This window comes from Triturus cristatus, chromosome 2_1, assembly GCF_964204655.1.
Source record: "Triturus cristatus chromosome 2_1, aTriCri1.1, whole genome shotgun sequence".
Classification (NCBI taxonomy): Eukaryota; Metazoa; Chordata; class Amphibia; order Caudata; family Salamandridae; genus Triturus; species Triturus cristatus.
The window spans coordinates 973,570,524-973,714,702 of record NC_140581.1 but is presented as its reverse complement, the minus strand read 5'-3'; positions in this window follow the sequence as shown (position 1 = coordinate 973,714,702).

The window sequence follows — 144,179 nt, the reverse complement described above, 5'->3', positions numbered from 1 at the left end:
TTACTGCCCTGATCCTGATTTTTTGTTTCAGGCATCCACTGCTCAGGAGAACCAGGAAGTGGATCCACGTCAAGCTACACTGGTGGTAAACAGTGAAGAAGAACTTACCGAGGGAGAGAGGAGAAAAGGGGGCAGAGCCACCAGACAATGTGAAAAACCAGCAGGATTTTCGAGGGAAAGAGATGCGGTAGCCGTGAAGTTTCCAGGGGGACAAAAAACTTCCAGCGGGTGCCGAAATCTGGTGTGTCTCCTGCCGGAGAACAACCAGAAGCCAGTGCGACCTACTTAAACTCCGAAGGGTCGCCGGGTGACACATCAGGTGTGTAAGTGCTTATCGGGCCATTTTGGAAACCGGTTGACAGAGTGGGAAGAAAGGAGGCAAGGTCACACCAGTGGTGTAACCAGCCTTCAATTTACTTTCTGATTTGTTTTTAGTGACAGCACGTTCATTTCCTTTTCTTCTGAAAGCACTGAGAGATCTGAGCCAGAAACTCTAGTTTTCTTTTTCATCCTTCTGGGTCTTGGTTTACTTTTCTTCAGTTTGATGCTATCTCTCCTGGGAAGCACAGGTGGAAGGTGACCTATCTGGTGATGGACCCTAAGTACCTTTTTCTCTCACACTTCTTACAGGAAGTTCCTACCATCTCTCACAATTCTAAATCACAGTTACCTGTGGCTCTTCTTTGTGAGGAAACCGGTGACCCATATAACCAGGGAATACCTACAGGAGAGAAGAAAGAAGTAGTGGGTTAAAACTTGAGGACTTCTGAAACCTCCCCCATGACAATATTACAAACTAGATAAATAAAAGAAAGTTTTGTTCATCAACAGTTGCCCATGCTAAGTGACAGGATGTAACTGCTGGCTGCTCAGCAGAGGAGAAGAAGAAGAAGAAGACAGGAGAGAATATTGAGAGCCACACTTAAGGTTTTCCAACAGACAGTGGAGGAAGCATTTGAGAAATATAGGCTAAGTAATACAGTGATATTCGATTTAATTGAATGTTAAAACCACATCTTGAAAGCAGTACTCTGTGCATCCATCCCATCAATGATCATGTGCAGGTATTGTGCTCATTACACCTATTGGCCTCTGGCAGTTACCAGGGTGTGATTGCTGTTGCTGGTGGCATGTCCAAAAGTGCACTCCCTCATTTTTGGGGATTTTCCCAGATGCCATGCTTCAGAATATCAACAGGTATATATACCTACCCAGGAATGCTGAGGAACTCCAAAGCATAAAATTAAAATGTCATTGGGTTGCCATATTTCCCCATGTAATACGCTGCATAGATGGAACAAATGTTCCAATTTTTCCTCCATCCCATATACAATATCTGTTGAGGAATAGGAAAAATACCCATTCCCTCAATATACAAGTTGTCTGTAATGCAAACAATGTCATTACTGATGTTGTGTCACAATACCCAGGGAGCACCCATGACTTCTACATCTTCAGGCACAGTTGAATACACTGATGCCTGGAAAGAGGGGATTTTGTTGATGGCCATTTATTGGATAATATGATGCAGTACAATGACACATATGTTTGTGTTTATCAAATGCAAATTGTAAGGAAGCTCACACTTATGGTTTTGGTTTCAGGTGACAGTGCGTATGCTTTAAGCGATTGGATACTGACACCATACTTAGCCCAGCAAACCAAAATGAACAACGTTACAATGTTGCCCATTGACGCACCAGGGCTGTGATAGAATGTGCGATGTTGCATAGCACAGCTACCAGGAGAGAACTACCCATCACTATTAGTGACATTGATTCTGAAGATGAGGATCCTTTCAGCTGCCTCAAGAGAGGAGTACAGCAGTGGTGGTGGGATGCCGATGGGACCACATTGCAAAAAATTACTTTTCAAAGTAAGATATAAGACAGTACATTCAATTAAATGATGAAAGCAGCAAAGTACAGCTACCTTTATTTGTAGGCTACTATTTAAATTGCAGTAATATTTTTTAACAGTATGACATCCTATGGTACAAATGTAATGTTGGTCACATCACCAAAGTTACAATTACACAGCAATCATTAAACACACTATTCTATGTCCTTCAATGCTTCTTCCGGCTAAGTCCCATCGGGAGTACAGCTGCTGATGCGTCTCAGGACACGTGCATCAGTGGCAGAGACACTGCTCACACTTTACATGTCCTCACTATCTTGAGGGGCATCTGCAACCCCACTTGCTATTTGTACATTTTCTATCACCTCAACAACAGTGGTTATATGCCCTAAGCCCCTTGCAACTAAGCCTGGGCATAAAACTTTGCTCCACTCGTGAAGTTTGTGGAATTTGCCAACTCCGTGTTCCATGGGGAACACAGAGTTACTGTTAAACTCCACAATTCACATCGGAGCAAATTTTTTGGGGGGCTGGCACACTTGTGGGAGCGACATGCTGGGTGCTCGCTCACAAGATTTTTAGGGCCATTCGCGGGTGCTATGCGATTTGCTAGCCGGCCGCATGCTCCCTTAAGATTTTCCAGTCACCAACACGTCATTTGGGTGCGCCAGCTGTACGTGATACCTAAAGCTCAGGATCTACAGTGGCTGCAATCTGGGGAAGATTCTCTCCTCGAGAAGCATCAAAATCTTCCAGAACTGATGATTTGGAGTTAAAAACTCCTCTAATTGACATTTGTAGGTGGTTTTTTGTGGAAGAAGTCTTTTTTTGTTTTGTAAAACTTTTTTTCAACTGGAAGGACATGCCACAGAGTCTCCAGCTTCCTGTTCTTGTCCAGCAGGCTCCTCCCAGTGCTTTGACCATCTCATGGTCAGTTTTCATTTGGATTTGGATTTGGATTTGGAGTGGGAAAGGTTACTTTTTGTGTCTGCTCTGTTGCATATCCCATTGGATTTAAGGACTTTTGCATTTGACATTTCACAAGTAAGTTGAAAAACTGGTTTTCTTTGATAGATTGGGGCTATGCACCTGGATTTATTTGTACTGTTAATGGGTTTTGAACATTTATTGTGATGGGTGGGCAGTTGTTTCAGTAGGGACCTAGTGATCACTGATTTCTTTGCATTTTATTTTTCTTCTTTTGTGAAAGAAAAATGTTTCACAGTTTACTACATTTTCTCCATGTTTTTAATACATTTAAAATATTGATTGAATTCACTATGTGGCCTAGTCTGCTAATTGGCCTTCCAGCCAGCAGACCCAGTGCTAGTCACAGGTGCATGAAAAAGCAGTTTCTGTGGTGATTACAGCATTTAGGACATGGATGAATTTGGATTGAAATACAAAATTTGCTTTTTGTGGTATTTCATGTTTTTTCATGCAAACAGTTTATTGGACTGGGGTAATGTCTTTGAAGGATGTGTGTTGTTGTAAATACTTTTTTTAGCCCAATTATTTTCACTTGTGGCATGGTTGAATGAATTATGTTTTCTCTGTTTTACCATGCCTCCTTTGTCTGGCCAGTGTGTGTGTGTTTGTGTGTTTGCTATAGGCCACTGTTTGCCTTTGTTCCAGATGCCATGTGGCCACTGTCCAGGGGCCATTTTGTATGATCATTGGACCGTCCCTGGGCCTGTTGTTGTGACTTGTAACTTACCATGTGATTGGTAGCCATTTTCCATAGGTAGCCAGTTTGCTTTTGCCATAGGTCTGCTTGCGTTCTTTGTGCAAGGCCTCCAGCTTCTTGTTGTTACCATGTGGCTGGTGGTCATTTTGTGTACGCAGCCGGTGTGCTTTTTCAATTGGCCTGCAAGCGTTCTTTGTTCTAGGCCTCCTGCTTCTTGTTGTGTGACCATGTGGCTGGCAGTCATTTTGTGTATCCAGCCAGTGTGCTTTTGCCATAGGCCTGCATGTCTTCTTTGTTGTGGCCATGCCTTCTTGCTGGTTGTTGCTGTTGTGACAATGTGGCTGGCAGCCATTTTGTGTAGGCAGCCAGTGTGCCTTTGCCATAGGTCTGCATGCATTCTTTGTTCTAGGCCTCCTGCTTCTTGTTGTGACCATGTGGGTGGAGGGCATTTTGTGGACCCAACCAGTGTACTGTACATCTTCTCTTTGTTCCCAATGAATGCCTTCCTGTTCAGTGTTGTTGTTGATGACAGGGTGGCACTAGTTGGCGTCCATTTTGTGCATCCGACCAAATTGAGACCTTTGCCATAGGCTGCATGGATGGTTGAGCAATGAGATAGCAGTTTAACAATTACTTATTATATCTTTGTTGATTACTTCACTTATTTTAAATTTTAATAATTTCAATTTTTCCATTTCTTCAATTAATTGGTAAAATATATATTATATTTGTTCTTTTTTTGTATAATTAGATTTTTTTTTCCATACCATTTTCCACTACATCTTGCATCAGGTGCACATTGCAAAACAGCTATCATTGTCTGGGGACTATTCCTTCCATTGTCATTTGTCAGGTGCACCTACCTGAGCTGAGTGCCACATCACACATGTGAGTGACGTCACACATCACACATAAAGCAAACATTTTCTTCTGTATGTATACACTGTATTATTGATTAAGGGAGTAACAGCAGTGACCACACTAAATGATATTGTTTTTGTTCGTACTACTAATTGTACAGCTACAATCAAACGTTTCACCGATGTCCTTCTTTCTTCTTTTCTTTTAGTTGCACGACAAGACAACAAAACATCACCCACAGTGCTGCCAGAAAGCTGTCCTGAGCAAGGCGTGACCCACACATCAGACATCTCTTCAACTTGTGAAGCTAAGTGTGACTGCTAACTGACAGCTTCAAGATGGCCCCAAAGAAAGGTGCTAAAACTGCTACCAAGAAAGAGGCCAGGGAGAAGAAGAAGGAGCTTACAACCACTGGTATGTCACCCAGATGATTTTTGGAAAACAAAAAATGGTGCCTGCCACACTACCTTTGGGGAGCAAGCTGGGAGCAGCACCCCCAAATAAATGGACCCACCCCAATCTAGGCCCAAGCCCATGTCTGTCACAGAGGCAGCCAGTCTAATCATGGCAATGTTGACGAGCAGTGATGTTTACATTGACTTATCTCTATCGCAATGCAGTACTGAGTTGTTGACGGAAACTCAGAAAAGTAGACAACAACAAAAACAACAGCCACAGCCACCAATAGTAGTTTCTCCTGCAGTAGGAGCAGTTCAAGAGATTGAGCTTCATGCTGAGGAAGTAGAACAATCTGCTCCAGAAGATCCATTGCCTTCCAGATCTCCAGCTAGAAAAAGGAGTGTTAGAGATGAATCATCTTCTTCTTCAAGCTCCCCTTCTGATGATCTAGACACCACTTGGATCCCATCTCAGTCTGAGAGTGAGACATGCCACAAGATGACTGAGACGAGGCTAGGGAAAAGGAAGGTTCTTGAAAGCCTAAGTATTATGGATTACAAAAAACAAATGATGGACGGAATGCTGACAATGCATACATTCTCCCCCAGTCAAGAGATCTGGGTTAAATCCATCGTTCTTTTGCCCACTACACCACCCCAGTTTAGACATGGCCATATGCAAATCAGTCTTGACCCTGTGCCTCATGGGAACAGTCCAGCCCGAACTGCCAAGCCATGTCTTCCCTGGACCGGAATCAAGCATCCTAGGACCGGTTTCTGGCTATCAGCCGTCATCAGCCAGGATAGCTTGACTCCAGTGGCGTAGTGAGCACGGGTCCCACGTCTGGGAATACCCATCCCACTTAGGGCGAAAAGCATTACAAAAAACAAATGATGGACGGAATGCTGACAATGCATACATTCTCCCCCAGTCAAGAGATCTGGGTTAAATCCATCGTTCTTTTGCCCACTACACCACCCCAGTTTAGACATGGCCATATGCAAATCAGTCTTGACCCTGTGCCTCATGGGAACAGTCCAGCCCGAACTGCCAAGCCATGTCTTCCCTGGACCGGAATCAAGCATCCTAGGACCGGTTTCTGGCTATCAGCCGTCATCAGCCAGGATAGCTTGACTCCAGTGGCGTAGTGAGCACGGGTCCCACGTCTGGGAATACCCATCCCACTTAGGGCGAAAAGCATTACAAAAAACAAATGATGGACGGAATGCTGACAATGCATACATTCTCCCCCAGTCAAGAGATCTGGGTTAAATCCATCGTTCTTTTGCCCACTACACCACCCCAGTTTAGACATGGCCATATGCAAATCAGTCTTGACCCTGTGCCTCATGGGAACAGTCCAGCCCGAACTGCCAAGCCATGTCTTCCCTGGACCGGAATCAAGCATCCTAGGACCGGTTTCTGGCTATCAGCCGTCATCAGCCAGGATAGCTTGACTCCAGTGGCGTAGTGAGCACGGGTCCCACGTCTGGGAATACCCATCCCACTTAGGGCGAAAAGCATTACAAAAAACAAATGATGGACGGAATGCTGACAATGCATACATTCTCCCCCAGTCAAGAGATCTGGGTTAAATCCATCGTTCTTTTGCCCACTACACCACCCCAGTTTAGACATGGCCATATGCAAATCAGTCTTGACCCTGTGCCTCATGGGAACAGTCCAGCCCGAACTGCCAAGCCATGTCTTCCCTGGACCGGAATCAAGCATCCTAGGACCGGTTTCTGGCTATCAGCCGTCATCAGCCAGGATAGCTTGACTCCAGTGGCGTAGTGAGCACGGGTCCCACGTCTGGGAATACCCATCCCACTTAGGGCGAAAAGCATTACAAAAAACAAATGATGGACGGAATGCTGACAATGCATACATTCTCCCCCAGTCAAGAGATCTGGGTTAAATCCATCGTTCTTTTGCCCACTACACCACCCCAGTTTAGACATGGCCATATGCAAATCAGTCTTGACCCTGTGCCTCATGGGAACAGTCCAGCCCGAACTGCCAAGCCATGTCTTCCCTGGACCGGAATCAAGCATCCTAGGACCGGTTTCTGGCTATCAGCCGTCATCAGCCAGGATAGCTTGACTCCAGTGGCGTAGTGAGCACGGGTCCCACGTCTGGGAATACCCATCCCACTTAGGGCGAAAAGCATTACAAAAAACAAATGATGGACGGAATGCTGACAATGCATACATTCTCCCCCAGTCAAGAGATCTGGGTTAAATCCATCGTTCTTTTGCCCACTACACCACCCCAGTTTAGACATGGCCATATGCAAATCAGTCTTGACCCTGTGCCTCATGGGAACAGTCCAGCCCGAACTGCCAAGCCATGTCTTCCCTGGACCGGAATCAAGCATCCTAGGACCGGTTTCTGGCTATCAGCCGTCATCAGCCAGGATAGCTTGACTCCAGTGGCGTAGTGAGCACGGGTCCCACGTCTGGGAATACCCATCCCACTTAGGGCGAAAAGCATTACAAAAAACAAATGATGGACGGAATGCTGACAATGCATACATTCTCCCCCAGTCAAGAGATCTGGGTTAAATCCATCGTTCTTTTGCCCACTACACCACCCCAGTTTAGACATGGCCATATGCAAATCAGTCTTGACCCTGTGCCTCATGGGAACAGTCCAGCCCGAACTGCCAAGCCATGTCTTCCCTGGACCGGAATCAAGCATCCTAGGACCGGTTTCTGGCTATCAGCCGTCATCAGCCAGGATAGCTTGACTCCAGTGGCGTAGTGAGCACGGGTCCCACGTCTGGGAATACCCATCCCACTTAGGGCGAAAAGCATTACAAAAAACAAATGATGGACGGAATGCTGACAATGCATACATTCTCCCCCAGTCAAGAGATCTGGGTTAAATCCATCGTTCTTTTGCCCACTACACCACCCCAGTTTAGACATGGCCATATGCAAATCAGTCTTGACCCTGTGCCTCATGGGAACAGTCCAGCCCGAACTGCCAAGCCATGTCTTCCCTGGACCGGAATCAAGCATCCTAGGACCGGTTTCTGGCTATCAGCCGTCATCAGCCAGGATAGCTTGACTCCAGTGGCGTAGTGAGCACGGGTCCCACGTCTGGGAATACCCATCCCACTTAGGGCGAAAAGCATTACAAAAAACAAATGATGGACGGAATGCTGACAATGCATACATTCTCCCCCAGTCAAGAGATCTGGGTTAAATCCATCGTTCTTTTGCCCACTACACCACCCCAGTTTAGACATGGCCATATGCAAATCAGTCTTGACCCTGTGCCTCATGGGAACAGTCCAGCCCGAACTGCCAAGCCATGTCTTCCCTGGACCGGAATCAAGCATCCTAGGACCGGTTTCTGGCTATCAGCCGTCATCAGCCAGGATAGCTTGACTCCAGTGGCGTAGTGAGCACGGGTCCCACGTCTGGGAATACCCATCCCACTTAGGGCGAAAAGCATTACAAAAAACAAATGATGGACGGAATGCTGACAATGCATACATTCTCCCCCAGTCAAGAGATCTGGGTTAAATCCATCGTTCTTTTGCCCACTACACCACCCCAGTTTAGACATGGCCATATGCAAATCAGTCTTGACCCTGTGCCTCATGGGAACAGTCCAGCCCGAACTGCCAAGCCATGTCTTCCCTGGACCGGAATCAAGCATCCTAGGACCGGTTTCTGGCTATCAGCCGTCATCAGCCAGGATAGCTTGACTCCAGTGGCGTAGTGAGCACGGGTCCCACGTCTGGGAATACCCATCCCACTTAGGGCGAAAAGCATTACAAAAAACAAATGATGGACGGAATGCTGACAATGCATACATTCTCCCCCAGTCAAGAGATCTGGGTTAAATCCATCGTTCTTTTGCCCACTACACCACCCCAGTTTAGACATGGCCATATGCAAATCAGTCTTGACCCTGTGCCTCATGGGAACAGTCCAGCCCGAACTGCCAAGCCATGTCTTCCCTGGACCGGAATCAAGCATCCTAGGACCGGTTTCTGGCTATCAGCCGTCATCAGCCAGGATAGCTTGACTCCAGTGGCGTAGTGAGCACGGGTCCCACGTCTGGGAATACCCATCCCACTTAGGGCGAAAAGCATTACAAAAAACAAATGATGGACGGAATGCTGACAATGCATACATTCTCCCCCAGTCAAGAGATCTGGGTTAAATCCATCGTTCTTTTGCCCACTACACCACCCCAGTTTAGACATGGCCATATGCAAATCAGTCTTGACCCTGTGCCTCATGGGAACAGTCCAGCCCGAACTGCCAAGCCATGTCTTCCCTGGACCGGAATCAAGCATCCTAGGACCGGTTTCTGGCTATCAGCCGTCATCAGCCAGGATAGCTTGACTCCAGTGGCGTAGTGAGCACGGGTCCCACGTCTGGGAATACCCATCCCACTTAGGGCGAAAAGCATTACAAAAAACAAATGATGGACGGAATGCTGACAATGCATACATTCTCCCCCAGTCAAGAGATCTGGGTTAAATCCATCGTTCTTTTGCCCACTACACCACCCCAGTTTAGACATGGCCATATGCAAATCAGTCTTGACCCTGTGCCTCATGGGAACAGTCCAGCCCGAACTGCCAAGCCATGTCTTCCCTGGACCGGAATCAAGCATCCTAGGACCGGTTTCTGGCTATCAGCCGTCATCAGCCAGGATAGCTTGACTCCAGTGGCGTAGTGAGCACGGGTCCCACGTCTGGGAATACCCATCCCACTTAGGGCGAAAAGCATTACAAAAAACAAATGATGGACGGAATGCTGACAATGCATACATTCTCCCCCAGTCAAGAGATCTGGGTTAAATCCATCGTTCTTTTGCCCACTACACCACCCCAGTTTAGACATGGCCATATGCAAATCAGTCTTGACCCTGTGCCTCATGGGAACAGTCCAGCCCGAACTGCCAAGCCATGTCTTCCCTGGACCGGAATCAAGCATCCTAGGACCGGTTTCTGGCTATCAGCCGTCATCAGCCAGGATAGCTTGACTCCAGTGGCGTAGTGAGCACGGGTCCCACGTCTGGGAATACCCATCCCACTTAGGGCGAAAAGCATTACAAACGATGGATTTAGGCCCAGATCTCTGTACTGGGGTGAATGTATGACATTGTTCTGCATTCTGTCCATCAATTGTTGTTTTTGCATTTGTCACCCCAAGTGGGAAGGGTATGCTCAGACGTGAGTCCCTTGCTCTCCATGCCACTGGAATCAAGCTATCCTGGCTGACGAGGGCTGAAAGCCCGAAACCGGTCCTAGGATGCTTGTTTCCAGTCCAGGGAGGACCTGGCTTGGCAGTTCGGGCTGGACTGTTCCCATGGGGCACAGGGTCAAGACTGATTTGCATATGGCTGGGTCCAAACTGGAATGGCATGGTGAGCAAAAAAACGATGGATTTAGGCCCAGATCTCTGTACTGGGGTGAATGTATGACATTGTTCTGCATTCTGTCCATCAATTGTTGTTTTTGCATTTGTCACCCCAAGTGGGAAGGGTATGCTCAGACGTGAGTCCCTTGCTCTCCATGCCACTGGAATCAAGCTATCCTGGCTGACGAGGGCTGAAAGCCCGAAACCGGTCCTAGGATGCTTGTTTCCAGTCCAGGGAGGACCTGGCTTGGCAGTTCGGGCTGGACTGTTCCCATGGGGCACAGGGTCAAGACTGATTTGCATATGGCTGGGTCCAAACTGGAATGGCATGGTGAGCAAAAAAACGATGGATTTAGGCCCAGATCTCTGTACTGGGGTGAATGTATGACATTGTTCTGCATTCTGTCCATCAATTGTTGTTTTTGCATTTGTCACCCCAAGTGGGAAGGGTATGCTCAGACGTGAGTCCCTTGCTCTCCATGCCACTGGAATCAAGCTATCCTGGCTGACGAGGGCTGAAAGCCCGAAACCGGTCCTAGGATGCTTGTTTCCAGTCCAGGGAGGACCTGGCTTGGCAGTTCGGGCTGGACTGTTCCCATGGGGCACAGGGTCAAGACTGATTTGCATATGGCTGGGTCCAAACTGGAATGGCATGGTGAGCAAAAAAACGATGGATTTAGGCCCAGATCTCTGTACTGGGGTGAATGTATGACATTGTTCTGCATTCTGTCCATCAATTGTTGTTTTTGCATTTGTCACCCCAAGTGGGAAGGGTATGCTCAGACGTGAGTCCCTTGCTCTCCATGCCACTGGAATCAAGCTATCCTGGCTGACGAGGGCTGAAAGCCCGAAACCGGTCCTAGGATGCTTGTTTCCAGTCCAGGGAGGACCTGGCTTGGCAGTTCGGGCTGGACTGTTCCCATGGGGCACAGGGTCAAGACTGATTTGCATATGGCTGGGTCCAAACTGGCATGGCATGGTGAGCAAAAAAACGATGGATTTAGGCCCAGATCTCTGTACTGGGGTGAATGTATGACATTGTTCTGCATTCTGTCCATCAATTGTTGTTTTTGCATTTGTCACCCCAAGTGGGAAGGGTATGCTCAGACGTGAGTCCCTTGCTCTCCATGCCACTGGAATCAAGCTATCCTGGCTGACGAGGGCTGAAAGCCCGAAACCGGTCCTAGGATGCTTGTTTCCAGTCCAGGGAGGACCTGGCTTGGCAGTTCGGGCTGGACTGTTCCCATGGGGCACAGGGTCAAGACTGATTTGCATATGGCTGGGTCCAAACTGGAATGGCATGGTGAGCAAAAAAACGATGGATTTAGGCCCAGATCTCTGTACTGGGGTGAATGTATGACATTGTTCTGCATTCTGTCCATCAATTGTTGTTTTTGCATTTGTCACCCCAAGTGGGAAGGGTATGCTCAGACGTGAGTCCCTTGCTCTCCATGCCACTGGAATCAAGCTATCCTGGCTGACGAGGGCTGAAAGCCCGAAACCGGTCCTAGGATGCTTGTTTCCAGTCCAGGGAGGACCTGGCTTGGCAGTTCGGGCTGGACTGTTCCCATGGGGCACAGGGTCAAGACTGATTTGCATATGGCTGGGTCCAAACTGGAATGGCATGGTGAGCAAAAAAACGATGGATTTAGGCCCAGATCTCTGTACTGGGGTGAATGTATGACATTGTTCTGCATTCTGTCCATCAATTGTTGTTTTTGCATTTGTCACCCCAAGTGGGAAGGGTATGCTCAGACGTGAGTCCCTTGCTCTCCATGCCACTGGAATCAAGCTATCCTGGCTGACGAGGGCTGAAAGCCCGAAACCGGTCCTAGGATGCTTGTTTCCAGTCCAGGGAGGACCTGGCTTGGCAGTTCGGGCTGGACTGTTCCCATGGGGCACAGGGTCAAGACTGATTTGCATATGGCTGGGTCCAAACTGGAATGGCATGGTGAGCAAAAAAACGATGGATTTAGGCCCAGATCTCTGTACTGGGGTGAATGTATGACATTGTTCTGCATTCTGTCCATCAATTGTTGTTTTTGCATTTGTCACCCCAAGTGGGAAGGGTATGCTCAGACGTGAGTCCCTTGCTCTCCATGCCACTGGAATCAAGCTATCCTGGCTGACGAGGGCTGAAAGCCCGAAACCGGTCCTAGGATGCTTGTTTCCAGTCCAGGGAGGACCTGGCTTGGCAGTTCGGGCTGGACTGTTCCCATGGGGCACAGGGTCAAGACTGATTTGCATATGGCTGGGTCCAAACTGGAATGGCATGGTGAGCAAAAAAACGATGGATTTAGGCCCAGATCTCTGTACTGGGGTGAATGTATGACATTGTTCTGCATTCTGTCCATCAATTGTTGTTTTTGCATTTGTCACCCCAAGTGGGAAGGGTATGCTCAGACGTGAGTCCCTTGCTCTCCATGCCACTGGAATCAAGCTATCCTGGCTGACGAGGGCTGAAAGCCCGAAACCGGTCCTAGGATGCTTGTTTCCAGTCCAGGGAGGACCTGGCTTGGCAGTTCGGGCTGGACTGTTCCCATGGGGCACAGGGTCAAGACTGATTTGCATATGGCTGGGTCCAAACTGGAATGGCATGGTGAGCAAAAAAACGATGGATTTAGGCCCAGATCTCTGTACTGGGGTGAATGTATGACATTGTTCTGCATTCTGTCCATCAATTGTTGTTTTTGCATTTGTCACCCTAAGTATTATGGAGGCAGATGTAGAAGAGGAGAATGACGACGAACCAGTCATCATTGATGTTAGCCCAGCCCCAGTGGAGACCAATGTTACCCCTTCCCAACTCCTCGGGGGAATGTGGCAATGGCACCATAGATCCAACCACTGCCAGCTGCCAAATTTGCAAAGTCCTGGCAGTGACCTACAGCCAAAACCACCTCAGTAGAAGTACGTACGGCAGAGAGTCAAACATTATAATACCCACCTACCGTCAGTTCATCCGGCATTGGCACCAGCATTAGAAAGTTGAGCTCCCCTGTTTGGGACTTCTTTTTCGTCAGCCAGAAGGAGGCGAACATTGCCATATGCACCCTTTGCGGAGCAAGTGTTAGCCGGGGTAAGCTTGGTACAAACTACGGCATCAGGAGCCACACAACCCATTTGAGAAAGCACCATACAATGCATTAGGAGTCGCTCCTTAGTAGACATAAAACTGAAAGTGTTGTTGGTGAATGGGGTGAAAGCTGGCTGAGCAGAGAATTTGAATCCGATCCAATTCCGATCACGACGGAAGGTGCCCTTTCCCCAGCAGTGCATTAGTATCGCCCACATTAGCAACATTGTAATGGCACAAGACTCAGATTGAGACACCAAGGAAAAGACGGCAGTGATTGCCCCACTGAAAAGCTCTTTGAGCCTAACACTGCCTTTTCTCAAGAAGTCATCTGCATCAGTGGCAAAAAAATGCAGGCTGCTATTCCTGTCATCATTAGGCCAGAGGGGCAGTATGAATGCAACCACCCAATAGCACGTTTGTACAACACAAAGCTGGCTAAAATGTTAGCGCTGGACCTCCTTCCTTTTTCTTTTGTTGAAGGGGTGAGTTTTCTTAAATTTGTGCCAGCCATCTGCCTGGAAAGGAAAGTTTCCAGCTGGACCTATTTTTCTAGAGTTACTGTTCCAGCGCTACATCAAGATGTGCTTGAATTGCTTGGACAAGCTTTGCAGCAGAGTGCTGTCCACAGTATACACCTGACAACAGACATGTGGACCAGTTGGTAAGCGACTGGTTACATGTGCATCACTGCACACTAGATCTCTTTTGTGGAGGCTGGAGAAAAAATATCTGCAGGTGGTGACACTTCCGAGATTTTTAATGCTGCACGGAAGCATGCAACAGGTGTGATAATCGCAATGGAGAAATCATTTACAGCTGCAAACATTTTGGAAGACTTTCACAACAAGGACTTTGAATGGCTGCCACCAAGTGGGCTTAAGATTGGATTTGTTGCCACAGACAATGGCAGTAATATAATAAAGGCCATGGCAGATGGTGGTTATTTCAGGGTCCTGTCTTTGGAGTTCTGCATCAACATCATTTTACAGCACTTTCTCAAAAAAGACCAATTAAGCAACTAGGAGGTCCATTAGTATGGCGGGCGGGTCCCATTTCCCGGGGCTATGGCGGGCGAACTAAGTCCGCCCGCCATACTAATGGACCCCTAAATGTCCACCTGCAGAAGAATCTGCACTAATTTATTTAAAGCACGGAAACATCTGAAGGTCATTCAGCGTGATAATAGAATGCCTGTTAAAGCACTCATACAGGTGGTGCCAACATGCTGGAACTCAACTTATTACATGCCTGAACGCCTGTTTGAGCAGTACAGACCTATCAATGAATATCTCATGCCTAGAAGGGATGCAACTGTAAAAGGCATGATCATTGAGATGGACCAATGGGGCCTAGTTAAATGCCTGACAGAGATGCTGCTTCCTTTTGAGAAGTTTACATGGGAAATCAGCAAAAAGGTCAGTACCATGGACTAAGCTATCCCTTTGTTGTACATGCTACAGGAACAGCTAAAGGAGGGGTCTACAATGTGCACAGGTGTTGAGGAAAAAATGATGCGTATGATTTGGTAGAGAGCATAATCCTTCGCTTGTGTGCTAATAAAAGGGTGCAAAGAGAAATTGTGTTCTCCAAACATTACATCTGTGCCACAATTCTTGATCCACGGTACAAACCATTAAGGTACACTTTTCTTCCTTTTTCAGAGAAGGATGTCAGAAAATACAAAACATGGATAGCTGAGCAAGGCAGTGAGCTACAAAAAGAACAGCAAGGAACCACAGGACCACTGCTCCAGGGCACAAGTCCTGTGGGGCAACATTCAAGATCAGAGCCTGACGGTAGTGCTGTTGGCTCACAGCAGCCAACGCCAACAACAAGAGCACCATCAACAACAACAATACCAGAAGTATCAGCTCCCAAATCTGTAATTAAGTGGTTTCTATAGGTAGGACTTAAGTCAAGTGCAGAGGTGAAGGCAAAAGAGGTAGAACAAAGTGGAGCACTAGCAATGAACATTGAGCGAATGGTCCAGGCCTATCTGGAATGGATGACTCAACAAAGGTCTACCTTGATCAAAACTCACTGGTGTATTGGTATGGGAAGAGGCCCCAATGGCCAGTGCTCAGCAGTCTGACAATAAACTATATGACTTGCCCTGTAATCAGTGTCTCCGCTGAGCATGCTTTTAGTGCTGCTGGTGCCATTGTCACAGTGAGACAAATCAGTCTCTCGCCCCAAAATGTGAAGAGATTAACCATGCTCAAAATGAATCAACACTTTATACCACTGGAATACACCATACCTGAAGTACCACACGAGGAAGATGATGGAGACTCAGGTCATAGAAGTAGTGTGTTAGAAGACCTTCTTCTGGGTGAACCACCGGAGTTTGAGGACACGCTCTGATTCCCTGAATACTATGCTTTCATTCTTTCTTTGATGCCAAGCCCCCCCAAACATATACAGCTAGGGAACATTTCTTTATTATTTGTGTGTGTCTGGTTGACAAATTCATCCCCACCATCTTATTCTTAGACACATTTCATTGCCGATTGGAGTCCGACTTGCAACTGTGTGCAGTGAAGAAGTCCCGACTCACCCTCCAAAGCCACTTCCCGCAAGCAAGGCATTGGGCGGAGAATATGTGTGACTGCCTCTAACCCTGGTCATCAACTATCTATCCTCACCTACCCTAGATGGACTGCCCCACATGTGACATTATTATAATTAAATTTAAACTGGCAATTCTTCGTTTCGAGAACAAATGGAGGATCTGCATTCTGCAATGTATCACCAATCGATCACGATGAGCACACCGGAAAAACAGATAAATGGTGGCATGCATTGCACTCTGAGTGATTTTTGTTTGCTGTGATGTGAACTTGTAGTGATAGTATGCCATCATCATGTGTGTTGAGATTGAGAAGAGATGATTCATGTGGTGGCAGGCAGTGTGAGACTGGGTGTTTGCTATGCTTAATGTGTTAGTGATGATTGAGATTTGAGATTCACAGTGTTGGTGGCCTAAGTACCGACAGCTGATCAATAATTTGCCCCTGAAGGTTATTTTTTTTCCTTCCCCTTTAAGAAATAGGATGGCAAGATTCCTTCACTGGGTCCACTTCACACAGTCCACACTGCTTTGTTTTTTATTGTTTTATGCTTTATACTACTCAAAGACTCAGACCCGACCAGTCCTTTAGATAGTGCAATGTTTGCAAACACAAATCTAGTCTACACAAAAAGTGGCTCAATCTTTCCCTTCTTGTTGTTCCATAACAAAATTGTACTACTACAGGCCGATCTATTGCATTTTTGAGTCGCAACTCGGAGCACTGTTGGTACGGTGTTGGACACCATACTCGGAGTCAGACTCAGGAGGATCAGAGATGATAGAATGACTCAGGGCGTGGGCATGAGTGTGTTTACTTTGAGAACTGCCACCAGATGAAGATGGGAGTTTTCAAAATTACTGAAACAACCGATTAGGATGATGATGACTTTGAAGTGACCTAAAGGTAAACAACACACCAGTCTGTGTAGTGGTGGTGGTGAATAGTGTGACTGACAGTGGTGCATTGAGTTTTTACTTGATTGGTACAATGCTATGTTGCTGGGTGTGTGTGTGCTGCTCAGTGCTGTCTGGCTCAATTTGAAGCAAAGTGGTGATTGGGTGGGGACCTGTTGTGGAAGGCAACTTGAGATAGACATTTCATCATGAATGATAAATAAGGTTCCCTGTTTTTTACAGATAAATACAGACAGAAAACATTCATTTTCTTGTCTGTCTTTATTTTAAAATGTGGTTAAAAATGGAAATTGGGTTGCTTTTGAGTCATTCTAAGACTGCCTGCCATGACTGCCAGGCCAACAGATGTGTGGAGTGATAGATAAGGGGGTTAAAAAAGATAGGAATTTTAGTAAAGAGGCAGAAGATATGCACAAGGTTGATACTGAAATTTGAATATCTTCATATAAGTGCACTGATTTATCTTCTGAGGGTGTTCATAGCACTGAAACCTTGCATATATTTAAGCATGAATGCATATTTATTGGTTAAATAAATGTGGAACTATATTAAATTCAGCTTAAATTTTGCACAAAAACCAAAATAAATATGGATAAATACAGATAAAATTTGCAAAAAATAAATTTGATGAACACAGACGAAAATGGCAAAAAAAATGAATACCACAAAACTGGAAGCCCTAATGCTAAATAATCACATTCTACACATGCTGCTGTTAGGATACATATTTCATTATATATAATGTGGTGATGAAATGATGATCAAGACAGTTTGATCAGCCCTATACCGATAGTTACATTGCATGCAGCCATTTTTTTGTTGGATTTTTAGTTGTTGTAAAATTGGCCTCACCAATTTGTTAACACACCAAGCATAAAAGAAATTAATGCAAAAACGAAAGGACTATTTTTTCTCCTCTTATGCTTCCTCTGAGTCTTCACGGTGCACCCCTAGTTTAACTTCTTTCTTTCTCCTTGATTCTTCAATATCCTTTTCGTTTTTCAATTTACTGGCTCTCTTAGTCACCACCAAACTGTAGAACCAATGCTTACTGGACCGTACAAAAGGAATCAATGCAGTCGAAACTCCCAGTCCCAATTTGGCGATGCAGTGTTATTTTTTCTTTTAGTAATCATTTGAGCTGTGTGTGTTTGTGTTGTTTACTTGAATCCCAGAGACAGTTTAATTTGTAATATAGTCAATATCTTTCAAAGCTGAGTAAGACAGATTATCATAATAATGTAACTTTGTCTCTCTGGGGGCAGACAGGCAATTTGGTTTGGTTTACTTGTACTCATTTGTTCCTTCATTTCCTTTTCCTCCAATAACAGATTTATGATGGTCGGCTCCTCATTGCCAAGATGAATGTTGTCCTTGTGTAGTGTTTGTCTTTGTCTAACCTTTACCCAAATCCCTCTTCCAATTCATTCATCAAACCCCTAACCCTCTTACCCCAGGCTATCTGATTTATTGAGGTGTGACCTAACAATTTACACCATTAGTTGATCACACACTTCCTGGGGTGGATGTGGTGAAAGCAACACAAACTCAGTGCAGGGTGAGGAGGATCTTATTCTTCAGCTCGTAAAGCCCACACTGGCAATATATTATATTAGCCACCCTGCACAGTGTACAATATTATCTTTTGCAGAGGAACATCTCATTGCCACCATCATCATTCAGACACTCTATTAAGTTGTGTCCAATGTTGAGCCTGTCTACTTTGTAGCTCGATTCAACTTCATTTTGTAACCTTTACTAGCTCAACATTGTCTAATCTCTGGTGACTGTCATTTATTTCGAAGCTTGCATATAATGACAGCTTTAACCTTTTTATTTAAATTGGCTAACTTCCCTGCGATGAATAATCCCCTTATCCTACAGTTTGAGTTTGCTTAGGAGAGAGTGGGACCTCGCTTCAGTTATGATGACTTTGCCTTTAATGTTAAAACGATAGCAATGCATGCTGCTGCTACTACCACCACCATGGCAGCTTGGGAAACCCTGCTGCTCTCACTTCATCTAATCAGGTAAGAGAAGTGAACTGTGGTTGATTGATTAATTGTTGAACTGCAATCGGATCACTGATGGAATATCAACTACCAGAATATCGAGTTACACAAATATCGGGACATAAATATCGTTGCCAAAATTATCAACCTCCTATCTTCATAATGGTAAGTACAAAAATATCGGAAAAAAATAACGTTGTTAAAAATATTGTAGTACAAAATATTGTTTTTTTTATGTATAAAAATAATGTAGAATAGATTAAATAATACCTTTAACTTAAACAAAGATATTTAGATTTATTTGTAAATTTTAACAATTATAAGTTATACATTTAATATAAAAAAAATGAAACATACATATATAAAATGTAATATATACATATATATACATATATATATATATCCAAAAACAATCGTTACTCCTTCCGGGATGCTGGGAACCAAGAAGGGTGGCGTACACGCCGGAGGAGCATGCCGGTAATACTAATGTCCAAAATCCAAAAATAAGTATGCTCTAAGGAAAGCAGGCACAGAAACCACGTATATGGGTCCAAGTATTTAATTTATACAACGCGTTTCGGCAGAAAGCCTTGATCACGTGTAAGGTGAACGTTCCACAGCAAACATTAAATAAAGTTTCCACATGAATCAATTTGTCAACAAAATAAACAAAGGAAAACAGCAAATGCTACCCTTCATGGTCACCATCTTGGAATGGTCAAATATAAAGTATCTTATGACAAAGCAGTGTTGCATCTTATCACATACTGCGTAAAAGACAGTATTCTTGAATTCAAGTAAGTAAAACTTGGAATAAGTTGATGTACAACACTCAATACTGTCAATACATTTCCTAAATAGTGCAAATTAATCGTGGAATATACGTAAGCTAGAAAAGTAATTACTCGTTCTGGGTTGTGAAAATCCAAAATTGAAAATCAGACCCAAAATGATGTGCACATTGACGCTGACTAACTCAATTGCTCCAATGCATATCACAATAAATTTGATGAGTCCGAAAATACAGCGTTAGAATAAACATTCCATTAACAGCGTTACTCTATTTTGCCCCAACTTCTAAGGTGCACCAATACAGGACAGTAGAATGTAAAGAATGAGAAAGAGGAACAAGATATAAAAACACACCAAAAATATCACAAAATCATTGCCTAAATGCAAAAAACGATGACATGTGCAATCGTCTGCTTTAAGGTGCGCGCCCTCTTTAAACCATGCATATAATTATTAAAGCATGCTATCAAAGTCATTCCAGACATGGTGAAAGACTCCGCTGATAACTAAATTAAACTAATGTAACTCAAACAGGGCAAATGTCCTATTACATCCTTAAGCGAATCTTGGTATAAAATACTCATCCAATGTGCTTTCACAAATCCCATACTGAAGTGCCACACAACAGAGTTGGGGTCACACAAAAATAGTTGACATCAAAAGTCTGTTCTAGAGACTAGTGCAATCTCAAGTTGACAATTGGGGAAAAATTATATAATGTACCAATACCATGTGCAGATGTGCAGAACAGTTGCGGAGGAAAGGGTAGGATGCCCGTGCTGGTGAGTGCATGTGAAGTGGGCTCCTTCCTTCACTCCTGTTGAGAAACATGAAACATAAACAACATTCAATTAGAATCAGATATATATATACACAATCCAAAGCACATCATAGAGACCGAGGAAACAGAAACAGAAAGTCTTAGAAGAGAAAAATTATATATACACTGTAATGCAATGTAAGCAGCAAAAGCTCAAAACATTTACACTGTAATAGATGGTCAATACATGTTATGTAGGTTAGCAGTCATACTTTCAGATGAATGGACAATTCCTCTTCCATGTTCAATCCCCCCGGGCTCTTAGTTAGAAATTCAACGATATATCTGGATTCCCATTGTCTCAGAGCAAGAACCTTGTCCCCACCTCTAGGATTTCTAGGGATGTGTTCCAAAATCATATAACTTAAGTCAGAAACATTGGCAAAGTGGTGTTCATTGAAATGACGGGCAACAGGATATTTCGGGTCATTATTTGCTATGGCTCTAAGATGTTCAAGAACCCTCTTCTTGGCAGGACAGGTTGTACTCCCAATATACCACAGTTTACAAGTACATTCGATAGCATAGATGACAAAATTCGTTCTACAGGTTAGAAACTGAGTGATCTTTTTAGAAATACCATTGTATTCAAGAGTTCCCTTAAATTTGATATGTCTGCATGCTTTGCAGTGACCGCATGGAAAAAATCCCATGAGGCCATGACCTGTGTTGGTAGGATATTGAGTAATGTCATTTTTGACAACCAGATCTCGTATGTTTCTATCTCTTCTGTATGTTATGGTAGGTCGATCAGGTAAGGATGTTCCCAAAACCCCATATGATTTCAAAATCATCCAGTGTTTCGTAAATATGCGTTTGATTTTATGTGCCTCAGAGTTAAAGGTTAGAATCATCCGTGTGCCTGCCTTGTCGTCATCTCCCTCAGGAATAGGTTTATCTTTTAAGGTGTCGATTCTCTGTACCTCATCCACACGATCTCTAGCTTTCTTCAGGACCCAATTAGGGTACCCTCTGTTGCAAAATCTGTTGATGATGATATCCCTTTCCTCAGAGAAAGCTTCAATATTATTGCAATTCCTTTTAGCCCTCACCAGCTCCCCGTAGGGTATGTTCCATTTAAGGGCTTCCGGGTAGCTGCTGAGGGCGTGTAGGATACTGTTGCCAGCTGTCTCCTTTCGAAATAAAGATGTGCACAGTTTGTCTTGTTTGATTTCTAAGCAAACACCTAAGTACTCAGTTTTGCTAGCATGGATATTGCCTGAGAGTAAGATGTTATACTTGTTGTTATTCAATTTCACAATGAAATCTTCAGCCTCTTCCTTTGAGCCCCACCAGACTATAAATAAGTCATCTATGTAATGCAGCCATATGATGACTTTCTGGAGGTCCTCGTGAAAAGTGGTACTAGCGAAGATTTCTTGCTCCCATTGGCCCATGAAAAGATTAGCAAAACTGGGAGCAAAGCAAGAACCCATCGCAGTACCCTTCACCTGCCTGTAGAGGGCGCCATTAAAGGAAAAGATATTATTTTTCAGGCAGAAATCAGTCATCTAAATTATCATCTGACTGTGCTCACGATCTTTCAAAGGTCTATGTTTCAGAACATGTTCGCAGGCTTCAAGTCCCTGTTGATGGTCAATTATCATGTAGAGAGATTGTACGTCAAGGACAATAAAAAGATAATTAGAATTCCATATGAGGTTCTCTATCTTAGAAAGAAAGTCTTTGGTGTCCCTTAGATAACTTGGTAGTTGTATAACAAAGTCTCCCAAAAAATGATCTACATATTTGGAAATATGTTCGGTGACACCCAATTGACAAGACAATGGGGCATCCCGGTGGTTTGATCCTATCCTTATGGAGTTTCGGAAGGAGATAAAGTATAGGGAGTCTGGGATGATCTTTTTTCAAATAGCAAAATTCTTCCCACTCAAGGAGACCTTTCTCTCTCCATGTAGTAAGTTTCTCCCATATGTCAGTGATGCTATGATTATAAACATCCAGAGAGACGTGTACATAGAAATGAGTGTCCTCCAATTGGCGTAACGCCTCATTGATGTAGTCTTCCCTATCTAGTATAACCACGTTACACCCCTTGTCTGCTGGGCGGATCACAATGCTGTTATCTTCAGTTAGTGTTTTAAGTGACTGTCTCTGGGCAAAAGAAAGATTTTTATAAGTATCCTGGGGACGTTTAAGAATACTAAGTCTCAGATCCATCAATGATTTAATGATACACTCATGGAACGTATCAATGTTATCATGCGGGAGAAGGGGTACAAAAGTGGACTTAGCCCTAAACTGAGTGTGTGCCGCAGCCCCCTGTTCTAACTCCATGTTTTCAAGAATCTGCATTGCGTTGGATTCTACAATGTTACTCTCACTGTGTTGTGCCAATTCAGCCAAGGTGATAAGAGTGTCAATGTCACTGATCCTGAGATTATTGTCAGTCGTGCTGCTACATTTATTACTAGCTTGGTTTCGACCTAATCTTTTAAGCATATGCCACTTTTTAAGTTTAAGTTTTCTCACATATTTAAAAAGATCGATCCTAGTATCTGTATATTTGAAGGAAGAGGAGGGACTGAAGGAAAGACCCAAACAAAGAGTTCATTTTTCTACATCACTCATAGGTCTCTTGGATAGGTTCACTACCGTTTTGTTTACCGTGTCCTTATCCATTAGTAGTTCTTGTAGGAGCGTGTTCTGCGATTTCCCACTGCGCTCCTTCCTTTGCCTGTATTGCCAATGTTGTTTGAGTCTCTTCTTTCTGTTGAGACGTTTCCCCTGCCTCTTCCCCGTCCCCGTGTTGGTGGTCATTGGTTGTCTCTTGTAGATTGTCAATCCTTCTGTAGGACCCGAAACTCGTCAAAAAAATTAATTGGCCTTTGGTTACGTTCCTCACCAGATGTATTCCCTCCAGAGATGTCAGATTCTGTATCGCTTATGGTAGAATTATCGGTTGTTATAGCTTGTTATTAGCAGAAGGTGGTGTCTTTACAACATCTTGTGCTTTGTACAGATGATCATACTTTTTACTGAAAGTCAGTATTCTACCACTTTCATAATCAGCGTAGTCTCTATTCATCTTCCTTTGTTTCCTTGCCTTAATTTCCTCCTCATATTTGGTAAGCCGTTCTTTCATGGAGTACAGTATTTTTTTAAGAGCTAAGCTTTCCAATGCTTGTTGTAATTCGGTAAGAATATAATTGATCTGTTTGAGTAACTCCTCCCTATCTTGCCAAGCATATTTAATGAGTATTTCCATCATTCCTCTTGAGCTAGATGCTGAATGTTGAGACCAATCCTCAAACATTTTGGGATTGGGGGCTTCATAGGTAGGAGTAATTAATATTCTTAGTCCTCTCGGTGCCATGGCCTGATCAACATAGTTTTGTAGTGAGATGGCCTCCAACCACTTGGATATCTCAGTCCGTTTTAATTTCTCCAATTTTCTTATTTTGTCCTCTAAAGGTTGGGTGGTAGGGTGTGCTCTACTGGATATATCTTGTTTGTTCATTGCTCCCGTTTTCCTATTGAATAAGGTAAGAGCTGCTGCTCTTCTCTCTGCTTCCTCCTCCATTCTGTGCTACTACTTGGGCCAATTCTTATGGTACTTTTTACCTGTCCTCCCCTTCCCATAAAATGGAAAGTTCCCTTTGCCGTCGTGTGAATCAGTACTTACACTTGTTATGATAGTCCATGGAGTGTATGTACAGAAATAGGATAAGTGCACGTTAAGCGACGATCTCACTTGCCGCAGATGAAGTATCCGCTCTCCAACTGGAGTGCACTAGTACCGTCGTAGCGCTCTATCCTTCGTATACTTTAGACAAAGAGAAATCTGATGAATGTAACTTGTGCGGGAAATACAAACGCTCGGCAGTCCCTACTTCACTCGTCGCTGCCCCGGGAAAGCTCAGTTACCTTGCCTCCTTCGAAGCATGAAAACCGTCACCCCCACTAGGGACGAACGAGTAACAAGCAGGCTTACCTCTGCGAGTCTGAAATAACGCACAGTTATGAATCTCTTCAAACTCTGCCTTCGGTATAGAAATCTTCAAAAGTCGGCCGGTCCAAGGTGCATCCCTCAATAAAGTTCCAAAAACAATCGTTACTCCTTCCGGGATGCTGGGACCCAAGAAGGGTGGCGTACACGCCGGTGGAACATGCCGGTAATACAAATGTCCAAAATCCAACAATAAGTACATTCTCAGGAAAGCAGGCACAGAAACCACGTTTACGGGTCCAAGTATTTAATTTACACAATGCGTTTCGGCAGAAAGCCTTGATCACGTGTAAGGTGAACGTTCCACAGCAAACATTAAATAAAGTTTCCACATGAATCAATTTGTCAACAAAATAAACAAAGGACTAAACAGCAAATGCTACCCTTCTTGGTTGCCATATATATATATATGTTTACTTTAAATAATTACATAATAATTTTAATTAATACTAAAATTTTAGAGATATATTACATATTATATACACATACACCTGTACCATAAAAATGTATAAAAATACATTATATTATACAATGAAATATTAAAATATGTAATACGTTGTAAACCTACATTTTAAACTACATTGAGTGCAACAGTAGGTAAAGTGTTGAATAGCGGAGGGGAGAAAATTAGTATTCCAACTCCAATGAGTGCAACAGTAGTGAAAGTGTTGGATAGCGGTGTCAGGATTCACGGGAGGTTTCCTCCGCGTGATCCTGAAGCCACAACTGTCTGTGCTGTTTCCCCTGCTAGACTTAATGGGAGAACTCATGGAGCTCCTAGCTGGCGAATGTGTTGGCGCCGCTGGACGGCTAACATGGCCGCCGATGCGTTTGCGGGTCAGCGTTCTAGTTTTCACTGACTTCTAACGGAGAGGGTGAAGCGCGCTTGCCAACGTTCTCAAGCGCACTTCACAAGAGAATTCAACCGGATAACACCTACCTCACACCGTCATGGATGTTAGGGTAGGTTGCGTCGAAGTTTCCGTTGTGTTTACCACCGACGGTCAACAGACTCATCTGTCATCAGGTTAGTGTATAAGAGAGTAGTGTTTCTGAATAAAAACGGGCACATGTGCGCATGATTAGCATCTCTCTATTCTTGTCTCTGACAGGAAAGTAAAGAAGATCAGAGCGCTAATCTCCTCAGGCTGAGTAGCGTTCCTCAGCACTTGTGTATCTAGTGACTTAAATAGGTTCTGAAGTACATTTTGAATTCATAGGCAATTTCTTAGTTCAGTTTAGAATGAGCGCGTACTCTTCCTCGCGCTGTTCTAATTAAGCATTAGTTTTCAAGATAGTGAGGGTAGGACTAAATCAATTTAAAATTAAATAGTGCCTCACGTTACAATCATCTCAGGTGAATACAGAGAAGAGTTATACATAGAGCTCAGGCCAAAGAACTTAGTAAGTTCCTTTTTTTCTTTAAAATAAATATTTGACTAGTTAAGATAAAACACGAGCGCACCATACTTACCTTGTGATTCTATTCCAAGACGCTTGACTACCTTCAGTGGCACCTCTAAGAAGAGTGGAAGAAAGTGTTAGCGTGAGCCAGAGCAAACCAGTTGCAATACACCACACAACTAAGAGGATAGAAGAGAGGTTAGGCCCTGAACACACCTTGGTAAGAAAAGATAACTTATTTAAAAATACAGAAGGTAAAAAAGGTTAAGTAACAGAAAAGGTATTGTATGTCTATTGTTTCAGCTTGCATTCTAAGAAGAAGACGACGCAGATATCCAGGGCTGTCTCTTCTCTTCCCCAATCCCCTTTCCCCCGTTGACACTTACCTGCTGAAAGAGTCAGTAAAAGATCTCGTGGAGACGTTCTAACAGGGGCATTGGGAATTTGGCAACATTCTGCTCCCGTTTTATCTGAAGACGGATAGAGATAGTCGCCTTGACAAGCTGAGAGGAAACAATTACTATTCCCACTCAAGCAATGCAATAGTAGGGAAACTGTTGGATAGCGAAGGGAGAAAAATTACTATTCTCACTTCAACAAGTGCAACAGTAGGGAATGTGTTGGATAGCGGAGGAGTAAAAATTACTATACACACTTTAGCTGGTGCTACAGTAGGGAAAATGTAGTTTAGCAGAAGGGATACAATTACTATTCCCATTTCAGCGAGTGCAATAGTAGGGAAAGTGATGGATAGCGGATTGGAAAAAATGACTATTCCCACTCCTGCGAGAGCTACAGTGGAGAAAGTGTTGGGAAGTAGTGGGGTAAAAATGACTATTCCCACTGCAGCGAGTGCAACAGTAGGGAAAGTGTTGGATAGCGGAGGGGATACAATTATAATTCCCTCTCCAGTGAGTGTAACAGTAGGGAAAGTGTTGGATAGCAGAGGGGTAAAAATTACTATTCTCACTCCAGCGTGTGCAACAGTAGGGAAAGTGTTGGATAGCGGAGGGATACAAATTTCTATTCCCTCTCCAGTGAGTGTAACAGTAGGGAAAGTGTTAGATAGCGGAGGGGTAAAAACTTACTATTCCCACTCCAGTGGGTGCAACAGTAGGGAGAGTGTTGGATAGTGTAGGGGTATAAATTACTATTCCCACTCCTGCGAATGCAGCAGTAGGGAAAGTGTTGGATAGCCAATGGGCATAAATTACTATTCACTCTGAAGAAAATTCGAATTTAAAAACAAACAAAATATCAACTACAATACAAGGTAAGGGCTGTTCGGGCCTCGAGCTTAATGATTGACTAGTGGGGCCAAGTGACCTATCTAATTCTTTTCAGGGTAAGGCAGCTGAAAGCCAGAGCAAACAAGTGGTCCCCGATTTAGATATTACCAGCACCTTAGTAATTCCATGGTTATTGGAAGGTTTATCATTCCCTGGGCCAAAAAACTGTCCAAATGATTTTAACGAGATTGAGACACTTAAATCCCATGACATTTTAGAGAGATCAGGTTCAATTGTATCTTGGAATATTGCAGGATTGAATTCAAAAGTACTGATTCCGGAATGGACCACTTTTATTAATTTGCACAGTATTTGCATATTCCAGGAAACATGGCTTCTCGACCCACAATTTCTTGTAGGGTATTTAAATTTTAATATACCTGCAGTAAAGGGCGCAAAAGGGCGTCCCTCAGGGGGATTGACCATCTGGATAAAGATGAATCTGGAAATTAGTGCGAAGATACTTCCATCTAATCACAGGGATATCCAGATCGTCAGTCTTAATCAAGGGCAGTCTAAACCTGTGGATATTTACAACGTATACGCTAGGAGCACATGGGGCAGGAAATCTGAGACAATAGCTGCCTTAGAAGACCTTCTTGAACGATATTCTACGCAATCGTATGTAATTGTTGCTGGTGATTTTAATGTGACATTCGAGCCTTTGTCAAGTTTCGATTGGAACCTTACAATGGAAGAAGATGCACAATGGGGTTTTCCAAAATTGGAACTTGTGCCAATTAATAGATGGTCCGAGGTGGTTATTCAGATCAACTCAATTTGTTTAAATAAAGGCCTCAGGGCAGCCAATGGCAGGACTGCGCAGGACAGGTTGGGGTTAAGCACCTATAAGAGCAGTTTGGGCCAAAGTAGAATAGATTATATCCTAGTGAGTCTAGGCTTATGGGACTACCTAGTGGATATGTTGGTTATTGATCGTTTGGAGAGCGATCATAACCCCCTATGTATGTTTTTATCCTACTGGGTATTGACCGAACCTGAAAGTGTGTATATTGAATCGTCCCCCCCAAATATAGTTCCTACAAATGATATGCGCCATTTGAAGTGGGTGCAAATGGTAGATAACCAGGTGAAAGTAGACTTTATTTTTAGTAAGCTAGCACACGCAACCCATGAGATGGGGACCATCCTTAGTAGCAGCTCAGACCTTGAGTCTTTTACCAGGGTTCACGAAACGCTTTTTCAAGAACTAAAAAGCCTCTTCGTTAGACCATATAAGCCAAGTAAGGAATTGCCCAATAATTCGCCACGCTGGTACAATAAAGAATGTAGGCAAGCTTGTTTTGCTTTGGGGCAGGCTATAAGAGTAGGATCTAGTAGTGCTGTCCGCAGCGCAAGGATTGATTACAAAAATGCAATGTATAAAGCAAAACGTGCATGGGATGAACAGAGGTGGCAAGAGCTCAAAAAGGCTAGTGCCCTTAAAAACTCAAAGCGTTTTTGGGGTATAATCAAGTGGGGATGTGGTGGGAAACCAGAAAAACCCCATAACTGGGTTGCACAGGATGACTGGGTGGTTTATTTTAAGCCCCAGTATGCAAAAAGCCAGGCAGTAAGTATAAGGGATCAACCTACCTACACACCTTTTTTGGATGAGGCATTTAACATAGGGGACGTAAACCTGGCACTGGAATCTGTGGTCGCTGGTAGGGCGCCGGGCATTAACGGTGTCCCAACAGACACTTTTTTGTATGATAAAAAGTCCTGGGGAAGGTATATACTGTTATTAGCAAATGCAGTGGCAAAAGGAGCGCCCATCCCGGTCTCATGGAACGGTGCGGAAATTATACCAGTTTACAAAAAGGGGGATAAGTCACTCCCTGGTAATTACCGCCCGATTAGTTTGATAGATTCTATGCAAAAGATTTTAGGGAGAATGATTTTAAATAAAATTCAGGACTGGGAGCGAGAGCAGAATATCCTATCACACCTCCAGGCAGGATTTAGGGCTTGCACCAGCACCATTGACCAAGTATTACATTTCGCAATGTTGCACTGGAAGACAGTGCAATTGGATAAGGGTAGTTTATATGCTGCCTTTATCGACTTAAGGGCGGCTTTTGATCTTGTTCCACACTCTACATTGTGGTCGGTTTTGCATGACTTGGGCATGCCTTGTGCCCTTCTAACACTGGTCATGAGACTCCATGAGCATATTTATGCTCAGATTAGGTGGGGTTCCCCAGGAAATGTTACCAGCCAGTTTCCAGTAGAGAGAGGGGTACGTCAGGGATGTGTCCTGGCACCCACTTTGTTTTCATTGTATATTAATGGTGTAGCCAAGCTAATGATCGCAGCCAATGTAGATGCCCCAATTTTAGCGGGTGTCAAAGTACCCATCTTAATGTTTGCAGATGATACCCTAATTATTTCCAAGACCCCAAGTGGATTACAGAGAGCACTAGCTATTTTTGAAGACTTCTGTACCACTGGAGGCCTCGAGGTAAATGTGTTAAAATCTAAATTTATGTCTTTTAATCAGCACAAAACCTTTAAGGGAAAACTTTTTATGAACAACTTACCGCTTGACCAAGTGAGGGCATTTAGCTATCTGGGTGTAAATGTCCAACATGATTTGCATTGGAACCAGCAGACAGAGCTGGTAACGCTAAAACATCGCCAATTGACTGGAGCCTTATGTTCTGAGTTTGCTAAATCATTTACTAAGCCAATTGCTCCAGTCCTTCGAGTCTATTATGCGAAGGTGTTTAGTTCTGCCCTCTACGGTGCTGAGATTTGGGGTTTTGAGAATCTAACAAAAATGTCTGTATCCGAGAACAAGTTCCTACGTAATCTTATTAATTTACCCCAGAGTACTCCTATGTGTCCTCTTTTTTATGACTTAGGATTGAATCCAATTAACTACATTGCTAAATTGCGCCCGGTGTTATATTGGAGGCGCTTGTGGTTAACCCCTGAATTAAGAACATATGCCACAGGCCTTATGGATATTATTAAGTATGAAATCTTTCATAAAATCAAATGGTTAGCTGGCATCAGGGGCATTCTTGGAGAACTGGGAATGGAAACACTCTGGGAGGATCCTCTTAATGCTAGTTTTCCATCTAAGATGGCCCTCAAGGATAAATATTGGGAGATGGTAGCATTTAAGACTTTTAGGTCAAGTGCTCCGCTCTCGCTTACAAGGATTTTCTTAGATTTTAAAGATTTAATTGGCCTTGAAGCATACTGGAATGATATAACTAAGCCACTTGATAGGAAGCTCTACTTTCAGCTTAGAATTGGAAGCTTGCCAACTAGAGCATTTACATCGAGATGGTCCCAAGGTGGAATGGCCACCTGTCCTAGTTGCCTAGCACCTATGGAATCAGTTATTCACTTTTTATTTGAGTGCCCGGCATACTCTGCACCACGCAGGATATGGCTGAGACCTATGTGTAAGCTACTTGGAACTAGGAGTGGTGTGTTAGCAGCTAGAATTATCTGCACAAGTACCATTCCTTTTGTTTATATATCAGTGGCAACATTTCTAGGGTGGTCTTGGGCTCTAAGGAGGAAAACGATTAGTGGTTGATTTTTCCAAATACCCTGTTTGTATTATATTTATTATGAAAATATTGCATCTGCATTTTTAGAGTACGAAGTTTTTTATTGCGTAATGTTTAAATTTTTTAAAAGTTTTTTAAGGGTATGAATTTTTTATGCATTGTGCTTTTATGACAATTGTCGAATAAAGCTTGCTGGAATTGAATTGAATTGAATACAAAATATAATAAAAACCCAAAAACAAAACATATATCAAAATATAAATATTTACAAACATAGAAACATATTGTAATGTAGAAAAAATCTTAACATTTAAAATAACATTTACAAACAAATAATTATTTTGTAATAGAAATTAATTATAATCCAAACAATTATTTATTACATTAATGCAATATCATTTTCCTCCCCTATAACGCCACACAATTTACAACACACATCTAAATTAAAAAAGAGTATCTCCATAATTAACCTAATTATTTATCAATTAAACAAATATTAATAATTAAAAAACACATTTAAAAAGTTACAAATTAATGTACTAACCAAATGTTACAGCTCTAGAACCTGAATCCCCAAACAAATGAAAAATAAACAATTACCAAAAATATTTATCAATTAATAAATGAATATTAATGATCAAGTAATGATTAATTAATTTAAACTAAATTACTTTCCACCCTCTACCTCAATAAACACCAAAACACACACCTAAAAATATTTACACAATTTCCATAACTAATTTTGCATTAATAAATTAATATCAATTAACAACTAATCATTAATATCATTAATTCATTAAAAGAAAATACTTCCCACCATTTGCCACTATATACCCCACAACCCACACATCAAAATAATAACACAATTGTCATATTTAAACTTTAATTAATTAATTAGCATTAATTAGCAAATAATTAGTTAATTATAAATAACCTCCCACCATATTCTCCTATAAATGGCACCCCATTTCTTAAAACATGACAATTAACATAATTAATTATCAATTAGTTAATCAATAACAATTAACAAGAAAAATATACATAATTAGTACTAAATTAATTCACACTATTAACACTATAAAATAAAATTAAATAAATATTCTATTAAAAATATTAATAAATGTATTACAAGTAAATTACCCCACTCCCCCATCAACCTACAACCCACTCCTAAAAACCCCACAATTAACATAATTACCTAATAATTAATGATAATTATCAACCAATTAATAAATAATTAATAATAAATTAATTCCCACAATTAGCAACATAAAATAATAAATAAATACACATTAATTAATAAAAATATTAATGATTTAATTATAATTGAAATACTTCCCACCCTATTCCCCACTATAAACCCACAAACTGCTCCTAAAAAATGACACAATTAACATATTCACAAAATAATTAATAAATAAAAATGGACAGCCAATTATTACATAATTATTAATACATTAACTCCCACAATTAACACTATAAAATCAAAATTAAATAAATACTAATAAAGATTAATATTTAATTTATCATAATTAAATTACTTCCCACCCTATTACCCTATAAACTGCTATCGAACTAAAACACAAAATTTAATTAAAATAAAATTAATAACTTCTAAAAATGGAACACATATATTAAAAAACAATTTCAATACTTAGACACAAAATAGAGCACATACATTTAAAATACATAACACTAACTGAAAAAACAATATTATTAACAACTATATTTTTGCAAGCTCTATTAATGATTTTGATATTTTTGAAAACGATATTTCTTACCTTAAACTCAATATTCTTGACAACAATATTCTTACTGTCGTTATTTCTGTATCCCGATATTTTGCACTCGATATTAGTGCAAGTCGACATTTCCAACTCGATATTCTGAATCTTTAGCACTGCAATCATTCTATACAATGGAAATTCAGCCCACACCCCCTCCGAGTCCTTAGGGGTTAATATTATATAGTAGCAGCCTGCAGAGACTAGGAGGAGAGAGTAGTAGAAAAAGGGAGGAGACCGCATAACTATTTTGTTTTTTACACTCTCAGCAGATTTTAAAAACTGGCTGTGGAAAAGGCAGCAGGGCGAAGTAAAACAATAAACCCACAAATGCTTTTTAAACCATTCATAATGTAAAACTATGAAAAATGGATTCCCTGAACAAATCTACACTACAAAACCCGCAACTGGCACTCCCCTCTCCCTAACCCCAACCAATGTCAAAGTAGTGTCCAAGAGTCGCAAACAAAATTGTTCATAAATAAAGAAAACCCCAACAATGCCCCCAACTCCCACATTCCCACCCTCTCCCCACAACATGTCCCACCCACCCAAAAAAAAGGTTAAAAAAGGAGCTGAAGTGGGGCACTAACGGCAGGCTAGGAGCTTCTTCAGGGGCCTGTCCATCCGTTCCTGCCAGGCTTCAATATTCTTCAGCCTCAGCATGATGCAGTGCTCAAATCGGCAGTAATCAGAGGGAGCAGCAGTGATGGTGGAATGGTGGCAGGTACCTAGCATTGGACTGCGCCAATGGTGTGTTTTTGGGCCTGGCGGGAGCCCGAGGCATCTGCAGCAACTTTTGCCTCCTCATCCTCCAAGGCCACCAGCCGCCGGTACTCGGCCCTGATGGCCCCCAGTTTCCGCTGCCAGGTTCGGGCTGCAATCTCCTGCCTCTTAGGTGTTTTTTGGGGATCAGCAGGAGTAGCTATATATCAAGAAAGAAAAAACAAAAATTGTAAACAATGCTCTTAGCAAAACACATGAAAAATGAATTATGCCATGGGTAGGGAGGGAGGGTAGTGATTGTTGATGGGTGGATAGGAAGGATACATAATATGCTGCGCTTGAAAACTACTGTGATTCCAGTGAAGAGTCTTAAATACCACCTCAACCATTTAAATAAAAATACCTCAATAAAACCATTCAAAGCAAGTGAAGGTGAGAATAACCCCACTACAAAGGAGCACCCTATTCCCTTGTTTATTCTCTTTCTCAATGTTTTTCCATTCATCATTGCATTCTTCTTCAAGTATTCCATTTTTTTTCTTCACCCTTGGCTTTACTACTCACCATGTAAGTTTAACATTTTCCCAATTAAATCTTCACTATTGTAACAATCTATCCATGTAGCCATTCATCCAAACATGGCTCTCTGTCTCACTCTCAATAAACCTTCCAGCAACATACATTTGTTATGTACCCACCCATGCATCCTTTCAATCAAAATAAACCACCACAGGATTCCAATCACCCACCCAGGCAGGCATCCTCACACAAACACTTTCACCCACCCAGGCAGGCTTCCCACTCATATAACTTTCATCCATTCTTCACCCACCCATGCATCCTATCAGCCACCTATATTATATGCATCCACTTTTCACCCACGCATTCTTCTCTTCCAGTCATATATATTACATTTCACCCGTCCTTTCTCCTTCATCCCTCTTTCCCTTTTCACATCAACCCATATTTAAAGCTCTTATTCCTGAAACATTTCCCGCTGAGTTGAAGACAGAAGCGGCCATTAGTTACTCAGCTCAACTCCTGCTGTGTTCACCTGCTGTTCACATGCCAACACTGCACCCTTACAGTGAGTATATAATTAATTGTCAATAAGCAAGCAATATGACTTACTTCTGCCCGTCACTGCCGCTGGCTCACCCCCTACTGTCTGGCACCATCACTTTTGGCCCCGGTACTGGTGGTTGGTACAGCTAGAAAAAATATTACATATTTCCAAGATGCCAGGTACGCCTCCCCCAATTAATTATTTATAGCAAAATACACCACACACATCAATACAGTTTGGCTACATTATAGACAGTATCTCATATCAAAAGAAGGTTGGGCAATTTCTTTGTGGCAATTCTTAAAAAGTCTCAAGACAAACTGTTAAGGAGTGACTAGAGCTATTGATGAATCTGATATTTTGAGAAAAAACAGCGCACAAGCGAACAACTGGACATATGGTCTCGGTTGACAAATGCAGTGAGGTCATCCTCCTTGTACTTCCTCCCAGCCATGGTGCTTGGTCATCAGTTCACCAACTACTGCTAATAATACTAGGCCTAGCCAAGAAGACACAGCTTTGGGGTGTCCAACGTGACCATGGTCACTCTCTTGTTTTAGTGATTGAGCCTTCTCATCTCAACAGACATGTGTAGAATACCTTACTTGGGCAATGGGCATGCAATCTGCATGGAAGAGTAGTAGTAGTAGTAGCATGTGACCAATGAGTACTCTGAGGCTTAGTGTACCATCAATAGGCACTCCACAACATAAATGGGGAGAGGAGAAGCTGAATGACAAAGAAGAAGAAAGAAAGCTACAGACAGACTAGTAACCAGGGGTGGGCGGAGTTGTACTCTCATAATTACGTGGAGTTAGATAAAAACTCAGAGAGATTCCATGGAGTTCCATCCACCTAAATATATCACTGTGGTGAAGCAATTTGGAATTAATTTTCATATGCAAGGTTAGGAAAGCATAGCCCAACAACTGCTGACATTAAAAGTGGGGAATGAAGCAGGTTCCAACCCCATGAATACTCAACAGCCCACGATTTTAGGCATACAGTCTTCACGTGCATAAAATAACTGTGGGAGACACGGAGTCCCTCATCATATTATGCAGCCCCCACCTTTTGCGTTACACCACTGCTTCCATGAGAACAAGGTGTTTGTTCATCACTGCCTCGAATGCATCGACCCCCCCCTCCAACATGCCATCTGCAGCCCTAGTCCGCTCATTGCTACCAGTACGTTACTGTGTTTACGCACCCTGTGCTGTGTGTACAGCACCACATCAGCGGGCTGGGCACAACAACAGACGGTGTGCTGGCATGTATCTACAGCCCCCAGAGACTGCTGAGACACTCCAAAGCACAGTTATTGTGCAAACAATGGCAGATTGTGTGCTGCATGCATAACAGCTCTGCTATGGCCATCCATAGATGAATCCGTAAAGAACTCCACATTAGATGATCACTTGCACTACATCATGCTGAACTTGAAGAACTGCCAATCGGTGGCATCTGCACTTGAGAACGAGGCTTCAGCATGGCCTCTACACCTGTAAGCCAGGCAAACACGAATCATGATGAAACAGTATTAAACACATACATTTTGCTTTCCAGGCTGCGAACTCCAGTCCATATCCCCGGCACGGCTCTGCATCTGCCCCAGATCATAAACAAAATCCTTGACGGGGTCCCAAGCAACGAACCACATCTAAACCAGAGGGCAGAGAAAGAGGAGGGATGTCCATGTGGTGGATAGAGCAAGTAGGAGAGAGCAGGACTGGGGACTTAGGGGAAGCATTTGTGAATTGCCTGCATATCGTCGTGCTGTCGATTGCTTTCTCCCTGCACTTGCTGCAGTTGGGCATTTTCCTAACACACACTGTGCGCACATTTCTATTGGATTTACTGTGGCAGGAGACCGTAATTGTGCAAGACGAGGTGTGCTACCTTTCTCGTTGGAGGTTCAGGGTGCTTGCTGCCGGTAAACTCCGCCACGCAGCGAAGGCAGAGTTTTTGCTGTTCTCCATGCTCCAAGCGGAGCGCGGAGTTGGAAAAACTCTGTGAACTCTGCCAGCATAGTGGAGTTTATTGCCCAGGGCTACTAGTAACTAGACTAGAGAGGTAAAGCACAGAAACTTGAAATATAGAAAATAAGTATAGGATAATGCAGGGATAACAAGAATTTAGAAGCATATAGATGAAAGAGGATTGGGAAAAAAATATTAAATGAGTAGACATCATTCAAAAAGGAGTGGTAAAAGTTAGGGGAGTAAATATATTAATAATAACACCAGGAGGTCTTACTGGGACCAGCAGAACCATCAACCAAGGAACTCTGGGAGGCACATCCAGCTCCCTCACATGCCTCAGCCCTCTTCTTTCCCCTGGATGCTGATGTAAGACATAAAGACAAAAAAAATATTGGTGGTAAATAAATAATCTCACCAAACTATTTTTGGACAGGAAAAGGCAATCGCAATAACACAGAACTTTTTGAAATCAGATCAACTAGTAGTAGTATATCGCGGACCATTCTATCCTATTCCAAATTTCCAAAACCTACCTACTAGGCCCTATTCCAAATTTAGTAAACTACATTTTGGAATTACTAATAATAAATTGCAACAAATGATGTTTGCTTCTTCTCAAATCACATTCGCAATCTCAACCCCCTTTGACGGGCCAATTTCCTAAGGGCCTTATTATTATGACTATGATGTCGGGCGGACACCATTGTGGTTCTGGAAAGGCCCAACCTTAGGTTGGCTGTCCCGAACGTACTATTACGATGCAACTGTATATAAGCCATAGGTCGGTCGCAAACCTCTATTTGTCAATGGAAGCAGGAAACGATTAGGGTTCTCATTCACCAATATTTTGTTGACAATGCAGGATTGACAACGTCCCCACTGACTGAATGGGATGCATTTACTTGGTTTTGCAGGGGAAATGCTTGTCTGAATTGGTTTGAGTGAAGTGTACTTTACCACAGAAAACCTAGGCAGCTGAGCAGGCACTGAAAGAGGTGGAAGGGATAGGCCTTGACGACCAGACCTCCATAAACAACTGCTGGAGTGTAGGGAACAGCTAGCAGGACATGTTGAACGCCTCAGATGTTTAGTTTTTCAAAACAACATTCCAAATGCCCATGCAGAACCGGACCACACGTAGCCTTTTCAGCGTGGCTAGCCAACCCAGCAAAGTGGGGGTCAGTAATAGTAGAGATCCAAGCAGACGAAAACACCACACTGTTCAGACAGCAGGAAATGAACCTGCATTTTTTTGATTATTATAAAACAGTATGCATGAACACCATCCCACATGACAAGGGGTTATTGCGGGCATACTAAGATCCACTGCCTCTAGCTGTCATTACGGTGGAGGAAGCACAGGACCTGGGTGCTGACAACACTTCCCAGAAAAACAAGGCAACAAAAAATGCCCTGCGAGAGGTAAGGCACCAGGATCTGATGGATTCCCAGTAGAATTCTATGCTACAGAGCAAACAGTACAGAATACTTGACTAAAAAGCATGTTTAAATTGACTAGAGGAGCCAGCACCTTCCCGAACTCCTCTAGAGAAGCGATCATGATTCCTTTGCTAAAGCCCAGGAAGTCGGCAAATGAATACAAAGCTTATCGCCCCCCCCTATCAATGCTTAATTTAGATTATAAATTACTCAGGAAGGTCTTGGCAAACCAGCTTCTCCATATATGCAGAGGCTGGTGCACCAGGATCTGGCCGGGTTTATTTCCGTCCGGAATTCCGGAATACGCCCATTAACACGCGGATACTCCTAACCATACTAGAGGATGGCACATATGACCGCCCCCAGGCAGCAATCCTCAGTGTGGATATCGAGAAGGCATTTGACAGCTTGGAGTGGCCATAGTTATATGCAGTATTAGAACGCATGAGATTGGGGTGAAGATTCATAGCATGGAAAAAACCACTGAATACTGTCTCAACAGCGAGGGTTCGCATGGGTCAAACCATCTCTGATAGCGACGAAATTGGGAGGTGGATGAGACAGGGGTGCCCCCTGTCTCCTTTGCTATTCGCACTGGGAATGGAACCACTATTCACTGAGGCTAAGAGCAGAGATTGGTATCAGGGAGTCCATATTGGGAACTATCATCACCATATTGCCCTGTATGATGACGATCTCTCGATTTATGTACGAAACACTAGTGAGGACCTGATTGGAGCTAAGACCTTGCTTAATGCATTTAGGGATATCTCTTAGCTCAGATTCAACTGGCTGAAATCTAGCCGATTATTGCAAAAAAGTGTATGCAGAGTTGGATTTTGTTCCTGTTATCCTTGTTGGACTCATACATGGACCTTTCGTTTTCAAATCAGACAACAATGGGAGTGAGCTATTTGATTAATTTATGTCTCACAATGTCTATTATGTGGTGAAGTTGGGTCTAAAATTCTCTCTACATACCATATCCATAGCTGCATATGAACTGATATTTTGGGGTAGAGCAGAATTTGGAGTAGATACTGTTTGGAAACAGCTGTATGACATTGTTTTCCGCTCATAGAGCTTGACTGTGATAGGAACAAGAGGGAGGATCGAATATCTCCAACTAGTTTCGATCTCATTTGGGTACAACACAAATGGGTGTTCAAGTCAGATATATTACAAAAGTGGTAAGTGTGTGGCCCAGATTTATTGATTGAATAATCAATGGACAATAGGTAAGTAGGGATATGTGACTGAAAGGTGACGGAACTATCTTGCATGACAAACACACTGTATCTATTGGTGGGGGGTGCTCTACCAGGGTGATAAATTGTATCTGTGTATAAAGAATTTTCCGTAAATAATTATTTAGATAAATTGAACTGTGAACTAGTCTAGGGGTGTCATAGGTAGAATTGGCTGAAAATAATTATATATCATTTGTATGTTCTTGGTTTAAGATCTTCCCATATGTCATTGCCAGAGGAGCAATACATTCAGTCTAAACTAATACTATCCTGAAGAAGGTGGAAAAAATCAGAATATATCCACTGAAATGTGCATTGACTGTTGGGTTGTCCAGTCTGGGCCCATGCACCAAAAAGGAGAAAATAAATCAAGATTTGGCTGGTGTATAGAGGACACAGTGTTTTCAGAAGCAATGTGTGTTGGATGAATGTGAAGTAGAATGAAAGGTGTGTAAGATGGTAGGGTGATACTGTAGAGCGTATGGGTTGTTATGCGTTTGATCTTAGTATTGCCCAGGTGTTTGTTTTTAAAACTAATGAATGTTTTTACCTTTTGTAATGAGAAGAGAAATCATGTGTCAATTTGAATAATGTCATGAAATTGTGAACCAAATATGTTTGTAAGAAAATGCAAAAATTAGAAATTCATGAGAATAATAGTATAATATTATTCTGGATTAGTTCACCGTGTGATTCTTCTAGTGGTAAAAGTAAATCAGGATAGTCAGACCTTTTTTGCCAGTTCAATGTTGCTTTTCACACCAGTCCTAAAACCTGATATCTCAAGTTGAAGTTGTTGAGGGGGCCCCTGTTTCGTGTTGTGGTAAATCTGGCCTTTTCCGATGGTGGAGGGCTGCATCCCCACATGGCCATGATAGATTACATGGGGAGCCACTCTGGCAGGAATATATTGGCATCCGGATCTTTTATGACCCGGCCAATCTCTTTGAAGGAAACATGGGCAATGCCATTAGGACCTTACGGAAAAACATTGACTTTGGAAATCACTTTCCCTCTCTGTGGCCGGGAAAGTGGCATTACTTAAGATGGTTGACACATTTCAGCCTTTGAAATATTTAATGCCTCATCAGGACCAGAGAGAAAAGGGAGGACCAGTTAGTCCTACAGGCACGCAAATAACAAATATTTGTCAAACATTATATAATGAAGGCAGGAACTTATAAGAACATAGTCCGTTTTGTCCAAAGGAAAATAATATGCTGAAAACATGACATGACAGAAAAAATGCACAGGGGATGTGCTCGAAAAATACCAGGGAAGTCAAAGGTACTTTAACAATCTGTAATAATAATGATTTCAATCCCATAGCCACACCTATACACCATGTGACTATTTACCAATAGAACATTGTGAGTCATGCAGGTGCCAACACTAAGCATGCATTGGACACTCTGTGTACATTACTCCTGTTGGTGTGAAGAAGAGAACTTGTTTTGTATTATTGCACACCCGTGTGATATGACGCTTTCTTAACCAAACCCTATACATAGTCGAGAGCAACTGTTATGCATACCTGGTTCTCCTGATTAAGACATAACTACAGCTTTTCTGAAATGAGTCTGCCATTTTTTTCATTGTGGACTTTCTTTTTTTTTCAACAGATATAAAAAGTTATGTGAGGAGTGCCCTCAAAAGGATTGACTAAGACAAGAATACAACTATTTGGGAGTCTGCATCCTGTCGGTGCGTCGGTCGGGATGCTAATGGTAGGTTGATAGCTATGTGAGAAAAAAAGTAAGCATATTTGTGATGAAGATGCTCAACAATAAGAAAAGTATGGAACTCATTCAAAAAGGGACTCCAGACAATCTTCATATTTAAAAGCAGCTGACTAACAAATACGTGAGTTAGTACAACAAATTGGTACAGTTAAAAAAAAAATAGTTTCTTTCCTTGAGATGTAGATTCATAGTTTCTACAGCATACTGTGTTGCACTTCAAATCTAGAACTTTTAGGAATTTGATAGGCGCAGAACATTTATTTAATATATGTGTTTGTTATCAAGTGAGTGAATTCCAATTTATACCATTTGTACATTACACTTTTAGAATTCATAGAATTGTTTTCATTTGTTCTTTATTTTTTTATTGATGTAGCTGCATACCTACCATCCATTGTGGTTTCTTGAAATTCTAATTGGAATTCAGCTTATCCAGTATGTGCCCCAATCTTTTTGTGGCACATACTGGATAAGCTGCATGTTTCCTCCTCTGCTGATCTCCTCTCCCCAGGCTAGCCATCCCATAATTGGTACTACTTTTTTTGAGTTTCGTCTCATGCTCCCCTGGTAGGGTAATATAGAGGCTGCATGTAGGATGTGCTTGATTTCTCTGCAGTGTCAGAGCAATCTGCATTGAATATAAGAGATAATAACAGGGCAGGGTAGATATGCACTAGCACCTCACAATTAGCACTTTAACTCACCAGCAGGGCAGTTTTTAACTATTTATAAAAACCTATTTTTACCAACTTCCAGAGAATAGATATTCCAACCAAATCAAAAATGATTCAATTGATGGAGTAGAAAATTTGAATTTGCCTAAATACACCACAATAAGCTGGTATGTATAAGTGTCCAGGTGAATGAAGGGTAAGGTACTCTTATGAATTCCAACAAGGCATAATATCTAAATGGTTAAAACTGTTGTGCACTTTAGTAATAATGACAGCACTTACTAGGCACTTGCACTTTATAAGGTAGACACGGAGTAAGTTTTGCACACTACTGTACTTTACAGTACAGTACTGTAAGTTCTGAGAAGCATGAGAGAACAAAGGCAGCTATAGAATGCAAGCCCTTATGCACTTTAAAATCTTGAGGTAAAACACAAGGCTTACCTGCAGGAACTTTTATTTTTGGAACTGTTCATTCACATATTATAATATTTTGAATATGTAATGTTTAAGGAACTATCCAATTTAAATTGTCTCAAACAAAAGGTTTGCAGATTGGTGACCAATTACCACAAGACAAACTGTTTTTGCATTAAGGCATAAGTGCATGTTCAAAGATGGTGGCAACGCTTGCTGCAAGAACTGTGTTTGAGTACCGAGGGGCTTTGTCCTCTTTCTGTGGGTGCTTCCTATTGAGGAGTTTTGTATTCAATGAAAAAAATGACATTGGTACATCATCATGAAGAAAGCTGTGACTGGCAGCTGGAACGTGTGGATAAAAACATTTGGCAAATAAAATAAATGCCAGATTGAGAAACCCTCAGAGTGTCGGTTCCGTCTCTATTTTTTAGATTATGAGGCTTTCTGAATATATATATATATATAGAGAGAGAGAGACAGAGAGAGAGAGAGAGAGAGAGATATGATATAAGTAAGTGACAAATGGCCCAGTAGAATGCGTCGACCTGGGAAATCCGCAGGGATTGCGACATCATTGCGAAGAGCCCCAAAAACTAAAGGACAGAAAAAACCCTTTAGAAAAACACTTCACAATATTTTGGGCACTAGGGTGGCTCTGATAAGAGCCGTTGTGTGTATATGGCTGTCACACATAAAACCAGATGGAGAGCTTCAGGTTACTTAAAAATGCCCTGTTGCCTTCAACTGTAAAGTGCACTCAATCCTTTCTATAAATTCCATGCATGTCAAAACGCTGATTGTTGTTATAGATACAGCCCATGCGATGGTCTCTGAGGAAAGCAAAAACAGTTTTATTAACATGTTTCCTGGCTTTTTCAATCTGTGGACAGAATTGATTTGACCACTTCCATTTCTGTCTTTGGCATATAGTAGACTACACCGTGACAATGTGAAGGAAAAGCAACATGAGTTCTGCAAAGGTTTCTTTCATTATGATTTCCAGCCCTACCCAAGTCAATGTGCCTAGGTCATTGCCACCACAGTGCACAATCATGAAGTGAGAAGTTCGGGAATCCACAATGGATTTAATTAAAGCCAGCAACTGATGAAACTTTAACCCTCTCTGGGCAAACCAGTAAACTGCACATTTGGCAAACCCATGTTCCTGCCAATATCTTTCTTTTTTGCAGCCTATTTTGCCCAATAGATATAGCTATGGCCCATAATCCACACTCTAAGCCTTTTGAAGTGAAGGAGCAATAGTAGTCAGGAGAAGTCTGGAGCTGAATGAGGTAGTTTTCCAAAGGAAACACAGTTAATATGGAGGTTTAAAAAAAAAGATATATTTCATTGGATGCTGTCATCATGAAAGTGAATATAATTAGGTAGTGTGGTGGATGCCTTAGCAAGAAGTCTTATTATTGGCTGTTTTGTAAGAAAAGAAATGTAAATGTAATACACACATGGATATGCATTTGAATGTGTGAAGTAAAGCACATCTGCTGTATCCTATTTGGAAGCAGCATGTTCCTTTTAGAATGTGCTATGAACCTATGACCTACTGGTTCCACTGGGTTGCTGAGTGTGTTGGGGGGTAGGGTGTTAAAAAAGACAGTTTTTGTAAAAAAAAGTTTAGGATTGATGAAACAATTTAAGTAATGGCAATTTTTTATTTCCAACTCAGGACTATGTGTTAAACTGTTGTGTAGTATTTACATTTCAGAAAAATTAAGCTAGATATCGGTTTAAACTCCCATTTTTTTCCTGTGATTACTCAACAAGGATCGCGAAAACATTGCGGACAAATGCCAACAGGTACCTTGTTTTGAAAGAGAGGGAAAGGGTTTACAGATGTGAACCATTCACAAGGGGAGATGCAGTAGTCTAAAATGAAAGACTTCATTTCCTTTGCTGCCTTTCTCATGAAGATAGAGTGGAAAGCTGAAGAGGTTGCCAATTCAGATTAGTTTTATGTGCGAGCGGTGTGCCATTCTTGTGCTTAGTTTTTACAAATCTTTACACTGTTAAAACTATGCAGAAAGAGCTAAAACAACAATGTAATCTACAAACTGAACTCAGAGGTATGTATATAACTTTGTAATTATTTTAAAAATGTACTTCAGAAATGAAGATGTATATGGGAGTTTGATTAAAAGGAGTATCACAGAAATGAGAAAACATATTTGAGATGAACTGTATGTATTAGAGGGAATGTGTTTAAGAGGTTAGTAGTGAATGTTTTGGGAAGTAAGAGAAAAATGAATTATTGCCTGTCTATTCCATTGTGTATTTTATTGAAATATAACAGTTTTGTTTGGGGAAAGATGTAATGAGGAACGAAGAATGTTTCAAATGTCTAAACATCATGTGCAGAATAGATACATCTGTAATTTGCATTCTGAGAGTTGTAGTACTTTTAGCAACATTATTAAACAGGAATAGTGTAGTGAGAAATAAAAGATGAGAACATGTTGTTTGCAGGTATATGAATTAGAAAGAAGTAATGCTTGCTAAGTATATATTGGGAAGTGTTTGTCAATGTGGTTTATAAATTATATGACCACTTTGCATATGCTTAAAAGGTGAGATATCTTTTTTGTGCTTGCACATAGCTATATATAAGGGGTGACTTTTGAGTTTGCTTAAAGACACAGGGAGGTATATATTTTCTGATAGATGGCTTGAAGGTGTACATCTATTATGAAATCACATTTATGTTTTCATGATGATCTATGTTCAGTAAGCAGTAGCGGCTTGTGGAGGGAGTGCTGCTGGGCGGTGGGCGGGGGAGGAGCAGGGTGGTGGGTAGTAAACTGCGGAATAAGCGGAGGTAAGTAAACAAATAAATAAATAAAACAAAGTTTGTTGCGAGCGCTGCATCGCAGTTGGCAATGCAGCGCACTCAATAAAATTTGTTTTATTTATTTATGTGTTTGCTTACCTCTGTTTGGCCGTATGCTGTAATTTACTACCCCCACCATGCTCCACCCCACCCACCGCCCCGCAACACTCCCTCCACGAGCCGCTACTGTCAGTAAGGCTGATGAAAACTTTTGTTTGAAATATGCTGAATATATGTTTTAGAAGCAGAAGAAGTATTTGAAATAGATGTAGGTATGCAATTTACAAAACATTTTGTGCTTTGATAAATGTGATTATGTTGTTTTTTATTTTAGAAACTTACTGATGCATGTGCACGCTCAGTAAAAAAGCAATGTATGTTTCTAGAGGGCCATGTATGCAATTATATGTCAAGTGTGATACCTAGATTTCGGTCACACATAGCTTAGAAGAAAAGCATGTATACAGTACATGTTGTTTGATACTAACAGAAGAAGATAACCAATGATTCAGAGATATAGTGGCAACTGTTAAGTATCTAACATCAATGAAGGACATTTCTCAGTCAGTCAGGTAGTATTCAGGCAGCCATGGAATCACCAAGCCACTAAGCAGGCAGCTTTCAAATAACGGATTTTTTATCCATGGAGTTATTCAATTATCCAAAACTATACATGTACTCTTGCAATCAGGCAGGCAGAAATTATGTAGTCATTGAAGCACGCAGGCACTACATATACATTCATCTAATCACCTGGGTACTATCTTTTGAGTTATGAAATTAACAAGGCTGTAACTATGCAATCATTATAACATTTGCGCAGAACCAATGCAGCCATCTAAATACCCACTTACAACCCATGCGGTCATTGAAATACTGAGGCACACACCTGAACTGATGAAACACTCAGGTTCTACTCATGCACTCATGTAAGTGCATAGGGCCCGATTCACAGAACTAACTTAAGACAAAATCCTAAACTTACTACAATTTTGGTATTCACAGAAGGCACTTACTCATTTCGGTATTCACAGAAGTTAGGAGTCCTAACTTTAGGACTCCTAAATGCCTTCTGTGAATACCGAAAGTCTTAAAATTAGGATTTTTCTCAGTTTAGTAGTAGTATAGTTAGGACTCCTAACTTTAGGACTCCTAAATGCCTTCTGTGAATACCGAAAGTCTTAAAATTAGGATTTTTCTCAATTTAGTAGTCCTAAATTTAGGACTCCTAACTTTAGGACTCCTAAATGCCTTCTGTGAATACCGAAAGCCTTAAAATTAGGATTTTTCTCAGTTTAGTAGTTGTTAGGACTCCTATAACTCAAATCCGGTGACCTTGGGTAACGGTCCCAGTAAACTTCCTGATTCGGCTGGACCCACCTCTGAAAATGACCCTGATAGAGCAATTGGTGTAGTATCTGGCTCTGGTACTGGCTCTTCCCCCCACTCCACCTCTGCAATCCGTTCTGTGGTTGCTCCAGCGCACATGAGACTAATTTGGTGGAATGTGGCTGGCCTAGCCAGTAAACTGGGCACTCAAGATTGGATAACTTACATCGAGTCCGGGGATGTTTGCATGCTCCAAGAGACTTGGGCAAGGGAAGAATACAACCATCAAGGTTACGAGTCATTTTCCATCCCGGCTAGGTGGGAGGGTAAGGGCCGCCCCTCTGGTGGACTCACAACTTGGGTGGCATCCCACTTAGGATGCCAGGCTTCACGCCTACCGGTGCCATCAGACGACATCCTAGTGGTTTTATTAGCCTGGCCGAACCTAGCGAAACTTGCCCTGATAAATATTTACTCCAGGCCAGTGGGAGCTTCGCGTGAATCTCCCACTATAGAGGAGCTTTCAGTATATTTAGCGGAAATGCCAAGAGACATTCCTTACATAGTGGGAGGGGATTTAAATTCCCATTTCGAGCCGCTGGTCGGCCTCGTAGAGGGATTTCCCATGGAAGAAGAGTCCAGGTGGTCAGTACCCTCTGTTGTAGCACCTTCCCCAAAGGCATGGACGCCTGTGGCACTGCAGATTACTGCCCTTACCCTAAAGCATGGAATTAGAGCCTGCAATGGACGTATTAAGTCTGATGTACCAAGCAAAACCACGTACAACAGAGTGGGAAGAGAGTCCCGCTTGGACTATGCCCTTGTACAGATAGTGAACTGGTCTTCTATCTTGGACTTTAGGGTTGTGGAGAGACTGGATAGTGATCATAACGCCCTTGAACTCGATCTTAGCCATCCTGGGCTAGAGGCCTCCATAACAACCATGGAGGAGTTCAAACCTGAACTCCGATTAGATAATAACAGGAGAAGAATCAGGTGGGATAAACTAGCTACGAGCCAAGTGAAACTTTCGAAGCTCTACGCAGGTTTAATCCCTATTTTGGAAAAAGTGGGAGATCTAGCCAACGATGTGGGCAATAAAGACCACCACGAGAAATTATATCAGGCTCATGAGGACCTTATAAAGGGAGCGGCCTCCGAGCTTTTTAGCAGGGTCCAGAATCAGAGGAGGACCCAGCAACATAAGTCCTTATGGTACAATGCAGCCTGCAGGAAGGCAAAGGGAGAACTCCTCAGAAGCATCAAGGAGGGAACAGGCAGAGAGAAGCTGCGAGAAAAAAGACGGGCTTATAAAAAACTGGTCACCCATGCTAAAACCGAATGGGAGGAGAACCAGTGGGAGGAGCTCACCACTTCCCTCGCATTAAGAGACCACCGAATGTTTTGGAGAGTAGTAAACGGGGGGTCGGGGAACCTCCATTCAGCAATAGAGCCAAATATTGCAGCAGGGGTGTGGCAGGCACACTTCCAGTCTCTCTACAGTTCTGAGCTGGGAGAAACTAAGATTGACATCGGCACTGGATTGGCAGAGTATGGCGGGGATTCGATAACAGTGGGGGAGGTGAAGGTAGCATTAATAGGACTTAAAGGTGGAAAGGCGCCAGGATTGGATGGCCTGCCCGGGGACCTGTTCAAGCAGGAGCCCGATGTCTGGGCCCCCTATCTGGCCGCTGTGTTTAATGGAGTTTTGCATGGCATGGAAATTCCGAGTACTTGGCTGGGGGCAGAGGTGGTTCCTATATTTAAAAAGGGCTCGCCCCTGCTCCCAGCCAACTATAGACCAATCAGTTTAATTGACGTGTCACAGAAGCTGTTTGGCAGGATACTGCTGAATCGGCTTCAGGACTGGGTGGAGGAAACGGGCGCCCTCAGTCCGTACCAGGCGGGATTTAGAAAGGGAGTTTCTACAGTGGATCAGGTTTTTCGTCTGAACGTTATCTATTGGAGGGCAGCAATATTGGAAGGTGGTAGTTTATACACCATATTTGTGGACCTGAGGGCCGCCTTTGACCTTGTGCCCAGAGGGAAACTCTGGAGTGTTCTGGCTGAGATGGGGGTCCCCCCAGATATCCTGATAATTTTAAAGAGATTGCACCATAATAACTATGCCCGGGTCAGGTGCGGGAAACTTGGGGAATTAACGGACAGATTCCCCGTTGACAGGGGGGTTAGACAGGGCTGTGTATTGGCACCGACCCTGTTCTGCCTCTTCGTCAACGGGGTAATCGCCCATCTCAATGGAACTGAATACACTGACGCCCCAAAATTGAATGGCAGCAGGGTGCCTGCAATCATGTTTGCAGATGACACCCTGCTGCTGTCCAAAACCCCTATGGGGATACAGAGGATCCTTGATTCTTTTGTGGCTTTCTGCACAGATAGGGGGCTAGAAATCAATGCTACTAAAACCAAGTTTATGGTCCTGAACCCAACCCCAAGATCACGCCCGAACCCTCTACTGGGAGCATCACGTTTAGAGAGAGTCTCCACCTTTGAATATCTAGGTGTAACGTTGAATGAAACCATGTCTTGGGGAACTCACCAGACTAGGGTTAATCTTAAATTAGTGCAGACCACTGGCGGCATTGCTCGGCTGATGAAAAGCTCCACATATCGACCGCTGGGGCCGCTTATCCAGATATACAAGGCACAGGCTAGAGGAGCTCTGATGTATGGGGCGGAACTGTGGGGTCACACAGCTTCCTGCAGCTTGTCTATAACTGAGAACAACTTCATTAGACAGATAGTAGCACTCCCGTCCAGCACCCCGCTCCTCCCCCTGAGGATGGACCTGGGGCTGAGACCAATAGCAGATGAACTAGGTCTCAGACCCATAGTCTTCTGGCGAAGGCTATGGAGCAGTGAAAAACTTTCTTCTTATAGGGCGGAACTGAGGGAGTTTCTAACCCACCCTAAAGCTCTACAGATCCCGTGGATAAAATATATAAAAAACGTCCTGTATGGGACTGGGGCTCCCCGACCTGTGGTCGGATCCAGCTAACGCCTCACTAAGGATCCCACGAAGAGCTTTGGTCAGTGCTTACCACGAGCAGAAATTATCTATGGCCCTAGACTGCAAGGATGAGGGGTCATTAACATTTGTATTCGCGCAAAGCAAGGACTCATACCGGCTGGAGAGGGTTCTGGACGCTATGTCTCCTGTGTTGGCCAGGAAGCTATTTCTCCAATGGAGATATGGCACATTGCCTCTGCGATCTTACACCTGCTCCTGGTCAACACCGCCATCTACCAAGCTATGTCCGGCATGTGTGGGAGCAGAGGAAAGCGATCTGCATGTGGTCTTGTTTTGTTCAACTTACAAGGCCGCCAGGAAATATTGGCTCCTACCACTCATTAGAAACCTTGGTTTTAGGGAGTACCTCCCGGTGTATAGAATTTTAAAAACTGACGTTTCAGGTCCAATTGTGTTTGCATTAGCCAAATTTCTTACTAATGTCTGGTATATTCGTACCCGTATTTTAAAGTCGCAGGCTCCCACCTAATTTTAAGTTAAAATTTTAATTGTATGGCCTTTTATCTGATGTGTTTCCTGATTATTTTTCCTTGATGGTTTTACATGTTTCATATGTGTTTCTTTTGTATATCTTTTATGGCCAAATTGGCCGAAATAAAGATTAAATATATAAAATAATGTCATTGCGACCCAGCTAAGTTATAGCGAGGAATTAGCATTTAAAAAACCTTGGGAATTCTCTGAAAAACCAAAGATTACAGGGCTGTTATAGTTAGGAAATAGAATTTAAAAAAACCTTAGATATTCACTAAAAAAACAAAGGTTACAGGCACGTTATAGTTAGGCTTACATTTCACTCATATAAACCAGAGAAATTCAGCAGTTATAGTTAGCTGAGCTAACTATAACTCGCTCCCCCGCAATGCACTGCTTATGACTTCACATATTATATCACTCATGACATGGTCAGAGACATCTCTGATGACATCCCTGATGACATCTCAAATGACATCACTGATGGCATCACTGTTCTGTACATGACATGGAAGGTTCAGGTCATGGACACGCTTCCTTTTTTAGCGTGGTGTTACAAGCTTCATGCCTGGACTGCTGTAAACATGAAACCCATCTGTGTCCTCAAACAAAGCTGCACTCATCAGCATGTCTTTCCATTCTTTTGGCAACTTACAGTTACAATGGTGATATATTCACTGCCTGTCGTGTTTGGGCTGACAAAGCCCTTGTTCACAGGCTCCTCTTGTGGCTTCCAAAAAAAAAAATCGCAAACCACCAATTCATTTTCCAAAATGCTATTTATTGCCCTCTAGTTGACTACACAATGGGATTGATGCATGCTGGGATTGGTAGTTCATGTCATATTCCTTTTTCCCCCAGAGGGTGTTATGATGCCAAGAGGCAATAAACATTACTTTTTACCCTCCAGTGGGCCTCCAATGTAAGTTGCACAGTTCAACTCAGAAGTCTTGCTGTACTGTACATGAAATAGAAGGTCCAGGTCACGGAGCCACTTTCTTTTTCAGCGCAGTGGTGCAAGCTTCACGGCTGGACTGCCATAAACATGAAACCCTTTCGAGTCCTCAAATGAAGCTGCACTCATCAGCATGTCACTCCATTCTTTTGGCAACTTGCAGTTACAATGGTGATATATTCACTGCCTATCGTGTTTGGGTTGACAAAGACCTTGTTCACTGGCTCCTCTCGTGGCATCCAAAAAAAACGCAAACCACCAATTCATTTTCCAAAATGCTATTTATTGCCCTCCAGTTGACTATACAATGGGATTGATGTATGCTGGGATTGGTAGTTCATGTCATATTCCTTTTTCCCCCAGAGGATGTTATGATGCCAAGAGGCAATAAACATTACTTTTTACCCTTCAGTGGGCCTCCAATGTAAGTTGCACAGTTCAACTCAGAAGTCTTGCTGTACTGTACATGAAATAGAAGGTCCAGGCCACGGAGCCACTTTCTTTTTCAGCGCAGTGGTGCAAGCTTCACGGCTGGACTGCCATAAACATGAAGCCCTTTTGAGTCCTCAAATGAAGCTGCACTCATCAGCATGTCACTCCATTCTTTTGGCAACTTGCAGTTACAACAGCGATATATTCACTGCCTAAAGCGTTTTGGTCTGCCAAAGCCCTTGGGAGTATTTCTAAAAAGGTAAAAAATTGTGTGTATATATATATATATGTGTGTGTGTGTGTCTATGTGTATATATATATATATATATATATATATATATATATATATGAATGAAACTCCATACGCCGCATCATCTTCCAGCATTGAACACCAATGGAGGACGGACCACAGATAAGTGCAATGTTTTTATGGTTCCGCTCCCTTACACTCTCTCACTCGCCTGACGCGTTTCGATCCTCTAGGGATCTTGATCACATGACGATATATATATATACGCAGTCGCCAGTAGGTAGTTATAGTTAGGACCTAGTTACTATAGGAAAATGTCAACATTCTATGCGCAATAACTTTTGCGCCGAGTGATGAATCTTCGTGAAAATTTCAAAACGAATTCTTTGTTGAGATCATCTCCTATGTTGAAAGTTTGGGAGTGATTCATCAAGGGGGGGCCAAGAAAAAAGGGGGGACCCAAAACATGTGTTTTCAATGTTAATATCCATAGGAAACTTTAGACAAGGCTACAGGTCGAACGGGTGAACTGAATTACCCCAAATTTGGCAGGGAGAAGGTTCTTGGTCTAGAAAGCACACTGAGGTGTCCAAAGGTGTCCTTCATAAGCATTTCCAAAACTACCCCAGTCAATGTGCCTAGGTCATTTCCACCACAATGCACAATCATGAGGTCAGGGTGTGGAAGATGCACAGAGGTTTTATCAAAAGGTAGCAATTGGTGCAACTTCAATCTTCTCTGTGTAAACCATTTAATGTCCACATTTTGTAAACCTAGGTCTAAGTCAATACGTCTGTGCTCTGCATGCCTCTTGCACCTGAAAATATAGCTATGTCCTACGATCCACACTAGCATTTTGAAGGTATGGTTGGAAGGTATGGAAAGATGTATTTAGCTCATGCAGTTCTTTGGTTGAACAAGAGATATGTTTACAGATGGGGAAATACTTTTTATTGCCATACAAAACGATACGTGATTGGGAATTGAAAAGCATTCTTTTTTAAAAGTAGGGTGCACATTCGTTTTGTGGAAAAGAATCTTTGTGATTGGTTAAGAAAAAGCAGTTTCAACGTGGAGTACATGTCATAGGATAAAATTTGCTCAACTGAACCACAGCTGCGACTTGCATTTGGAAGGTACTATTCAAACTTAAAACAATCGTGAACTTTTAACCTGCACGTGCCGTTAAATGTTTGAGAAAATGTTGCAAAAAAATATTGTTAAGTTTAAAAAAAATTGATGAACTTTTAACCTGCACATGTTGTAGAATGTTCTAGAAAGTGTGTTGATAGAATACGTTGCACTTCTGACTTCTATGTGTTGTTGAATATGAAAAAAAGGTTTATATGGAAAATTAAAAAGAAACCAATAGAGAGAATCTTTGAAACCTAAAAGAATCAAGGAACTATTCTAATTTGTTCTTTAGATGTGTTTATGTCTGGAGCAACAAAATTATAGACACAACAGCACCAGGAAGAGGAAGAAGCAGGGAGTGGGGGGACGGGGGAGATGGGCAGAATGGCACACATGCACAATTAAGTACAGCACAAGTATAGACAAACAATGGGCAAAATGAAACACACCAACAAGGAGCACAAGTCACACAACCCACCAACATCACACAACTGAGCGAGCATTGAAGTGAATACCACGCTGCATTCATACAGGATGTATACAAAGGCCGGACGTTGGTGTTGTGGGATGTCTGTGACCATGGTCATCATGGATGAGATGCCCAGCACATGGGCGAGTTCACTGTGTGTTACATTGCCAAACAGCTGCTTCTCCCTCCCATGAGCCCCCACACTTTTCTACAGTACGCTGTTGTGTCTCGTGCACTCGTACGGCACACCATTGTAATGCCTATTCACGCGTGTTCTGCTACATTCAAACTACACCATCACAGTGCTGTTTGGAGGTGGTGCATGGCACTTTACAACATCGAGTGCTGCGGCCTTTGTGGCAGGCCACACCAGAACACAGAGACACACTTACCGCACTTCCTGTACACGGACATGTCTGAGACACCCTGTTCCCTTTGCCGGATAGGCACACCCCTGCGCTGACCTGTGTACTCCGGACCAGCACATGCCAGTGGTGCATGCAGGAGGATGCTACATGTCCAGGCTCATTGCCAACGCTGAGGTGACAGCACACTGTGATGTTGCAGGGCTCGTGCCTATCATGCTAAGACAATGACCCCAGGGACACACTTGCTCAAATGCGGGTTTGGGGGGCGTTGGCGGTCCTGGAGTTGTTGCGATGAGTCTTGTGGCCCTCATGGGTATCCCTGCATCATGCTCATTGATTCTATGGCACCTGTGGGTGTTCTGGTGTGGCTCTTGGCTGTGTTCCGTTTCATGGTGCAGGTAGTTGTCCTGCTTAACACCAGTAGAAAGCAGGTGTGAAATACCTGGTGCTAATGTGGCTTATCGCCGGAATTTGTTTCGCATTGTAGGTGGTGTGAACATTGTGATGTGATTTTTTTCGTGTGCATAACAATATATGAACTGAGCAGTGTATCTCGTCAAGATCCAGCACTTGACGCACTATTCCCAATCAATATAAATACAATGAGAGTTCTTAATTGCTTTTGTGTGCAGCCACTACCTCAGTGCAATTCAATACAGGATTTTAATATTTAGAATAAATCGCAAAGGTGCACCTCGTGTCTTTTTGTACAGGAGTGGCCAGTCTGCATTTCATTATCAGCACCTTAATGGAAGTAAAGTTGAGATAAATCTAACACACTATTCAGAAGCTGGTGTAAACTGCAGACATCACCAGTATTCCCACGATAAGTGCCCCAAAATTTAACACCGTGGTGGACTCTATCAAATAACAGTAATAAGAACAAGTCACACAGCAGTGAAGAGAACAACCAAAAACCTTATTAATTATTTTTTTAAACTTTATTTTTTTATAAATATATATGTAAACGATAAGCGAAAAACTATTTGCAAAATTTATTTTTTATTAACATATATATAAATGATAAACTAATAAACAAAATGTAACAAAAATAATAGAAAACAAGAAGGCGGAACACTCCTGTGGGGACCATGGATGTCGACAACAGAGCCTGGAAAATAAAGCACAGGATAAGGACGTGTGTAATGGGCATATCAAAGGAGAGAGGCATAGAGAAACAGAAAAGGAAAAAAAAGCCAGAGAGAAAAATAGAGGGAAAGAAAGAAAGGGAGTGAGAAAGGGAGAATGAAGAGAGAGAGTTAGAGAAATAGAAGGAAAAGAAGGAAGAGAGAGAGAGACAGACACTGCGCATCCATGAGCAAATAATTACCTGGTGCCACCGGAGTGTGCAGCAGTGGGCACTCCACATGCCCATCAAAACTCCGCGCATCCCAGATATGTTGCTGAGTCCTGAGTCATGAATGGCATCATGAGTCATGAATGGCGGAGACAACATCAGCTTCTCCGCGGATCTTACAGATGTCGCTGAGTCCTCAGTCATGAATGGGGGAGGCCACATCATCTTCTCCACGTCCCGGCAGATCTCACACATGTCACATGTCACTGAGTCCAGAGTTATCAATGGCGGAGACCACATCAGCTTCTACGCGGCCCGGCAGATCTCACACATGTCACTGAGTCATCGATGGCAGAGACCACATCAGCTTTTGAGGCCACTAAGCCTGTGGAACTCAAGTGTGTGCACGTGGAGGTAGGCCCCTGATGGCCATATGAGGTTTGGGTGGTACTAACCCTGTGCATCTGAAGTCTGCGCCAAGGGGGTGGCAGGCCCCTGATGGCTATACAGATCAGGGTGCGACTAACCTTCTGCGCAACTTTTCAAAGACTCTACATGGTTGAGACATGTGGAGCGTCCGCCATCTAGTCAGCACCGGTAATAAAGGATGTGACGTTGTTGATCTATTATATTTGCGTGGTCACATGGCCTGTGACGTATGTGCCAGATGGGTGTGGTGTGTGTGCAACCTGCCCTGAGGGAGTAGCCATGAGATGTTGAGAACTAGACCACTGACCTGCACACCAACAGCGAGTACGCCTGCGACAGGTAGCTATGTGGGGCCAACGATGGAACATAATCGCAGTGGCGTACGGCGGAACAGGGCAGGGATAGCTACAATAACACGGACGGCTTGTAGTACTGTGTCTGTGAGTCGAGCGGATGTGCCGCAGCTGGCCCTCTGCGAGCCTCGGTGCAAACTGTGGTGGTGTGGTTGCTGCCATGAAGTTTTGGGTCACTCCATATGGAAATATGTCTAACTGATCAAAGAGAGTTTACTGCTGTGGTGGCTGCCATGGACTTGGGGTCACTGCCATTCAGGACTCAGGACACAGTTACACATGTGGGATCGGCTTGTGTTGGACAGTGTTAGTTGGCACCACATGTCCAAAATTGAAATTGAGAGGTCTGCTGCCCGCAGTGTAGACTGCTGAGTGTTCATTTGTACTTGAAAATGAATTTGGTCATTGTACTAAAGCTATAACTGATATAAACAAATTTCAAGAAGAAAGGATACTAAAAGGATATTATGTAGATTTGAGGCCTGTAATAGTTACTTGCCTAGTGGACTCTGTAGTTAATGAATGAAGAAATGATTTTCATTGTGAACCCTACTGAGTGCAGTATAGGCGTATGATGAAAAGATGAAATAAGTATAGAATACATTGACGAAGTGTTGTATTTTTTGAGTATAATCTTGTTAGAAATTAGCATTTAAAATTGGAATTGTGAGCTGTACTGCCTGTAGTGTAGACTGCTATTCCATGTTAGTTTGCATTTGAAGATTAATTTGGTCATTGTAGTAAAGCTATAACTGATATAAAAAAAGAATTCTTGAAGCGAGGATACTAAAAGGATAATATGTAGAGTGTAGGACTGTGATAGTTAGTTGCCTACTGGAGTATGTAGTTGCATAAGGAAATACCCCTCACTGATCAAAGGGAGTGTGGTGCTGTGGTTGCTGCCACGGACTTGGGGTCACTGCCATTCAGGACTCAGGACACAGTTACACATGTGGGATCGGCTTGTGTTGAACATAGTTATTGGCACCACGTTTTGCCGCCATTGCATATGGAAATATGCCTAACTAATCAGAGGGAGTATGCTGCTGTGGTCGCTGCCATGGACCTGGAGTCACTGCCATTCAGGACTCAGGACACAGTTCTACATGTGGGATTGTTCGGCTTGTGTTGAACAGAGTTATTGGCACCACGTGTCGCCGCCGTTACATATGGATATGTGCCTCACTGATCGAAGGGAGTCTGGTGCTGTGGTTGTCTCACGGAGTTAGAGTCACTACCATTCAGGACTTAGTACACAATTCCACATGTGGGATGAAGACAGTTAGTGGCACCATTTGTCGCCGGCTGGCCACAGTGTAGGGTTGAGGTAGCGGTGAGCTAGGGTCCACAGCCATGTGCATGCGTTGGTGGCCCTACTGGCCTGCGTAGTGTATGTTCAGTGGCACCACGTGTCGCCAGCCTTCCATATGGAAATACCCCTTACTGATCAAAGGGAGTCTGGTGCTGTGGTCGCTGCCATTCAGGACTCAGGACACAGTTACACATGTGGGATCGGCTTGTGATGAACAGAGTTAGTTGGCACCACATGTCGTCGGTCTTCCACAGTGTAGGCCAGAGGCAGCAGTTAGCAAAGACCCACAGGCAGGTGACGTTGACTTGAGCTGCACAGATTGGGAGCATGTGGTCTTTTTAACCCATTATAGTGTTTTACACAATTTGCATCGCTACTAATCTTGAATTGTGAATCGTGTAACCCCAGTGTAGGGCGGAGGCAGTGGTCAGGATGGGCGCACAGCTACGTGGTGACGATTTATGGTACAGTGAGTTAGTAGCACCTGAAGCACACAGTGTGTGCGCACCGTGCGATGATGCGTGGTCTGGGTGGGCCACACTGGAAGCAAAGTGTCTTGCGAACCGGACTGCGACATCTGCAATCGCCACTGCATCTGAATTGTGAATGCTGCTGTCCACAGTGTAGATCGAAGGCAGTAGTTGGTACAGACATAAGTCTGCGGTGCTGTGCCGCTGGGTTCACAGGGGGCCTGTGTCGAGGAGGCCCGCGGTTATGGCGGTAGCCATGTTCCAGGGTGAGGGCTGCCACTGTGACAGACTCGTTGGTCTTCCCTCAAGTGAACCACGCCTGGGGCCTGGCCTATTTATTCATACTCCTACGCTGGAGTGGCGTACGTTGGAGCAGCCCACTCCGCTTCTGCTTCCAGGGGGGGACAACACAGCTACATGACTGAGATCTTCCCCACTGCCTGAGGTAACATGGTTGCATCCACTGTGCACTACACTCCAAATATCAACAGTATATCTCCACATGGAGAGGTTTGTGCTTTGCATAGTGAGGTCTGTGCAGCACATCAGCGTTACACTTCGCATTGTGTGCTTTATTGTTGAAGGGTGACTTGCCTCCTTCATATATAGTTGGTTGCCACATCTCCCAACATTCAGCTATTGTGTGGCTGAGGGGCATAGTGTTTTGGGAAGGTCTGTTGTCCTGTTTTGCGCTGCCTTGGTGGTAGTAGACGGGGTGGTGCGGGGGGAAGGTTCTGGTGGTGGTGGTGCTGGGTGTTGTGGTCTTGTTGTGTGTCGGACCTGCATGATCAGTAGCTCTATCACGTGTTGGTCTTTAGATGTGGCTGTGAGTTGGGTCCAATTCACGGAGAAGATAGTCGACCTCCTTACACCAGTTAAAGGTTGATGTTAATTTGTTACTGCTAACTCGGCTTATCGCCTGCTTTTTAGATCGCATTGCAGATTTGGCTGGTCGTTGAAAATATGGGGAAGTGGTGTTTTCGTGTTTTTTTGCAAGGGAACTTTGCATTTCATTAGCGTTAGTTGTGGCTCTCGTTTGTGGCGATTTTGTTGGCGTAAGGTATCGATGGAAGCGTGGTGAAATTTGCAGTTTTCACCAAGTTGAGAATGGGTTGATAATTTAAAAAAAGAGAAAAAGATAGGTTTAATGAACATTATAATTAGAAATTAGCATTTAAAAAACCTTTGGAATTCACTGAAAAAAACATAGGATTCAGGCATGTTATAGTTAGAAATTAGCATTTAAAAAATCTTTGAAATTCACTGAAAAAACCATAGGTTTCAGGGATGTTATAGTTAGTTGGACATTTCATTCATAGAAAACCATGGAAATTCCCCTGTTATTAGTTAGTTGAGCTAAATATAACTCGCGTCCCCGCAATGCACTGCTGATGATGTCACATATTACATGATTCATGACATGGTCAGTGACATCACTGATGACATCACTGATGACATCTCAAATGACATCACTGATGGCATCACTGATGACATCATCCAAGTCAAAATCTGATGCACCTTATCAGACCCTAATATAACACTTGATACACCCACTCTAAAATACGGACTATAATATTCAAAACCATGAACCCATCAATACCAGTTAGCACATATCCACTCACTAATTCCTAGGTCTACACACACATCCATTCATTCACCCATACAGTCACTGATACATACAGTCAGCCATCAATACAGCATTATCATATCCAGTCACATATCTATACAGACACTCACACACCGCCTCTCATTCATAGAGTTATTCACACACCTAGTTAGTCATGGAAATAATCAATCACACTTTCATTTACTCACCTTCACAGTTATACACATACCATGTCACTTATTTAAACATATACCAATACATACTTACACTCTAATACAAGCACACACTGATACATACAGGCACTCTCACAATCACTCACTCTCACATATAGTCATTTATACAGTCCAACACTCATATATACTGCCTTTCACATATGGAGTTACTCACACATGTACCACTGAGCAATCCATTTACTCACAAAGACATACACACACTCACCAAGCCATACAGCCCTTCACAGATACAGACTTGAACACATATACCCAGTGAATTATCCACTCACACATCTATGCACAGAGTCACACCCCCACCCACCTACACAGACACTCAGGCACCCATACAGGTACTCAGACAAGCAATCAATAGCTCATATAGATCCTCATTTAGTTGCTAACCAAACCATGGAACTGCTTACACACCAACTGACAACCTAAACTGTGTGAATGTCTGTATCAGTCGCTAACACATGGATTAAGCAAGACACAATCACTCACTTATACAGTCAGTCACACACCTACTTAATCATCCATCCTGATTCTTATACACCCATTCATTCTTCAATACACCTTGGCATATATATATATAAAACATATTTACATTTTATAGAAACACACATTCACTGAATGATGTCATCAGTGATGTCATTTGAGATGTCATCAGTGGATTGCAGAGAGGTGGTCCGAAGCCACGCCCCTTTTTACACCACTCTGCAAACGCGCCTCTTGGCGCATTGCTGGTGTGGCGATGAGGTCCTTTTGGGTCCTGAGGACCTCAGGACACAAGAAAACCTCATCCCCCGAGCACCAGTGGCAAGGATCCACATTTGCAGAGTGGTGTAAAAAGGGGGCGTGGCCTTGGACCACTCTCGGCAATCCAGCTGTGTGGGGCTTACAGGAGGTAACTGGTGGGCTAGTTGGCCCCCAGGGACCCTCATGAGGAAAGGGGACTTCATCCCCCAACCAAGAGCGTGCCAGGAGGCACGTTTGCAGAGTGGTGCAGACAGGGGACGTGGCTGTGTCCACCTCTCAGCAATCCTACTGTGTGGGGCTTACTGGAGGTAAGAGGTAGGCTAGTTGGCCCCTAAGGACACCTCGCAGTGATGGGGACTTCAATCCCCATCGAAGAGTGCACCAGGGAGCACGTTTGCAGAGTAGTGGGCAAAGGGGGTGTGGCCTGTTATGAGAACTTAGAGGTAGTTTTAATCACCCTGCACTATTATATACTAGGGCCTTACAGGGGTGTTCATGCCAATCACGGGGTACCCCAAGCCATAGTGTACCCTAGTGTATGTAGGTGCTTTCACTGTATTTTAAGTGTCTTTTAGCATAGCACTGGCTATAGGCCTGGTTAGTCAGAGTCAGCTACCACCAGTACCCGTCAGCAAAATGTTGGATGACTTTGCAACACGGCCTCTTTCTGCACCTCTGTTGGTTCTTTCTGCATATCTTTTACTTCTTTCTGCAACTGTCTTTGTCTTTCTAGACTTCTGTTGCCTCGTTCTTCATTTCTCCTGCTTCTTTCGTGCCTTTCTTCCTCTTTTTGCACATATCCTACCTCTGTAGGCATAGTTATAAATTTGCATTTAAAAAAACCTTAGAAATTCACTGAAAAAACCCTAGGTTTCAGGGAGGTTATATTTAGAAATTAGCATTTAAAACATCTTAGAAATTCACTGAAAAAACCATAGGTTTCAGGGACGTTATAGTTAGTTAGACATTGTTATAGTTAGTTGAGCTAACTATAACTCGTGTCCCCGCAATGCACTGCTCAAGACGTCACATTTTACATCATTCATACATGGTCAGCGACATCACTGATGACATCACTGAAGACACACATTGCGCGAACACTCAATAGAGAAATACAAACTAAAGGAAGGGACTCATAATTAATGCTCAGCGAGTCCCGGCAATCGTGAACATCTCGTGTACGACTTGCCTCATCTATAAAAAAGAAGGGATTGACAGTGCAAATCCCTAATACAACGTCAATGAAGTCAAAAGGGTCCTAAATACAGCCCCAGTGGGCATGTGATTTTCCTGAGTGCTAACACTGAAAAACTCAGTCAATTTTGCGAAGGAATCATTATCCTAAATCAATTCTGCTCAAGTGGGCTAAACCGATTATCACATTTCATGTAGAGTTACAAGCATACTCATTCATGCTCATATAGAGTAGATATCAAGCTCTTATGCCTTCTATTTGTCAACTGATGTACATGAGATCTGGAAACACATAAACAAACATAAAATTATTGTCACAAAAAGTATTGCTTCATACAACAAAATCAAAACTGGAATATACAATAAAAGATATATATGGTTAGTAAGATTAAAATTATTCCTTATGAAATTGGTAACAACTACCAAAAGTACGGTAAAAAGGGTATCAACAATTAATCTAAAATATCACCATACTTTATCTTTAACCACTTTCCCTAGGTGTACTGCTAATTCTTCATCCCCATTATGGCCGCTAGGCGTCAATGTGTGATACTGCATAATCAGTTTGGACTCTGAACGTCTCAAGTCTTGAACTCTAGTTCCCCCTCGTTCTGGGTTAAAAATAGTATCAAGAACACAAAATGAAAGGAGGTTATTGTTTTGATGGTGGTGTGTTTTAAAACGCCTAGCAATGGGGTACTATTTATCACCATTCTGTAAGGCGTGAAGATGTTCATGAAATACACTTTTGGCTTTGTGAATCGTACTGCCGATGTAAAATTTATCACATGGGCATCGTAGGGCATATACAGCATGATCGGTATTGCAGGACACATGTTTATTAATTCTGTATGGTTTGCAATCAGCGGATGATCTCACTTCTTTACAGTTTTTAATACATTTACATGCTTTCCAGCAACCACACACAAAAAAACCTTGAATCCCAGTTGACTTGGCAGCTGGGGCAATAACTGCTCTACATAAAGTATCCTTCATGGATTTAGCCTTCCTAAATGCTACCTGTGGATATTCTCCTACACAGTTGGCTAGATCCTTGTCGGTCTTCAATACTTGCCAAAACTTCTCCAGACCCTTCCTTGTTTGGATGGACCATTAAAAGTAGAAATAAACCTGATCTTCTGTTCTGTTTCTTTTCTGCTCTTATTTCCTAGTGTGAGGAAGTCAGTTCTCGTACGTTTCTCAACTTCCAGACTACTTTTATTAATCATAGGGAGTGTGTAACCTCTTTGTAAAAATATTTTCCTCATTTGTACTTCTTCCATCAATAAACCCTCTTTTGAGCTAAAATTTCGCTTGGATCGAAGGAGTTCCCCAAAGGGGATATTTTGAATTAGACTTTCCATATAACATCGGCTGGCGTACAAAAGACTATTGCCAGCTGTTTCCTTACAGAAGAGATAGCTGTCTAGCTTCCTTCCACTTACCACTAGCAGGAGATCTATGAATTCTATTTTGTCTTACGCTGACTTGTAAAACTGAGGTTCATATATCTATTGTCATGTGGTATGTTTGACCACAAGCAAAACTTTTAAAAGGTGTATGACTCGTGATGGGGTCAGGTGATCAAGACCTTGGACATGGTCAGAAAGCATTCTTTTGTCACGATAGAACACAATTTCTGCAAACCTGATTGAGTAGGCTCATGGATTTGCTTTCTTGCCTGGAGTAGACTGGTTGCTTTGGATTTTTCTGTTCTGAATTAAAGCTCTGCAAATTGAAATAATCGCCTGGTGGACCATACCTGTTTGGTTTCGTCATTTGATGTGGTGAGCCAGGATTTTGTTGTTTCATATATATATACCAGTCCCAAGAATCAATGCGAAAATACTCACCAGAGTGCAATGTCATTAAATATGAAGGGATGTAACTGGTGGTCTTTGCTTGCCAGTCTTTGTAGGAACTGCCCAGGAAGAAGGGCGTGTCCATGCAGGAGGAGCTTGTGTGCTACCAGCAGAACCACCCTGCGAGTGCATCTCACGAAAGGGCAACTCTGACTTTATATATATATATTTTTTTTTTCCATCAAAAGTGCCCTCAGCAATGAGAGGTCACTCAACAACTTCCTGCCATCTGGCTCTGATATGCCTTGCACAACCATAAGTATTTCCTTTTTGCCGACGCGTTCCAAGGCTGAAAGCCTCTTCTTCTTGGGCTGCAATACAACACATCAGTGGCTCGCATTATTTCATTTCCTGACTTTATTCATTCCCATGACCCCCACTGTGCGTGTGCTAAGTGCAAAGTCCTTAGTGCATTATGGGGCACGGAGTCTCTAATGCAAGATTATTTATTCACTTTAGTAAGGTCCAATGTGCAGTTTAAAATGATGCATCTTTTTTTCCCTATAGTAGGTAATGAATGTGAAAGCAGGCTCATTACGCATTGAATGATGTGCCATTAAAGTCCCGAACAGTTCAGAACCAGCTTCTCCAAGCCGGCAAAGATATTCCTACCCCAGCTGGTGACGGTGCTCCTCTCCACGGCTGGACCGCCGTGTGTAAATCTTTCCATCAGAAGTGTAACTCTCACTTTCCTTTCTTCTTTGGATTGAAAAAAGGCACTCACAGGGGTCTTTTTCATTTAAGCTGCTTTAATTTGTACAGCCAACATGACGTGTGTGTGTGTGTGTGTGTATATATATATATTCACTTAAAAAACCATAGGTTTCACACATGTTATAGTTAGCTGGACATTTCACTCGTGAAAAACCATTGAAATTCCCCCGTTATAGTTAGTGCAGGCAACTATAACTCACGCGACTGCAATCCTCTGCTGATGACGTCAGATATTACATCACTGTATTTAGACACCTATTTACCCATGTCTTCTTCCATTAATCTTTAGCTATACATATATTACAAATATTTTTTTTTCAGAAAGACACATATGTAATCAGTGATGTAATATCTGACGTCATCAGCAGAGGATTGCGGTCGCGTGAGTTATAGTTGCCTGCACTAACTATAACGGGGGAAATTCAATGGTTTTTCACGAGTGAAATGTCCAGCTAACTATAACATGTGTGAAACCTATGGTTTTTTAAGTGAATTTGCAAGGTTTTTTAAATGCTAATTCCTAACTATAACGTGTGTGAAACCTATGGATTTTTCAGTGAATTTGTACGTTTTTTTAAATGCTAATTTATGTATTTATTTATTTATTTTTTTAAGGTTTTTCACCGTGCGCGTACCGTACGCGCACGGTGCACTTCGCGTGCCGTGCGCGTGCAGTGGGCGCGCGGTGCGCGCCGTGCGCACGCAGTGGGTGTGCGGGGTGCGCCGTGCGCACGCAGTGGGCGCGCGGGGCGCTTCGCGCACCGCACACCCACGTTACGCAGTTCGCAGAATTTTTCCGTTTCTACTGTACGCGCACGCTACGCGCACTCCGCGATTTTTCAAAAAAAAATTAAAAGAAAGTTTGGCCCTTGGGGGTCCTTCTGGGACCCCCTGACAAAGGCTAGGGGGTCAGGAACTGTCCACCCTGCCCCCTTTTCACGTTCTCCACCTTTGTTTTTCACCCCCTCAGACTGCGAGAGACAAAATGGCGGCCGACACTTCCTGGTTTCGACCGATTCGAATGTTTACTAAGATCTAACAACCAATCAGAATCGCGCTCGCGCACGGCAGCGTGCGCGTACGGTACATTTTACCGTACGCGCACGGAGCGCGCCTATAGATATATATTGATTTAAATGCTATTTTCTCAGGAAATACTGAACAGATTTACACCAGACCTGCAAAAGGCACATCCCTGACCTGAGGACTACCTCTCTGCCAAATTTCAAGTAATTCTGTTCAGTCGTTCGGGCTGTAGCTTGGACTAAAGGTCCTATGGAAAAATGCATGTGGAAAACGCGTTTTGGAACCCCCCCTTTTTCTCAGCCCCCACTTAACAAATCCCCCCGAGACTTTCAGGGAAGGAGCGGAGCGGAGCGCCCCACCTATTTTGAAAATTTCGCGAGGATTCGTCAGTCGGCGCCAAAGTTATTCCAAATAGAATGTTGCGGATTTCCTATGGAAGCACGATCCTAACTATAACTATCTACTGGCGACCGCCAGTAGATAATATATATATATATATATATATATATATACATATACTGCATAAATCCTTAATATGTGTGCTCTCAGAAACCACCAACTCCGTGCAACAATGGAAAAATCGCTGTTTATTCACAACGCGTTTCGCTCATGAACGAGCTTGGTCACGTGAATATTAACTAACAAATGGCAACAGAACTTTATAACGAGTATACCATTCACAGACAAAGAAGTGAACATAGAAAGGTGGACTGACAAGGTTCGTTGTGGCAGACATCTTATAACGGGGCGAAAACAACGTGTGTGTATCGTGAATGCCCCCAATGCAACATGTTTTAAGGCTAATGCAAATAAAGCCGATATGCAATAAGACACGCTACCAAAGCGACTGTATCCGCATGGACCCATGTAGGCATACTAAAAATCAAAGCATTAAATGTGCCCCACTGAACAAGCGTCTATTTGTCAGACAAGATTGTAATATGTTCACCCTTGCGGATGACCGGTCAAATGTCCTAAATTTACAACATGGAACAGACAAATTCACATGTATCGGAGTTGGTGGTTTCTGAGAGCGCACATATTAAGGATTTATGCAGTATATTACGAACTGGTTTTCTCCGCCGGCACGTGCGCCACTCTTCAAGGGTCCCTAGCTGTCCAGAAGGGGAGACGCGCAGTGTGGGTATATATACATACATATATATATATATATATATATAAAAAAAAATTAACCTAATGGCGGTCGCCAGTAAGTAGTTATAGTTAGAACTAAGTTTCCATAGCAAGAGCATTTTTTGTTTTACTTATAACTTTGGCGTCGTGTGATGAATCTTCACTAAATTTTCCAAACTAATTCATTGTTCATATCAGCTCCTATGTTGAAAGTTTGAGGGTGATTCGTCAAGGGGGGGCCAAGAAAAAAGGGGGGTGCCAAAATGAGTTTTCTCCATGCAATTTCCATAGGAAACTTTAGACAAGGATACAGGTCCAACGGGTGAACGGAATTACCCCACATTTGGCAGGGAGAAGGGTCTTGGTCCAGAAAGCACGCTTTTGTTTATTTGGTGTAAATCCGTTCAGTAGTTTTGGAGAAATATCGAAATTTACAGATATCGATATTTGGGAACTCTGCCATCTGATTGGCTGAGGCGTTACGAGCACGAGCTTGCTTGTTATTGGCTGCGAACGGTTGCAACTAGGAAGTGTTGGCAGCCATTTTGTGATTCCGTTGAAGCGAGTAAGGGGAAGAAAGGGAAAAAAAGTAGGAAAGAGGAGGGTAGGAGCGCTGTGAACTCTGTGGGGTGGTTAGGGTGTGCTATACAGGGAGTGTGAAGCGAAGTATTCACCCCTACCGGAGTGAAAGTGGTTTTGCCCAGAGTGAGATGGTGCTGAGGTGAGGTGCCGGTACACTCGGGGATGAAAATGTGTGCCTAAACCGTGAGCTGATGGCTGTAAACTGATATGCTCTGGGCGCTGTAGCATACTAGCCGCTGTAGCATAGCTGTGCAAGTGGTGTTAGTATGCGTTTAGACTATAGCGGAAGTGGGAAGCAAACTACTCACTCCTACCGGTCTGAAGACTCGGGGATCAAACAGAGAGCCTAAGCCGTGAGCTGAATGCTGTAAAGTGATGTGCTGTGGGCGCTGTAGGATACTGGCTGCTGTAGCATACTTATGTAAGTAGTGTTGGTATGCGTTTATACTATACAGGGAGTGGGACGCAAACTACTCACCCCTACCGGTCTGAAGACTCAAATGCAGTGTTTTAGCAAGTAGGAATAAAGAAATAATCGTGAAGAATATAATGCAGAATGTTGCAATGCCACAGTAGACAAATTGGGAAATCAGGTGTGTCTAAGAAAGTGGCTGTGTAATGAAGCGATGAAGTCTGCAAGTTATATAAAAAGTGTCTTTATTTAAGTGCCATAAATGGACCCACTGGTGCAAGAGTTAAGGCATCCAGCTGAGGCAAACTCCAACCGCTTCTGCTGTATTCAAACCTAAGCTCCTTCATCAGTAAATTCCATATTACATGTTACAGTTCCATGTGACATACACAATACCTATTAGACATGAATGACTAAATTCTATAATGAAAATAAATGTAGGATACGATTACCACATGTATCCTTTAAGAAAAAAAAAATATTCCAAAATGTAATCATCAAACTTCTTAGGTACCCTGGTACTCCTTTTTTGTAACACAAAATTATCAACAGCAGAACAGTCAGCAATCTCTTCTACAGTAGATTCAATCTGGTGCGTGTCAGAATTGGTAATAGTTCTACTCACATCGGAACTTTGAGGAGGAACACAAACATTGCGCTTCTCAGAAGCACATTCGGTAGCCTTCTCATCAAACCATACATTATTGTCTTCAGCCCTTTCAAAAAAACATTCTTGTGCAAGAGCTAAGGCATCGAGCTGTGGCAAACTCCAACCGCTTCTGCTGTATTCAAACCTAAGCTCCTGCATCAGTGAATTGCAGATTACATGTTACAATTCCATGTGACATAAACAATAGCTATTAGAAATGAATGAGTAAATTCTATAAAGAAAATAAAGGTAGGATACGATTACAGACTGTGCCAACCAGTTCCTAAACAATGTCGTGTTTTTTTATCTTGATCGCCAGCTAGTGAGCAGAGGCTGAGGATCAGCTAATTTGTGTGAAAGTGCTTTGTGGATAACAGGCAGGCAGAGAGACGTGTGCACAAAGAATAGACATGGTTTCAAAGTGGATGTCGGGTTTAGGCTAATTTAGCAAGTAAATAGCGTATTTGCATAGGCCATACATCACCCATCCCTGGTTAGGCTGGAGACGTAAGGGGCAATAATGAAAACAGAGTTCCAATACCTCAGCATACTTAGAAAGTTATTATATAAAAATAGTTCAATTGAAGTGTATTAAAAAAAATGTATAGGAAAAAGTCAAAAAAGTTGGAAAAAATCAATCCAAGGATAACATGAATTTCTTACAAGATTTGGAGATTGCAGTCCGGAAGTTCTTCATCGGCTTGAGATGCGTAATGTTCCAAGAGGCGATTGTTGCCACTGTGTGAGAAAAGTGAAGCGATCCAATTCATATCCTCGAAGGGACAGTGATGTTCCTCGAATGTTGGAGTGGCAATTTGAATTGGCAGGCAATCTGCGATGTTGCCAAAGGTCTCACGTTGCAGGAGATACTTTGTGGCTCTACAGAAATCCCATTCCGCCAGGATACCTTTTTGCGTTGCATCCGCCCTTTCTCCACTGCCCGAACAATCAAGTTCATGGTTTTCAAGATACTCCATTACCTGCTGGATATCGAGAGCGATTGTTGGGATGTTGGCAAAGCATAGATCCATTCGCCAGTCAAATGGCCAAGTTTTGCAATAAAAAGATGGTTGCACGCAGATTGCATATGTGTATATAAATGTCATTTTGTAGCTGGCTCCGATAATAGATAGAGGCAGACAGCTGAAAAGTTGTTTTATTTTTTAACGGTATTGATGTAGCTTCGCGTAGAGGCGTATTCTGTCAGACATGATTGTTACCACAGGGAGCGCAGCCATTTTTTACAAGCAAAAATAGTAGTTGGATGGCTGCAAACAGAGCAAGAATTGTGGGCACTGTTCCTGTTATTCCAGAGATGATTGAATGAATGAAGTCTGGTATTATACCAAAAACAGTTTGAAAGTCTGTGACAAGGCCGGAGGAGACAGTGTTAAAACATGTGCCAGACCTTGAGTGTCAGATGTGTTGAAAATTGTGTAACAATTCACAAAGTAATGGGTGGTTCGTATTTTAAAGGGACTGTATTTTACTTGAAGGTCCTTGCTATCTGCAGTCGATAAATTTCTTTTGCAGAAGTCAGGGACACTTCTGTTTGAAACAAAAGCGCTTTCAGTTTGCTTAGTTTAATGAAATCTGTTTTCAAAGTAGATATTGAAGGCCAAGTTGAACCTTGGGAGTTACTTTGTGTTGGTGGGAATAGACATTGCCAAAAGAAGTTACTCGGTTTGAAACAGTAAGGACACACGGTATGCCAGCTCACATTCCGTAGCAGTCCATGTTATTAAGAACCAGATAATTGCCGTTAGAAAGCTGTGTGAATGTTGTTCTGATTGTGGGAGTTGGCGTGCTTTTAAGAAAGCATGCAAGATTAGGGCTGTAAGCTTAGGAGGATCATGCAGTTGGACATTCTTGCATAGTAATGAATGACTGACATTCACCTGTGAGAAAACCTTCTGTATCCTCTTTAAGACAGAGATATGTAAATGGGAGAAACCACTGCTCGTGAATAAAGGCGCTACCTTATATAATCACATACAACATGACAAACCTAGCAGACACGACACTACGTATTGTGGGAACCGTGGCTAGCCATGTACACAAACCAAACATGGCATGGCACCTCTGCCACACAATCCAGAATGCGGGGAGAGATGGGAGCAAAGTATGTGCGAAGGTGGCAAGTGATTCTCGATTAAAAGTATACAATGCAAAGTGTTAAGGGGATGTGCCGGAGAGACTTGAGTATGCAGAGCACAGACATGTGCATGTCAACATACACTGATGGTCTATTGAGTGAAGTGGACAGTGGACGCAACCATGATAGTACAGTCAGTAGGGAAGATTATGAAAACATAGCGCGTACGTGCCCCCTCCCCCACAAATCTTTAGCGTAGTGGGCTGGCTCGGCGTATGCAAGGCTAGCGTAGGGGTATGAATAAAAGGCACGTTTCTCTGGGTGTCGCTGTCTTCCGGAATGGCGAACGTGTCTGCCAGGTCTTGTCAGCTTACACCGCCACGAGGCTGACGCCGTGAGCGAAGGTGGGTGCGTGAATGATGCTCTCAGCCTGCTGGTACCCAGAAACCGTCATGGTCGCTGCGACACACATATGCCCCACAGTTTACCTTTCGACACTGCCGTATGTGAAAGAGGGCCCACCACGTGCCGGCGAAAGCTCCTGGGCCAAGGTCTGCGAGCTGGGAAGGCTCCTGAGATCAATGCTCACTACCGCAACACAGGCACACAGCGCCCAGCCTGAGGCCCAGCACCGTGGAGTGCTCTGAATACTAACTCAGTATTCCAACAGGTACCAACAGTGGAATGGTGTCTTGATCCCACAATGGACGATGTTAGAACTGCATCTGAGAGTGGAGATGAAGGTACTCCCTTCGACCAGGTGCAACCAACTCTAGGTCCCAACAGTGGAACAGTGTATTGATCCCACAATGGAAGATGTCCGATATGACCTGCTCCTTGGTTTTCACAGAACTCCCTCCTTGAGGTGCATCACACTCTGTGCTTCCGTAGCTAACTGCTGCACATGATTATTGGGCTTGGTTGACTGTAGTTGCTGAACTACACCGCGGTACGGCAGGTCCGCACAGTGAAACGGGGTCTTGATTCTATGATTGGGGATGTCAGAAGTTAAAGTCTGTGAGGATTTCGGTGTACTCCCTCCGATCAGGTGCAACCAATTCGGTGCTTTCGAATCCAACGGCACGTGGCTGTGAGGTGTTAATGACCACTGCTTCTGGCCTACACTGCGGTCAGCAGGGCTCACAATACAGATCGAGTGGTGATTGTTAAATTACAGAATCCAGTAGGCAGCTAACTACAACGTCTATTGAAATATACACAATATCCTTTTAGTATACTTGCTTGAAGAATTTTTTTTAGATGAGTTATAGGTTTAGTACAATGACCAAATTCTTCTTGGTAGTGGAAAAGAACACTGAATAACAGTCTACACTGTGGACAGCAGAGTTCTTAATTCGAATTGTTTTGATTTATTAATTGCAGATTTTTTTGTAAGTGATGTTGTTGTATTTTGTGAAGAGAAAGTGAGAAAAAGTATTCATGGATGTCTGTGCTGACTACTGCCTTCAATTTACACTGCAGACAGCAGTGTTCACAATTCAGATCGAGTTGCTATTGTAGATGACGCAGTCCTGTCGGCAAAAGACATTGCTCCAGTGCGCTCTGTCCGCACTACGCGTACGCATCATCGCAGGCTCCGCATACACTTTTTGTGGCTTCATGTATTACAAACCGGGCAGCTCAAGTCAACGCTATGTGGCTGTGGGCTCTTGCTGACTGCTCTCTCTGGCCTACACTGTAGACAGAAGTGTTCACAAGTCAGATCGAGTCGCTATTTGCAGATGATGCAGTCCTGTAGGCAACAGACATTATTCCTAGTACGGCCCGCCCGCAGCATGCATCATCGCTGGCTGTGCACAAGCTGAATGCTTTTGATGTGGCTATCTGAGTGCACTAGAACTGATGGACCCTTTATGATACAATCTTTTTGTGTATTATTTCAGATCTACTGCCTGTATCTCAGTATACCACAAGTTATGGTTGTTTTACGATAGAATCTTTTGTATATTATTTCACATCTACTGTCCCTACCTTACTGCAGCACAAACTATTGACCCTTTTATTATTGAATCTCTGTGTGTGATCCAATGATTACTGTTGTAGTTGATGCTAGCAGCAACCATTCCCTGAGGGCTGGTTTACACTCACCCCACACGCATCCAGCACAGACGTCACTGGATATGTGACCCTGGTAATAAAAAGGAATCTAGCGCACGTGCCCATACTCACTTCCACTATCTCTCTGTGTCAGTGTGTTCATTATCTATGCATGATACTGCCCCTGGGCCGTACCACATTACATTGTGCTGTGGACAGCGTATGCAACCATGTTACCTTTGACAGTGAGGAAAACTTTGGGTATGTAACTTTTAGGTGCTTGTCTATCACAGGTGGTAGGCTACTTTACAGACCATGAATATTGATGAAGATAATGGTTGCATGTTGTGTGTAGTGTAAGATAGGTGAACATAGCAAAATGTTTTCGCAAAAGTTCTCTAAGCAGAAGAGGTGTGTCTCATCAAATGCTGTAGAGAGAATGGCTAAAATGGGTGGCATTCTCCAACTGCTACAATGGGAAATGTTATGAACTAATCAAATGCTTTTTTTTAAGGCCACATGGCAATCGCGCACCCAGTGCACAAGGAGACCGCACCCGACGCGATTTTGAGAAAATATATTTACCATAATATAAGTTTATTACAGTTAGAAATATATAAATGTTTAAAATATTTTAAATCATCGCTTGCTCTCATATACACTTGAAAGTTATTTAGATATAGTTTTGAGACATAAAGAAACTAGCACACTGTCAGAGTTTAGGACGTATTTCTTAAAAGAAAGGCAAAACGTATTTCAACTGCATTAGGAGCGTGATTACAGCAATCAATAAATGGTTGACCGGCCGTGTTTAAGAGTGCGTCGTACTGCGCTACGAAGCCCCGCTGGGTGGAGTCGATGCTACATAAGATATTACATAAATAAATATAGGGGGTGTTAGCTTTGTTATTCTGGTCAGAGGTGGGGGTTTGTCCTTTAACTGAAGACCCAATAAGAGATGGCAGCTAACACTTGTTTGAAGATGCGACCCCTTCACTGGACCTATTTACCTCTCTTATCACAAGAGCCCCGCTGTCCCCAAATTAACCCCTCCAACAACCTTTTCAGATCTCTTATCTGTCAACAGCGGCCTCCGCCCATGCGAGAGACATTAAACGTCTGTTTGCACAGTCGGGGTGAATGTCTGGTGTCAAAGGACGGCTGGTTATACAGGGGCTCGTTCAGAGGGCCTCGGCACCTGCTTTGAAGAGAAGTGAGGCAAACACGCCTGCATCCTGCAGCCAGCCAGCCGAGCGTGGTTCGAGTCACTGCGTGCCGAGCCGGAGGCAGACGCTGCACTACAGAGTAACAGTTTTGGCGCTCATGCGCACAACGTAAAGCATTGCGTGCATGCGAGAGTCTGGACAGGTCAGGCAAAAGAAAGTTCGAATGCAGGCAGCCCATCATGAAAAATAAGCATTTACAAATGCAATAGGACTCGTATTTACGCGAGTCCTATTGCATTGTAAACAAAAATGCAGGCGCCGAAGAAGGCAGGAACGGGAGTGGGTGGGGGGGTGGTGGTGGTCAGATAAGTCACGGACTTTGGGAGGGAACAGTGGGAGGCAGGGGAACAAAAGAGTTGCTGAAGTAAAGGGGCTGATGGCCATGGAAAGATAAAAATAACGTCATGGCAGTAATGAGGCAGGACTATGACGCCGGCAACCAATGAGAATGCAGCATTTCAGATTTGAGCCAATCAAAAGAATGGGCAGAAAGTGGGCGAAGCTTCCCCTACAATCCTGTATACAGCATCTCTCGCCGAGACAGCGCATGCGCTGCCTAGGCAAAACCTAAAAATGAGGGAATGGCGTACCCGGCGCGACACCACACGTCTATGACATAACATAGGGCCTGGTAGTGTGCACTCGTCGCATAAGGAATGCGCAGCTGGCACGACCCCATACGTATATGACGTAACGCGTGGCTTGGTACCGCACACCCCTCGCATACCAAACTAGCAGCTGGCGCGACCTCAAACATATATGATGTTAGGCGGGACGCGGTGCCACAAACCCGTCAGATACGAATTGCGCATCCTTTACGAGTTTAGCAATATGGCAGATAGAATTCGCGTGCTGATGGAGCTTGGTACACTACCGATACGGGACTCCAGTTTTCTCCCAAAAAAAAAAGATATACATACTTTTTTTGAAGATCTAAAACATTACATAATTTTTAAAATTAAAGAAAAGGATAATAGAGTTCCAAAATATTACAAAAAATTGAAAAAAGTATAGGTTTTTTAAATATTCAAATACGAAATTAACATTTAAAAAAACCTTCGAAATTCACTGAAAAAAACATAGGTTTTACAGCTGTTATAGTTAGTAATTAGCATTTAAAAAACCTTTGAAATTCTCTAAAAACCATAGGTTTCAGGGACGTTATAGTTAGTTGGACATTTGACTCATATAAAACCAGAGAAATTCTCCCGTTATGGTTAGTTGAGCTAACTATGACTCACGCGCCCGCAATGCACTGGTGATGACGTCACATATTACATCACTCATGACATGGTCAGTGACATCACTGATGACATCTCAAATGACATCACTGATGACATCATCCACGTAATAATCTGAGGCACATACTGATTCCCTAATATAAACTTTGATACACGCACTCTAAAATACAGACTACCATTTTTGAAACCATACACACAACAATGCCAGATACTACATACCACCCACTATTTCCTAGGTCTACACACACATCCAGTCACTTATACATGCAGTTACTCATCAATCCAGTACTATATTATGCACTCATACACCTATACATAATGTGGTGTCTTTGATAGAAGAAGATGACACCAATCTTTAAAAGGTAAAGCAAGTCGGGTTTATTAACCTCATCCATCAGGTGACTCTGTCAACCGTCTCTACATAGAATCCTCTAATACATTCTTTTATGAGTATTCTACATAGAACAGCGCTAGAATAGTGTTCCACCCACCTTAAAGTCATAGTACAATGTCACACATCTTCCCTCTTTACACAAATAAACACAGAAGAATAAATAAAAAACAAGCATATTGAACAATGTTACCCATGTAAGAATATAGGAATAAAACACATAATATAAAATATGCTATGCAACCTTGAAAACTGAGAGGAAAACATATCATACATGGTCTTTCATTTTTCTTAGAGAAAAACATATCATACATAGTCTTTCATGTACCCCGGAAGTCTCCGCACCCTCTGACTCCTTTCTCTGACACACGTTTGTGAATCTGAAGAACCAATTGAAGGTAAAGTAGTGCCCGTCTTAGAGTAAGAAGGATTATTAAGAGCTTCTCCCCCATTAAGAGAGGACAAATTGGAACTAACCACCACCACCCGATTTTTGTTCCAAATCCAACCATCATCAGTTTTAACAGCATTCCTAAATAGTTTGATTACAGATTTACACCGTGAAAACTTAGACCAAGACTGACAACCAACTGGAGCCTTGATGTTTACCGTGTCACCCAATTTCACATCACTAAAATGAGCAGATTTCCTACTATCAAAATACACTTTCCTTTCAACCTGCTTCTTTATCTCTCTGTCACGCCAAACACCAATTTGATTGTCGACTAAGCCCTTGTTTAGATTCATCCATCCTGGACATAATTTAGAATTAGGTGCTCTTCCCTTAAAAAGTTCAAAAGGTGACCTCCCTGTAGTTAAATGAGGTGACATATGATAAGCTGTAATTCTGTCCTGAAGGACTTCTTTCCAGTTCAAACCATTCACCCTTGCAAGTTGAATACTTTCTTTCAGAGTTTTATTAACTCTTTCTACTGCTCCATTCGTTTCTGGGCACTTTTTTTTTTAACTATGCCACAATCACCCAGAAAGCTTAAAAACTCTCTAGAACAAAACTGTGGCCCATTGTCTGAAAGAATCCTAATTGAAAAACTTTCTCTATTAAAAATTCCCTCTAAGAATTTAATGACAGACACTGTGGAAATGTCCCTAACTGCACCTACTTCAATCCACCTGGAATACAGGTCTAGAACCACAATGAGATAAGGGGTATCACTGACACCCTGCAACGGACCCACAATATCAATAGCAATCTCGTCCCATAGATATTTTGGTAATTTTCTACATACCATAGGGACCTGTCTAGTTTTCAAGATCTTATCACTCACACAACATTCTACACACTCCCTGATCAATCTTTCAACTTCTAAATCCATACCTGGCCACCAAAATTGTAATCTTAAGAACTCTTTTGTCTTAACTATCCCCAGATGTCCAGAGTGAGCTAAACTGAGAAGTTTACTTCTTATACCCACTGGGGGAACCATCTTGGAACCACGAGCAAGAAGACCATTCATGACTGAGAGCTCTTCTCCAATCAGAGCCCACGGTTTCTCCAATCGCTTGTTGCTCCCCAACATTTCTATGACATTCTTCATTTCTAAATCTTTCTCTATTTCTTCCATCCATTCTGATTCACTAATTGCACCAGAGGCCACCTCACACACATTGACTACCTAATCCTCAATATTTCCATCTTCATCTAAGTTAACCATTTTAGGATCAACCAACCTAGAAAGACAGTCAGCAGAATGATTGATAACCCCAGGAATATAATCCACCTCAAAATCAAATTTCTGGAGGGAAATAATCCACTTCCTAATCCTCGAAGATATAGAATCCAACCCTTTTTTTGAGAAGACTTCTTTAAGTGGCTTGTGATCAGACAACACCTTTACCTTGGTACCCCAAACAAGGTTCTTAAATTTCCTTAGAGCCCAAAAAATAGCCAACGATTCCTTTTCAATAACTGAATAATTACACTCTGGACCTCTCAGACACCTAGAAGCACACGCAATCAATTTTTCTACACCCTCATGTCTTTGAACTAGGACTGCTCCTAGTCCCTTTATACTTGCATCAGTCAAAATGTAAGTATCATGTCCTGGCACACACGCTTGCAACGACGGAGCTTTCATCAAATCCTTCTTTATAGAACAGAATTCATTATCACATTTGTCAGACCACTGGAAGATGACACTTCTAGCTGTAAGTTTTCTCAAATTTTGAGTTTTATCAGCATATCCAGGAATAAACTTACTATAGAACTCCACCATCCCAAGAAAAGATAGAAGTTCCTCTTTACTGATTGGTTTATTAAAACACCCTGACCTGTAATGCAGTGTCCAAGGTAATTGACCTCCTGAACCCCAAACTTGCACTTTTCTTTCTTTAGTGTTCAACCTGAATCTCTCAAACGTTCTAACACAGCACTTACTCTTGAGTAATGTTCTGATTTTGAACTTCCATAGATTAATAAATCATCCTGATAGCATCTGACACCCTTGAGCCCTCTCAAAATTCTTGACATGATACGTTGGAAAACCGCAGCTGCGGACACAAGCCCAAAAGGCATTCTACGAAATTTATAAGTACACATAGGTGTCACAAACGCCGTTAATTCTTCTGACGACTCATCCAGTTCAACCTGATGATAGGCTGATGCCAAATCAAGAGTGGTGAAAAACTTTGCACCCACTAAAGTTCCAACCATCTCGTCAATGTTAGGTAACGGAAAACGATCTACTATAACCTCTTTATTGAGAGATCTTAAATCAATGCAAAGCCGAAGCTCCCCATTGGCCTTCTTAGCTACCACTATGGGAGCCAACCATTCCGTTGCCTCTACTGGCTCAATGACACCAATATCTATTAGATGTTCAATCTCTTTCTGAACAGACACTTGTTCACTAAGAGGTATCCTTCTACTCTTAGCGACTACCGATATTGCATTCTTTCTCAATTTAATGCTGTGTCTGTACCCCTTGAGGTATCCAAGTTTGTCTTGGAAGACCTCCGGAAATTGTTCCGCGAACATGGAGCCTACATCATCAATTTCTTGTATCTGAACCTGAGGAACTGTATTGGGATTAAGAGTGACTCCTAAAAGACGTTGGTGAGGCCAACCTAGAAGCGCATCACCTCGTTTTGCTATGTACACCTTACCAACAATCATGCGTCCAGACAGCTCTATTGTTGCTAGAAAATACCCTACCATTTTAATGGTTGTGCCACCATAGCCTTGAGGGGAAACATCACTTTTAACAAGTTTTACAGAGGTCTTGAAGTATTTAGTAAAGATATCCTCATTAATCATGGTTAAGTGAGAACACGAATCAAATTTGAATTCTAACTCCACCCCTTCAATATTAACTAAATGAGATGGGTGAAATGCTTCAAGTACATCTACTTGAAAAGTTACCACCTTAACTTGAGGTTGAACTTTCGTTGCATATTGATCTCCTTTCCTTACTTTACTTTTGAAACATCTTGCAAAATGACCTTTTCTTCCACAGGTACTACACACAACTTTTAAAGCAGGACAAAAAGGTGCATTAGCAAGATGTCCTATTCTCCCACACCTGAAACACGTTGGTTTGCCAACACTATTTGAAACATTTTCGGTAATCGGTGTAGATACACCTTTGTCTTTGACTTCTAAATCTTTTTTCTTTATTTGACAGACTACTTCATCAACATTAGTGCTAGAAACAACCGGTTTGTTTTTCTCAACACTCAACTCATCCACACATTTCATCATGTGTTCTACTTGTTTTGCTATCGTGATCACCTCCTCTAACGGTGGTTCATCTTTTAACCATAGCTCTTTTCTAATATTGTCATGAGCACATTTTAATACAAATTGGTCTCTTATTCTTTCTTCTGTAGCTTCACCAAATTTGCATGATGAGGCTAATTTCCTTAAAGCCGACACAAATTGTTCTACCGATTCATCCTTTTTCTGGTCACGTAAACCAAAATGATATCTCTCCATAATAGTGCTTAGACGTGGAAGATAATGGCGATCTAACTGAAGCACACAAATCTCGTACTCATTTAAGTTTCTCTGTTCAGCGGCACTCAGCTCAGGTAAGTGTTCCAGAACTTCCTGCCCTTCGCCTCCAAGACAATGAAGTAACAAAGAGTGTTTGCGTTCTGCACTTAAATTTGTCCCACAAACCTTGCGTAGTTCACAAATATTTTCTTCCACTTTTGCCATTTTATACTAGGCTCACCTGAGCTAGTTAAAAAAAATGGAGGTTGCGTAACATTCTGCATTATGAAATTTAAATGACCTGAACTCTGACACAACAATCACCAAAATCAATTACATAGGTGTAACAATATATATTTTTTCTTTAAATTTAAAAAATAAATATCTTCTTTTTCTTTAAATATTACTGGAGATATATGCACTATTTACATAGTAATTATTATTCTGTTATGCAAACATCACTATATTCGAGTTATCAATAAGTAAGTGATTTCCACTCAAAGATCAAACATATTTTTAAACGTTGTACTGCCTTTTCAAATAAGTCTTGAGGGTAACTCCTTTTCTGTATGGTCGTGTTTCCGTTTCTCTTTCAGTTGATATATTAAAATATTATATGCAGTCACTTACTTGAAACACTCTTACATATCCCTGGCAAACTCACAACCAAATCACAGTATTCTGCTGAATGACGAGTAATTGCAGTATAGCGAGTTCATTCCTGCACTGAATCGGTAAAGTTAACACTATTATTCAAGCTCCGTAGGAAAAAAAAACATATTTCATTGTAATGACGAAACTTGAGCATAACCGCTTCCGAATGAAAAGTAATGAATATAACCTCATGCCCAGTATGATGGTAACGAAGTGACACTGACGTGTTGCCAACAGGATCAGCGTTAATGAAAGAATCTCTATGCGCAAAGGTGAAGCAAGCGTTAAATCATCCCGCTTGTGCTTGACGAAATCCGCATCACTGGAACGCAAGCCAACGTATGATGATTGTTCCTTAGATACTCAATTGACGTCAATAGAACACAAATCTGACGTAACCTCAGACATGCGCAAATGATGGACAAACGTTAATCTATCCCACATGCGCTGTGACGAAGCTCACATCACTGAAACGCACGCCAGCGTAAGTTGCTTGCTGCTTTGATAATGAAGTCACGTCATTGGAACGCAAGTCTCTACTTCGTCCCTCCCACAAATCTCCTCACCTTCTTCCCGTTAATTTTATGAGATTACAATCAGCCGCCGGAGAAGTTGCTAAAACCTCTCTTCGATGACATGTAACTGCCGCTGGAGGAGAAAGCTATTTCCGCTGTAGCCGACCGTCAGGAGGAACTGGTAAAGCGCTCTTGATGTTGAGGTTTGAGCATTAACCCACGATTGTCGCCAAAATTATGTGGTGTCTTTGATAGAAGAAGATGACACCAATCTTTAAAAGGTAAAGCAAGTCGGGTTTATTAACCTCATCCATCAGGTGACTCTGTCAACCGTCTCTACATAGAATCCTCTAATACATTCTTTTATGAGTATTCTACATAGAACAGCCCTAGAATAGTGTTCCACCCACCTTAAAGTCACAGTACAATGTCACACATACACACTCCACCACTCATCCACAGAGTTACTCACACACATAGTCAGTCATGCAAAGAATCAATCACATACCCATTTACTCATGTATATAGTTATACACACCAACTCCGTTGGTTATACACACACACCACATCACTTATTTATGCAGATACTAACACATATTTACTGTCTTATACAATCACTGATACAAGCACACACTCATTTATACACCCACTCTTCAAATAACTTACTCTCACGTATAGTCATTCATATACTTCAACACTCACATATACTGCCTTAAAACATATGCAGTTACTCACACATATACCACTGAGATATTCATTCACTCACCAACACACCCATACACACATTAACTCACCCATACAGCCCTTCCCAGATGCACTTTTGAATTGATACAACCAGTGAATCACCCACTCAGACATCTATGCACAGAGTCACACACCCCCACCCACCCACAAAAAGACTCAGGCACCCAGACAGATACTCAGACAACAAATCAATAACCCATATAGACACTCATGTAGCTACTCACCAACCCATACAGCCGCTTACACACCAACTGAGAGACTAATACAGACTTTCACACAGTTTAGTCACTAACCCATGCATTCAGTAAGACACGTTCAATCACTCACTTATACAGTCAGTCATGCACCTACTAAATAAATCCACTCATTCTTCAATACACCTTGGCATAGATATATATGAAAAATATTTAAACTTTACAGAAACACACATTCACCGGATGATGTCATCAGTGATATTATTTGAGATGTCATCAGTGATGGCATCAGTGATGTCACTGACCATGTCATGAGTGATGTAATATGTGGGGGAACAACCTTTACAACGCAACTTTTACAACGCACTACACTTACAACGCAATTTTTACAACGCAACATCCACTACAACGCATTCCATTACATCGCATGACACTACAACGCATTTTTAAAAACTACCTTTACAACGCATTCCATTACATCGCATACTACCTTTACAACGCATACCATTACAACGCATAATATTACATTGCATTTAAGGTAAGTATTGGATAGTATAGGGGTAAAACCCCTACACTATCCAACACTTACCCTACTGTTGCACCCCCTGGAGTTAGAATAGTAATTTTTACCCCTACACTATCCAACACTTACCCTGATGTTGCACCCCCTGGAGTTAGAATAGTAATTTTTACCCCTATACTATCCAACACTTACCCTACTGTTGCACCCCCTGGAGTTAGAATAGTAATTTTTACCCCTATACTATCCAACACTTACCCTACTATTGCACCCCCTGGAGTTAGAATAGTAATTTTTACCCCTACACTATCCAACACTTACCCTACTGTTGCACCCCCTGGAGTTAGAATAGTAATTTTTACCCCTATACTATCCAACACTTACCCTACTGTTGCACCCCCTGGAGTTAGAATAGTAATTTTTACCCCTACACTATCCAACACTGACCCTACTGTTGCACCCCCTGGAGTTAGAATAGTAATTTTTACCCCTATACTATCCAACACTTACCCTACTGTTGCACCCCCTGGAGTTAGAATAGTAATTTTTACCCCTATACTATCCAACACTTACCCTACTGTTGCACCCCCTGGAGTTAGAATAGTATTTTTACCCCTATACTATCCAACACTTACCCTACTGTTGCACCCCCTGGAGTGAGAATAGTAATTTTTACCCCTATACTATCCAACACTTACCTTAAATGCAATGTAATAGTATGCGTTGTAATGGTATGCGTTGTAAAGGTAGTATGCGATGTAATGGAATGCGTTGTAAAGTTAGTTTTTTAAAATGCGTTGTAGTGTCATGCGATGTAATGGAATGCGTTGTAGTGGATGTTGCGTTGTAAAAATTGCGTTGTAAGTGCATGCGTTGTAAAAGTATGCGTTGTAACGTCATATATCCAATATGTGACATCATCACCAGTGCATTGCGGGCGCATGAGTTATAGTTAGCTCAACTAACGAGTCAAATGTCCAACTAACCATAACGTCCCTGAAACCTATGTTTTTTTAGTGAAAATATTATATATATATATATATATATATATATATATATATATATATATATATCCAGTTTTGCTGCTCCCTTCGCTCCCCAATCCTCGAGTTAGCAAAGCAGGCACGGACCACTGTTCTGTGCAGATAATTTTATTTTTCGCTAGTCGGCCATGACGCGTTTCGGTCCCTCCTGGACCTTGATCACATGACAACGCTTCTTGGCTTCAGCCGCCATTTTATAGTAGTTCAAAGTGCAAGTGCAAGTGCAAACAACGCAATGGAGAGCAACGAAATCCTCGTTGTATCATAAACAGTAAAAAAATTCTTGAATGATACTAAAATATTTGAACAGTAAAATTTGTTAAAATGTGTTAATATACTTTGTTTTTTCGCTAGATCTAGTGTAAATTGTTTTAGAATCAGGCTTTGCTATAATAAAGGACTAATGCCTAATATCACTCAATTTAAAAGCATTTTAAAACCACAAAAATGAATAATCGCTTGAAAGTGCATAAAATTCGAATGTGCTTCAATAGCCCTAAGCAATTTTTTCCTAATGCAACAAAGATATATAGTACACATTAATTATACTGGCGTGTCCCGTACAATATTGCCGAATTTTAAACATAATTGCATAAATGCATGATGACTTTGTTCCAAGTTCAATACCTTGTACTTTGCACGGGAACGTAAACTGGGAAATGTTGCTCAACTATTCATTGATGCTAATCTAAATAGTGCAATGTAACACACGTGTTAGCTATAATAACCAAAAAATGAAAAAATATATATATATGGACCTGTAGAAAATTAATTAAAGTGCTCGTGCATGTAGCCTATTTTAGCTGGTTTTTCTTTTTGTAGGTAAAATCCAAGGTTTGTAAAAAATCCTATAAAAACTTTAAAATCTTTATAAAAATCTTTTTATTCCCAAAAGGATTTATAAATGCACCGGGCTTCAAGTTGCAGCAAATGATTAGTCCCATTAGATACCTGTCTATATTTTAGTTTGATTTCCTAAAGACCAGGAGAATCATGTTGTCTGGATCTGGATTGCTTATTGGCTTTGGGCAGAAAAGTAATTTAATGATCATACTTATTTAATCTGCCTTAATCAGTTAGATGCAGGTGTAAAGGTCCTCGGTGGCGTTCAGACCTCCTGGTATCTTGCTATCAAGATTTAAAATGTAGCGGGTCTCCAGTTTGCGTAATGCACCTTCTCTGTCCCCTCCTCTTCTGTTTTTAGGTACCATATCAATAAGGTAATAGGATAGGTACTTGGTGTCGCTATTGTGAGTTTCCTGAAAATGTCTAGCGACAGGGTAAGAGGGGTCCCTGTTGGTGATGGCTCTGAGGTGTTGTAAGATTCTTTTATTTGCCGGGAGTTTCGTGCTGCCTACATATTTAAGGTTGCATGTACATTCTAAAACGTATATTACGTGGTCAGATTTGCAATGTAGAGCTTGCTTTATTTCCACTTCTTTATCGCTAAATGGCATTTTATATGTTTTCCTGCTTGTTCCATGAATGCATGCTTTGCAGTTTTTGCATGTTGTAAATCCCTTTCTCTGAGAGAGACAATTACCAGAGTCCTGTACTTCAGGGCTACTGGTTACCAGACTATTACTGACTGATGGAGCCCTTCTAAAGGTTAAGCCCAATCTTTTAGGCAATAGTGATCCTATTACTGGATCATCAAGTACTATTGCCCAGTTCCGTTGCACTATGTTTCTAATGGTTTTGTGTTGTAGGTTGTATGTGGTGATAAGTCGCAAGTCATAGATTGAATCGTTTTTGGGTTTCGTATCTAAAAGTGGCCCTCTTTCTAGGTTCAATGTTTTGGCGATTGCTGAATCGAGGATTTTTTCATTATACCCTCTCGCTAAAAATCTTGTTTTACATTCTGATTGAGCCTTTTGTAGATCAAGAGCACAACTACAAATTCGTTTGATTCTTAGCATTTCCCCGTAGGGAATGCTATTAATCAAGTGTCGTGGATGGAAACTTGACCAATGTAATAGTGAATTTCCTGCCGTTGGCTTTCTGAAAAGTTTTGTTTCCAGTCTGCCATTCATAACAAACAGCTCTACATCTAGGAAATTAATCTTAAATTTGTCTATTGTTGCTGTAAAACTTAAGTTGATCTCATTAGTGTTTAAACTTTTAGCAAAATCATAAGCATCCTCTGCAAGGCCATCCCAAACTAAAAAAATATCATCAATGTATCTATAAAACAATTTTACATGTTTTTCCACCATCAAACTGTGTGTCACCCCGAGGACCAGCTCCTCCCACCAACCCATGTGTAAACATGCATATATATATAAAAATCAACAGTGGGTGGTGGGGTACTGTCTGAACACTGGTGAGACTCATGTAAGTAGTGCACCAGTCTGTGCTTTAAGAAGTCTCCTGCATTACACTTGTAAGAGATGAGCACAGTGCTCCAGATACTGTTCCAAGTTGTGAATTCATTCAGGCTGAAGCATGGAACATCAACCCATTTTTTTTGCCTTACGCAACCTTTTTCATGAAAAAAGGCACTGCTATCATTCCATCATTAAGTACTTTTAGTCAACGACACTGTGAATGGACTGAACAAAGATGCTCTACTCTTGTGACATCTTTAAACATCTCAGTCTCTTGAGAAGAAAATACTTTTAACAAAATTACCATGGGGTGATATGTTATCTATCAAGATTCAATATCAAAATTAGATACCTATCTATAACATGCTAAAAAAAAATCAATCAACATGATTCAAAAAATATTTGAAAACATTATGCAATCAGCAAACTATAAATCATATTTCAATTCTTGCACATTCCTTATATTATTGTCTCATTATCTTTTAATGCACAAGTGGACATTTATTAATGCAGCATTTCAGTTTTGATATTTTGTATCTTCTCATAATGTCAATACACTCCAGTGGGCATTTACTAATGCAACATTTCAATTTGAGAACTAAATGCAAAACATTACTACTGAGTTTAAACAAACTGGTGATTGACTATGTTGTACTGAATCCTTTCTATTTTCTGGTATTAAGGGCTTCTCTAAACTGTTATAAATGTTTTATCCCTAAACTGTTACAGAGTTCCTCATCCATGTTCAATCCTTGTGGTTCACTGCTATCCATTTCTAAAAATGTATCTTGTTTCCATTTGCCTTAGCTGTTTCTCCCTGTCCCCTCCCCTAATATCTTTGGGGACTTGTTGTATACAACTGTACTACATCATGGTCTCATTGCTATTGGGGTATCTTTTAAAATGCCTTGCCACAGGATAGCTAAGGTCTCTATTTTTGATAGCTCTTATGTGCAGTAGGATACATTTGTGTACTGGTAGTGCAGTACTCTCAACATAAAGCTTTAGACAAGGACACCTTAATACATACACAATGAATTCACTTTTGCAGGTTAGTCTGCCTCTCACTGTGAAAACTTTGTGAAAGGGGTCGTGATACTAGTTATGTTTTCTCCATGTTGGCATGCCGTACACCTGTTACACTTTGTGAAACCATCCATTGGTGTTAGCCATGCATTCAATTTTATCTGTGAGCAAATGTCACTTCTCACTAAGTGATCGCTCATGGACATAGCTTGTCTAAGTGTCATCTGCGGGTGTTTTGGTACATCTTTCCTTATGACAGGATACGTTTTTTACTAAGTGTCAATATTTGTTTGAAACAAATCTTATTTTATTGTGTGCATTATTGTATGTGGTAATGAACTTATGTGTATTACAGTTTTCTGTGTCTTTCTTTATCGAATAATAGCTTTCTCCCTCTATATCACCCTGCTTTTGTAGAAGTTGTTTCCAAGATTATCTCTGAATATCCTCTAGCCCGAAATCTAATTTTCATCTGTTTATCCACCTCATCATATTCCTCTTCTATACTGCACACTCTGGCTCTGACAAATTCCCCAAATTGAATACTCCTGATAAGTGGGGCATGATTAAATCTTAGTGCTGCAGTATGCTGTTCCCTGCAGTGGGTTTCCTGTATAGTGTTAATTAGTTGGTTTCCTTCCACCTTCACTAATACATCTAGAAATTGAATCTCTTTGTTACTTATTTTGCTGGTAAAGGATAAATTCAAGGTGCTACGATTAAGTTCTTTCACAAAATTGTCTGACTGTTATCCCGGGTCTTTTCCATAGTAAAAATAGATCATCAATAAATCTCCCCCGTAAAACAATATGATCTGTCTATTTCTTTGTAGCATGTCCTTCTACAACCTGCTCCTCCCATGAGCCCATATGTAAATTCGCACAGCTGCGGTCGAAGCAGGGACCCATCGCTGCCCTCTGAATTGCTTGAAAATCTCTCCATTGAACATAAAAATATTTTTAGATAAACACCAGTCCATCATACTCAGCAACACTGTGTTATGTTCCAAAAACTTAACTTGTCTTGCCCTTAGAAAGTCCCTAACAGCTGATAACCCATCTGAATGCTTTATGCTGCTATATAACAATTCTATACGCCTAAAGTCATGAGTAATGTAGCTTCTTCCCACCTAATGTCAAAAATCCTATGTAGGAAATCTGTAGTGTCCTTAATGTCGATTGGTAAAGTAGCTACCAATGGACCTAAGAAAAAGTCAATGTACCTCGAAACATTTTCAAACATGCTACCTTTGGCTAATATATTGGGATGCCCCGAGGGACTTGCTTATCTTCATGTACCTTTGAATTCAAATAGAAAACAGGCATTGTAGGGTGATCCTGTTTGATAAAGCCATTTTCATCCTAGTTCAGGAGACCCTGTTCTCTCCATTTGTTCTACTCTTGAATTAATACATCTTGCACGTTTACATATCCTACCATAGTGTTTTATATATAACAATCCTTGTCAATTAACTGTTTATAAGCTTCTTGCATATACATATATTTTTTTCTACAACACCACATTGCTCCCCTTGTGCAAGCTTCTCATCACCACATTCTCAAGATGTTTCAATCTGTGTATAGTCCTAATTCAAGAACAGCAAAGGTGGGCTATAGGAGAGGGACACAAGGACTCATCCTCTTCAGCGCGTACTCAAAACTAAAGAGAGCCACTCTGTCAAAAGTGAACTATGTTCTTTCTTCTTACCCTCCAGATATTTATTGAGATTCAAACAAATGTCTTTAAATAACCCTCATCCACCAGGGTTATCCCTTGGTGGCATGCTTCATCATTGGGTTCTTCCCATTCTTCTACAGAATGGGGTGTGCTTGTACGTAGAAGCACTGCTAGTATTAGGACCTATCCAGATGAGAAAGTAATAGGAGTGTGTTTTTTTTTTAGAAAAAGAATTAAAAATAACTGGCTAGTAGGAAAATGTTATTAATTTGCAGCTTTAACTGGTATGTTTGAAATAAGGGGAAAAAAAGAAACTCAATGAGGTGATGTCCCTGGGTTTTTCTGATCAAATAGTTTATATTTATATGTGTCCTGAGCCTTACTGTTTTGTGGTATCACTAGATGTGCTCACCAACCCTAGCGGAAAACATATCATGAATGCCCAAAATGGTGTGAAATGTTTAATATATAACATATGCAATATGGCCACAGGACCATATTTTATTAATCTTTTTCCCTTCTTCTTCTATGAATCCTCACAGTTTTCCAAGAAACAGACCGATTAGGTGATGTATATCTCTTTGTTATTTAACCAGCATGCAGTGAACTTTAAGACTAGGAGTACTGGAATCCTTGCAGTTTCCAAGAAACAGACCGATTAGGTGCCGTATATCTCATTGTTATTTAATCAGCATGCAGTGAACTTTAAGACTAGAGGAGTAGTATCAGGGGTGTTAGACTTCCTTGGTCCTGAAGAAAAGCCTTTCGGGTAGGGCTTGAAACTAGTTGACAAGAGAAATAAAAAGAATCCAGAATGAAAGCAGAGATCTACTGGGTATAGTTATCTCAACAGGCAGCAGGCCTGGGGCTAGGCATATTGCCATTGCTCCTGTAAATGCACAGTCGGTTGTAATAATTCAACTCTCTGAAATGATCGGCAAGTTGCGCAATAGGTGTCTCAAAAGAATCACAGGAGATTGTAACACCCAAATGCCAGTAGAGTCTTTAGGCATGGGTCTTCCTGACACATTGTTCACATCAAGGGAGTTGTCTTCTCCTGATGTGGACACTGTGAATAGGTTTAAGAGAGTCGCAGGTCAAATTATTGATGTGTTTGTGGCACATGGGCTGAAGATACTAAATTGTTCCACTATGGCTGACCTCCCACATCGACTTACCTTTAAAAGAGAAGCATATTTTCACAAAGGAAGGGCAGAGGGGCCATTGCCCACAAAACCTCCCAAGCTGGTACTAACAAGAATGTATACTTGCTAAGACAGTGCTTTTAGAAGCAGCAACAAAAAGGTGATAGCATGAAGATTAGTGACACAAGAAGCGGATATAGGGCAACTCTGATCAAGGCCAAAATATGTTGGATGATAGTGCAGTGGGAAGAACTCACCACATCTCTCCAAAATAGGAATAAGAAGGACTTCTGGAACTTAATAGGGACTGGGAATCACCCCTTAAAATACTACCTTAAAGTGTCTGTACCACCTGATATATGGGTCAGCCACTTTTCAGACCCATATAGGAAATGGCCTAATGGTCTACTACAGCTGAATGACTACTCTGACAGCCTACATGGAGAAAGAGGCTGTGAATGAGGATGGCATCCCCCTAGATTTTGGCATAGAATAAACAGTGCAGGCGGGGTATCTAATGAAGAGGTAGAAAGTGCCTGGCCCTGAGAGCATCCCTGGAGATTTATATTTGTCACAACCGGAAATCTGGGTTCCATACGTCCAACACCCTGGGAAATGCCATTATATGAGAGAGGGACATTCCATCATCCTAAAGAGGTGCCTTTATTGTGCACATCAATAACAAGGATAGGCCGGTGCCTCAGCTAACTACAGGCCGATCAACTTGATGGACAATTATCAGAAGATCATCTGTAGACAGGTACTATCGAGACTTCTGTCATGGATGACAGATCACTACATCCTGTTAAATAGTCAGCAGGCTTTAGTTGTAAGGTCAGTATCTTTGACCATTTGTTCTGCTTCAGGACGATATGTTGCAAAGATCTCATCCCGAAGTGGGATCATTTTGTGTGGCCATTATGGATCTGAGGATGATTTTGATCTTGTGATAGAAAAATCTGGCATCACAGATGATCTCCTGAGAATCTTGAAAATATTGTAGAGTGAGACCTTTGCACAGGTTAGGTGGAATTTGGATGGGGATCTGAACGATAGGTATCAATTAACCGTGGAGTGAGACAAGGATGTGTGCTTGCCTCCACGCTGTTCAGCTTATATATTAACGGAGCAGTAAAGTGGTTGGCCAACTACAATCATGATGTGCCAAAATTTGCGGGTATTAGCAACCAAATTCTCATATTTTCAGATGAAACTCTCTTATTCTCCAGAATCACGCAAGGCCTTCAATCCTTTTTGGATCACTTTAATGATTTTTGTACTGAAAGGTGATTAGAGATAAACACTGCAAAATCCAACACTACATTCTCCAGAATCCTATGGGGCTATTTGCTAGTATGACGAGCGGTGTGCGACCCACTTCGCATTTTGTATTTAAAGCTCCCTGAGCTATTGGGTTGACGAGCCCGGATCCCGCACCCGCGCGCCTTGAGAGGTACTATACCTGATTTTATTTTTTGGCAGTCTACTTGGCACCCCGCATACGGTCCTGCTCCCTGCTGACGAGAGGCAATTACCTCGAAACACGTGTCCAGGGATGGCATTTTAAACTTTACACTCGTGGCATAGGTGTACCCGCCGCTGTCACTACATTCTCCAGAATCCTATGGGGCTATTTGCTAGTATGACGAGCGGTGTGCGACCCACTTCGCATTTTGTATTTAAAGCTCCCTGAGCTATTGGGTTGACGAGCCCGGATCCCGCACCCGCGCACCTTGAGAGGTACTATACCTGATTTTATTTTTTGGCAGTCTACTTGGCACCCCGCATACGGTCCTGCTCCCTGCTGACGAGAGGCAATTACCTCGAAACACGTGTCCAGGGATGGCATTTTAAACTTTACACTCGTGGCATAGGTGTACCCGCCGCTGTCACTACATTCTCCAGAATCCTATGGGGCTATTTGCTAGTATGACGAGCGGTGTGCGACCCACTTCGCACACTGCAAAATCCAAATTCATGGCACTGAATTCCCATTGAACCTTTAGAGGCAGGATGTTGGTAGATGGGGTCCCTTGGAACAAGTGAAAAGCCTTTGATTATCTGAGTGTAAATTGGCCAATAATATGTTTTGGGTTCACCTGATAGGAAAAGGCAGAGCTGTTTTAATACAAAAGGTGTCATTCATAGCAAGAAAACACACTGCCACTTCGAGTGGACCAGTATCACCAGCCCACACAGTATATAGGTCACTGTAGTGGCAGGGGCCACACATGGAACAGAGGTCTGAGGCTGTCTCAATGTCCCCTCACTCACCCAAATCCAAAATAAATGCAAAAATGAGGGTTCAATTTCACCTGGATGATATATAATCAGGTTGTCAAAACAAACAAAGGACTACAGAGTAAATGTTTCTTATTAAGGCACAATATCTGATTTCTATCAGCTCTACCGACTGTTACAAAAACGGACCCAAATCAAGTAACTCGAACATTATTTGAGAGAAAATGCACTAGCATGATATTTCTAAGAGTACTAATCTAAAAAACTGTGAATTGGTCGGTAGAGCTGATAGAAATCAGATATTGCACCTTAATAAGAAACATTTACTCTGTAGTCCTTTGTTTGTTTTGACAACCTGAGTATATATCATCCAGGTGAAATTGAACCCTCATTTTTGCATATGATTAAGGTCCGTTAGGACTGAAACGCGTCATGCTCTGTTTGTTATTCTGCCTGGATTAAATCTTTTACTTCAAAGGCTTGGTTGGAGTGGCTTGCTTTCACGCTTATGATGTATATATATATATATTTCACTGAAAAAAACATAGGTTTTACAGACGTTATAGTTAAGAATTAGCATTTAAAAAACCTTAGAAATTCACTGAAAAAAACATAGGTTTCAGGGACGTTATAATTAGTTGGACATGTGACTCATAAAAAACCAGAGAAATTCGCCCGTTATAGTTAGTTGAGCTAACTATAACTTGCATGCCCGCAACGCACTGGTGATGACGTCACATATTACATCACTCATGACATGGTCAGTGACATCACTGATGACATCTCAAATGACATCACTGATGACATCACTGATGACATCATCCAGTGAATGTGTGTTTCTGTAAAGCTTTTAAATATTTTTCATATATATCTATGCCAAGGTGTATTGAAGAAAGAGTGAATTAACAAGTCCCTGAATGGATTATTTAGTAGGTGTGTGCCTGACTGTATAACTGAGTGATTGAACATGTGTTACTGAATGTATGGGTTAGTGACTAAACTGTGTGAAAGTCTGTATTAGTGTCTCAGTTGGTTTATAAGCGGCTGCATGGGTTGGTGAGTAGCTACACGAGTGTCTATATGGGTTATTGATTTGTTGTCTGAGTATCTGTATGAGTGCCTGAGTGTCTGTGTTGGTGAGTGGGGGGGTGTGACTCTGCATACATGTCTGAGTGGATGATTCACTGGTTGTATGGATTCAAAAGTACATCTGGGAAGGGCTGTATGGGTGAGTTAGTGTGTGTATGGGTGTGTTGGTGAGTGAATGAATGTCTAACTGGTATATGTGTGAGTAACTACATATGTTTTAAGGCAGTATATGTGAGTGTTGGAGTATATAAATGACTATACGTGAGAGGAAGTTATTTGAAGGAGTGGGTGTATAAAAGTGTTTGCTTGTATCAGTGATTGTATAAGACAGTAACTATGTGTTAGTAACTGCACAAATAAGTGATGTGGTGCGTGTATAAATAACGCAGTTGGTGTGTATAACTGTATACATGAGTAAATGGGTATGTGATTGATTCTTTGCATGACTGACTAGGTGTGTGAGTAACTCTATGGATGAGTGGGGGACTGTGACTGTATGTATAGGTGTATGAGTGCATATTATAGTACTGTATTGATGAGTAACTGCATGTATAAGTGAGTGGATGTGAGTGGGTTGTATGTAGTTTCTGGCATTGTTGTGTGTATGGTTTCTAAAATAGTAGTCTGTATTTTAGTGGTGCGTGTATCAAAGTTTATATTAGGTCACCAGTATGTGCATCAGATTATCAGGTGGATGATGTCATCAGTGATGTCATCAGTGATGTCATTTGAGATGTCATCAGTGATGTCACTGACCATGTCATGAGTGATGTAATATGTGACGTCATCACCAGTGCATTGCAGGCACGCAAGTTATAGTTAGCTCAACTAACTATAACAGGCACATTTCTCTGGTTTTATACGAGTCAAATGTCCAACTAACTATACCGTCCCTGAAACCTATAATTTCTAAGGTTTTTTAAATGCTAATTCCTAACTATAACATCTGTAAAACCTATGGTTTTTTCAGTGAATTTCAAAGGTTTTTAAATGTTAATTCCATAATTTAATATTTATAAAACCTATATTATTTCTATTTTTTTGTAATATTTTGGAACTCTATTATCCTTTTTTGTTTTTAATTTGAAAAATATGTAATGTTTTATATCTTAAAAAAAATGTATATCATGTTTTTTTTTTTTTTTTTAAATCTGAAGTCCCGTACCGGTAGTGTACCAAGCTCCATCAGCATGTGAATCCTATCAGCCATATTGCTAAACTCGTAAAGGATGCACATTTCATATCCGACGGGTTCTTGGCACCGCGTCCCGTGTAACATCATATACGTATGTGGTCGCGCCAGCTGCTACTTTGGTATGCGACGGGTATGCAGTACCAAGCTGCACTTTACGTCATGTACGTATGGGGTGACGCCCGCTGGGCGTTGCGTATGCGACGAGTACACACTGCCAGGCCCTGTGTTACGTCATAGATGTCTGGTGTCGTGCTGGGAATGCAATTCCCTCATTTTTTTGTCTCTCAACTATATCTAAATAAGTTTAAAGTGTATATGAGAACAAGCAATAATCTAAAATATTTTAAACATTTATATATTTCTAACGGTAATAAACTTATATTATGGTAATATTTTCTCAAAATCACGTCGGGTGCGGCCCCCTTGCGCGCTCGCTGCTCGATTGCCATGTGACCTTACAGAAAAGCATTTGATTGGTTCATAACATTTCCCATTGTAACAGTTGGAGGACCCCACCCATTTTCGCCATTCTCTCTACAGCGTTTGATGAGAGACTACTCTTCTGCTTACAGAGCTTTTTTGAAAACATTTTGCTATGTACACATATCTGACAGTACACACAACATGCAACCATCATCTTCATCAATATTCATGCTCTGTAAAGCAGCCTTTCACCTGTGATAGCCATGCATCTAAAAGCTACATAACAGAACTTTTCCCCACTGCCAGAGGTAACATGGTTGCATACGCTGTCCACAGCACAATGTAATGTGGTACGGACCAGGGGCAGTATCATGCATACATAATGAACACACAGACACAGATAGATAGTGGAAGTGGGTAAGGGTACGTGCGCTCTACTCCTTTTTATTAGCAGGGTCATGTATCCAGTGAAGTCTGTGCTGGATGCGTATGGGATGAGTGTATACCAGCCCTCAGGGAATGGTTGCTGCTAGCATTAACTACAACAGTAATCATTCGATCACACACAGAGATTCAATAATAAAAGGGTCAATAGTTTGTGCTGCAGTAAGGTAGGGACACTAGATGTGAAATAATACAGAAAAGATTCTATTGTAAAACAACCATAACTTGTGGTATCCTAAGATACAGGCAGTAGATCTGAAATAATACACAAAAAGATTGTATCATAAAGGGTCCATCAGGTCTAGTGCACTTAGATAGCCACATCAAAAGCATTCAGCATGTGCACAGCCAGCGATGATGCGTGCTGCGGGCGGGCTGTGCTAGGAGCAATGTCTGTTGCCTACAACACTACATCATTTGCAATAGCGACTCGATCTGAATTATAAACACTGCTGTCTGCAGTGTAGGTTAGAGAGCGGTCAGCAAGGGCCCACAGCCACTTGGTGTTGACTTGAGCTGTCCTGTTTACCGTACGCGAAGCAACAAAAAAAGTGTGCTGACCCTGTGATGATGCGTATGCGTGGTGTGGACAGAGCGCACTGGAGCAATGACTTTTGCCTACAGGAGTGCGTCATCTACAGTACCGGCTCAATCTGAATTGTGAACACTGCTGTCTGCAGTGTAAATTGAAGGCAGTAGTGAACACAGCCTTCCATGAATACTTTTATCACGTCCTCTTCACAAAATAGAACAACATAAATTACACAAAACTCTGCAATAAATAAATCAAAACAATTCGAATTGCGATCTCTGCTGTCCACTGTGTACACTGTTATTCAGTGTTCTTTACCACTACCAAGAAGAATTTGGTCATTGTACTAGACATATAAGTCATCTTAAAAAACTTCTTCAAGCAAGTATACTAAAAAGTTTTTGGCTATATTTCAATAGACATTGTAGTTAGTTGCCTACTGGATTCTGTAATTAAACAATCACCACTCTATCTGAATTGTGAGCCCTGCTGACCGCACTGTAGGCCAGAGGCAGTGGTCATTAACGCCTCACAGCCACGTGCCGTTGGATCCGGAAGCACACAGTTTGTTGTACCTGATCGGAGTGGATACACAGAAATCATCACAAACTTTAACTTCTGACATCCTCAATCACAGAATCAAGACCACGTTTCACTGTTCCGACCTTCTGTACCACGGTGTACTCCACCGACTGCAGTCAACCAAGCCCAATAATCATGTGCAGCAGTTAGCTACAGAAGCACAGAGTCTGATGCACCTCAATGGAGGGAGTTCTGTGAAGACCAAGCAGCAGGTAATATCGGACACCGTCCATTGTGGGATCAAGACACCGTTCCACTGTTGAGACCAAGAGTTGCTTGCACCTGGTCGAAGGGAGTACCTTCATCTCCACTCTCAGATGTAGTTCTAACATCGTCCATTGTGGGATCAAGACACCGTTCCACTGTTGGGACCTAGAGTTGGTTACAGCTGGTCGAAAGGAGTACCTTCATGTGCACTCTCTGATGGAGTTCTAACATCGTCCATTGTGAGATCAAGACACCGTTCCACTGTTGGTACCTCTTCGACTACTGTGTTAGTAGTATACAGAGCACTTCACGGTGCTGGGCCTCAGGCTGGGCTGTCTGCCTATGTCGCGGTAGCCAGTTTTGATCTGAGGAGCCCTCCCAGCTCACAGACCTCGCCCCAAAAGCTTCCGCCGGCATGTGATGGGCCCTCTTTCACATACGACGGTGTTGAAAGGTGAACTGTGGGGCATATGTGCGTCGCAGTGGCCATGACGGTTTCTGGGTAGCAGCAGGCTGACAGCATTATTCCCACAGCCACCTTCTCTCACGGCGTCAGCCTCATGGTGGTGTAAGCTGCACAGACCTCACAGACATGTTCGCCATTCCGGAAGAGAACCACACCCTGAGAAACGTGCCTTTTATTCATACCCCTACACTAGCCTTGCATACGCCGAGCCAGCCCACTACGCTAAAGATTTTGGGGGGGAAGGGGGGACGTACTCGCTGTTTTCGAAATCTTCCCTACTGACTGTACTATCATGGTTGCGTCCACTGTCGACTTCACTCAGTAGACCATCAGTGTATGCTGACATGTAAATGTCTGTGCTCTGCATACTCAAGTCGGTCCGGCACATCCCCTCAACACTTTCCATTGTATACTTTTATAATCGAGAATCACTTGCCACCTTCGCACATACTTTGCTCCCATCTCTCCCCGCATTCTGCATTTTGTCGCAGAGGTGCCATGCCATGTTTGGTTTGTGTACATGCTAGCCACGGTTCCTACAGTACGTAGTGTTGTTGTGTCTGCTAGATGTACATGTTGTTTGTCATGTTGTATGTGATTTTATAAGGTAGCGCGTTTATTCATGAGCAGTGGTTTCTCCCATTTACATATCGCTGTCTTAAAGAGGATACCGAAGTTTTTCTCACAGGTAAAAAGTGGGACCACAATGGCAATCATTCATTACTATGCAAGAATATCCAACTGCACGACGCTTCTAAGCTTACAGCCCCCAATTGTGCATGCTTTCTTAAAAGCACGCCAACTCCCACATTCAGATCAACATTCACACAGCTTTCTAACTGCAGTTATCTGCTTCTTAATAACATGGACTGCTACGCAATGTGAGCTGGCATACCGTATGTCCATACTGTTTCAAACTGGATAACTTCCTCTGGCAATCTCTATTCCCACCCACACAAAGTAGCTCCCAAAGTTGAACTTGGCCTTCAATACCTACTTTGAAAACAGATTTTATTAAACGGAGCAAACTGAAAGCGCTTTTGTTTCAAACAGAAGTGTACCTCACTTCTCCAAAAGTAATTTATCGACTGCAGATAGCACGAACTTCAAGTAAAATACACTCTCTTTTAAATACAAACCTCCCATTACACTTTTGTGAATTGTTACACAATTTTCAACACATTTGACATTTAAAGTCTGGCACACTTTAACATTGTCTCCTCCGGCCTTTTCACAGGCTTTCAAACTGTTTTTAGTCTAATACCAGACTTCATTCATTCATTCAATCAACTCTGGAATAACAGCAACAGTGCCCATAATTCTCGCTCTGTTTGCGGCTATCCTACTACTATTTTAGCTTGTTAAAAATGGCTACGCTCCCTGTGGTAACAAGCATGTCCGACAGAATATGCCTCTACGAGAAGCTACATCAATACCGTGAAAAAATGGAACAACTTTTCGGCTGCCTGCCACTATCTATTATCGGAGCCAGCTACAACATGACATTTATTTACACCTATACAATCTGCGTGCAACCATCTTTTTATTGCAAAACTTACCCAATTGACTGGCGAATGGATCTATGCCTTGCCAACATCCCACCAAACGCTCCTGATATCCAGCAGGTAATGGAGTATCTTGAAAACCATGAACTTGATTGTTCGGGCAATGGAGCAATGGCGGATTCAACGCAAAAAAGTATCCTGGCGAAATGGGATTCCTGCACAATCGCGAAAGATCTCCTGCAACGTGCAACCTTTGACAACACCGCCGTTTGCCTGCCAATTCAAATTGCCGCTCCAACATTCGAGGAACATTACTGTCCCTTCGAGGATATGAATTGGATCACTTCGCTTTTCTCACACGGTGGCAACAATCGCCTATTGGAACTTTGCGCATCTCAAGCCGCTGAAGAACTTCCGGACTGCAATCTCCAAGACTTGTAATAAATTCATTTTATTCTTGGATTGATTTTTTCCAACTTTATTGGCTTTTTCCTAATACATTTTTTAATACACTTCAATTGAACTATTTTCATATAATAACTTTCTAATTATGCTTAGCCATTTGAACTCTGTTTTCATTATTGGCCCTTACCTCTCCACACTAACCAGGGATGGATGATGTATGGCCTATGCAAATACGCTATGTACTTGCTAAATTAGCCTAAACCCGACATCCATTTTGAAACCATATCTATTCTTTGTACACACGTCTCTCTGCCTGCCTCTTATCCACGAAGCCCTTTCACGCAAATTAGCTCATCCTCAGCCTCTGCTCACGAACTGGCGATCAAGATGAAAAAACACAGCATTGTTTAGGAACTGTTTGGCACAGTGTGGTAATCGTATCCTACCTTTATTTTCATTCTACAATTTACAGTCATTCATCTCTAATAGGTATTGTTTATGCCACATGGAACTGTAACATGTAATGTGAAATTGACTTATGCAGAAGTTTAGCATTGAATACAGCAGAAGCGGTTGGAGTTTGCCTCAGCTGGATGCCTTAGCTCTTGCACCTGTGGTTCCATTTATGGCACTTACATAAATACACTGTTTATATAACTTGCAGACTCAATTGCTTTATCCCACACAGCCACTTTCTTAAACACACCTGATTTCACCATTTGTCTTCTGTGGCATTGCAACATTCTGCATTATATTCTTCATGATTAATTCTTTATTCCTGCTTGCTAAAACACTCCATTCAAGTCTTCAGACCGGTAGGGGTGAGTAGTTTGCTTCCCACTCCCGCTATAGTCTAAACCCATACTAACACCACTTGCACTGCTATGCTACAGTGGCCAGTATTCTACAGCACCAGGAGCACATCAGTTACAGCAATCAGCTCACGGTTTCATCCCCGAGTGCACTGGCACGTCACCTCAGCACCATCTCACTCTGGTCAAAACAGCACTTTTACACCTCTAGGGGTGAATACTTCACTTAACACTCCCTGTATAGCACACCCTAACCACACGACAGAGCTCACAGCGCTATAGTCTAAACCCATACTAACACCACTTGCACAGCTATGCTACAGCGGCCAGTATGCTACAGCGCCCAGAGCACATCAGTTTACAGCAATCAGCTCATGGTTTCATCCCGAGTGTACCGGCACCTCACCTCAGCACCATCTCACTCTGGGCAAAACAGCACTTTCACACCGCTAGGGGTGAATACTTTGCTTCACACTCCCTGTGTAGCACACCCTAACCACCCCACAGACCTCACAGCGCTCCTACCCTCCTCTTTCCTCCTCTTTTTGCCCTTTTTTCTCCTTACTTGCTTCATCAGAATCACAAAATGGCGGCCAACACTTTCTAGTTGCAACCACTCGCAGCGCTCACAACCAATAAGCAGCAAGCTTGTGCTCGTTAACGCCTCAGCCAATCAGATAGCAGAATTCCCAAATACCGATATAAATTTTGCTATTTCTCAAAAACTACTGAACAGATTTACACCAAATAAACAAAAGCGTGCTTTCTAGACCAAGTCCCATCTCCCTGCCAAATTTGGGATAGTTCCGTTCACCCGTTCGACCTGTAGCGTTGTCTAACATTTCCTATAGATATTAACATGGAAAAAACACATTATATGACCCCCCTTTTTTCTCAGCCCCCCCTTGATGAATCACCCCCAAACTTCCCACATAGGAGCTGATATGAACAAAGGATTCATCAAATGACGCAAAAGTTATGAGCAAAACTAAAAATGTTCTTCCTATGGAAACTTGGTCCTAACTATAACTACCTACTGGCGACCACCAGTAGGTAATATATGTATATATATATATATATATATATATATATATATATATATATATATATATATATATATATATATATATATATATATATATATATATATATATATATATATATATATTCACTGAAAAAACCATAGGTTTCAGGGGCGTTATAGTTAGCGGGACTTTTCACTTGTACAAAACCATTGAAATTCCCCCGTTATAGTTAGTTCAGCTAACTATAACTCGCGCGCCCGCAATGCACTGCTGATGACGTCACATATTACATCACCATGACATGGTCAGTGACATCACTCATGACATCACTGATGACATCTCAAATGACATCACTGATGACATCACTGATGACATCATCCTTGTGATAGAGTGGCAGACCTCCTCTCACCCTAATATAACCTTTGATACACACATTCAAAAATAGAGACTAAAATTTTCAAAACAATGGACATACCAATACCAGTTACAACAACCTCTTCAGTAATTCTAAGATCCACATACACATCCACTCATTCACCAACAGTCCTATACAGTCACTCATACATGTACTCACTCATCATATGTACTCATACACCTATACATCCTGTTACACAATGCCACTCATCCATAGAGTTACTCACACACATAGTCACTCATGCTAATATAGAATCAAACATACATTTACTTGCATATACAGTTATACACACACCACCACACTTACTTCTACGGAAACTTACACATACTTAGTCTTTTAAACAATCACTTATAGAAACACATACTTATTCATACAGGAACTCTTTCAATCTCTCACTCTCACATATAATCACTTATATACACCAATAGTCACATATACTAGTTTAAAACATATGTAGTTACTCATAAAGACACTATTGAGACAGTCATTCACTCACTAACACACCCATACACACACTCATCCACCCATACAGTCCTGCACACATGCTGTCTTCAACACATACAAACAGTGAGTCACTCATTCATGCACCTATGCACTACGTAATACCCCCCACCGAACCATGCAGACACTCAGAGTGATACTCAAAAAACCAACTAATAACCTATATAGACACCCATGTAGCTACTCACCAACCCATGCAGCCACTTATACACAAAGTGAGAGACTGATACAAATATTTACATATTTAAACATTACTCACTAAGCCATGTATCCACTATGATACACTTAATCAGTCAGTTACACAATCAATTTTTCAAAAACAAATCATCCATTTAGACACTTATATACCCATTTATTCTTCCATCGACCTTGAGATATACATATATAAAACATATTTAATTTTCAGAAAAACACACATTCACTGGATGATGTCATCAGTGATGTCATTTGAGATGTCATCAGTGATATCATGAGTGATGTCACTGACCATGTCATGAGTGATGTAATATGTGACGTCATCAGCAGTGCATTGTGGGTGCACGAGTTATAGTTAGCTGAACTAACTATAACGGGGGAATTTCAACGGTTTTGTACAAGTGAAAAGTCCAGCTAACTATAACGCCCCTGAAACCTATGGTTTTTTCAGTGAATATATATATATACATATATAAACATATAAATATAATCTGCATATCTATATAAATATAAATCCATGCAAACATATACATATACATATATGCATACATGTGCATGGTATGTATATGAAAGTTTGAAAAACTCTAATACAAGCAAAGCTAAAAAGCCACCTAATTACAAACAGAATTGCTTTAACTTAAACGAGGGCAAGACCTATTGCATTTTCAATGCGTGTTTACTTTGATTCCATCAAGAAGGCATTCAGATGTGTCACACATTTTTAAGGGTGGGCGTAGTTCGCGAAGTAGCACTTCGCGAAGCTACGCAAAGTGAAGTTCGCACTACGCGAGCTACGCGTAGCACTTCGCGAACTGCGAAGTAACATGTTCGCACTGTGCAAGATGTTGTTTTCAATGATTGCACAGTGCGGACAAGCAACCGGCACTGTGCAATCATTGAAAATGGCATCTTGCACAGTGCGAGCTGTAGTTTTCTGCTGCTCGAGTAGATTTTTACTCGAGCTGCAGCTTTCTCAACGCGAACTGGTAGTTTCTCATCGCGAGCGGTCGCGAGCATACGCGACCCCTCGCAATGAGAAACCTGACCTTCTCGCGTTGGGAATCTCGCCGGGAGGTTTATTTTCCATGCTCGCGATCGCGAACAAGGAAAAAGTCTCGCCAGGATGTCATTTTGCTTGCTCGCGGTCGCCAACTTGACGTTGAGGACCGCGAGCAAGCAAAAAATGACCGCAGCACTACGCAACACTACGCTACGCGTGTTCGCACTGTGCTACGTGCAGTTCGCGTAGCGCGAAGTAGCGCGAACTTCGCAAACTACGCGAGCGTAGCGTAGTGCTTCGCCCAGGCCTACACATTTTCCATAAATTCTGAATGGTAGAACTCTAGTTGCTCATTAGATCACTGCAGTAAAGCTACTGCTCACCAGGGAAGTCTGCTGCTGGTATTGAAAGTGCATGTTTCAGTCTGCATGGCAGAATTTTTTAATGAAATAGAAGAGGATTTGAGAAGTCACTCAAAATGTGCCCTAATTTTTCTTTTTTCCTCACTAATCATAATTCCTATGGCAAAATGAACCTCCTCATTGTGTTCCTTTTAAATTAAACTACTCACTCTCTACTACTCACTCGCTACTACTTTCTACTACTCACTCTCTACTACTCACTTTCTACTACTCTCTAGTACTCTACTACTCTCTACTACTACTCTCTACTACTCACTCTCTACTACTCACTCTCTACTACTCTCTGCTACTCTCTACCACTCACTCTCTACTACTCTACTACTCACTCTCTACAACTCTCTACTACTCTCTCTCTACTACTCCCTCTCTACTACTCACTCTACTACTCTCTACTACTCACTCTCTACTACTCACTCTCTACAACTCTCTCTCTACTACTCTACTACTCTCTACTACTCTCTACTACTCACTCTCTACTACTCACTCTCAACTACTCACTCTACTACTCTCTCTACTACTCACTCTCTACTACTCTCCACTACTCACTCTACTACTCTCTACCACTCACTCTCTACTACTCTCTCTCTCTACTACTCACTCTCTACTACTCACTCTACTACTCTCTACTACTCTCTCTGCTACTCACTCTCTACTACTCTCTACTACTCACTCTCTACTACTCACTCTCTACTACTCTACTACTCTCTACTACTCTCTCTACTACTCACTCTCTACTACTCACTCTCTACTACTCTCTACTACTCTCCCTCTATTACACACTCTCTACTACTTGCTCTCTACTACTCACTCTACTACTCACTCTACTACTCACTCTCTACTACTCCCTACTACTCACTCTAATACTCACTCTCTACTACTCTCTACTACTCACTCTCTACTACTCCACTACTCTCTACTAATCACTCTCTACTACTCACTCTGTACTGCTCTCTACTACTCACTCTCTACTACTCACTCTCTACTACTCTCTCTCTACTACTCCCTCTCTACTACTCACTCTACTACTCTCTACTACTCACTCTCTACTACTCACTCTCTACTACTCTACTACTCTCGACTACTCTCTACTACTCACTCTCTACTACTCACTCTCAACTACTCACTCTACTACTCTCTCTACTACTCACTCTCTACTACTCTCCACTACTCACTCTACTACTCTCTACCACTCACTCTCTACTACTCTTTCTCTCTACTACTCACTCTCTACTACTCACTCTACTACTCTCTACTACTCTCTCTGCTACTCACTCTCTACTACTCTCTACTACTCACTCTCTACTACTCACTCTCTACTACTCTACTACTCTCTAACTATCTACTACTCTCTCTACTACTCACTCTCTACTACTCACTCTCTACTACTCTCTACTACTCTCTCTCTATTACACACTCTCTACTACTTGCTCTCTACTACTCACTCTACTACTCACTCTACTACTCACTCTCTACTACTCCCTACTACTCACTCTAATACTCACTCTCTACTACTCTCTACTACTCACTCTCTACTACTCCACTACTCTCTACTAATCACTCTCTACTACTCACTCTGTACTACTCTCTACTACTCACTCTCTACTACTCACTCTCTACTACTCTCTCTCTACTACTCTTTCTCTACTACACATTCTCTACTACTCTCTCTCTGCTACTCAGTCTCCACTACTCACTCTCTACTACTCACTCTCTAATACTCACTCTCTACTACTCTCTACTACTCACTCTCTACTACTCTCTACTACTCACTCTCTACTACTCTCTACTACTCTCTACTTCTCACTCTCTACTACTCTCTACTACTCACTCTACTACTCTCTCCTACTCACTCTCTGCTACTCTCTCTACTACTCTCTACTACTCTCGCTCTACTCTCTATTACTCATCCTCTACTCTCTACCTCTCTACCTTTCTCTACCTCTCTCTCTACTACTCTCTACCTCTCTACCTCTACCTTTCTACCTCTACGTCTCTACCTCTACACCTCTACCTCTCTATCTCTCTCTACACGCACACATATGCACATATATGCATATGCATTTATATATATGTATGTGTGTATATATATATATATACATACATATATAAACATATATATAATCTGCATATCTATATAAATACAAATATAAATGCATGCATACACATACATATATGCATGTTATGTACATGAAATTTTGAAAAACACTAATAAAAGCAAAGCTAAAAAGCCACCTAATTACAAACAGAATTGCTTTAACTTAAACGAGGGCGAGACCTATTGCATTTTCAATGCTTGTTTACTTTGGTTCCATCAAGAAGGCATTCAGATGTGACACATTTGCCATAAATTCTGAATGGTAGCACTCTAGTTCCTCATTAGATCACTGTAGTAAAGCTACTGCTCACCAGGGAAGTCTGCTGCTGGTATTCAAAGTGCATGTTTCAGTCTGCATGTCAGAACTTTTTAATGAAATACAAGAGGATTTGAGAAGTCAAAATGTGCCCTAAGTTTTCTTTCTGCAGCACTAATCATAATTTCTATGGCAAAATGAACCCCCTCATTGTGTTCCTTTGCAAATTAAATGTTTTAAATGTTACCACTTTATTCCAATCAAGATGGCTTCAGGTGTGCCATACCTTTGTCATAAGTAAGACTGTTAGCGCTCTAGTTGTTCTATAAAACACTCTGGGATTTCTGTCATTGGGCTATACTTGGGCTACATCTCGGTGATATTTGTGCTACATTTGGGCTCTTTTGTCTCTGGTGGCCATCTTGGGAGACTTGTTATGAAGTTTCCTAATTTCCTCATTTACTGCAGTCTCCTCAGTAGGCATACTGTCAGTTTTTTACTTTGATTCAATGAAGAAGGCATTCAGATGTGTCACACATTTGCCATAAATTCAGAATGTTAGCACTCTAGTTGCTCATTAGATCACTGTAGTAAAGCTACTGCTCACCAGGGAAGTCTTCTGCTGGTATTGAAAGTGCATGTTTAAGTCTGCATGTCAGAATTCTTTAATGAAATAGAAGAGGATTTGAGAAGTCACTCAAAAATGTGCCCTAATTTTTCTTTCTGCAGCACTAATCATACATTCTATGGCAAAATGAACCCTCTCATTTTGTTCCTTTTTAAAATAAATGTTTTAAATGTTACCACTTTATTCCAATCAAGATGGCTTCAGGTGTGCCATACCTTTGTCATAAGTAAGACTGTTAGCGCTCTAGCTGTTCTTTGGAACACTCTGGGAAGCTGCAGTAGAACACAAAGGAATCAACTGACAGTCTCTGCCCTTGTTGGATGTACATGTTTCACTGAGAATGTCAGACTTTATTCTCACATGACTGAGAAAGATAATGTGAATTTACAGAAAATATGCTCTCAGTTTAGCTTATAGATCACCTTCCAAACCTCTGTGGGAAAAGCATGTGAAAATAGTTTTCTCTCAAAGATGATTCATGATATCCCAGCAGAAGGCTTTTTCACATGGTAAAATCACCTTAGAACATACCACAATTCCTAAAATGAGTATGGTACCATCAACAAATGATTTATAATGTAACTAAAGTCTTAAAACCTTCTATTAACTGCAATGCTTTTTAATGAGGTGCTATCATGTATATTGGTCCCAAGATGGCTGCCAACACTTCTTGGATGAAGTGCTGACAGCCAATCAGATTTCACAATGAGATGTGTGGTTAGGCTCCGCCGAGATATGTATATGATTTTACTTTTGATTTTCTCAGTAACTACTGAACGGATTTACACCATATATGCAAAAGGCACATGCCTGACCTGAGGAATACCTCTTTCCCAAATTTCAAGTAATTCTGTTCAGCCGTTCGGGCTGTACCTTCGACTAAAGGTCCTATGAGAAAATGCATGGGGAAAACGTGTTTTGGGACACCCTTTTTTCTCAGCCTCCGCTTGACGAATCACCCCGAGACTTTCAGGGTAGGAGCTGAGCAGAGCGCCTCATTAGTTTTGAGAATTTCACGAACATAAGTCAACCGGCGCCAAGGTTATTCAAAATAGAATTTTCAGATTACCTATGGGAACTCGGTCCTAACTATAACTATCTACTGGCGACCGCCAGTAGATAATATATATATATATATATATATATATATATATATATATATATATATATATATATATATATGCAAAAACGAAGTAGAGAACTCTGGGTAGTTCTCAAGTTTAGGTGGAAAGCAGCTCCTGTATAGAGCACTCTCAACACCAGCGACACTCTAGATCTGCTCACCTCAAATGTCTGCTTTTCTATCAAAGTTTTTAAGCATAGGATTAGCACAGTGCTATCCACGCCGAGATAGAAATGGACAAAGTCTTTTGCCATTTCTACAGCAAAGTCTTTAAGCATAGGACTAGCATAGTGCTGACCTTGCCGAGCTGTAAAATGACAAAAGCCATTTACCACTCCAGGCACAGTATTACAGCTTTGAATTGGTAAAATACCAACCAAGCCAACCTGAAATGAGTAAAAGCAACCCCTGACACAGTGTTTCGCTCTAATTAGAGCTCTTCAGAGAGGTATAGCCTTTTCCAGACACAAGGGAGCACCCAGTATAAGTCAAAAAAATACCCTTTCAGGCATAGAGTGACGAATAAATTATGCAAAAAAGAAGTAGAGAACTCTGGGTAGTTCTCAAGTTTAGGTGGAAAGCAGCTCCTGTATAGAGCACTCTCAACACCAGCGACACTCTAGATCTGCTCACCTCAAATGTCTGCTTTTCTATCAAAGTTTTTAAGCATAGGATTAGCACAGTGCTATCCACGCCGATATAGAAATGGACAAAGTCTTTTGCCATTTCTACAGCAAAGTCTTTAAGCATAGGACTAGCACAGTGCTGACCTTGCCGAGCTGTAAAATGACAAAAGCCATTTACCACTCCAGGCACAGTATGACAGCTTTGAATTGGTAAAATACCAACCAAGCCAACCTGAAATGAGTAAAAGCAACCCCTGACACAGTGTTTCGCTCTAATTAGAGCTCTTCAGAGAGGTATAGCCTTTTCCAGACACAAGGGAGCACCCAGTATAAGTCAAAAAAATACCCTTTCAGGCATAGAGTGACGAATAAATTATGCAAAAAAGAAGTAGAGAACTCTGGGTAGTTCTCAAGTTTAGGTGGAAAGCAGCTCCTGTATAGAGCACTCTCAACACCAGCGACACTCTAGATCTGCTCACCTCAAATGTCTGCTTTTCTATCAAAGTTTTTAAGCATAGGATTAGCACAGTGCTATCCACTCCGATATAGAAATGGACAAAGTCTTTTGCCATTTCTACAGCAAAGTCTTTAAGCATAGGACTAGCACAGTGCTGACCTTGCCGAGCTGTAAAATGACAAAAGCCATTTACCACTCCAGGCACAGTATTACAGCTTTGAATTGGTAAAATACCAACCAAGCCAACCTGAAATGAGTAAAAGCAACCCCTGACACAGTGTTTCGCTCTAATTAGAGCTCTTCAGAGAGGTATAGCTTTGTCCAGACACAACGGAGCACCCAGTACAAGTCAAAAAAATACCCTTTCAGGCATAGAGTGACGAATAAATTATGCAAAAAAGAAGTAGAGAACTCTGGGTAGTTCTCAAGTTTAGGTGGAAAGCAGCTCCTGTATAGAGCACTCTCAACACCAGCGACACTCGAGATCTGCTCACCTCAAATGTCTGCTTTTCTATCAAAGTTTTTAAGCATAGGATTAGCACAGTGCTATCCACGCCGAGATAGAAATGGACAAAGTCTTTTGCCATTTCTACAGCAAAGTCTTTAAGCATAGGACTAGCACAGTGCTGACCTTGCCGAGCTGTAAAATGACAAAAGCCATTTACCACTCCAGGCACAGTATTACAGCTTTGAATTGGTAAAATACCAACCAAGCCAACCTGAAATGAGTAAAAGCAACCCCTGACACAGTGTTTCGCTCTAATTAGAGCTCTTCAGAGAGGTATAGCTTTGTCCAGACACAACGGAGCACCCAGTATAAGTCAAAAAAATACCCTTTCAGGCATAGAGTGATGAATAAATTATGAAAAAAAGAAGTAGAGAACTCTGGGTAGTTCTCAAGTTTAGGTGGAAAGCAGCTCCTGTATAGAGCACTCTCAACACCAGCGACACTCTAGATCTGCTCACCTCAAATGTCTGCTTTTCTATCAAAGTTTTTAAGCATAGGATTAGCACAGTGCTATCCACGCCGAGATAGAAATGGACAAAGTCTTTTGCCATTTCTACAGCAAAGTCTTTAAGCATAGGACTATGCTTAAAGACTTTGATAGAAAAGCAGACATTTGAGGTGAGCAGATCTAGAGTGTCGCTGGTGTTGAGAGTGCTCTATACAGGAGCTGCTTTCCACCTAAACTTGAGAACTACCCAGAGTTCTCTACTTCTTTTTTGCATAATTTATTTGTCACTCTATGCCTGAAAGGGTATTTTTTTGACTTATACTGGGTGCTCCCTTGTGTCTGGACAAAGCTATACCTCTCTGAAGAGCTCTAATTAGAGCGTAACACTGTGTCAGGGGTTGCTTTTACTCATTTCAGGTTGGCTTGGTTGGTATTTTACCAATTCAAAGCTGTAATACTGTGCCTGGAGTGGTAAATGGCTTTTGTCATTTTACAGCTCGGCAAGGTCAGCACTGTGCTAGTCCTATGCTTAAAGACTTTGCTGTAGAAATGGCAAAAGACTTTGTCCATTTCTATCTCGGCGTGGATAGCACTGTGCTAATCCTATGCTTAAAAACTTTGATAGAAAAGCAGACATTTGAGGTGAGCAGATCTAGAGTGTCGCTGGTGTTGAGAGTGCTCTATACAGGAGCTGCTTTCCACCTAAACTTGAGAACTACCCAGAGTTCTCTACTTCTTTTTTGCATAATTTATTCGTCACTCTATGCCTGAAAGGGTATTTTTTTGACTTATACTGGGTGCTCCCTTGTGTCTGGACAAAGCTATACCTCTCTGAAGAGCTCTAATTAGAGCGAAACACTGTGTCAGGGGTTGCTTTTACTCATTTCAGGTTGGCTTGGTTGGTATTTTACCAATTCAAAGCTGTAATACTGTGCCTGGAGTGGTAAATGGCTTTTGTCATTTTACAGCTCGGCAAGGTCAGCACTGTGCTAGTCCTATGCTTAAAGACTTTGCTGTAGAAATGGCAAAAGACTTTGTCCATTTCTATCTTGGCGTGGATAGCACTGTGCTAATCCTATGCTTAAAAACTTTGATAGAAAAGCAGACATTTGAGGTGAGCAGATCTAGAGTGTCGCTGGTGTTGAGAGTACTCTATACAGGAGCTGCTTTCCACCTAAACTTGAGAACTACCCAGAGTTCTCTACTTCTTTTTTGCATAATTTATTCGTCACTCTATGCCTGAAAGGGTATTTTTTTGATATATATATATATATATATATATATATATATATATATATATATATATATATATATATATATACACACACACACACACACACACACACACACACATCTCACAATCCTCCCCAGATTGAAAAGGACAAATGACAAATGGGCCACACTCCCATCGAGTTGTTGCAATTTTGGATTTATTTCCTCCCTTCCATTCCTGGGAACATAGGCACAATTAAAGATCGAAGCGTTTCGGTGTTACCCAACACCTTGTTCACGATCTCACTGGCACACTTGAGACTATTGTTTAAATAAATTCAAACCTCAATTACATCACTTCCTATTGTGATCACAAAGGCCCCTGTGAATTCTTGGAGTTGTAGTTTTTTTACATCTTTACACTTTTTTTCGTTTTTGTCTTGATTTTTATAAAACATTCCTTAGTGTTAAAAAAAAATAATAATAGGTACAATTAATCAGAATCATAATGATAAAACCGTGCATCAGTCAGTTTATTTAGTATCCTCTTTTTCTCTTTTTCTTCCCTTTTTTCTTTTTATATATATATATATATGTATACCAGCGAGATGACACAAACCCCATTCTCAGTTGTTCATTCTTAAATGCAAACCTCCCCATGTACTGGGATTTTCTGTTGTTTCCTCTTGTCATTTCTAACCCTCCCGTGGGTGTCAGTATGCTATTTGTCATGTTTCCCTTTCATCCTTCATTTCGGGTTTAATTTCTCGGTGTTATTTTTCTTTCCTTTTTGTTGCTTGTGTATCTTGTGTGTGATTTTTTCTTTGTGATTTTATCTACTGGTTCATTTCTTGAGGGACCGGCAATTTCTAATTTATACATGAATGTAAAGTTCTTCCGATTGGTTGAGGCTGTGCGGGTCATTGTTAGTAAATTAAGGATATGGCGCTATTCCTTTTGGCGCAAGAGTCTTTCTTGATTTCCCCCACGTTCATTTTGAGGTACTGTCTCAAATCCGTAAAACTTTAGCATCCTCCAGTCACTTTGGTGATGCTGTTCCATATGTTTTGTGATTGCGTTTGATCTGTCGTTGTTGGATGTTGCTCTGACATGTTCCATTACTCTTTTTTCCAATGCACAGATTGTACTGCCCCCATACTGCGGTGGGCAGGGGCATTCTATCACATACACAATAAATTGTGTCTTGCACGTTATTAGCTCTCTTATTTCCCAGATTTTGTTGTTGGCTAATTTCACTTCCTTCATGGGCTTTGCTATATGACACACCTTGCAGGAATTACACTTTAATAAACCTTTAGTGCTCAGTCAGGAAGTATCCTTCTTTTTTCCTTTAAAGTGGCTGTGTCACAGTTGATCTTTCAGGTCTTTTGCTCTGTGGTAGGTGATTATTGGATGATTGCCCACTAAGTTTCTCACTGTTTCATCCAATTGTAGAATTTTCAATTTTTTTGTCAAAATGTTTCTTATCTCATTGTTTTCCTGAGAATGATCAGTGATTAGCCTGATGGGTTCAGAGATTGCTGTTTCATTTGTTTTCTCCTTATTCAAAGTTAAGCAGTTCTCCCTGGTCCTTGTATATGTTTTTGGCAAACATCTTTTTACAATGTTCCGATCATATTTTCTGGTTTGGAATCGTATCATAGTTGATTTGCTGTGTCTTTGCCATTCACCCTCCTCACTGCATATCCTTCGAATTCTTAAGAATTCCCCATATGGAATGCTTGATATCAGGGTTGGTTGGTGGAAACTGGTGGCTTCTAAGGTGGAATTTGTTGCAGTGTTTTTTCGATGGAGCGTTGTATGAATTTGATTTTCTTTGATGTAAATTTCCATGTCTAGGAAGATTTTGCGATTGTCGCTGATTTCATATGTGAATTTTATATTTTCATCGCTGGTGTTGATCTTTTCAAAATATTCCTGGAATTCTTGTTGCGTTCCATCCCAGATGATCAGTAAGTCATCTATGTACCGGATCCAGCTGATGATTTTATTTGCTGATCCTATGTTCTCTGCACTCCGTGCCACCTCTTTCTCCCACCATCCCATTGCTAAACAGGCATAACTTGGGCTGAATGAAAAACTCATAGCAGTTCCGTTGTTCTGTCGATAGATTTCTTCTCCAAACAGAAATGTTTTTGGTTAGGCAGCACGTTATCATATCTAATAACATTTCATTGTGATCTCTGTAGTGGATGTTTCTACCTTCCAAAAAATAATTACATGCTTTCAGTCCCATTTCATTCCGTATATTGGTATAAAGGGCAAGGACATCCATTGTTACTAGATGGTAATTTTCTTGCCATGGTGTATTCTGTAAAATCCGTACCACATCACTGGTGTCTTTTACAAATGAACTGAGTCCAGTTACAAATGGCATTAAAAAATGGTCAATATAATTGGTCAACGGTTCTAACAAAGACCCTTTTGCTGATAAGATCGGTTGACCTGGTGTTTTTTTTGGTCTTTATGTAGTTTGGCAGGAAATATATTGTGGCGGTTACTGGGTAATCCACAGATAAGTATTTGCATTTTTCCTCATCCAATAGTTTTTTTGATGTCCACATTCTGAGTTTTTCATCTAACTCCCTTTTGATTTCCATTGTTGGGTTGCTTTTCAATTTCACATAATATTTTGCTTCTCTTAATTAGCGGTGATGTAGGCTAAGTGATCCCACCATTTTTATTTCTATGGACTTGTCCTGTGAGAGGCTTGTTAGTGCTTGCCTTTCTGTTTTTTAGTCAAGTTATCTTTGTATTTTGTCCCTTTTAATTTATACAGATCTTGTATTACTGCCTCCTGAAATAGGTCCACTTTATTCCCCGGTGTTAGTTGGGGATATAATTTAGATTTGGGTCTTTTGCCACTTAAGCACGCCCCCAATTGTGGACATGCTACTTGTAGTGGAATACTCATCTTCTTGTGCATTTATATTCAGTAAGGTTGGAAAGCTTGTGGAATCGTTAGTTTGTAGAGTTGACACTATTTGTTCTGATGGTTTAATAGATTTTGGAGTACTTTGATTTTCCATGAAGAATTTGGCTAATTTAATCTTTCTGATGTATAGATATATTCTTAATTGCGCCAAATTCATTTTTTGTATGGGGCAGTAATTAACACCACGATTTAAAAGTGAGATTTCAGATTCTGGTATTTCTCTTTTTGAGAGATTCACCACTTGTAATTCGTCCATTTGTGATTCGTCTATTGTCGGTTCCTCCTCTGTTGCATACTCCTTGTCTCTGTACCTGTCTTCTCTGAGGTACCGCTGGCACCTTTTTAGGTCTCGCTGAGTCAGCGCATGCGCTGCTCTGCGAGACATTTAGTAAGTGGCTTTTAAAAGTCCTGCCACAAGCTTCTGCTGGCCTAGCGCTTACGGTTACGCACGCGAGCACGCGCGCAGCCGCCAGCTTTCAGCGCCCGTTCAGGCACCATCTGGCTTTCCTTTATGGCTTTCCTTTCCATTTTGAAAATGATTTTTATAAATCTACATTTTTTTCTCTGCTCTATTGTTTAGGCTGAAATGTGTCTGTTGTTATACTGCTATAAAGTGTAAATAAACCCAGTTTATTTCTTGAATAATCTTCATAAAAATCGAAGCTACATTGTAAAGGTTTGTGTCTGGCTTCTAAGCACTGGAACACTACTATGCCCCCTTCTCTTTGTGTTCAGTCTAGCTTATCTGCCCTATCTTCATTTTTGTAAGCAACTAAAAATGTTGCTCTAGCTTTGTAGGGAGGTGAACTTCAAAAATCTGCTGGCCATAATCTCGTCAGGACACCTTTTTGAGTAACAGCTGTGCCTTATAAATTGCCCTTGATTCAGTGCTTGAAATGGAAAAATAGAAATGCAGGTACCTTGATCCAGAGTACCTGCTTGTTTGTGAGAAGTGCCAGTACTCTCCAATTAAAAGTATTACATCACTCCTGAGAAGTGCAGGTTCTCTCCCTCTCAAAATAAACAAGCATTGGCATAGCCAATAGGTCTCGCCTTTGGGACCTTATAAGTGTTTAGCAATGCAACACTTGATGTTGTTGCACCAAGGATATTGTACTGGATAACTAAACGCTTATAAGGTCCCAAAGGTGAGACCTATTGGCTATAAAAAGGCTTGTTCCTCTTCTATTGGTTTTTGGCCTGCCACTGCCACCTTCGTCCTCTTCCTCTTTGTTGCTGGTACGTCGATCGACTTTTTTCCCCATTGCCTTTGTTGTAAAAAAGTTAACTTTGTACTGTCAGTTGACAATGTTTGCTCTCCTTCACTTAGATCCGTTGATGCCAACGAGGAGAAACTACTGGAGACACTTGCCACATTACCAAAGGCCGTTTGTTGTTTCGAATTTACGAGCGAACGTGAATATGAGACTTTTGGCGTAGTCGATTGAATCCCTTACGAATTACGTGTGTGTTTGCTTCCTCACAATATCTTCATGCTTGTCAATCTGATCTTCCAGTTCCTTCTTAAATTTGCTCATTTCTACATTTAGTTTTAAAGATGCCAATTCTTTTCTGCCTCATAGAGTTGTTCTTTAATTTTTCCCAAACCGATTTCAATGTGTTTCACTAATATGTTTACCAGACCCAATGATGATTTCAGAATAAAGTCTCCCCACTCCTGTAGTAATTAATTGGAGGCATCTTGGTAATTAGGCATCAGCATAATTCTTAGGCCCCTTGCTACACGTAGCACCTCTAGATATTTTTTTAGGGTAATTAACTCCCACGATTTGTTTATTTATTTTCTGCTGAGTTTCTCCCATGTTCTTAATTTACTTTTTGTATCCGTTTTTCCTACTGCGTTGATGGTGTCTGGTTCCTTTGTCACGTTGCCTCTTTCAAACATTGTTGATAACATTTCATTTCTCTTGGCTTCCCTCTTTTCCATTTTGCTTATTCAGTTCCCCGAGTCTTATTTCCCTTTCGTTTTCGATTTTTAAGGGCTGTTGTATTCTGCCCACACTACTTGCTCGACGATCGGTAAACCGGCTGAAACTTAGTAACTGCAAGACTATTTTGTCGCTTGTTTCCTTTGAAACCAAGTTGAGATTTATTTTAACCTTAGCGTTCCAGCCTCCCCGACATCTATCCGACGTTGCACGTATTTTCGTTTCATTCAAACTTCAAAGTTCAATGCATTTAAGGTAGTATTAATTTTTGCTGTGCACGCTTACCTCGGTTCCATTCCGAGTTCGTGTGGCCTTTCACCTTTGCACTTATTAATTGACACAATCTGTCGGTGGTCGCTGTAGCCGGCTCATAAATCACCCAATTTGGTTCAATATTGCCAGTTTATCACAGCGCTCCTCATGGGTGCGCAGCCCCGTGACTGAACCACGCCGCTTCAAATCTCTCGCAATCCTCCCCAGATTGAAAAGGACATATGGGCCGCACTCTCATCGAGTTGTTGCAATTTTGAATTTATTTCCTCCCTTCCATTCCTGGGAACATAGGCACAATTAAAGATCGACGCGTTTCGCTAATAACATGCAAGACACAATTTACTGTGTATGTGATAGAATGCCCCTGCCCACTGCAGTATGTGGGCAGTACAATCTGTGCATTGAAAAAAAGAGTAATGGAACATGTCAGAGCAACATCCAACAAAGACAGATCAAACGCAATCGCAAAACATATGGAACAGCATCACCAAAGTGACTGGAGTATGCTAAAGTTTTACGGAATTGAGACAGAACCTCAAAATGAACATGGGGAAATCGAGAAACACTCTTGCGCCAAAAGGAATCACGTCATATCCTTAATTTACGAACAATGACCTCGCACGGCCTCAACCAATTGGAAGAACTTCACATTCATTTATAAATTTGAAATTGCCTGTCCCTTAAGAAATGAACCAGTAGAAAAAATCACAAAGAAAAAATCACAAAGATACACAAGCAACAAAAAGAAAAGAAAAATAACACAGAGAAATCAAACCTGAAATGAAAAATAAATTGAAGGATGAAAGGGAAACATGACAATCAGCATACCGATACCCACTGGAGGGTTAGAAACGAGAAGAGGAAATAACAAAAAATCCCAGTACATGGGGAGGTTCACGTTTAAGAATGAATAACTGAGAATGGGGTTTGTGTCATCTCGGTGGTATAACGATATATATAAAAAAAAAGAAAAAAGAGAAAAAGAGGACACTAAATAAACTGAATGATGCACGGTTTTATCATTATGATTTTGATTAATTGCACATATTATTTTCTTTTTTTTTAACTCTAAGGATTGTTTTCATAAAAATCATGACATAAAAGAAAAAAAGTGTAAAGTTGTAAAAAAAAACTACAACTCCAATTAATCACAGGAGCCCTTGTGAACACAGTAGGAAGTGATGTAATTGAGGTTTGAATTTATTTAAACAATAGTCACAAGTGTACCCGTGAGATCATGAACAAGGTGTTGGGTAACACCGAAACGCGTCGATCTACTTTAATTGTACCTATGTCCCCAGGAATGGAAGGGAGGAAATAAATCCAAAATTGCAACAACTCAACAAGTGTGTGGCCCCTTTGGCCTTTTCAATCTGGGGAGGATTGTGAGAGATGTATATAAATATATATATATATACACACACATACATACATATATAGATATAGATAGATAGATAGTAGGGGTGGGCGGAATTTGCGTAGTCGCGCTACGTAAAGCTCCGCGAAATGGTAAAAAATCCACGCAAGCACGCAGAAATTCCGCGAACACGCGGAATTGCTTGTTCGCAATGCTTTTTTCCTGTTCGCGAATGCTGTTTGCGTGCTCTGGGGGAAATATCTCACAAACACGCATTTTGAGAACGCGAACAAGCAAAAACTCCTGCGAAGCCGCGGAACGCAGAAGTTTGGCCAATTCCGTTTTCTCCGCAGAATGCGAAATTACCCAAATTCCACAAATTCCACGAGCGGAACGGAATTTACCGCCCAGGCCTAATAGATAGATAGATAGATAGAATTCAATGAAAAAACTGAAGATTACAATGACGCTATAGTTAGGTTCAGATTATACACATACAAAGCGTGCACTACTTATTACCTCTTATATTACATCACTCTTGACATGGTCAGTGACATCAATGATTACATCACTGATGACATCTCAAATGACATCACTGATGACACCATTGAGTGAGTGTGAGTGTTTCATAAAAGTTTGCGACACAAACATATACATACTAAGCTACTGCATAAGTTAAATTGCTCTTCTTTCTATACTACTAATGGGTGTTAGTATTTCTAACATATATCATCTGAACTATAATCCCGTTTTTAAAGAGGGTGTACTATTTATGAGTGAATTAGCCTATATACTGACACATGTTCCCTGTTGATGTTTGTGTATGGTAGGGCTTTGAGGCAGTGTAAGCTGTTCATTAAAACTTCACTCAGGGACAGCTGAGTAAAGTTGTGTTTTACGACATACTGACCACTTTGCTTAGACCTCCCTTCTTTGTGATGAATGAGTGCATTAGTAGTTAGCAATAAATTCCTCTGTTCACTAGACAGCTCTCTAGGGTAATGGCTCAGTGTAGTAGCGGTTTGCAACGGACTGGCCTCTCTGCTGACAACTTTCTCCAGGATAAAGATTAATTTTACCTGTTATGTATGGCACAGTGGCCTGTTCTCTGAGCACTCTCTACTGAGTGTGTGTTGTAGTAGTTTTTGTAAAACTTACATCTACACTCAAACCTCTTTCCAGGTTGATGAATGGTGTTGTGGTTGCGATAGACTAGCCTGCACTGTTAGATGTCTGACATTGGTCAGTGTTTAGAGTAGTGCTTTAGAAGAGACGGGACAATCCTCTGAGAACTCTATCCTGGGTGATATGTGAGTGTAGTAGGTGATAAGCTTACAGTGAGATTTCTGCTTTACGTTTCTCACCTGTCTCCTTTTCTTATCTAAAATACATTTAAATTGTATTTTAAAGGATATTGAACCTTACTTTGATGGATGGGGTCATAAATGATGTTATTTGAGCTGTCATCAGTGATGTCACTGACTTTGTCATGAGTGATATTTAATATGTGAGATCATAAGTAGTGCATTGCGGGTGGCGTAAGTTATAGTTAGCTCAGGTAACTATGACTGCTGAAATTCTATGGGTTTGTGTGCTCCTGAGGAAATTCTTTGCATACAGACCCTTCTACTTTTTCCTAAAGTCAGCATAACATTACATGCGCTTTGAGTAACAAAACTGTCCCCTTAATGCTTTTCTGCCTGCCCTGCCCTGGCCTCAAGTCACCCGCGCACATGGCACTTTACTTTCTTGTTCTCTGCAGGCCTAAGACACCCTGCTGCGTATTTGCATTCACAAAAGGGGACCGGGTTAGCGCTCAGGCTAATTTTGCGCCCATAAACCATTAGCCACATTTTATCCGTTTTTATCTTTCATATTTAATAGTGGTTTCTTTTATTCTTGAACTGCTATAATGGTAATGCATCAAGACATGTATTTTTATAATGAAACTGTAAATTTACGGATGCTTGTAAAGGTTTTAATTAACTGTACAATAAAAATTGACTTACTTACTATGGTTTTGTGTGTGTAAAATCTGAACCTAACAATAACGTCCCTGTAACCTTTGTTTTTTTCCGTGAATTTCGAAAGTTTTTTAATTCTGTTTCCTAACTATACTGTCCCTGTAACTTTTCAATGTTTTTTAAAGCTATTTCTTAATTATAACATTCCGGTAACCTTTGGTTTTTAGTGAATTTCACAGTTTTTTTAAATATAAAAATTGCACTGCTAGTCAGTTCAAAATACTAATATACATTTTCACAACTTTTTATATTCAAACATTTTTATGCATGTTTATACATTTTATTCACACATTCATTCTTATATCTTTTAAAACAAAAAAATGTACATATTAAGGTGAGGTAACCAATGTGGTCTTTGTATAAATGTAATGCACCAAGTCTTTCTTTTTTTAATTCATCTTATGAATCATTGGATCCAGTCCCAACTAAAAGCACACATTCAATACTAAAACAATGAGACATTTAATATAAACATATGCTATTGTAATTTCTATAAGTGTATCACTGCCTGTGTGTGAGTGGCTGTGTGAGTGACTCTACGGTTATGTGAATGGGTCTGTGAGTGGGTGTGTGGGTGTGTGAGTGGTTGTGCATGTCTGTGAGTGGGTGTGTGAGTGGTTGCATGGGTATGTGAGTGGCTATAGAGGTATGTGAGTGGTTTTATGGGTATATAAGTGGGTGGGTGAACATGTGAGTGGGTGTGTGTGCAGCTGTCTATGGTGAGTGGCTTTGTGAATGGTTTTGTGGGTCTATGAGTTAGTGTTGGAGTGGCTGTATGGGCGTGTGAGTGAGTGTATGTGAATGAGCAGGTGAGTGGCATTGTGAGTGGTTGTGTGTCCCTGTGAGAGGGTATGTGAGATGTTTTGTGGGTCTCAGAGTGGGTGTATAAGTAGCTGTATGAGTGTGGAAGTGGTTGTTTGGTTGTATAAGTGGGTGTGTTAGTGGCTGTGTGAGTAGCTGTGTGGGTCTATGAATAATTGTGCGAGTCGATTTATGGGTGTGTGAATGTGTGCGTGAGTGTTTGTGTGGGTGTGTGAGTAGGTGTGTGGGGCTGTGAGTAGGTGTATATATTTTTTTAATTGGAGTCTGGATCCATGGATCTACCATGCAGCACACAGGGGGTCACGCTGAGCATTGTAGTGGCTCAGTGGACCCTCACGCTTTCAAAATAATTGATTTTGGAAAAATTCTCGACCATAGGGGGATCCCTCAAATATACCTCCATTATTCCCACTTGGTCAGGGCACTTCTAATCTGAGACCTTCTATCACTTCTATTTCTTATTTTCACCCCAGAAAGCAAGACCCGATGCACACAATGGTGACTGAAACTTCCCTTTCAGATTATGGACAACCAATCATGGAATTGCTGTTGGCATGTGGCTCAGTGGATCCTCTGCAGTGGATCATATTTATACCAAATTTTAAAAAGCACTTTTTCTGGACCAAGATCTAGCTTTCTGTCAAATTTGGATTAATTCTATTCAGCGATTCTGGCAGTAGTCATGCCTAAAATTCATATTGGAAACTGCATGGTGAAATCATGTCTTTGTACCTTTCCTTTTTCTCAGTCCACGCTTGCTGAATCACCCTTAAACTTTTCAGACATCAGTGGAATTGACTGGCAAATTATTTTTCAAAATTTCGTGAAGATTCATCGAATGGTCCCAAAGTTATTAGCAAAACAAAAAATGCTCTTCCCGTAGAAACGAGGTCCTAACTATAACTTCCTGATCCTACTGGCAGTTACGAGGAGGTAGTTATAGTAAGGACCTATAGCTCATTTACAATCCCTGTGAGCTGCCGGAACTTCACCTTTAATGATGTTCCTGTGGTGCACAATGCAGAGCTCTATCTAGGAGGCTACATAAAGCCACCCAGTATAGCCTTGCAGTGGAAGTTGCTGCGTAGTCTCGCAGTGCGTTAGAGAGGTGTGCCATAGGCATTTTGGTAGGTGTTCCCAAGTAACATCCTTGGCATTTATCACATTCCAAGATTTACAACATGCTGTAAACCTGGGAAGGCTTCCATTGCCTACACCTCTCCAGATGAGGTGTAACAGTTGTTGTTGTAAAGAAAGGTGTCCCTTCCTGTACAAACACAACCTGATTTCAATGCAGGCACCCTTGCACCACGGTGCAAGGGTGCCTGCATTGACACTAGGCAGCTATTTGTGAGCCAGCATAGTAAAAGAGGACAGGAATGTGCAGTATCTCATAGATATGGCACATTCGTGCCCTTTTCTTTTGATGTGGGGAAGCACAGAAGGAAGTTTTACAGTGCTACCCTACATCAAAAACAAGTAAAATGAAGCACCTAGTTTCAATAGGAAAAGCATTTATTGGTTTGTTTATAACTCTTGCACCGTTTAATGAATCTTTAGTGAATGTTCCCAAAACATTGACCTCCTGTATCTAGTTGTGCATGAAAAGCAGTGAGGTGATCTGTAAAGCAGGATCCAAGAAAAAAGGGGGGTCAGAAATGTGTGTTTCTCATGGTGTAGTTTTTAAGAAATTAATGGAAAAAGAACTATGGATCTCTAGAGGTGTGAATCCATTACTGTGCTTCGTGAATCCATATGCCAACAGCACTGCTGTGATAGGCTGGCATCAACATAAGTAGAAAGTTACAGTCACTATTTTAGATATCGGACACAATACCAGCTGAGTTGAAATGTAGTAAAAGGGGTCAGAGGAGACGTACCCTGACACCATGGATGTTATATAGGGATGTATGAGGGACCCTTGATGGGCAAGAAAATAATCAGAAATTATTTTTTTACCACATGTGAAGATTCGTGAATTCACTGCAACACTCAACGCGGCCCCCGTGTACCACCACAGTGGATGTGCGAATTCAGCTAAAAAAATAAATATATACTTACATGCTCACTCAGGCACTAATGCATCTTCTCAATAACCCACTCTAATTCTCTCACACCCACTCACAAACCCACTCAGACACTTACGCATCTAATCACACCTAAAGACTCATGCAGCCACCCACAGACCCACTCACACACTCTCGTACCAACTCTCAGACCCATTGAGACATTAATGTACAGTCATAGACTTACTCAGACACGCCCTTACCCACTCACACACCCACTCAGACACTGATGCACCCACTCTCAAGCCCACTCTCACACCCACTGACAGACCCACACAGATACTCACATACCCACTAACAAACCCACTCAGACACTTTCCCACCCACTCACACACTCATGTACCCACTCACATCCACTCAAACATTCCCACATCCACTCAGAAGCCCACTTAAACATACATACACACACATTCCTACTGTGACACCTTCGTGGCCACTCACAGATTTACTAGGACCCTCACACACCTGCACATAGACCAACTCAGACACTCGTGCACCCAGTCATACACCCACTCAGACACACACACACACACTCACAGACCCATTCAGATACTAACACCCACTCTCCTACCTACTTGGGTACTGATGCACCTACTTTCAAACCACTCAGACATTCTCATTCATACTGACAGACCAGACAGACACTCATAATCTCACTCATAGATCTACTCAGTTACTCATACACCCACACCCACTTGCACGCTTACACACTCATTCACAGACCTACTCAGACACTGACACACCCACTCAAAGATATAATCAAACACTCATGCACCTACTCACGCACCCACTCAGATACTCATGTACCCACATATAGGCCCACTCAGATACTCACACAACCACTTACATACAGATGTACCCACTCTCAAGCCCACTCAGACACTCTCACACCCACTGACATACTCACACAGACACTTACACACACACACTCATAGACATGCTCAGACACTCATGTGCCCACTCACAGGCCTAATCAGACACTCATGTCACTCATAGTACTACTCACTCAAATACCCACTCACTGTCCCACTCAATCGATCATACATCCAATCATAGACCCAAATAGACACTCTCACACCCACTCACAAACCCACAATGACACTCTCACACCCAGTCACAGACAAAAGCAGACACTCATGCATCCACTCACACATCTACTCAGACACTGAAACTCCATTCTGAAGATCACTATGATGCTCTCACACCTACTGATAGACCCATACAGATACTTACACACCCTCTTAAAAAGCCACCCAGACACTCTCCTACCTACTCACATACTCATGTACCCACTAACGTGCCAATTTAAACACTCATGTACCCATACAGAGACCCACTTAGATACTCATACCTGCTCACATTCCTACTCAGATACACTCACACCCACTCATATATGTACTCAGACACTCACACAGCCAGTCATAGATCAAAGCAGACACTCATGCATCCACTTACACACCCACTCAGACACTGATACTCTACTCTCAAGCCTACTCTGATGCCTTTAATCCTACAGAGACCCATACAGACACTTACACACCCACTTACAGACCCACCCAGACACTCTCCTATCTACTAACGCACCAACTAACACACCCATTCAAACACACACATACCTATTTAGAGGCCTACTTAGATACACATACCCACTCACACATCCACTCATGCACCCACTTACACACCCAGTCAAACACGTATACACCCACTCACAGACCTACTCAGACACGCACATCTACTCATATATGTACAGACCCATTCACAAACCTACTCAGACACTGACATACCCACTCACAGACACACTCAGATACTCATGCACCCAATCAGTGGCCCACTTAGACATACACTTACCCACTCAAATTCCTACTCAGAGACCCTCATACCCACTCACAGATGCACTCAGACACTCACATACCCACTCATAGACCCACTCAGACACTCATGCATCCAGTCACACATCTACTCAGACACTCGTATACCCACTTTGCAGACCCACTCAGATATTCATGTATCCACTCATACATCTACTCAGACACTGCATACCCAGTCACAGACACTCATACACCCACTTATATATTGATGTACCCACTCTCAAGCCCACTCAGACACTTATACACCCACTCACAGACCCAGGCAGACACTCTTATACCCAGTCATAGACCTTCTCAGACACTCATGCATCTCCCACAGATCCATTCAGATACTCACAATTCCAGTCAGACAACCATTCAGATACTCAATTGCCCCCATTCATAGACCCACTCAGGCACTCAAACTCCTACTCACCTACCAACATAGACACTGATGTACCTACTCTCAAACCCATCCAGAAACTCTCACACCTACTAACAAACACATACAGATACTCCACACCCACTCACAGACCCAATCTGATACTCTCACACCCTCTTACACTCCCATTCAAACACTTACTCACCTACCTCATAGACCTCCTTAGACACTGACACAAATATTGACTGACACACTTATACAGTCATGTACCTAGTCACACACACACTCAAGTACGCCCTAACAAACCCACTCAGACTCTCACATACTGAGTCACACACCCACTCCTACACCTACTCAGACATGCATCCACTCACATATCCATACAATGTACCCACACATCCACCCAGTCAAACACTTGTGCACCCTCTCACATACCCATTCAGACACTCATATACCTCCTCACAGACCTACGCAGACACTGACACACCCATTCATAGACATACTCAGCCACTCCAATACCCACTCACAGGCCTACTTAGACACCCATGTGTCACTCACAGACCCACTCAGACAATCAAATACCCACTCACAGACACACACAAACACTCACAAACCCACTCAGACACTCACACTCTCACTCACAGACCCACTCAGATATTTATGCACCTAATCACAGACCCACCTAAACACTCATGTACCCAATCAGACACTCTCATACCTGCTCTCAGACCCACTGAGACACTGATTAACCCAGTCAAGACTGACTCAGATACTCACACATCCACTCACACACCCACTCAGGCACTGATGCAACCACTCTCAAGCCTAATCTGATGCTCACAAACCTATTGACAGACCCATACAGATGCTTACACAACCACTTATAGACCCATTTAGACACTCTCCCACCCACTCACTTACCCACATACCCAATTACATACCTACTCAAACACTCATGCACCCAATCAGAGATCCACTTAGATACACATACCTACTCACATACCTACTCAGATACCCTTGCATCCCCTCACAAAACTATTCAGCCACTCACTCACCCACTCATTGACCCACTCAGAAATCCATGCATATAGTCACACACCCTTTCAGATACTTGCACATCTACTCAGAGACCCATTCAGACTCTCAGACACACACTCAAACACTTACTGACCCATTCAAAGACCTACTCAGACACTGACATACCCACTCACAGACATACTCAAAAACTCATGTATCCACTCACACACCTACTCAGACACTCACACACCCACTTACACACTGATGAACCCACTCTCAAGCCCACTCAAACACTCTCACAGCCACTGACAGACCAACACAGACACCCACATACCCACTCTTAGACCCACTCAAACATTCTCACATGCAGTCACAAACCAAAGCAGACACTCATACACACACTCAAATACCCAGTCAGACACTGATACTCCACTGTCAAGCCTAATCTGACGCTCTGACACCTGCTGACAGACCCATACAGACACTTACATACCCATTTAATGACCTACCCAGATACTCTCCTACCCACTTACATACTCACACACCCACTAACATACCAATTCAAACACTCATGCACCCACTCAGAGACCCACTTACACACATATACCCACTCCCATTCCTACTCAGACACCCTCACACCCACTTATATATGCGCTCAGACACTCACATACCCACTCATAGACCCACTCACTCTCACACCCAGTCACAAACATTCAGCAACACGCATCTCTACTAATAGACCCACTCAGACACTCACATACCCACGTGTATACTTACGGACCTGCTCACAGGCCTACTCAGAAACTGACACACTAACTCACAAATTCAGACACTCATACACCCACTCATAAACCCACTCAGACACTGGCATACCCACTCATACACCCACTCAGAGACTCATGTAGACATATATACCTACCCACATTTCTATCTGGATACCCTCATACCCACTCAATGATGTATTCAGACTCTCACATACCCACTCATAGACCCACTCAGACACTCATGTGTCCAGTCACATATCTTCTCAGACACTCACACACTCACTGCCACACCCGGTCAAATACTGATGCTCCCACTTTCAAACCCACTCAGACACTCTCACACCTACTAACAATCTCACACAGATACTCACACACATATTAACAGACCCACTCAGACACTCATATACCCACTCATATACTTACACTCCCTATGCCACTCACATGCCTACTCAGACACAGCCATACCCACTCACAGACACATTCAGATACTCATGCACCCATTCAGAGATCCATTCAGAGAATCATACACCCAATCAGACATCTACTTAGATACTCATGTGCCCACTCACAGACCCATTCAGGGCCCTGATATACCTATTCACATACCTACTCATACACTGATGTACCCACTCTGAAACCCACCCAGATACTCTCCCACCCACTCACGGTCCCACACAGACACTCTCACATCCACTCACAGACCAACACAGATACTCTCACACCCACTCACATACCTATTCAGGCACTTTTGCACATACCTCATAAACCCACCCATACAAGGAGACACCCACTGACAGACATACTCAGACAATCATGCACCTAGTCATAAACACACACATACTCAGACACTCAAGCAACTACTCACAAAACCACTCAGACGATCACATACCCAGTCATGCATCTACTTAGAAACATACCCACTCAAATACCCACACACTCATGTACCCACTCACACACCCAATCAACTACTCATGCATCCTCTTGCAGATACACTGAGACACTCATATACCCACTCACTGGCCTACGCAGAAACTCATTGACCACTCACAGACCCACTCAGACATTCACACATCCACTCACACATTCACTCAATCATTCATACATCCACTCAATGATCCACTCAGACACTGTCATACCCACTTATAAACCCACTTAGAAACTCGTACACCTACTCACAGACCTACTTAGACTCTCGCACACCCATTCACACACTTACAGATCCTCTCACAGACCTACTCAGACACTGATACACCCACTCACAGATATACCTAGACACGCATGCACATACTCACACCAACTCAAACACTCATGCACCCACTCACAGACCCACTCGGATACACACACCCACTTACACACTGATATACCCACTCTCAAGCCCAAACAGATACTCTCATACCTACTGAAAGACCTACACAGACACTCACACACCCACTCAAAACCCATTCAAACACTCTCACACCCAGTCAAAGACCAAATCAGACACTCATGCACCCACTCACAGACCCCCTCAGACACTGATACACACACTCTCAAGCCTACTCAGATGCTCTCACATCAACTGACAGACCCACACAGATATATACATACCCACTTACAGACCTACCCACTCAGACACCAATTAACACACCCACTCAAACACTCACACACCCATTCAGAGATCTACTAAGACACACATACCTACTCACATTGCTACTCAGACACCTTCATACCCACTCATATATGTACTCAGATACACAAACCCTCTCATAGACCTACTCAGACACTCACACACTACTCACAGATACACTCAGGCACTCATGCACCCACTCAGACACCCACTCAGGCACTAACACACCCACTCACATAGCCACTCAAATACTCATACACCCAATCAGAGACTCACTTGGACACACATACCCATTCACGTTCCTACTCAGACACCCTCATACGTACTCACAGATATACTCGGACACTCACACACCTACTCATAGACCCACTCAGACACTCATGCACCCAGTCACACATCCACTCAGATACTTGTACATCCACTCACAGATCCACTCAGACACTCATGCGCCTACTATCACATCCACTCAGATACTGATGCATCTACTTTTAAACATACGCAGACAGCCTCATAACTATTAACATACCCATACAGAGATACTCACAGATATACTCATAGACCCACTCAGACACTGACACACCCACTTGTATACTTACATACCCTTTGCCACTCATAGACCTATGTTTACATGCCCTTACGGCTCCAGATACGTTGGGATGACGACACAAAAAATTAAACAGCGGGTGTGTGAACTTCGCAGCAATATCCGTTGTCATAGGAGCACCACCAAACTCACTGAACATTTTCTGCAGTTCAATCACACCACCAATGACATACACTGGATCGTCATTGAACAAATCAAACAAGGTGACAAATTGTCACAAGTCTTGTTCGAGAAGGAGCAGCGTTGAATTTATAGACTTTCAACACATCTGCAGGGGTTGAATGACAATATTCCCTGGGGCTTAGTCATGAGACGCTAACTACCCATTGAAACCTGGGATCTGTACCTTTCTTCCTCCCCGCTTGATTTAGCGTTTCTCCATACACTAAAACCCTTAATGCGAACCAACATAGCCGGGGTTCCATTATTTACATCACAACACTACTTATGGTTCATTTGAGTCTGTCCCAGGGGTGGTTTTTGGTTTATTGTTTCAGTAGTGACACCCCTGTTGTAATGGCCCTCTCCTCTATTATTCATCTTAGAATGGCATCAGAGAGGACTTTCTTCCTAACACCAGGGTTCAAATTTCCAAAATCGATTTTGTGAAATTTCGCAACATCACTGAAGTATCAGCGTTTGACCATCATTGTCTGTGTTTTGAGTTTTGTCAGACACTTAGCTAATGAGAAGTCACTGGGACAATAATGTGTGTTCACGACCTTTTGCGCATAAAGTTTTATTTGTACACCAGACGAGAAAAGTGAGGTTAGCGGTTCAGTTTCACATACTTTACCGCTGACTTGACAAAACAGTTCATGCTCCCGATAAGCGCCTGCATGTAGAACTTTGCTGGTATTAACCAGATACAGTCAGCGAGGTGAGCGGTCTAGTTCTTGTCCGCTACACCATCACGTGACCCTTTGCGTCACATGCCCATGCCCCACTAACCTGAATTGCCTTCCGGTGTAATTACCAAGCGATACGGACCCCGGGTTAACATTTGGGTTAACATTTGGGTCCACGGAGGGTAACCAGTAGGTGCCGAGCGGGCACGTACCTTGAGAGAAGTAAGTAGCATGGGTCCCATTGAAGTGGCTGCTTTGTTCGCTGGAGAGAGTGCTCTTCACACTCACTTTTCTTTTGTTATCGACAGGGTTTGATTTGAGTTCAAGTGCCCCCCACCGGGACTCAAGTTATGAAGTCTACTTTTACTTCACGTAAGCCCATTTTTCCATGTTTTAAATCATGCTATAATGCTTGCCTACATACTCGCCACCATACTGTGAATGTGAGTTTCTACCACTCTCGTGTCCTGACAGTAGAGTCATGTTCTTTCTCTTAACTAACAAATCCAAGCAATGCCGGCGATAATCGTGCATGATCAAGAAGCGCCACTGTCTAGTTTCAGCCACATGATGAATGAGCACACTTAGGATGCACCTGTGTTAGTGCTTAGTTGCCACTGACAGAGTCCGCAGATGAGGTTTTTAGCGGTATGTACCACATTATGGAGAGCACAACGACAACAGCATGAGGCACCAAGATAATGAAGTAGCTCAAACACACGAGCTATGAAATACTCTCTGCGAATTGTTGTGTTTGTTTTCATGTCTGATTATTTTTACAGATCCTTAACGGCTTTTGGAAATCCTGAAGGTTTGATCAGATAAATCGTGAGTTTGTTCGATATATCCCCCACAGGTTAGGGTGCGCCTTAGCGTGCGCATACCGCCATGGTGGGTTGGTCCTGGTGAAAGCTTAGCAAATAGCACTTAGAAGCAGAAACATGTTGACCACTTGTAGCAAACTATGACAAATTGGATGCATCTGGTCAATTTAGCCAGATAGATCACATCCAACTCACTTGTTTTTACTGTTGCCGGTTTTCCACCATTAAACTTTTTGGGGGAATAAACCGAGGCATCTTTTAAACTCACTATTTTTACAATCACACACACGTACCACACAGAAAACCAGCTCCGCTGTAACCAGGCATTGTAGCACACCAGAGAAGCCCCCACCTCTCTGGTGGGGACCCAATGATGAAGCATGTCAACAACTAGGTTGGCGAGTGAGGGTTCTTTTTAAACAAGAGTGTTTCCTTGTGTTGGCTTTCCTGCTCTGTCCATTTTTTGGCCTCACTCTTCCGTTGGTTTTTTATATTTACTAGGGGGACTAAGAATGACTCCTTCATTTTCCCTTTCTCTCATATTGTTATAATTTGACTCATAGACCTACTCAGACACTGACATACCCACTTACAGACATACTCAGACACTCATGCACCCACTCACATACCCAGTCGCACACTAATGCATGCACTCTGAGACCCACTCACACACCTACTCATACACTCTCATACATAGTCACAGACCTTTTCAGACACTCATGTACCTCCCACAGACCCATTCTGACACTTATGTACCCAGTCAGACATCCACTCAAACACTCATGTGCCCACTCAAAGACCTACTCAGGTGCTCATACACATACTTACATACCTATTCAGACACTGATGTACCCACTCTGAAACCTACCCAGATACTCTCACACCCACTCACAGACCCACACAGACAGTCTCATACCCACTCACATACACATTCAAACACGTATACACCCACCTCACAGACCTACTCAGACAACAACACATCCACTGACAGACACACTCAGACAGTCATGCACACTCAGACAGTCATGAACCTAGTCACACACACATAAACACTCAAGCTCCACTCCAAAACCCACTCAGACTCTCACATACCCAGTCACATACCCACTCATATACCCTATACCCACTCAGACACACACCCACTCACACATCTACATATTCATGTACCTATTCATACATCTAGACAAACACTCATATAACCTTTCACAGACCCACTTAGATAGTCATACATCTCCCTATAGATCCACTCAGACACTAACACACCCACTCACAGACATACTCAGACACTCATGTATCCACTCACAGGCCTATTCAGACACTCATACAGCCACTCACAGACCCACTCAGAAACTCACACACATACTCACAGATCCACTCAATCACTCACATACCTACTCATAGACCCACTCAAACACTCCGACACCCACTCACAAACCTACTCAGTCATGCTCCCACTCACAGACCCACTCAGACACTTATATACACAATCACAAGCCTACCTACATTCTCATGCACCCACTCACAGACCCAATGAGACACTATAGCACCCACTCTCAGACCCACTGAGACACTGATGTACCCAAATCACAGACCAACTCAGACACTCACATACCCACTTATAGACCTACTCAGACCCTCTCCCACCCACTCACACACTCATTCACCCACTCACACACCTATTCAAACACTTATGCACCCACTCAGAGACCAACTTAGACACACATATCCACTAACGATCCTACTCTGATACCCTTGCAACCACTCACAGATGCACTTGGACACTTACACACCCACTCATAGACCCACATAGACACTCATGTACCCAGTCACACACCCAGACACTCACACAACCACTCAGACACTGATGCATCCACTTTCAAACCAATCAGACACTCCCACACCCACTGAAAGACCGACATAGACACTCACACACCCACTCAGATACTCACATACCCACTCATATACTTACACACCCATACACAGACCTACTCAGACACTGACACACCTACTCATAGACATACTCAGATACTCATGCACCCACTCCCATACCTACTCAGACACTCATGCGCCCACTCACAGACCCACTCAGATACTCACATACCCACTTAAACACTGATGCACCCACTCTCATTTCCACTCAGACACTCTCACACCCACTGACAGATCCACATAGGTGCTCACACTCAACTCTCTCACACCCAGTAACAGATCAAATCAGATACTCATTCACCTACTCACACCCCTCAGATACTCATGCACCTACTCAGAGACCCACTCAGACACTCACACACCCATTCACACACTCTCATAACCAGTCACAGACTTGCTCAGACACTCATGTAAGAACTCACAGACCCAGACAATCACATACCGACTCAGACACCCATGTGCCCACTCACAGACCCATGTTTTCAGCAACCAATGGGGTAATCCAGTATCCCTCAGAACCTGGGCAGACTTATATCAAAAATACAATGGTTCTGTCGGGTAAAACCATATCCTACTAAATATACAACAAAATGTCTGAGTGAATCGGAGGTGACACAAGAACCAAAAACCAAAATTCTTATATAAATTCATTCATTTATAAATTTTGTCCTCAAAGATCATTTGCAAAGGCCATCACAGTACAGAATCATAACAAATAATGACAAAAAGTGAAACTTAGTGCTCAGTGAAATAAAGTGCAAGACAAAGTACAGTGTAATTGTAAAAAAAGTATCAATTATTATTGGCCAGCGAACAAAAGATTTCTAGTAATCATGCAAACTAAAGCAATTCAGTAGTTTAGGCAGACTCTAAATACTGGTCCGGGGAAATTGTCGACGTTTCAACCCTGTTGATGCACTACTAGTAAGTCGGTGCGGGTCTTCATCAGTACAAAAGTAACAAAATGATGGCCTGTGAAGAGTAAATTAACTAAAGTCAGAAGTGTCACGGGAAAACTGAAAAACTACCACTCAAAGGTAATTTATGGTGGTATCACACTCACCTATACTGTGGGCGGGGTATTCAATCCTTTTCGCAGGTAATGATTCAATAATAGAGTTGAATGTATCTATAAACGAGTAGAATAGGATCATAACTCATACTCGTTAAACTCATAAAAATTCAATGCTATTAATTTAGGTTCAAATGGCACTCGTGGCAATTGAAGCTCACCTCAATATTGGCCGTCGTGATTATGACTCAGTCACAAGATTGATAATTTGTCTATTACTTCTCAAGAAAGGTCCAGGATGATCCAACCTAGAAGCCATTAAATTAAAAGGATACAAATTATGTAGTGAATCATACTTGTATCCAACTATTCTTCATTTGTATAGTCCTATTAAAATTATTATAAAAGAAGTGCTAATGGTGCTCACCTCTTAGGGCTCGAATGAGGCGAAAAAGCATCACTCAAACTGCTGTTGTACTCGATCTGTTAAATAAAGATTTTAAATTGAGTACACGCTATTCTAGTGTATCTTTGTATCATGAGTGTTACAGAGAGAGTTCTAATTCCTGGGATTACCTGGGTCCGAGTAATTGAAAGGACCGGCATGCAAAAGTCTCCGCTCGTCCGCGTCTATGAAAAGACGCGTTCGAAATGAGCTTGCATATATAACATCAAATGCGCATGCATCTCTGCGTCAATTGGATGTTGCTAAGAAACGACGTCCATACACGTCTTCACGTGATCGTTGTCTTGACAACGTAGAGTGCCCAGTGTTCATATCCTTGCGAATCCCTAATGAATTGCATGGTCTGTGAGTCAGTAGGACGCTGCTTGGCGGTGACATCTACACACACCCTTTGTAGTGCTCACTGTTCCTCAAAATAGGAAACCACACGGTCCGCCAGGCATTAAAGGCAGCGTCATAATTATTTTGATCCTAATGCGCATGCGCGCCATTTACGCGTTGCGGGGCACCTGAATCCAAACAGTCGTCCGTGGTAATTATTGCATAGCAACTTGAAGTGTGATAGATTGATCTCAATCTCTCAAATATGTATATGCCCAGGGATAACAGTCTTGGCATTGGCCGGCTCATAATTTAATGCCGCGGGGGAATATCTTTAAAAGCATCAATTCATGTTGTGTGATTTACGATGATATTCGCCTGTCTTATAATCATATATTTCATAAATTAGACATTATATCACGTTTTTGCAAGCCGATACTTGACAATTGTTGTACATACATTCGAGACGATCCCTTCAGATTCAAGTGTTAAAGCAATTCAGTCATGATAGAACCATAATTAAATTACATTCAACATTGCAATATTCGGCATTACATCATACAGGTAATTGGTCACATATAGATCTATAACATTTGTTGAATTAATAAGTCCACTTGAATTTAAATAAACTCACATCTGGCAAAACAATACGGGAATCATTGTGTAATGCCAGATTCGTACATTTGTATAGTCAATGTTAATTATACATTACATACATTGTGGAAGGTGTGGATTCGTTAACATGGATTAACTGGAAACTACAATTCGTACAGTTGATCTTACATTTTCAAATGCCAACCAGAACAAGTGGGTATGATTATAATTGCCCCATCTGTCTTGTTGTCGCCTCCATCTCATTTAGCCCATGGTCTATCGAGTTAAGCTGATGTATCCATCTACATTCTTTATAGTTCAAGCACCTTGTGACTGAACCTCCTCTTACACTAGGAATAATCTTCTCCAGTACCCACCATGTAAGGTTGTGTGGGGCATGTTGGTGTGTCATATAATGATCAACTAGGGGTGCCCCTTGTACCTTACATCTTATCCTGCTCATGTGCTGTAGGATCCTCACTTTAACTTTCTGAGTGGTTTGACCAACGTATATAGACCCGCAGGGACATTTGATGGCATATATAACGTTGGTACTGTTACAATTTGTGAACTGTGAGAGTGTATACGTTCTATTGGCGTGTTCGAATGTAGTGCCCACATGGCATAAATCACAAGCCTTGCACTGTCCACATTTGTGATGTCCAGTTATTGGAGGAAGACCAAAGTGACTTCTAAGGTCAACCGGTTTTGGTTCTTCAAAGTATGCACTGACCACTGTGTCTTTGATGTTTTTCCCCCTCTTGAAGGCAAAGATGGGGTTCTGTGTAGTCTGTATTTCACTAGCGACCAGGTTCCAATATTTCTTCACGATCCCTTTTTTTTCGTTAATCCTAGAGTTAAATGTGGTAACGCAAACCATTTTGTCTATTTCCTTAGGTCTCTGATTAATCTCCAAAAGTTGCTCACGGGGGCAATACCAGGCACATTTCTTAGCTCGTTTTAGTAGTCCAGTAGGGTACCCCCTCTCTTTCAGGCGGCTGGTAAGTATCTCGGACTCCTTAAAATAGTCGGTTCTCCTCGAGCAATTTCTTCTGAGTCTGAGATATTGCCCATAGGGGAGGTTATCTCTCAAGCTGCGTGGATGGTGCGACTGATATTTCAATAGTGAATTCCTCTCCATTGGTTTGCGATACAAATCGCTATACAGAGATCCATCTTCTACTCGGAAGGTGACGTCCAAAAAATCTATGGCCTTGTTGTTACTGGTCATGGTAAACTTGATGTCGTTGGATCTCATATTCAACCAAGAAAATAATTCATTCAAATACTCATTACTTCCAGTCCAGATCATTATGACGTCGTCGATATATCTTTTCCATACCGCAATCGAATTGAGGTATGGATTTGCATGATTGTATAGATGTTCCTCCTCATAATAATCCATATAAATGTTCGCCAAGCTCGGCGCATAGGTTGCGCCCATGGCTACTCCTTTACATTGGAAGTAAAACTGTTTTTTGAATACAAAGAAGTTTTTGTTCATGGAAATCTCAAGTAGGGAGATTAGAAAGTCAGTGGGGATCCAATGAGGCCTTGGTCTGGTATCCAAAGTTGTTCTAATGACTCCCAGTGCAGTATCTTGAGGAATCGATGTGTAAAGTGAAGACACATCCAGCGTAACCAAAATTTGGGTTTGTATATCATACGCTTGGCCTTCCAATAATTGAATAATATGCATAGTATCTCTAACAAACGATTTTGTCTGAGGAACAAAGGGTTGTAAAAAATGGTCTATAAATTGATTGAGTGGTTCCAATATAGACTCGCAACCGGATACGATAGGCCTGCCGGGTGGTTTGACAATCCGCTTATGAATCTTCGGCAGCGTATATATCGTTGGTATTCTCGGTTCCTTTTTGTTTAGAAATTCATACTCTGATTGGCTCAAAAATCCGTCAGCAAGACCCTTCTTAGTAACTCTTGCTATCAAAGATGTAAGTACAGGGGTAGGATCTCTTGGAGTCGGTTGGTAGCTATCACGCATCCCAAGTTGTAGTTCCAGTTCTTCCACATAGTCGCTGGTGTTTTGTAGCACTACCGCACCCCCTTTATCCGCTGCCTTGATTACAATTGAATAATCTTGACTCAGTGAATGCAGTGCTAATTTCTCTTCCTTAGTAATGTTGAATTTTATATACTTCTTTTCGTCAAGAATTTGCATCGCTTCTTGAAGTACAATCTTTTCGTACGCCAATATTCTCTCGCTCATCATGTATGACCCTGGTGTAAAAGTTGAAGGCGGTCTGAAGCAATTAGCTGAAGGAATTGGATTGTAAATGTTTCTGCTGAAGTAATATTTCAATCTGATCTTTCGAAAGAAGCGCTGAAGTTCAATTTTGAGTTGGAATGAATCAGGAATCACTGTGGGTATAAAGGAAAGTCCCTTTGAAAGTACCTCTCTCTCTGCACTTGATATGACATGGTCTGATAAATTGACTATAGGATCCAACGCATTCATGTTGTTATTGTTTTGATAATCCGTCAAGTATGTTAGACTCTCTGGTTCTCTGTGAACAGTGCATGGTACAAGAATAGTCAAGTGATTTAGCATGTCATTCGTGTCTGTAATGGGAGAAATGTGTAGTGTGGTATCTACCATCTGTATGTCTGTCTCCTTGTGGAGATCTCGCCATGTGCCTCTGGTTGGTAAAACCGAACTCGTGACGCTGCTTGTTCGGTATTCCTGCCTCTGCCCCATCCTCCACGTCTCTCCCAGTTCTGTGCTCTCCCCGTCCTCTGTTGTGTGGACGATAGCCCTCTCCTAAAAAATGTGCACCCTGATTGGACTGGTGACTAGTAGAGGGTCTATCGGAATCAGAATCTGTTCCACTACCTGCAGAAGAGTTGGAAAAAATATAGAATCTCCTAGGGCCCTGTCTACTTTTATTTGTAAAGAAACCCTGACTGTCCTGTTGATAATAATCCTCTGAAAGGTAGGGATATGTGATGTTCTTATCGTAATTTCTCAAATCACGAGATAATTTGTCAAGTTTCCTATTTAAAGTGATAGTATTGAATTCCGTGAGGGTTTTTTCGGCTCGTTCTAACGCCTCCCTGGCATTGGTGAGTTAAGTATCATCAAGAATCTCTTTCTTCAAATATGCAATCTCCTGTGCAAGTTTCTTAACGTATTCAATTGCAGTTTCTACTCCCAAAACCATCCAATGCCTAGAACAGTTATTTGCTATGAAGCTGAACCGCTCTCTGAATTTAGGGACATCTATGAATATTGCCGGTTCTATACGGATTTGTAGACCCTTAGGGATTATATTTGACTGTAAATACTTTGTTAGGACATGTCCATGTAGACGAGATCTGATCAATTTCTTTTCAAGTCTCTCAATCTTAGCTAATTTTTCATTCAGGCTTATATCTATCGTGCCTCTATCAGAACCTAATAGAAAGCTTGAGGCACCCTGATCATGGATTAATTTAGTGATGTAGTCCTCACTATAAGATAGCGTTTCTCTTTCAGACATACTAAGAAGAATGTACACAATAAACAATTACAGTATTCCACAAACAAACAAATGAGAGTAAAAAACCCTTGCAGGTAATCACCTGCACTACTATGTTTCCAGCAACCAATGGGGTAACCCAGTATCCCTCAGAACCTGGGCAGACTTATATCAAAAATACAATGGTTCTGTCGGGTAAAACCATATCCTACTAAATATACAACAAAATGTCTGAGTGAATCAGAGGTGACACAAGAACCAAAAAACAAAATTCTTATATCAATTCATTCATTTATAAATTTTGTCCTCAAAGATCATTTGCAAAGGCCATCACAGTACAAAATCATAACAAATAATGACAAAAAGTGAAACTTAGTGCTCAGTGAAATAAAGTGCAAGACAAAGTACAGTGTAATTGTAAAAAAAGTATCAATTATTATTGGCCAGCGAACAAAAGATTTCTAGTAGTCATGCAAACTAAAGCAATTCAGTAGTTTAGGCAGACTCTAAATACTGGTCCGGGGAAATTGTCGACGTTTCAACCCTGTTGATGCACTACTAGTAAGTCGGTGCGGGTCTTTATCAGGACAAAAGTAACAAAATGATGGCCTGTGAAGAGTAAATTAACTAAAGTCAGAAGTGTCACGGGAAAACTGAAAAACTACCACTCAAAGGTAATTTAAGGTGGTATCACACTCACCTATACTGTGGGCGGGGTATTCAATCCTTTCCGCAGTTAATGATTCAATAATAGAGTTGAATGTATCTATAAACGAGTAGAATAGGATCATAACTCATACTCGTTAAACTCATAAAAATTCAATGCTATTAATTTAGGTTCAAATGGCACTCGTGGCAATTGAAGCTCACCTCAATATTGGCCGTCGTGATTATTACTCAGTCACAAGATTGATAATTTGTATATTACTTCTCAAGAAAGGTCCAGGATGATCCAATCTAGAAGCCATTAAATTAAAAGGATACAAATTATGTAGTGAATCATACTTGTATCCAACTATTCTTCATTTGTATAGTCCTATTAAAATTATTATAAAAGAAGTGCTAAGGGTGCTCACCTCTTAGGGCTCGAATGAGGCAAAAAAACGTCACTCAAACTGCTGTTGTACTCGATCTGTTAAATAAAGATTTTAAATTGAGTACACGCTATTCTAGTGTATCTTTGTATCATGAGTGTTACAGAGAGAGTTCTAATTCCTGGGATTACCTGGGTCCGAGTAATTGAAAGGAACGGCATGCAAAAGTCTCCGCTCGTCCGCGTCTATGAAAAGACGCGTTCGAAATGAGCTTGCATATATAACATCAAATGCGCATGCATCTCTGCGTCAATTGGATGTTGTTAAGAAACGACGTCCATACACGTCTTCACGTGATCGTTGTCTTGACAAAGTAGAGTGCCCAGTGTTCATATCCTTGCGAATCCCTAATGAATTGCATGGTCTGTGAGTCAGTAGGACGCTGCTTGGCGGTGACATCTACACACACCCCTTGTAGTGCTCACTGTTCCTCAAAATAGGAAACCACACGGTCCGCCAGGCATTAAAGGCAGCGTCATAATTATTTTGATCCTAATGCGCATGCGCGCCATTTACGCGTTGCGGGGCAACCGAATCCAAACAGTCGTCCGTGGTAATTATTGCATAGCAACATGAAGTGTGATAGATTGATCTCAATCTCTCAAATATGTATATGCCCAGGGATAACAGTCTTGGCATTGGCCGGCTCATAATTTAATGCCGCAGGGGAATATCTTTAAAAGCATCAATTCATGTTGTGTGATTTACGATGTTATTCGCCTGTCTTATAATCATATATTTCATAAATTAGACATTATATCACGTTTTTGCAAGCCGATACTTGACAATTGTTGTACATACATTCGAGACGATCCCTTCAGATTCAAGTGTTAAAGCAATTCAGTCATGATAGAACCATAATTAAATTACATTCAACGTTGCAATATTCGGCATGACATCATACAGGTAATTGGTCACATATAGATCTATAATATTTGCTGAATTAATAAGTCCACTTGAATTTAAATAAACTCACATCTGGCAAAACAATACGGGAATCATTGTGTAATGCCAGATTCGTACATTTGTATAGTCAATGTTAATTATACATTATATACATTGTGGAAGGTGTGGATTCGTTAACATGGATTAACTGGAAACTACAATTTGTACAGTTGATCTTACATTTTCAAATGCCAACCAGAACAAGTGGGTATGATTATAATTGCCCCATCTGTCTTGTTGTCTCCTCCATCTCATTTAGCCCATGGTCTATCGAGTTAAGCTGATGTATCCATCTACATTCTTTATAGTTCAAGCACCTTGTGATTGAACCTCCTCTTACACTAGGAATAATCTTCTCCAGTACCCACCATGTAAGGTTGTGTGGGGCATGTTGGTGTGTCATATAATGATCAACTAGGGGTGCCCCTTGTACCTTACATCTTATCCTGCTCATGTGCTGTAGGATCCTCACTTTAACTTTCTGAGTGGTTTGACCAACGTATATATACCCGCAGGGACATCTGATGGCATATATAACGTTGGTACAGTTACAATTTGTGAACTGTGAGAGTGTATACGTTCTATTGGCGTGTTCGAATGTAGTGCCCACATGGCATAAATCACAAGCCTTGCACTGTCCACATTTGTGATGTCCAGTTATTGGAGGAAGACCAAAGTGACTTCTAAGGTCAACCGGTTTTGGTTCTTCAAAGTATGCACTGACCACTGTGTCTTTGATGTTTTTCCCCCTCTTGAAGGCAAAGATGGGGTTCTGTGTAGTCTGTATTTCACTAGCGACCAGGTTCCAATATTTCTTCACGATCCCTTTTATTTCGTTACTCCTAGTGTTAAATGTGGTAACGCAAACCATTTTGTCTATTTACTTAGGTCTCTGATTAATCTCCAAAAGTTGCTCACGGGGGCAATACCAGGCACGTTTCTTAGCTCGTTTTAGCAGTCCAGTAGGGTACCCCCTCTCTTTCAGGCAGCTGGTAAGTATCTCGGACTCCTTAAAATAGTCGGTTCTCCTCGAGCAATTTCTTTTGAGTCTGAGATATTGCCCATAGGGGAGGTTATCTCTCAAGCTGCGTGGATGGTGCGACTGATATTTCAATAGTGAATTCCTCTCCATTGGTTTGCGATACAAATCGCTATACAGAGATCCATCTTCTACTCGGAAGGTGACGTCCAAAAAATCTATGGCCTTGTTGTTACTGGTCATGGTAAACTTGATGTCATTGGATCTCATATTCAACCAAGAAAAGAATTCATTCAAATACTCATTACTTCCAGTCCAGATCATTATGACGTCGTCGATATATCTTTTCCATACCGCAATCGAATTGAGGTATGGATTTGCATGATTGTATAGATGTTCCTCCTCATAATAATCCATATAAATGTTCGCCAAGCTCGGCGCATAGGTTGCGCCCATGGCTACTCCTTTACATTGGACGTAAAACTGTTTTTTGAATACAAAGAAGTTTTTGTTCATGGCAATCTCAAGTAGGGAGATTAGAAAGTCAGTGGGGATCCAATGAGGCCTTGGTCTGGTATCCAAAGTTGTTCTAACGACTCCCAGTGCAGTATCTTGAGGAATCGATGTGTAAAGTGAAGACACATCCAGCGTAACCAAAATTTGGGTTTGTATATCATCCGCTTATGAATCTTCGGCAGCGTATATATCGTTGAACTTCAGCGCTTCTTTCGAAAGATCAGATTGAAATATTACTTCAGCAGAAACATTTACAATTCAATTCCTTCAGCTACTTGCTTCAGACCGCCTTCAACTTTTACACCAGGGGCATACATGATGAGCGAGAGAATGTTGGCGTACGAAAAGATTGTACTTCAAGAAACGATGCAAATTCTTGACGAAAAGAAGTATATAAAATTCAACATTACTAAGGAAGAGAAATTAGCACTGCATTCATGGAGTCAAGATAATTCAATTGAAATCAAGGCAGCGGATAAAGGGGGTGCGATAGTGCTACAAAACACCAGCGACTATGTGGAAGAACTGGAACTACAACTTGGGATGCGTGATAGCTACCAACCGACTACAAGAGATCCTACCCCTGTACGTACATCTTTGATAGCAAGAGTTACTAAGAAGGGTCTTGCTGACGGATTTTTGAGCCAATCAGAGTATGAATTTCTAAACAAAAAGGAACCGAGAATACCAACGATATATACGCTGCCGAAGATTCATAAGCGGATTGTCAAACCACCCGGCAGGCATATCGCATCCGGTTGCGGGTCTATATTGGAACCACTCAATCAATTTATAGACCATTTTTTACAACCCTTTATTCCTCAGACAAAATCATTTGTTAGAGATACTATGCATATTATTCAATTATTGGAAGGCCAAGCGTATGATATACAAACCCAAATTTTGGTTACGCTGGATGTGTCTTCACTTTACACATCGATTCCTCAAGATACTGCACTGGGAGTCATTAGAACAGCTTTGGATACCAGACCAAGGCCTCATTGGATCCCCACTGACTTTCTAATCTCCCTACTTGAGATTGCCATGAACAAAAACTTCTTTGTATTCAAAAAACAGTTTTACTTCCAATGTAAAGGAGTTGCCATGGGCGCAACCTATGCGCCGAGCTTGGCAAACATTTATATGGATTATTATGAGGAGGAACATCTATACAATCATGCAAATCCATACCTCAATTCGATTGCGGTATGGAAAAAATATATCGACGACGTCATAATGATCTGGACTGGAAGTAATGAGTATTTGAATGAATTCTTTTCTTGGTTGAATATGAGATCCAACGACATCAAGTTTACCATGACCAGTAACAACAAGGTCATAGATTTTTTGGACGTCACCTTCCGAGTAGAAGATGGATCTCTGTATAGCGATTTGTATCGCAAACCAATGGAGAGGAATTCACTATTGAAATATCAGTCGCACCATCCACGCAGCTTGAGAGATAACCTCCCCTATGGGCAATATCTCAGACTCAGAAGAAATTGCACGAGGAGAACCGACTATTTTAAGGAGTCCGAGATACTTACCAGCCGCCTGAAAGAGAGGGGGTACCCTACTGGACTACTAAAACAAGCTAAGAAACGTGCCTGGTATTGCCCCCGTGAGCAACTTTTGGAGATTAATCAGAGACCTAAGGAAATAGACAAAATGGTTTGCGTTACCACATTTAACACTAGGAGTAACGAAATAAAAGGGATCGTGAAGAAATATTGGAACCTGGTCGCTAGTGAAATACAGACTACACAGAACCCCATCTTTGCCTTCAAGAGGGGGAAAAACATCAAAGACACAGTGGTCAGTGCATACTTTGAAGAACCAAAACCGGTTGACCTTAGAAGTCACTTTGGTCTTCCTCCAATAACTGGACATCACAAATGTGGACAGTGCAAGGCTTGTGATTTATGCCATGTGGGCACTACAATCGAACCCGCCAATAGAACGTATACACTCTCACAGTTCACAAATTGTAACTGTACCAACGTTATATATGCCATCAGATGTCCCTGCGGGTCTATATACGTTGGTCAAACCACTCAGAAAGTTAAAGTGAGGATCCTACAGCACATGAGCAGGATAAGATGTAAGGTACAAGGGGCACCCCTAGTTGATCATTATATGTCACACCAACATGCCCCACACAACCTTACATGGTGGGTACTGGAGAAGATTATTCCTAGTGTAAGAGGAGGTTCAGTAACAAGGTGCTTGAACTATAAAGAATGTAGATGGATACATCAGCTTAACTCGATAGACCATGGGCTAAATGAGATGGAGGAGACAACAAGACAGATGGGGCAATTATAATCATACCCACTTGTTCTGGTTGGCATTTGAAAATGTAAGATCAACTGTACGAATTGTAGTTTCCAGTTAATCCATGTTAACGAATCCACACCTTCCACAATGTATGTAATGTATAATTAACATTGACTATACAAATGTGCGAATCTGGCATTACACAATGATTCCCGTATTGTTTTGCCAGATGTGAGTTTATTTAAATTCAAGTGGACTTATTAATTCAGCAAATGTTATAGATCTATATGTGACCAATTACCTGTATGATGTCATGCCGAATATTGCAACGTTGAATGTAATTTAATTATGGTTCTATCATGACTGAATTGCTTTAACACTTGAATCTGAAGGGATCGTCTCGAATGTATGTACAACAATTGTCAAGTATCGGCTTGCAAAAACGTGATATAATGTCTAATTTATGAAATATATGATTATAAGACAGGCGAATAACATCGTAAATCACACGACATGAATTGATGCTTTTAAAGATATTCCCCCGCGGCATTAAATTATGAGCCGGCCAATGCCAAGACTGTTATCCCTGGGCATATACATATTTGAGAGATTGAGATCCATCTATCACACTTCATGTTGCTATGCAATAATTACCACGGACGACTGTTTGGATTCGGTTGCCCCGCAACGCGTAAATGGTGCGCATGCGCATTAGGATCAAAATAATTATGACGCTGCCTTTATTGCCTGGCGGACCGTGTGGTTTCCTATTTTGAGGAACAGTGAGCACTACAAAGGGTGTGTGTAGATGTCACCGCCAAGCAGCGTCCTACTGACTCACAGACCATGCAATTCATTAGGGATTCGCAAGGATATGAACACTGGGCACTCTACGTTGTCAAGACAACGATCACGTGAAGACGTGTATGGACGTCGTTTCTTAGCAACATCCAATTGACGCAGAGATGCATGCGCATTTGATGTTATATATGCAAGCTCATTTCGAAACGCGTCTTTTCATAGACGCGGACGAGCGGAGACTTTTGCATGCCGTTCCTTTCAATTACTCGGACACAGGTAATCCCAGGAATTAGAACTCTCTCTGTAACACTCATGATACAAAGATACACTAGAATAGCGTGTACTCAATTTAAAATCTTTATTTAACAGATCGAGTACAACAGCAGTTTGAGTGACGTTTTTTCGCCTCATTCGAGCCCTAAGAGTAGAGCACCATTAGCACTTCTTTTATAATAATTTTAATAGGACTATACAAGTGAAGAATAGTTGGATACAAGTATGATTCACTACATAATTTGTATCCTTTTAATTTAATGGCTTCTAGATTGGATCATCCTGGACCTTTCTTGAGAAGTAATAGACAAATTATCAATCTTGTGACTGAGTCATGATCACGACGGCCAATATTGAGGTGAGCTTCAATTGCCACGAGTGCCATTTGGACCTAAATTAATAGCATTGAATTTTTATGAGTTTAAGGAGTATGAGTTATGATCCTATTCTACTCGTTTATAGATACATTCAACTCTATTATTGAATCATTAACTGCGGAAAGGATTGAATACCCCGCCCACAGTATAGGTGAGTGTGATACCACCTTAAATTACCTTTGAGTGGTAGTTTTTCAGTTTTCCCGTGACACTTCTGACTTTAGTTAATTTACTCTTCACAGGCCATCATTTTGTTACTTTTGTCCTGATGAAGACCCGCACCGACTTACTAGTAGTGCATCAACAGGGTTGAAACGTCGACAATTTCCCCGGACCAGTATTTAGAGTCTGCCTAAACTACTGAATTGCTTTAGTTTGCATGACTACTAGAAATCTTTTGTTCGCTGGCCAATAATAATTGATACTTTTTTTACAATTACACTGTACTTTGTCTTGCACTTTATTTCACTGAGCACTAAGTTTCACTTTTTGTCATTATTTGTTATGATTCTGTACTGTGATGGCCTTTGCAAATGATCTTTGAGGACAACATTTATAAATGAATGAATTTATATAAGAATTTTGGTTTTTGGTTCTTGTGTCACCTCTGATTCACTCAGACATTTTGTTGCATATTTAGTAGGATATGGTTTTACCCGTCAGAACCATTGTATTTTTGATATAAGTCTGCCCAGGTTCTCAGGGATACTGGGTTACCCCATTGGTTGCTGAAAACATAGTAGTGCAGGTGATTACCTGAGAGGGATTTTTACTCTCATTTGTTTGTTTGTGGAATACTGTAATTGTTTATTGTGTACATTCTTCTTAGTATGTCTGAAAGAGAAACGCTATCTTATAGTGAGGACTACATCACTAAATTAATCCATGATCAGGGTGCCTCAAGCTTTCTATTAGGTTCTTATAGAGGCACGATAGATATAAGCCTGAATGAAAAATTAGCTAAGATTGAGAGACTTGAAAAGAAATTGATCAGATCTCGTCTACATGGACATGTCCTAACAAAGTATTTACAGTCAAATATAATCCCTAAGGGTCTACAAATCCGTATAGAACCGGCAATATTCATAGATGTCCCTAAATTCAGAGAGGGGTTCAGCTTCATAGCAAATAACTGTTCTAGACATTGGATGGTTTTGGGAGTAGAAACTGCAATTGAATC